This window comes from Cryptomeria japonica, chromosome 7, assembly GCF_030272615.1.
Source record: "Cryptomeria japonica chromosome 7, Sugi_1.0, whole genome shotgun sequence".
NCBI lineage: Eukaryota > Viridiplantae > Streptophyta > Pinopsida > Cupressales > Cupressaceae > Cryptomeria > Cryptomeria japonica.
The window spans coordinates 823510550-823654728 of NC_081411.1; the positions used below are offsets into that span (position 1 = coordinate 823510550).

The following is a 144179-nucleotide window of genomic DNA, read 5'->3' on the forward strand; positions in this document are numbered from 1 at the left end:
GTTTTATATTTTATTTTGTGATTTTTTTTGTTTATTGGGGAGCCTTACACCAGTTATTGCAAATGTAGGTACCAAAAGTGGATGGGGAAAATACATGATAAGGTGAAAGGAAGTTTGGGAGAAAGTGCAGTTTATAGCCTTAAAAAGATGATATTTGTTTTACATTGTATCATATTACATACCAATAGTTGTGCACATGTAAATGTAAATTCAATGTATTTTGACTTTTAAGCCACTTGTTTTGAGTGGTAATTGTAAATATAATTTTTTTTAATAAATGAAAAAGTTACCTATTTTGTGCATCTTGTCTTGTATGAGAATAATAAATGTAAAGTAGTGGTTTATTTTTTTCCATTTTTTTGGTGAACTACACATTATGTAGTGAACTTGTATTGGTGTACAAGATAATATTTATTAGTTTATTTAAAATTATGTAATGACTGAAACATTTATTTATTTATTTATTTTTTGGGGTTATCCACTACTGGTACTCTTCCCCTATATATCTTAAACTTAAAAAATATTTAAACTAACTTTAAAATCCTAGTTATTTTTTATTTATACAATCTCTAAAACAAATCAATGCAAAATGTGAATAGGTGCCACATAGTGGTGAGTAATTGCTTTTATAGTATTATAATAAAAACATTTGATGTAATTCTTAATTATTATAATTTTGAAATATTGATATTTTAAAATTATATTATTTTAATTTTATTTTTTATAATATTAACTATAACATCCACTTAATAAATAATATTAATAATTATAATCTAATATAAACATTAGAGTGAAAATGTACCTTTTTTTAAGAATATAATTCTAATTTAATTATAAAATATATATAACTAGCATACCTATATTTTTAGAAATCTAAGTAAAGTATGCTGAGAGATATCAAGATTCAAAATATGGAATATTTATATGTTCAATGATAAAGTATGAAGTGCAATTAAATTCAATGATCGATGATGTTTTTAATTTAATTTTAGTTAAATTTGAATTAATGATAATTAAAATGAGATAAAGGCAATATCATACTTTTCAGAGGTATAATAACAACATTTGTTAAATATTATGCAAATTAAAAATTTGGAATCATTTATCAAAATGATATTTAAAAAATAAAATAAAATTTCACTTGACTAATTATTTGCAGAGTAGTAATAATTGTTAACAATATCTACAATATATTAAAATATTGAATTTAGTCATAGATACAATGTGTAAATAGGTTTTCAGAATTTGTGTCAAGTTTTACTTTGTTAACCATTTATGCACTGGTAATATCTCTTCATTTTCAATATCATGAAAAAGAGCCCGAACTTTGATTGTTATGTTGGACTTCACAACATATAATGTAGGTATCCCATAGTGAGCATGTAACAACCTAAATGATAGCATGACTTGATGCACTATGGATCTGATTGAATAGTTAAACTTAAAAGTAGCAAGCAACCATTCTTCAAATGGTCCTGTGTGGAAACTAATTCATGACTATCCCTTAAGAAATCTCATGAACTTCATACTGAGTTATTCAGATAGGTTGTGTTTCTTGACTATCACCATTGGCCTAATAGTGACCTTCCATATACATCTAGCAAGGTAAAGGTCTTGAAGCTCATGGTATTGAGAAATTGACCAGTCACATAAATTTATAATTTCGATTTATAGATTATATTTTTTTACATCTAAGTTCATTTTCACCTTGTAACCATATAGGAAGTTAAAGTATAAAGCATAATTATCGATTTTTTTTTAAAATTATTCTTTGGTCCACTTTTGTCAGTTCTATTGATCATTTTTTCTCTTAACCAGTAGCAGACACTTAATTCCTCTATACAAAGGATGGTATTGAGTGGAAGATGTTAGTGGTACTTTTTCAACCAATTGGATGCCCATGCACATACATTACATGACATTTTGCTCACCTACAAGGAAATTATTTTTAGCTTTTAAATAAATATTGAATAGTACAAGATAAATATTTTAAACTTAAAGGCGATATATGTTAAGGTGAGGCAATTAGGTAAATCTATAGAAATTTTTTTCATTTGAAGTAAATGTATGTTGTTAAATAAGAAATAAAGTAGAGCAACATATATCTAGCATTTCTCTTATCATAATATAAAAAAATGATGCAAGGTTACATGATGTATATTTAGAAAATGCTACATATTTTGATTTTTTTTTCATTTGAAGTAAATGTATGTAGTTATATAGTAAATAGAATAGAACAATATATATGTAGCATAACTAAAAAAATGATACTTTATATTAAATTATTATTAAGATATTAACTAAATTGTATATATTAATCAATATCAAATTATTATTGAGATATTACTATACTTTTGTATTTTTATATTTCTATTTAACTCTCCAGCATTAAAAAAAATCTATTAAGACTAATTATTGTTATATCATTATATATTTATATTGCTATATTACTCATAGTGAGAATATGTAAATAGTTTTATAAAAAATACAAATGAAGAAGCGATACAAGGATGTTAGCAATTATTATCATGGTTGAAATCACACATTTATTAATGATAATTTATTTCATATTATTTGAAGAAAGATATATTACATCAATTATCTTCTAATATTTTAATCTATTTTCTTCGGTCTTTCACTTTGCAAGTTGTCTACCTTTTTTATTTTTTCATAACGATCAAATTAGAATATTGACATTATTTTGAGACTTTCCAAAGACTTTACATGAGACATTGTCATGAATGTTAATCCTGTTCTTTCTCGTGGTCCTCTATCAATTGTGACTTTTGATAGAGTCAACCCTTGAGATTTATTATTGTTAATGCCCATGCCAATCTTAATGGTAATTGAAGTGTTCTGCCCTTTTGTATTGTTGTTATTGAAACTGTATTTGGATGATGATTATCAAATGATATTTTTGAATAATGGTCAAATTCAACCATTACCTATGTTGTTGGTTTAAGTGGAGAACTTCCTGGTTTATTGTTAATTTTTTGAATATATCCTAGAGCTCCATTTGCAAGTCCTGCTTGTATCCAAAGATCTTTAATGTATACACAACAAATGAATTCAATTGGAAAACAAAGAGATAATCTTAATACACAATTGAAGATTGGAATACATTGATAAGATAATGAGAAATGATATATGAAGAAAGTATAAATGATAAAGCAATGTTAGAATATGTGAATTGTTGTGTACCTTCAAAGTTACACACTAACATTGTCCTTTCCTTTCCTCGACTTCCTCAAAATCCATAATGACTTTTTATTCTTTTGTAATTGAAGGTAAATAAATAAACTTTGTCGCTTTAAATAAAGTATAAACAAAATGTTTTAAATATAGAATGAATTTATCTATTTGAATGCATGGAGATGTCTTTTTATAATTGACAATTATGCATTACATATTGGATATCTAACTTGTTACAATACTACACATGCAATTTATTTTAATATAAATAATTTAATTTATTTTAATTTAAGTTACTTAATTTAATTTAGATTATTTTAATTTAATTTAAGTTATTTAATTTAATTTTGATTATTTTAATAATTTTAAATTATTTAATTTAATTTAGTATATATTTCACTAATTTCTATTTATATATATATAGAGTAATATAATGAAAATTTTAAATATTTAATTTGAGAACTCTTATTATAACTGGTTGACTGGATTAAGGTTGTTTAAAATATTTTTATTACAATACTACACATGCAATTTATTTTAATATAAGTTATTTAATTTAGTTTTAATTAAATTCATGCATTAATAACTAGATATAGTCAAATAAAATTAAATATTTAACTGATTCTAACTTGTTAAAATACTAAATATGCAATTTATTTTAATTTAACTTATTTAATTTATTTTTATTTAAGTTATTTAATTTAATTTAGATTAATTTAATTTAATTTAATTTTAATTATTTTAAATTGTTTAATTTAATTTATTATTTTATTTTATTTACAATAATTTGAAATAAAATCTAATATATATTTTTATTGATTTCTATTTATACTTTATAATATTTTTTTTATATTAATGATAGAGGGAACAGTAATAGAAAGACAGAGGCTAGGCCTCACCAAAAAACAACAGTCACCACCAAGGGCCTGCCCCAAGTTCAGTTACATGAGGAAGAACATAAAGATAAAATTTAAACAGTATCGAAGAGTTATCAAAATGAAAGTCTAGCAGAGAAATTTAAAGAAAAGCACTAGCTGAGAATGTTGTCATAAGTCACAACCCAAGCGGTCCATTCCTGGGGTCCCTCCATCCAAGCAATTCTCTTATGGTTCTGGATCTGGCTCAGCATCTCCACCTACTCATAGGAAGGCTGCCTGTTCTCCCTGATCTCGTTGTTCAGCATCCTAACAACTTCTTCAAAAGAGGAGAGGTCATCAAAACTGCGCCTCGAGTCAAAACCATACTTAAGCTCGTAGATGAACATGGTAGTGTGTCCTTCCCTCAGGAATCTCATGAGCTTGTTCCTTTCCACGTTCAGCATGAATGAGACTTGCGTGGCAATATTATAAAAGGTGAGTCTTCGAAAAGACTCAGTAAGGGCCCTGGACTGGCCACAAAATCTGTCAGCATTTCTAATTTTCCAAATGAACTATAGGATATATGCAGATAAAATAAACCAGAATAGATTTGCATCTTTTTTCAGCCCATGAATATAACCATAAATAATTTCCATGATATTAACCAGGTGGGGGAAAGAAAACCCAAACATCAGCCATACTTCCCTAGCAATAAAGCACTCAAGGAGGATATGCCTGCCAGTCTTAGGCACCTTACATATGGAGCAAATAGCATGCAAGTCATAGTTCCCCCTTATAGGAAGCCTGTTAAGAGTAAGCAACCACTTAAAGCATTTGACTTTGGGTTCAATAGTGCTTTTCCACAACAAATTCTTCTGCCACTGCATAACAGAGAGGTTAGCTTACCAGAGATTGTTCACATGAGTAATAATAGAAGTATCAAAAATCAGGAGAGAGTAAATATTTAATTTGAAAACTCTAATTATAACTGGTTGACTGGATTAAAAATATTTAAATTATTTTTATTTTTTAATTTAATTTATTATTTTATTTTTATTATCACTATTAAATATTAAACTAATTCTAACTTGTTACAATACTACATGTGCAATTGATTTTAATGTAGATAATTTAAAGTTATTTAAATTATTTTTATTTAAGTAATAGTAAAACTAATTGTAATTATGACAAGTGATGATGGTGCCAATTTTAATCATAGTGGTTTTTAATAGTGCACATCTATCAATTGATCATGTGAGTATTAATACGCTTCTCATTGATATTCTAAAATTATATTATTCTAATTTTATTTTTATAATATTAACTATAACTTCCACTTTTAAAAAATAAATTAATAATTATAACATAATATAAACATTATAGTGAAAATGTATCTTTTTTTAAGAATATAATCCTAATTTAATAATAATAATAATAATAATAATAATAACAATAATAATAATAATAATTACCACATAGTGGCCAGTACTTGCCTTGTTAATTTGTAGTTGAAATAGTAATTTATTAATTTTAATTAATATATTGTTTAATTTAATTTAATTCATTTTATATTATTTATCTTTCTTGTTAATTTGTAGTTGAAATAGTAATTTATTAATTGTAACTAATATATTGTTTAATTTAATTTATTTTGTTTTATATTATTTACCTTTCTACAACTGTGTTGTCTTAAATGTCTAATTATAAAATATTTTGTGAATAACACATTAATAACCATATTTTAATTATGGTATGTGAAGGTTTTGCTGATCAAGAAAATATTTAATTACATCTTAGCCGCATTAACTCTAATCATAATATTAACCATAACCTTAATACTAATTAAACCCTAACTCTATAATTCCATTTTAAATCTTAGGAACACCAACTCCAATCCTAATTGAACCCTATTATTAACTCTAACCCTAATATTTTTAATTAAACATTTTTAATTATTATAATAAAAAAACAAGATCATTAATTTACGATAAAAACAATATAATATAGTATATCATAAAAGATAATATAATTGGCATGGTTTGTCTGCTCGGAAGGTGACATTGACAAATTCATGGAGAGTGTGAAGGGAAATGACGAAAGACTATCCAGACAATTTGTGATTTCTTGGGAAGACAGAAGGGTGACCATGGGGGGGATCTCTTTCGAAATCAATGAAGAGGTTATAGCTCAGGCCACGGGTCTTTCTATGGAGGGCAGGAAATGGAAAAAACAGAGCCGTATTGCGGATTCTACTAGCCTTAACCAGTTTTTCCGCCAGGGCAAAAACCCTGTCAAGAGGGCGAGAGGCTTCAACAGGGAGGAGCTCCCTCACCTGTGGGACGAGGTCTGCTATATCGTGATGAAGTATTTTACGCTGGAGGGAAGGTATGGCATTTTCTACTACTACCATCTCCCTTTCCTAAACCACTTGAGGAATAAAGACCTCATTTCCATTCCATTCTTTTTACTGCATTTTATGGACGCTAATGTTAAAGACATAGCTGAAGGTAAGAAAAAGGGAAAGATTTTCCCATCCTACATCAGGGCCTTATTCTCTGCTTGTATAACTTTCACCTCACCCTTTGCCCGCCCTATTCCATCTCTATCCAGAACGTCAGCTCTTCGACCCACCCTCCTGCCATTAATGACTCTAGCCCTCCTCGGCTCCCAGAAATTGGCTCCTCCAGCAAGAAAACCAAGAATCACTCCCCAGAGGAGGTCAGAACCCCTAAGAGAGTCAAAATCCAAGAGATTGACTATGATATGGAAATTACTGAAGAAGCCAATACCCCCCGTCGTTCTAGTGGACTGGCCTCTAAACCCTCGGATAAATCCCTGAGAGACCCCTCCTCCTCGCATGACACCGACAATTCCATTCCGACTGATAAAATGCCCCTGGCCCAGCATAATCGACCCCTCATTCTATGAGCTCCACTCGAATTTTGGAAAGCCCCATATCCTCCAAGAGTCCGAAGCCATCCAATTTCCCCTCCCCGACCTTCAAGATGGAAAAAATGATGGTCGTAGAGGAGGCCAACAACATGAAGGAGGAGGAGGAAACCAACCTGGCGAAGCTAGAGAAAAAGATGGAGTCCCTCTCTGACAATGTGTAGGTGATCACTAGCAGATTGGAGGCGAAAAAGTCCAAGATGCACGATGTTTCCAAGTTTGCTCTGAATGTTATGCGATGCTCGACTACTACTCTGTGCCTCATGTAGGAAAGCACGACCATAGGGAAAGGCAAGGAGGACGAGGACTACAAAGCCTTGTTCAAATTCCTCACTAAGGAATGGGCTAGAAAGCTGCCCCTTAAGAAGAGCCATGGGAAAAAAAAAAAAATTTCTGCATGTGGAGGATTTCTAGTTTTTTGACTATATCTAGTAGCCGCTAGGCGGATAAGGCTAGTTTATGCTTTTGTTTATACTTCCCTGTTTATCGCCCTACGTGGCAAATGACTAAAACTCTGATTAGTATTACCTTATCACCGATAAACTCTCGTAGTATGGTTTTTATTTTTGATAGAGGTAAAAGGCTGCTACTATGCTGATTATATGCAGATAATGGTTCTGCCACTGTCCTTCTAATTGTTCTTATGGGTCAGCCCCCTCATTTTTGGTTGCTTTTAATATCAAAAACAATTTTCTATTGTAATAATTAAAATTGCATTGTTATTAATATACTATTTTATATTATTATTAAATTATTATTAGTATATTATCATTTTTATATTATCATTTTTATATTATTAAATTATAGTTAGTATATTGTTACTTTAATTTGTATTATTATATTATTATGAAAATATAAATATTAAAGTTTTTTTTTTCTTCATAATTTTCTCTTAAATATACATGTTGAAGATAAATTAAAAATTATGTCAAAATATATTATAGTGTAAAAATTTAATGTTATTTATAATGTCAAATATAAATTAAAAATAAGACCTTTTAATGAATAATAATAATAATAGCAATATAGTTGCCACTAAATCCATTTATTTTGGATTCCTAAAAATCCGCTCTATAACAACTAAATTGTATTTAGCCAATAAGTGTACAGAAAAATAATTTTCGTAATTTATGCAAGTAGTAGTAGTAGTACTACTACTAATAATTAAATTAATTTTAAACATAATTATTAATTATTAGTTTAAAACCGTATATATATTTTTAGCTCTGTCATTTTAGACTATATATTATTTTAATTATATTTAAGTTATATTAATTATAATTGATCTATCTATTAATAATTATAAGATTATAATATGAACAACAAAGTAAAAATAGGTATTTTTAAATGATTAAATAAAAAATATTCAAATTTATGATTAAATATAAAATTATATTATGTATATTAAAATGATTAAAAAAGAAATTTTTTGATTCTCAAAAAATATTAATAAAAAATAGAATAATTTTATTAAAAATCTATAAAATTATAATTATAAAATTATTAAAATTAATTTTTTAATAGAAATATTTGTTGTGTAATAAATAATTTAATTATTTATTCAAATTTTGATTTTATTTAATTTAAATAATGTTAATCAAATGACAAATAGACATTAATTTTCTAAATATAAAGAAATTAAAAAAGCCTATTAAATTTATTATTCTTATAAGACCAAATTTTTTTCATTCAAATAAATTAAGTAGACTTAAGTACTAATAATTTTAGCACCTTAAAGTTGAGGCCATATTGCAATAGAGTTTCGGCACATTTCTCTCTATTCAAATCAAAATCAAAGATTGCTTTTTAAAGAAGCAGCAGCCGGAAGTCGTCTTCAGCTGAAAAAGCTTAGCTGAAAAACCTTAAAAAACGTTACAAATATAATTTTTCCACGCGGCCAATTTTCATTGGCTGCAACGACGTGGTTGCATCCAAAGCTGCGATCGGCCCTGTTATTTTTTCGCAGTGAGGGAATTCGAAAAACACAAACCCTTAGGTGCACATTGCTCTGATGTTTTTATTTTCTTTTATTTTTTTTCTCAATCAGAGGCGGAGAATAGCATGGAGTTGAGAATTTGTTCAGTCATCCGAATGCTGTGGATTGGCCTTGTATTTGCACAGTCCCTGCAAGGCTTTGCAGCTGCTAAAGGTATGGTTCAAATCATTCATTTTAAATTTTGACCAAGTTTTAAAAATAATGTTGTGCGTCTCAAGTTCCAAATTCGTCAATGTTTTAATGGCCAGTGTCTGTGTATAACGCGATCCGGACTGCATTGCCCGCAGCTTTTGGCTTTTCAGTGTGAATTTTCAAAATGTATATACACCTTTGACAAATAATTTGTTGCAGGGATGCTCAGATAATTATGTTTTATAATTTTTGATTGAATGGTCTGTATTATAAATTTGAATTTTCTCCAGTTTTATGAAGTTTTGAAAAGTAATTGTTGTTGGGCTTTTCAGATTATTATTTTTTTAATTATGATTGTATGTTCTGCGTTGTAAATTTGAATTTAGTCCAGCTTTATGAAGCTTTGAAAATTGATGCGTGCAGGGCTTTTTCAGATGATTTTTCTCTCTCTTTTAATTACCAGTACCGTTATTATCATTTTTGAATATTATGCACATGACAAGTCCCAGGGTGAATAGAAACCCAGTGCCACCCGTTATTTAATATGAGCAGGGAGGTGAATACCACTGGGCACATCACCTTATAATTTGGACTGTATTCGGTGTTTCCTCTATTTTCCCCACAATCTTTTACGAGTTGTACTGACGAGGTTTGAATCTGTGTTGCCACAGCATTCGAGGTCCAAATCTTTATAAATTAATCCTTTTTTACATACAAGGCAAAAAACAATATTTTCCAGTTTGATATTTTTTTCTAACTGTAAAGCATGTTCGCTTTTAGGTTTTCATTGCCAGGGTAAACTATTACCTACGCAATTTTTATGATGGAATTTGGACATATAGATTTCTGGATTTGGACTCTGTTTATTTTTAGATCCATTGCATAATGCTTTACAGGGCGATTACTTTGCTATGTCGAGAACAATCATGCTGAGGACAATTACTTGCTCTTTTGATATTAGATTCTCGTCAATGAGTCTCTGTGCCACTAGTTTATACTATGTGTGAGGCGACAAGATTTATAGTAATGATTGTACCAACACATCATAGAATAGAATAACACAGTGCTCTCATTCCTTTGTATGCTTAGATGTTGTGTATTTGGCGTTGTAAGCTCAAAGGTTGTTGCTTATACAATCTTCTCAGGTACCAATGCATTGCATCTCTGTGTGCATCCAACAAACTATCAGTTTGAGCTCAGCTGAAACTCATCTTTGTGCACTTTATTTACTCGTGTATATATGCACATAGGTGACCTTAAATTCTTGATTCATTTCTTTACACATTTGTGCCCTCGCCAAACAAGTTGTAAATAAAACCCAAATAAAATAAAAACGAGCTGCACCATACTCATGATATTCAGCTTTCATGACGGTTTGGTACCTTGCAGAGCTTTGACATCTTTGCACTTGAATCTTGGTGCTGTGCACCATCAAACAAACATCTTTGCCTTCTACAGATATATGGTATAGCAAAATATGTGAGTAGTGACTTGCTTGTGCACTTTACTGTACATGGACCCGTTCTCCAAAGATAATTGTGGCCTTCCTTGAGAAATCTGCCCGCGACCATGCACCAGGCATGGAAATTCCATGCTCCAGATCTGCAAAGTAACCAAAATTTTACTTGTATGCATATGTTTTCTTTGATTTCTTCTCTCCTTTCACTCAATAGAGAGAGATTTTTATGAATAAAGCTAAAAATTGGAAGTGCCAATAAGATGCATCTCATCATTATGTGGGAAATAGATCACCTCATTGATAACACAGAGCAACTGCAACTTTTCAGATCTATGACAAAACGATGATATTTGTTGTTTTTGGATGGAACATATACAACAAATATGAGCAAAGCAAAGCCCAATAAATCTGACAACAAAACTGTGCAGTGACAAACACCTTTATCCAACAAGTGCTTAATGCTGCAGAGAAAAACAAATCAAAGGATTGACATCTGCAGTGACTTCCAGTAGATTTGAAAAAAATTAAAAATCATCAAAACTGCATATCTAGCAAAAATTAAAATTACCATTATACCCAACAGATCTTCCTATAGCGTAGATCTTACCACAAAAAAGTGCACCAAAACACAAAAATGTGGGAATATTTCTTAGGTCCATTTTAACAACAACATTTACAAACACATAATATCCTCAAATCTGCAAATAAAACTGTTATACCCTGAAAAATCCTTCAGTACAGAACTTTGATTAGGTCCTAACAATGGAACCAAATATAACTGACCTTTTTCCTTCTCCCTTGCACTATGACCCTACTGGTCAAGCATTTAAAAATTGAGCACAGGCCTGCCAAAGGTAATAACCACAAAGGGCAATCTCATTCGAGGTGCATACAGATTTAGAATCCAATATTCTTTCTGCCGTGGAATTTAACCTTCCAGATTTGGACATACACCAAACATACAAAGAGAACAGTTGGATGCAACAAAAGCTGAACATTAACACATGGATGCACAAACATTGAAGCTTCTCATTAATATCACAATGAGCAAGTTACAAACAATGGTCTCCAAAATGGCAAGGAGGCAGCTGAAACCCTCTCTTCTTGCTTCTCACACAAAACTATGGATTTATTTCTCAGCTTCCAATTTCCCTCTCAAATCCTCTCTCTACTTCTGCAAAACCTTATTCTACAAATGAATAGGAGGTATGCTTATAACTATACAAGTTCCCCTGTTTCACAATAATAATCTAATTACTCTCCACATCTCTCAAAATTTAGGATTTCAATTAATTACATAATTATCAATTCCTAATGAGTTTCTTTTGGTGCCGGCACAATCACTACCTTCTATCTTGTGAGCAACATATGAAGATGTGAGTAGGTTTTGTTCCACTAAAGCGTAAGAGATCTGTACACATAGAGCATTACTACCTTCTACCTCAAGGTACTTAAGTGTAGACCATCAATTGGGATTCGCAGTTTGGACACAAAAGTTTTAGAGATGGAGAGAGAAATCCTTCTATATTTTGAAGTAAGCTTTTGTGGGACCAAAAGCTCTCCAATAAGGGGGTGTGATCTGTATTGATTTTACGAGACTGCTGGTTTTGAAAATGAAACAATCACCTGCTAAAAAGAGGTAGTTCCATCCCAACAGAAAATTAAGAGAATTTGAAATGAAAAGATCACCTTGTCTCTTATGCAAGAAAGCTTTCTACACACATTTGGACTCTTCCAACACTCTATAAGAAGACACTGATAGTCCAAAATGATGGGGATGGGGAGAAATGAGGGGTTTTACCTCGAGGAAATAGAAGAACAGGCTGAATTATTGAAATACTCTTGATAGAGTTTGTACTTACATCTGTACTTGTCTATTTGAGCAATACACTCGGTAGAAGAGCAATTACCACTACCAAACTAGATTTTTTTTCCTTTACTGGGTTTTCCCAGGATAAATACAGTAATACTTGTGTTTGTAACTTTGTATTGCAATTTCTCATTTCAGCACACCATTTCTTTGTGTAACAGCTCTTTAATTTTTCCATGTTCCACTGATTTGGGAATCCAGGTAGCACAGTAGCTTTAAGTTTGATTTCATAGTTTATATGTGATGACCTTAGGGTTCTTACAATTTCTAAATCGTTGGGCTAGGGTTAGGGTTCTCACAATAACTCAGATATGAATCATAACAGTAAATTCCGGTGAACTAACAGTGTGCAGAATGAGATTTAAACACTAAATCACACTCAATCACAGAAGCAATAAACAGCAGTAATTCTGATTGTAAATTTCTGGTATAAAATTTAGGTTTAAATATCCATAGTGACTTCCCAGCAGAGAAAATACAATTAAAACAATCCAATTCACATTGTGCTGAGGTAGTTACAAATAAAGACCTCAAAATAGCGCTGCAATAACAGTCCTGTTCTGAAAGACCCATCAATGGCTACCCGGGCAGCACAAGGTGGCGTCATAGGGTCTGTTAATGGCTTTATACTCCTGGAATGGTGGTCAAACTCTCCCACACTCAGCGCTAGACTCTCCAACAGCATACTTGAAAGTTGCAACAATGACCATCTTTGAAGGCTGAGTGACTGTGTGTTCCAGATCTCCTTATGAAAGGGGAAGATGCCACCTCTTTACCCCACTAACACCAACAAACCTTGGTGAATATCCTTCCAAACCCTAGGTGCAGCTCAACAAGGGGATCCACACTATTCCAAACTCTCCCATGTTCTGATTATAATCTGTCCAAAGGCAGTTTTTGTGTTTGGATTGTGCTAAGGTAGTGTAAGTTATGGGATGGTTGCAAACTGCTAAATCCAGCAGTTGAGGCCTAATCAACAATTGTTGGTCCTTCAAATAGTGCTTCTGCAGTCATGGAAGTTGCATTGATTTATATAAGGTCCTGCTTGTCCGCTTTCATAATAGTTGAATACTGCCTTTGAAAGAGAGTATAAACAGTGAGGGAAGGAGTGTTGCTTTCTGTAAGGTCCTCCTTGTCTAATTGCATAGTAATTGAACATTACATTTGAAAATAAAGTGCAATTATTACATTCTTATGAAGCTATCCTTGATATGAATTTCTACTCTTATCTTATTCTGCAAATGATCGTATTTGTAGTTTAGTTTCAGTAGATAACATGGAAAAGATGTCAGTAGCTTTTCATGTCTATTTGTTTGTTATTTATCCTTTTGAGTAAAATATTTTTAATACATAGTAGACATTAGTCTCCTTATATTAATACAAAGATAGGATTCTCTTTCATAATTTTTGATTGTTAACAGCGTAATAGCTATTTAAGGTGATAAAATGGAAGAGAAAATGAGTTTCTTCAAGGTAGTTCAGTATCAAACCTTATCTAAGATTCATCTAAAAGATGTTTGGGTGATTTTAAACCACTCAATTGTCTACATTTTGTCCTCTTACAGGAATTTATGTTTTGTTCTTGTAACGAAATCAGACAGTAGCCTTCTTGCTAACATTTTTCTTTTCACAGAGTCATATTTACAAGCTGGTGATACTTATGTTTCGAAGGGGGAGTACACGTTAGCCATCAAACAATATACTTTGTATATTGGTAAGTTCCTTTCCTTTTTAGATATTTTAGTTTTCATATTCATTCAATATTTAACTTGAAAAAATAAGCTTGCAATGCTAGGAAAGCCATCAAGTGGAATTTTTTTCCCAATAAAAATGTAACTAATACCATATAACATTATAATGTTTCAATTTATTTGTGTACATGTTGATTAATAGTATTTCAAAGAATAATGCTATACACTGGCTTGTAATGATTAACATCACATGAATTTGCTATTGATGTTTATGGTTGAAAATTTAGTGTTGCTGACTGGGTACATTTTTTTTGATCAGTAAAGAGGGGGTTGAGGGCCCTCTCCGTTTTAATATATAAGAATAAACAGAAAAGTTCAAACCCTTTGCATGGGTGCAATGGCTGGTTCCCCCAAAAAAACTATTATTTTCTTTTTTGTTATATCAAGTTTTCAATGGAATCTCCAAAGCTAACCCTTTTTGGCATGAGAATGAAGCATCATCTTGCTTCCAAGATTTGTCTCTTGTGTGCTGTTGCTCTGCATGGGATGGTGGGTGAATTGTGATTCAGGCAATGTTTATCAACACTAGTCTATTTATCTGTAATGGCAAGGGCAGGTTACAGCGTTCTTGGTTTCCACATTGGGCTTCAATGGCAGTGGAGTCAATCAGCATTTAGGTTTTTATTAGATTTTACTTTTTAGTGTAAGTTATCAAAATGGAAAATATATATAAATTGTAATATTTGAACTTTTAATCATTATTTTTTTCCTAATTTTATTATTCCAGGAATTTTTTCTCAATTTTTTCTATGCCAAACAGGAACACGAACCTTGTGACATAGGTTGTTAACACCTAACATGCTCATGTCTTACAAAAGCTTTAGAGTTTTAGAGGTTGCATCTTGTTTGTCTTTAGAAACTGTAAGCCAAATATGCTTATATATGATAGATGTCCCAAAATATAGAGAATATGTAGGCCAGATTATGCTATTTTATATTTACAACAATGTTAATGGAGTTGTAAAGGGCCTTGTTAATTGAATGTCTTCTTTCTGCAGAATTATATCCTGCTAATGTTATTGGCTACTCTAAACGAGCTGCTGCAAACATTCAGCGTCGACACCATTCTGAGGCATTTGAGGATCTAAGTAAAGCTCTTGAACTTGATCCAAAGTTTACACAAGCGTATTTACATCGTGCTTCTCTTTTACGACAACTTTGCAGGTATTTTTTAAAACTTGCTAGTATCACCCTTCTGACAATGTGTTTTGTCTTAAATTTGCTTTGTTGTGAGGTGTTGATGTGTTTTTATGTACCTCAAACATATAATAAAATACCAAGGTATTCTATCCTCTCTTGAACAAAGAAACCTCATATGCTATACAACGTGATCGAATGAGATGACTCCAAGGTTTACAATGCGAACTATGTGACTTAAATGCTGTGGATAGACTCTGTGATATGATGTGATTTGCTGGAATCACAAAGGGAGTTTTACTTGAACTTGTTGGAACATGGGATCTCAAATTTACTTTAAAAAAGGGCAAAAGGATAAAGGGTTGAGAAAGACTACACTACTCCTAAGAATGTAGGAAATGACTATTGATTAGTTGCAACCAAACCAAGCTTTGCTTCGCTATGCTGGAACAACTACACAAAAAAGGTGCAATCTCCAAAGGATAAACGAATAATTTTCATATCACCCATGCACACCAACATAATGAACATCGAGCATACAATGATTGAAATTAAGCTTTTAATCAAGTTCACTTTGACCACACACTGCAATTTGCAATCAACAAACTCCAAGTGGTATGAACATAGGCTTCACCATTTATCAACAACAAGATCTTCCATCCATTTAATCAACATTAAAACAAATGAGAGTAGAGAACATGCAAAATGTTGAATCAACACATGAAATTCACCACATCTTCAATGAAAATAATATGTTTCTTGCAACAAAGTCTTGGCAACAATCTCTTTTTCTCTTACTTTACTCTAGCTACTTGCTATCTAATGTCTATTCATTCACTATTAACCTTAACAAATGAGGAGAGCAAGCCTTTGTAGACTTTCCTTTACAAATGAATGGCCAGGATCAAATCCAAATCGATGGCCAAGATTATAAGATAAAAATCTAGTTAGGGTTAGTTACAACTAACATTGCAATACATTTAATACTTGACCAATGATTTGATTACGTTTTAGGACACATGTTCTTCTTTGAATGCTGATCAATGAGTGATGAGGTTAGGTACATCGAATGTTGTGCCTACACATGTTGTAGTTATCCTCCTCATTGGATGGGTAAAGCACATTGAATTTGGAGGCTTTGACTTGGAATGATCTGATTGGGTTGGTGATGACTAAGCGCTACCTCAGCTACTTGCTCCTCTTGTAGATCATCACAAAGTGGTGTGATTGAGCAATTCTCCTTGATTATTTCTCTTTTCATCTTCTTGTTTGGGAATTCTTTTCTTTGTGTGGCATTTCACCTTGATCCCTGCATTGATGTAGGGGTTGTGACGTTTATGCTTGATGTGCTTGACCTTCTCCTTGCATTGGTGATTAATCTTCCTTGCCGAAGTGTTCCTTCATCTTCTCTCATGTGATGAAGTCTTCCTTCCATGATTTTGATGTAGACTCCAAGACATCTATGCTGGATCCTCCCTTTGTTCATGATGTGTTTGGATCATGGTAGCATTAATCTGGAAAAAATCGCGACTTATAGCGATTAATCGGTGATCGTTTGCAGTGCTGACGTTTTCCCCATAAAATCGTGGAAAAATTGGTCAACAATTTTCTACGATTTTTTGGGTGTTTAATTGCAATTTAATCGCGCAATTTAATGTGAAAAATCGACATCTGCGAAAACCCTAAAATGTGCCAAAACCTGGAAAAAAAACGTCGCAAAATTGTTGCAAGGGTTAAAATGCATTCCGGCAGCAAAGAGCAGACCAATGAGCGGTGCGAAGAAAATCGTAAGTCAGGCCTGTAAATTAATCATGGCAGGCAGGTCCAAGCATTTGGCGATAAATTTTTAATGAAAGTTCACAATTCTAATGTTCACCGAAAATTATTGAATTTTTTTCCGAATGTAATAATTCTAGGTGAAAGCATTTTTCTGAATGTATTGGTTTTTTATTTTTCTAAATCACATGGACCCACCATCAATGACCATTCCACTCCCATATTGAGGCCGATCCCAGCCATTTGTTCGATAATAATATCTTAATAATTTATTTTATTATAATTATTTAATAATAAAGAAATTTTTAGTATACAGTTTATTTTTTAATATAGATGATTTAGAATCATAATTTTTAAATTGTAATATATTTTTAACATATATTACTGATTGTAATTTATATGATTTATTTTATCATAATTATTTAATAATTAAAAAAAAATAATACCGTTAATATTTTTAATATTGATTATTTAAAATCATTAATTATTATATTGTACTTTATGTAACATGTTTTAAAACATATTACTGATTGTAATATATATATTACAATATAAAATAAATTTGCAATAAATATTAAACAAGTTACAGTAATTTACCTTAAAAGTTAAAATATTAAATCCGTAATTTAATGTTGCAATTGCTGTTATCATTGGCTTAATTAATTGTGTGGGATCTGTTTCTTGTATTGAACCTTCATAATCTGAAGATACATATCTGCCGTATTTTAATATTGGTTAATATTGTGAATTTGTCCAAGGCTCTTAATCACCGATATTATTGTGGTGAAGATTTCAATATTAATATTTGATGTGTAACTATAATACTGACCACGATGTGCACATATTGGCAAATAAATAATCTGTGGCAGCTTCAATAAATATGTGGTCAACTATTTTTGTAGCGGATTAATATTTCCTGGAAGCACAGATTTTTGTGGGATTTTGCATTTGCGGGAAGTGCCGTGGGCTTAATTGCTGAAGTGCCTTACAACGCTGAAGCATAGATTTGTCCTCGAGATTCTGGTTGAAAGCATAGTTTCGTATTGGAATTACAAGACTGGAAATTCTGAATGCGTGGGAGTCTGGTCCTGGATTGTAATGTAAAGGTCAGATCTTTCATTGAACTCTGGTTGTCAGATCTTTCACGAATTACATTCCAGATGTCAACATTTTCATGTCCAATAGTTGACCTGTGAGCTGAATGGAATATTCTGAAACATTAGATTCGTTTCTGCTTTCTGCTACCTGTTAAATGAATGCTATTGGTGACTGGTGATTAATTCTGAGATTTCAATTAGGAGCTGATTGCTGCTCTATCTGAATAGTTTGGTAATTTCAACATTATAATTTCTCCTATTCTGATAATACTGGTGAAATCTGTTTACTCTCTTTGTTGTGCTTGAGTGGGTATATTACACAAACATCTGAAGCAAAAAATCTTTGTAATCATTGAATGAGTTATTTGAATGAAATACTCTATTCTAGCTGGTTTATATGAGCAATCCATATTAATGTGTATTGTGGATACTTTAGATTTAGTCATTTTGGTTGAGACTCGTCACAATATTTTAAATCTAAATGTTTTTAAATAAGTATTTAGCGAAGGGTTGTTATAGTGGTATCAAAGATATGATCTTGTCATCTTGTAGGGTAACTCAGGTTATAAATGTGCTCAAGTGAAGAGAGATTAGATATCAAAGAAGGGAACAAAAGAAAGTATAGGCACCTAAAGCGAGAAGAAGATATGGTAGGAAGAAGAGAGAAGCACAAATTAATAATTGAAGAAGAAAATAATTTTTCTAGGAGAACATGATTAGATTGCACCAAAGTTAGGATGGATTGACAGATCTAATGGTGCAGATGCTGCATGGTAATAGATGAAGAACAATTGTTTGAAAACTCTCCTGCAGACGGAGTTGACCAAGTTTTTGAAGAATACTATGGTAAATTTAAAGCCTTAAAGAATACAGTATGTTTTGTTAACTACCTAGACATCATTGATAGGAGAACTTCCAAGACAACCCTAGATGGCAAGAAAAGCAATGGAAAGATAATGCTGCAGCAAAACATAGGTAAGTTGAATTCTTCTACCTTTGATGGCGGCAACAAAATTTCTGCTAGGGCTTGGTTGCAGAAATTGCAAACTTATTTTACCCTCAATCCTATGGAGGATGAGGATGCCATTCAATTTTCTACATCGCATTTAGAAAGTGTCACTTATGAGTGGTGGCGCCATGGTTTGGTCACACAAGAACATAGCCTTGTGAAAACATTTGATAATTTCAGTTAAAGGATCTTGGCCCACTTTGAGCGAAAGGATGAGGATGAGTACTTGAGAGAACTTGGTTGTATTAAATAGCAACACTTTGTGAAATCTTATGTTGCTGAATTTTAGTGAGTCGTCGTAATAGTTCTTGACATTTTTGATGAAAGGATCACTTTTCTCTTTGTTAAAGGTTTGGTTAAACTCCTCAAAGGTATTGCTAAGGCTTTTACACACATTTCTCTGCTAGAAGCAATGAAAATAGCTATAGTCTTTAACACTTGAGCAATCTGTGCTTATGGGTATTTTTTTTATTTCAATATAAGGCATCAACTTTTGTGTAGCATAAAGGAAATTTTTAGAATAGGGGATCTTACTTATGTAGAAGATCACGCCTCCACCACCTATAGCCAAGAGGAGAAATGATTACAACAAAAATGAATTCAAAAGGAAGAAGCTATGCATTCCTTCCAAGTGGCCACAAGAACCAAGTCAAATGTGCCTACCAAGTCCATTATATAGAAGTAATATTTGATGATGATTCAGACAGAGAAGATTTTGAGGCCACAATTAGCCATAGAGGAACATGCTCTTGAAAACGTGGAGGATGAAAGCCTAGACAATGTATGCTTGTAGCTCTTTCATGAGTGTCTAGATATTGTTAATTTTAGCACTTTCAGATTAACTAAGACTCAGAAAATCAGAATTTACTTACTAATTAGATTCATTTAGATTTAGAGATTTATAGTTTCAGATTTAACACAGCAAGGAAAATAAAGAAATAGAGACAAGACACAATTACCCTGGGAAAACCTCCTAGTAGGAAAAACCCAGCCAGAAAAGATCCTCAGATCTGATTATGGATTATAGTTATGCAAACAATACAACACTTATCTCATGTGCTTTTGTAGGTTCAGATTTTGCTGTCACTGCAGGTATGGTAGATCACGGTGGCTGCCTTCAACATTTACTTGATGGATGCTGAGGTTGTCTTAACCTAAATTGCAGACCTTTAAGAAGTTCACTGATTCCTTGTGATGGATTTCACACCTTCTTCTAATGGCAGAAGTATGTTGCTGTTGCTGTCATGATTTCGCACCTTCTTCTATGTATGTTGCTGTAGCTATCATGTATTTCGCACCACCTTCACTATGCAGATTGCTTTAAGTGCAGATCTCTTATGACTTCTTGGAGTTCGCTTTAGGCATATAGGTTTCGCATGAAGAAGCAGATCAGATTAATTGATTTTCAAATGAATCTTGATCTCTTATTTATATGGAGCGAACTCCTCAACTAGGTCGGCCTTTTAAATAATTAAACTTTTAATTATTTCCTTTATCTGCCTTGTTAATAGGGTTGGCCCTATTGGATAGTGCACTGAGTGTTTGTTTGTTATAGCGTGGGGGATAGGGCCACGTTAGGGGGAAGAGGGGCCAGGCGGATTCCAATGTTGCCTAAGGCAATTTGAATCCGCCCTTTCCCTAATTAATATCAACAGATATTGCCCATTCATGGTTCAAGGAGTGTTGTATGAACAATGGATAACAAGGCTCATTGATAGTGGGGCCATCCATAATTTCATTGATGCAAGTTTAATGCAAGAGAGATTTGAAAGTTGAAGATTTTAAAGGATTCAATGTCATTGTTGTTGATGCATTCGTAATTGCATACACCAAAATAATCCAACAACTCAACATAGCCATGGAAGTGATAAAATAATTATGTAACATTTCTATAATGGTCATTCAGTCAATTAGTTTAGGATTTTTCCCTTTTCGTGTTTAGTTTCTTTTTAGAATGTTTCTTTTAGGTCTTTCGTTTTTGTTTTAGAAACTTTGCTTGTAATTGCTCATTTAAGGAGCTTTTGTCTCCTTTGTTAATACAACAATGAATGATCATTTCATTTCTTTTAGGTCTTTTGTTTCCGTTTAAGAAACTTTGCTTGCAATTGCTTATTTAAGGAGACTTTGTCTCCTTTGTTAATACAACATTGAATTATCATTTCATAGTATTAGAGCTTAGGCTCTTTTTTGGCGAATTTTTTAGTAAAAAAATTCATGGGTTTTTTGATTTTTTTTTCACAAAAAATCATGGAAGGATTTTGTTTGATTTTTTCCACAAAAATCAAGGAGTTTTTATTTCTATTTACTAGTGATGGATGCAAGTAAAGTTTTTGAATAGACTAGGGGGTTTTGTACGATTTTCTCCTAAAAATTTTTGGATGAGTTTTTGATTTTTCTCCACAAAAAATCATGGAGGGTTTTGCATTATTTTCTATTAAAAAATTGTGGTTTCTCTATTTGTATTTTGCATGATTTTTTCACACAAAAGTCATGGGTTCTTTCTCTTTTGGAGGGTTTTTTTATTTTTTCCACAAAAAATATGAAGGGTGTTGTTATTTTTTGGGTTTTGTGATTTTTTTCCAAAAGCAATCATGATGGGTTTTTTGCGTAAGTTTTGAGAAGCGGATTTCGGTGTCTCTGGGTAAAGGGAGGGATGCCTTTGTTACCCAACATCAGTTTGGAAGGATTGTGGAAAAAGGATTATGGTAAAGTTGGTCATATCCAAAAGTTTTGTAGAACCAAGGAAGGTCTTAGCAGTAGGCTCATATTGCAGAGCGTTCTGAGGAGAAGGGGGCAGCCTTCTATGCATTCGTGGCCAAATGACCTGCAGATTATGTCAAGTTTTTTGTAGGGTAGTTAGTAGAATGACCATTAAGGGAGGGTATTAAAATAATTATGTAATGTTTCTATAATGGTCATTCAATTTGTTAGTTTAGGATCTTTTCCTTTTCATGTTTAGTTTCTTTTTAGAATGTTTCTTTTAGGTCTTTCGTTTTCGTTTTAGAAATTGCTTATTTAAGGAGCCTTCGTCTCCTTTGTTAATACAACATCAAGTTATCATTACAGGAAGATCATAAGGTATGTGAAGATTTCTATGTCGTGGAATTAGGAGAGATGTGCATGGTTTTGGGTGTATAATGGTTGCACTCTCTTGGCAAGTTTTCATAGAACTATTAGGCCATGGAGTTCAAGTTTAAATTTGAAGGGAAATATATGGTGCTTAAGAAATTTTTAGTGAAGCATCACAAGTGGTAACAACTAAAAGGATTAAGAAGAAATTCTGAAAGGGACAAGTTGCTTGGGTAGCAAGTTGTTTGATCATGCCTACAAGTTGCTTGGGCAGCAAATTGTTTGATCATGCCTACCAATTTGTTCATGGGTAAGCATTGATCTTATTATGTTGATATTCAAGATATTTTGAATAAGCATTGTATGTTATATAGTGGTTTGCCTTAGGGACTACCACTTGACAGAGGATTCCAACATATTATAGAGCTAGAGCCAGGCTCTAAGTTTGTCATGACAACTCCTTACTGCCACCCAAGAATGTACTAAGAAGAGATAGAAAAATCCATCAAAGAAATCTTGGAGATGGGTCACAATAAGCCTAGTTCCAGTCCATTTGCCTTATCAGTGGTTTTTGTGAAGAAAAAGGATGGCACCATGCACACGTGTATTGATTATAGAGTTTTGAACAAGAGCTCCTGTTAGGTGCTAAAACAACATATCCAAAATCAGAGAGTTTTTCTTAACTTCAAGAGCAGGGGTTTGTTATCAGGGAGGTAAAGATGGGCTCATCTACAAATTTAGGAAGGTTTAAGGCTAACTATGAGAGTGGATAAACTTGCTATTTGGGATCAACTCAAACCCAGGAGTGTATTCCTATAGGTCACTAAAATAGTTTTAACATATTGGGTAAGGAATGACTGATCAATGTACTACATAGCAACTATGCCCACTTGTGCTCTTAACCCCTAAAATTTGTCACTAGGTTAAGGCAACACTAGTTGCAAAAGACCTATTATAGCTGATAAGATAGCTTGCACAATGTATCTCTGGACAATAACAGTGTTGTAACCCTTTGAGATTTATTCATTTATAATTTTGTAAATATCAGCAAAGTACAGACATGCTATTAATGATTCTCAGAAAGTTTTAACAGTTTGGTTTGCTTTAAAATTTATCCCTGGTTTATATCACTGAACCACAGACAACATTTATCAATCCTATTCCACATCCTACAGTTATTAAAAATGATTTTGTTGATTTTAAATTTGTTGGGAGGTCAAAGTTTAAGATTAGTGTGTTATTGGGTCACAGAGTTACATTCTGTTGAATTTTATACTTTCAGATTAATGGAAGACTGAGAAATCAGAATTTAACTATTAAATTAGATTGTTTGCAGTTAGAATTAATGATTTTCAGACTTAGGAACAAACATAGAAGATAAGCAAAATGAAACAAGACACCATTACCCTGGGAAAACCTCCTAGGAGGAAAAACCCAGCCAGAAAGTATCCTCAGATCTGATTATGGATTATATTCAATATTCTGATTACAATACTTATCTCTTAGGTAGCTTGATGAAAACACCTAGGGTAAACAGCACTTCTTTGTTTGCATCATTTGGATGGAATTCGCCTTCAAGGTGCAGATGTATTTTCACAGAATTAACTTGCAGCAGATAGATGAATTCGCCTACTTCTCCAATCAGATTTCGCACTAGATTACAGAGCTAATGCGCTTGAGGGTTGAATGAATGAAAATTGTTTTGATGCTTGCCAAAAGTACTTTACTTATATGATGCTTGACCTTTATTAAGTCGGCTTGGTTTAATTTAAACTTGGTGCCATTTTATGTTTTATTTCATCTAATGTGTGGCGTGTTCTTTTATAGGGTCGGTCCTATTTGAAGGGAACACACAATCTTTTAAGTGTGGCGTGAGAAAGGGCCCAGCCCTAAAGCGGATTCCAATGTTGCCATTGGCAATTGGAATCCGCCTCCCTAGATATAAACAACACATTCAACCATTAAAACTGGTAAACAAGAAATTACAGCAGAGACATAACATACACCAACCACCTCTATTTAAAAATCCTTAATAATAGTTTGCATTGTATAATAACAGTTGCATTAGCATATATGATGGAAGAGACTTCATGGGAAAGAAGGCCTGTCACACTTGTCTACCCAGAAAATTTCTTAAAATATGTACAACCGACTGAGGAGACATGTGAATACATATATCTACTACAATAATTGCCTCACTATAAGTTCTAGCATGCTATGCCCTAGTAGTGAATGAATTAACACAGTTAAATTCAGAGAACAATATGCACTTTGGTTATTTGAAAACCTAAACTAACCAACATTTACACACAAGAAAACTTGTAAATATATAGATCTCCAGCCTTGGAAACTAGGATGAATAGAAGAAATGTGGTGGAAGAGTGTTGGAAGGGTCACTTAGACCATCATCGTTGCTGTCATTAATGTCTGCACTCACATTGTCTTTGTCAAGATTCATGGGGCAGTTCAAATGGGTTGAAAAACTTAATCATTTTGATCTCTATCACTTTGTGCAATGATTGCAGAGGTGTTTGAGTGTGCAGAGCTGAAAGGGTTTGTAAAATCTGCCGCAAATCGCTTAGAATAGGATACAAATGCATTAGGCTTCAAAACCCTAGTGGCCAAATTCAACATAGGCATGTTGTATTACACTTTTTCTTGCTTCTTTTCTTCAAATCTACACCACCAACACAAAATCTTCATCATGGTGGTTGATCTAATCAAGTCGGGTAGTTGTAGAGGTCGCCACTGCATTAATGTCTAATTTAAGCCATTATTATCATTATTGATTGAGAACAGCGTGAAAATCCAATCCTTGTCACTTAGGCAACTTGCATTAATGTTATCATGTTTGTTGAGGTGTTTATTTTTACTTGATTTGTGTAGGGCCCAATAATAGCGGTTTGACTGATCGTGGGTAGGTGTAGGGCAAAAGCAACTATCAAATGGAATCTTAATTGCTTACTGGCTTTCTCCATCCAAAACTGCTTTGAAATTGCACCAAACCAAATGGAAAGCTCTTTGGGCGGTGAAATGATGTCCTTGTCAATTGTTAGTACGTTTTTTGGTGTACGCGGGACTTTTTCGACAACCATGTGACCTTTTCCAACCATTCTAGTGAGTTGATGGGAACATGGTGAAACACTAGTGGGAGTTTTGAGTTGTTGGGATTCAGGGAAAACTCATACCTTATGCCTTTGGCTGGGGTGTTAGGAGTTGAAGGTGGAGGTGAACTCATATTGTAGAGGTCTATGGAATGGGGGAAGTCTACAAGAGCAATCTTGAAAGGAAGTCCAAATTTTCAGAATGTTAGGGATCGAGGTTTAGTAGTACCCTGTGAACGGTACCAAGTGAAGCGAAAAGGCATAAATTTGACTTTGAAAGGAAAAGCAAAGAGATAAATGGGGTTTCAAGGAAGGTATCGAAGGGATACATGAGAGAAGGGAAGTTTGTAAAAGGGAAGTTTGTAACCTTGACTTTGACAAATACTTAATGTAAATAAGCCGGTTACCAAGACTTAGGGAGGAAACAAATAAGGTAGCTTGGTTAGCGATGGTTTGGCTCCTTGGTTTGAAACACATGCAAATTTCGGATCAAAGACTAGAATGATATGGCAAATATGGAAGGGGTACTTTGGGAAGGGGAAACCCGACAACCCAACGAAAAATGGACTTAGGCATTTTATTGGAAATGATCAGGGATAAGGGATGCAATGAGTGATATTGGTGGAGGAAGTTTGATACCTAGGGATGAAAATTTTCTAAGACATAAATGTGGGGATGCCAAGGAATGGGTGAAAGGTATAAACCAAAGGAAAACTTGGAAATTGACAAACTCGACAAAACACAAAAAACACTTTGAAAACACACATTACTTAGAAATTTCATAGATTTAAGTGGATTTTTAGCTTCAAAAGCACATATAGGGTTTTGTGCTTAGTCAAAACATAGAAACGAAGGCCCATACAAACACTTCTTAGATTGATTATAGATAGGGATAGAGGGAACCAAAGTGAACAAACTAAGAGGGATTCAATGGAATTTTTAGACACTAAAAGATCGAGTCTCAATAGGACCACTAAAAATAGGTATCCCATTCCTAGGATTTATGAACTAATTGATGAATGATATGGTGTTGTGTATTTTTTGAAGATTGATCTAATATTAGGCTATCATTAGATCAGTGCAAAGGATGAGAATGTGCTTAAAACAACATTCAGGTGTCACTTTGGGCATTTTGAATTCTTAGTCGCATCTTTCGAGTTAACAAATGCACCAACTACTTTCTAGTCATGTGTAAACCATGTTCTTAGCAATCGATTAAGAAAATTTGTGTTTGCTTTTTTTGATGACATTTTGATTTACAAGACTTGGGAAGATCATTTGAAGTATCTAAATATTTTAATAATGAACCCTCTTTGTAGAAGAATCAAATTGTGAGTTTGGTGTGACATACATCTTATACTTGGGCCATGTTATTAGCATTCAAGGTGCTCAAGTGGATCAATATAAGATCCAAACCATCTTGGATTGTCCTTTTCCTACTGCATTGACATACTTGAGGGGATTTTGTGGCCTTTGCAACTATTATAAAAGATTTGCAAAGGGAATTTCAAAACTAGCAACCCCCTTAACTTATATTATAAAGAAAGGAACTTTTGCATGGATAGAAACAACCCAAGAAGCTTTTGAAAAACTTAAGGAGGTAATGAATTTATGCCCCATTCTTGCTATCCTAGATTTCTCACAACTATTTGTTGTAGAATGTGATGCTTTAGGGAAGGGAATTGGATCTGGCTATCATGCATGCCTTGGTCAAGTTACAACAATATTTGGTATGTGTAAGATCTGTGATAAAGACATCATAATAGCTTGATGTTCTTTCTTGGCCAACATGACTTGAATGATAGGCAACAAAAATGCGTAAGCTAGCTCTAAGATTATGATTTGACAGAGAGTACATGAGATGAAATAAAAATGTAGTTGTTGGTGCTTTTTCTAGAAGGCCTACTGTATTTTCTACTTCTGCTATTTCTGTCAATTGGAAGGCCACTATTATGGTAGATTATGTTAGAAATGCATTTGCTACTGATCTCCATGATGGGAATGTGAGTGTTGACAGATTTGTAGTGTTAGATGGTCTCATTCTTCATAAAAAATAGAATTTTTGTAGTTCTTGAATTCAAATAAAGAGAATTTAAGAGCTTTTCATGATGCACCACTAGTAGTTCACATAGGATTTTGCAAACCCTACAGACAAATTAGGGAAAGTTTCTCATGAAAGTGCCTTAAGAAGTATGTCTTCAAACAAATCAAAGAATGCCTAAACTATCAACAAAAAAAAGCAAAACATGTTTTTCTAGCATCTTTTCAACCATTTACTATCCCAAATTAGATGTGGGAAAGTATATCTGTGGATTTCATCATAGGCCTTCCCAAGGTATAGGGGAAAGATTGCATTAGTGTTGTTATGGATAGGTTAAGTAAGTATACACACTTCTTTGTCATTCCTTGAGAAATCAAAGCACAATAGGTGGTAGATTTATTTTTGAGAGAAGTGTTTAGGCTACATGGGTTGTTTAAAAACGTTGTTTGTGATAGAGATAGTAGATTGCTTAGGCGTTTTTGGAAAAAAAAGTTATTCAATTTGGTTTGGACAAAATTCACCCCCAATACAAGCTATCATCCACAAACGTATATAGTGGATAAATAGGTTGAAGGCTACTTTAGGAACTATATTTTAGATCAGCAATAAGCTTGGGTTAAGTGGTTGCATTTGGAAAAAAACTGCTATAACACAACCCACCATATATCCATTTCTACCTATCTATTCATGGCATTATATGGTTATGATGCATAAATTTTTTGTTTATTTATCGCTCACAGATGGTAGAGTGCTAGCAACTAGTGACTTGGTGAAGCATAGCCATGGTACATTGAAATCACTCACAAATCACTTCTAGCAAGCTTAAAACTAACATTAATTATATGTAGATTAGAATTTTATAAAGATGTCATTTGAAGTTGGAGATTCTATTGGCTTTATAGGATCTCGAGGAGAGTTGGTGAAATTGGATGAGTTGGAATTACTAGAAAATAGCAAGATTTTATGTATTTAATTTGTGTTACCTTAAGAGGCCCCCTTGACAACATATCACATTGTTAGTGGATTTGCCACCCATAGATGATGAGGGAAAATTTATATTGAAACTTGATAATGAAGGAAAACTCATATTGGTACTTATGCTATAATTGATACTTGGGTGAAGGGGTTGAGGAGTATAATCATTGAAGAGTATATTTTTTGTTTATATGAACATTTTGAATCTACGTTAGGGAGACTTTTTAGTTATGAATCTTTTTCATTCTTTCTTGAATTGATATTAAGTTTCTGGGTTCACTTTTGTTGTGACGTATTCACACATCGCCCCATTATAAATGGGGACCCCTACTTTTTGCTTTCTGGGGTTTTTTTTTCTAGGTTTTTTAGGGTTTTGTTTGTTAACCTTTGCATTTTGAGTGTCGCCAGGGGGATCACTAGGATGGCAGAGGGGGATCACTAGGATGGCAGGCTCTGCTTGAGCCAGGGTGAGTCCATAGGGCCCTAGAATTAAGGCTTCTTTGAGAGTCTTCCTTAGGGCCTGGTTTTGCTCTTGTTGCTAATTGTGTCTTGCTTGGTGAGTGAGTATCATCCTTGAAGGTTTGAGTTAGGTCAAATTGGTGACTGATGAAGTCTGGAATGTCATCCTGATCTTCAAAGACCCTAAAATATGGCTGTCTGGAATGTCTTCCTGATCTTGAAATTTGTCTAAGTCTGGAAAACTGAAGAATCCTCCAAAAACTAGATTTTGCATTATAACTCCTGGAGGTCCGAAACCACTCTCAAACATCCTGATAGTATATATGGAATATAACTTATACTTAAATGTTATATTCCATACATGAATCCTGACGGAGAGACCAAAATGTCAAATTTCGCTCCTGACCCTTCCAAAGGGTCCAAGGCGAATTTCACGCCTGACCCTTCCAAAGGGTCCAAAGTGAATTTCGCTCCTGATCCTTCCAAAGGGTCTAGAGCGAAATTCTCCATAAGACATTCTAGTTTGACCCAAACTTAGAACTAACTCATTCCCAGGCATTATTGAGGGCAAACCACTTGTTTGGATGAAGAAATGTGAGAAATGAAATCAAGATTTGAGCCTAAATGTGAATTTCGCTCCTGACCCTTCCAAGGGGTCCAGAGCGAAATTCTCCCTAGACACCCTTTTTCTCCTTGTTTGCATTGGAAACCTTGATTCCTTGGGAATGGTAAGGGCAAATTGACATATTCTTGCCTTAGGAAGTGATTTGAGATGTTTGACATATTCTTGCCTTAGGGTCCAGAGCGAAAATCCTCATAACCCTCATTTCCTTCCTAATTTTGGCTAAGTGTTGGTCTCTAAGGCATGTATGGAAGTGTTTGACATGTTTTTTGCCTAAGGGAATGACTAGAGGTGGAGGAATTTTGGCCTAAAAATTGAATTTCGCTCCTGACCCTTCCAAAGGGTCCAGAGCAAAATTCTTGAAAACACTCATTTTCCCCTTACACAAGATCAGGACCTTGGTGGAGATGCAAGAAGAATGGTCTATGTTTGCCTCACAAAGAGGATTGGAGTTGGAAGAATCAAGAATCAAGCTCAAAACATGATTTTCGCTCCTGACCCTTCCAAAGGGTCCAGAGCGAAATTCTTTATTAACCTCATTTGCTTCCATGCTTGGGCTTCAAACCTTGTTCCTTAGGTGAAGAGTGATGGATTTTTGCCTTGCAATCAAGATTGGGATTGAAAAGATGAGTGATCAAGCCTAAACCAAGATTTTCGCTCCTGACCTTCCAAAGGGTCCAGAGCGAAAATCTACCTAGCCCTCATTTTCTTCCTTGATTGATCAAATTTTAATATCCAAGGCATGTTGAAAGGAAGAATGGACATGTTTTTGCCTTTGGGAATGTTTGAAAGTGATGAAAGGTGGAGATTTTGTCCTAGAAATGGAAATTCGCTCCTGACCCTTCCAAAGGGTCCAGGGCGAAATTTCACTAGAACCACCTTTTTTCTCAATCTTATGCCAAGCCTAGTGCAGACCAAGGTGAATTGTGATGAGAGAAGTCCTTAGGAATGACTTCAAGTTGCTAGTGATCCATGAATTTAAGGGAATTGAGCAAAACCAAGATTTTCGCTCGTAACCCTTCCAAAGGGTCCAGAGCAAAAATTCTACAATCACCTACTTTCCTTGCAAGATAAGTCAAACTTTGGGTTTTTATAGCTTGGGTGAGTGTGAAGAAATGTTTTCTTGCCTATTGGACTTGATTGAGGTTGAAAGGATGGAGGAATAAGCTCAAAACAAGATTTTCGCTCTTGACCCTTCCAAAGGGTCTAGAGTGAAAAACCCTAAAACCATCTTTTTCTCCAAAATTTGTGTGAAGTCAGGCCTAGGCCTAGGTGAGAAAAGCTCTTGGGATTGCCTTGGAAAGACTTTTGATCACCAAAAATGCAAATTTTGAGCTTAAACATGAAATTCGCTCCTGACCTTTCCAAAGGGTCCAGAGCGAAATTCTGGATAGGTCCTGTCCCTGGCTAGGTTTTTGAGCGAATTTTCCTTTTCAAGGCTTTTGAGGATTAAGTAGATGTTGCCAAGTTGAGAAATGGATTCAAATGAAGGAGTCGAGAGGAAACAAAGTGAAAAGAATGGAGCTAGGTAGGAGAAGACAAGCAAAATATGAATTTCCCTCTTGACCCTTCCGAAGGGTCCAGAGCGAAATTCTTCAAACTACCTATTTCCTCCTTGTGTCAAGTCAAGACTTTGAGTCCTAAGGCGTGGTTGAGGTTGAAATGATGTTACTTTGCCCTGCAAGATGAATTGAAGTGAAGGAGATGAGGAATTGAGACCTAAAACTTGAATTTTCGCTCCTGACCCTTCCAAAGGGTCTAGAGCGAAATTCCCAAAATCACCTAGTTTGCCCATGATGAAGGTCAAGGTATGAATTCCTAAGCCTTGGTGGAGAGAAGGCTAGCATGTGCTTGTCTTGGGAGGTATTTTGGAGTGGAGAATGATGAAATTTGAGCTTAGTCAAGAATTTCGCTCTTGACCCTTGCAGAGGGTCTAGGGTGAGATCCTTTGAAACTCCTATTTTTCACCTTGTTTGAGCTAGGCAAAGGGGCTAGTTGTGAGATTATGATGAAATGAGGTCTAAATTGGCCAGGAATGCAAATTTCGCTCCGGACCCTTCCAAAGGGTCCAGGGCGAAATTCTTATAGGGCCTGTCCCTGGGAAGGATTTTGAGCGAACTTTATTTTGAAGTCTCCTTGTTGATGATTTAAGGTGGAAAATGCTTTGTTGAAATGAACATGTCATATGTACTTAGTCACCTTTTGGTTTATTTTGCAGATGGAGAAAACCAGGCCAAGGCAAGGACGACCTCTTCTAGTCCAACATCATCAAGGATGACCAATTCCAGTCCATCATCGTCAAGGATGTTCCACAGGCAAAAGGGAAGACTCAAGGTGTTCAAGGAATTGCCAGCTACCTCCAGAGCCTTCACTTCGCCACACTAAGGAACCACAAGATGACAATGTAAGGCGTTGCCAACATTTCAAGGACGGGCACACCATCCATCCATCACGTCAAAGACAGAGGAGAATCAAATAAGGTCAGTGCAAGGGTCTGTTGAAGAAGCAAATAGTTTCAGAAGAGTTAATTAAAGTTAGCTTCTCAGCTTCATCAAATTGAACATCAACCAAGTTACAAGTGTCAGACAATATGGCATCCCAATTATCATTCCTCCAGTTGGATTGGTCCACCTTAGCGTGTCCAGATTCAATGTACCTGACTTATCGGGAACGACACAAACTTCAAGGCACCTACCCCTACTTCCTATTGGTCCTCACCCTTGGAGTGTAATTTTCTAATTGGCTAAGGAAGTTTGTTGTAACAAACCCTAATTAGGGTTTCTATCTTGTAATCCTAGCCATTGATTCTAAGTAAATCAGAGCCGTCTGTTTGTAATGGGTTCTCTATATAAGCCATGGCTCCTCATTTGTAAAGGTTAATAGTTAGCTAATAGTTAATAGTTGGTTAATAGAGAATAGATAGCAGTGAATAATCAAAGAGTAGGAAATAGTTAGAGTAGAATAGAAAGAGAAGGCAAAGATTGTTGCCAAGATGTTGTTGTAAAAGACTTGTAAACTTCATTGAAGAAATGGTGAATTCTATGGGTTGATTCAACAATTTGCATGGTTTGTATACATCTAAATTTGATTTCATGTTATTAGATGAGTGGAAGAAATGTGTATGATTGATGGTGAAATATGTATATCCATACTACTAGCAGTTTGTTGATTGCAGACTTGCTTTGTGTAGTCAACTGGAATCATTCAGCTTAAGCTTAACTTCAATTGTCGCTTCTTCATCGATATGCATCAGCTTGATGGTGTCCATGCTTGCAGCGGTGATCTGAATATCATAAAGCTTTCCTCAGAAGATCGCACTAACCTTTTGGAGATGGTCCTGGGATGTCAAAGCAAGACTTAGTTAGAATTTCATCAAAGGTCATTCGTTGTTCTTACATTCTTAGTATTAGAAATAAATCCCGTTTCAACCCTTCTCCTTTTTCCTTTTTTTTCAAAATCTAGGACCAGTAAAATCTCACGTTCTAGCAATATCCAAAGCAAATCAGACGTTCAGGCAGTCAAACGTAAGTCCCCTTGTGATTCTAGCAAAATCACATCATACCACGAGAAGCTTCTCCACACGTAGAGAACCTACATACAAGAACCTTGGAGTTGCCTCGATTGATCCTTCGGCGAAATCTTCAGCAGCCGGGAAACTTTGTTCAAGAGAGGATAAGGTACCTTTAGGTATTTTATTTTGTGTTCGCATGTGCATAAAAAACACATCAACAACTTCTCATACTCTGTTATTGTTATTGGAAAATTTGTGATTGCCATATTAGATTTAGCACTTTGTGACATGTGTTGGTAGTGGTTACAACCATAGTTCCTAAATGGTTAACTTTACCTATTTTCCTTTGATTACATTAAAATATCATGATAATTATATGTCAAGAATCATAGGATCAGATTCTCCAATTTAACTATTTCAGTAAGATATGATATGGCATTGAAATTAAAATTGCAACAAACTTTATGCACAAACTCACTGCATGGCTGTGCTTCATATTTGTATGTTAGTATTAGATATATGATTTGAAGTTTTTAAGAAGCCAAATCTATGATCTATCATATTGAGGGAACACTGATTTATTATGATATATTTACTGTCCTTTCCATTCCCTCAATTAACCATATCTAACAGTGATTTTTGTGACAGTTTTGCCTTTTCTTTCTAACTTACTAATTGTTTTTTTGTTATTGACTATCACATAACATTACTTATATGTATTTTTATTGTTTTTCTATGATTATATCTACAGAAAAATTTGTGCTGATATTCAAAATTTTAGAAGTATGTCAAATTTGATGATCTTTTATGTTTAATGTAATTGTTATGCACTAAAGTTTGACTTATTTGAAGGAGACCGAATGCTTAAAATATTTCTTTGCAGATTTGAGGAGTCAGAAAGGGACTACAGAAAATTTTTGGAGTTAAAACCAGGAAATTCAGCTGCAGAAAAGGAATTGTCCCAGCTGATACAGACTAAAAATGCATTTGATAAGGCTTTGAGTCTTTTTGACTCAGGTGATTTTTCAAAAGCATTGGAGTATATAGACAAAGTTGTTCTTGTATTCTCATCAGAATGTTCTAAGGTGATTAAAACAATCTATTTTATATATTCTCATTTCTTGCCATGCAAATTTTTGATTTGATTGATGGAAACTTCCATTAGTTTTTCTTTTTTCTAAGTTCTGTATATAAAGCAGAGACAGTGCAATAGCCTAATATGGACTTGATTCAGGCAAAGCTGCTAAAATCAAGACTTCTATTAGGAGTAAAAGACTATTCAGGTGCCATTGCCGAATCTGGTTTTATACTGAAAGCTAATGAAAATGATCTGGAGGCATTGCTACTGCGTGGAAAGGCCTATTACTACCTTGCAGATCATGATGTTGCTATGAGGTTTGTTTGTCTTTCTTGTTTATTAAATTGCACTCTGTGAGGTTCTTTAACTTTAAGTCTCTCCAGCTTGAGTATAGATAGACATGAGTTCCTGTAAGGTTTTGTTTTTAAAATTGTGTTATAGATTTATAAATAGATGTGAGGCATCATAGATTCATAACCAAACACAAAGGATTGTACAAGGGAGTTTTCATTCTATATTCTGATATGGTAACACTGTTTTCATTATAGACTACATTCAATATGCCAAAATGATGCAGAAGGATTTCTGGCTACTTTTCCTTGAACGGCTTTGTGAGGATATACCATACAGTACAACATCTCTGATGTGAAACATTTTACAAATTTACTGTCAACATATTAACCAATTCATAAGCAACATAATTCATTGATTCTCAAGATTACCAAAATGGCTCTTTTGCTTTTAAAACCCTGATAAATTCTCCTCATCTGAACCTGATGGCAATACACTTGTTCTTGTTTCAAATAAGGACAAGACATAACTAACTAGGCAACAGTTTTTTGACCCATTGATAGAAAGCACTTTGCCCAAGCATGAATGCTGCTGACAAAGGATGGTTTTGCATTTTCTTAGAATGCTTATAGGAAGAATCACCTGTGGGATGGAAGTCTTTCTTTTATTCAGCATAGCTAGAACAGAGCTGTTCACAACAATACTCAGCACAGTGCTTTTCAGGATTAATTGGGCTTATATTTCTGATATCCATTGATGTAGCTATCCTTTCTTGCCTACTCAAATGACTTCTGCAGCTTTATTGGAACTTAACATTGTTATCAAGTTCATTGAGCATATTTAATAGCATGTGCAAACTGTCTTGTGAAAGTCTAATGCTTAATGAAAACAGTGCACTTATCAGCATTGAATGCCACATACTATTTAGGCTGCTTCATATGTGGCTTCATTTGTAGAAAAATATGCTCATAGGAGCCTCTTTGGCATATGGCCCATACGTCATCATGAAGAAGGTTGGACATACTGCTTTTCAGTTGAATTTTGTAGCTTATTTTGGTCCACATCCCTAGTATTCAATGCTGAACTATTGCACATTACTTTTCACCTTTCTTGGACACATCAAATAGTGTAGAAGAATTCCATTTAGCAGAGATCAATCCTAATTTCAGCACTCCAGAAGAAATGGATCAAGCAATTGACAATGGATTCGAACATACTAGGCTAAAAGAGATACCGTTTTATCAGATTGCCAAAGCAATTATAAGAGCATCATGGTCCATGCACCATCATAAAGAAGGTTGGACATAGTGCTTTTCAGTTGAATTGTCTAGCTTATCTTGGTCCACATCCCTAGTCTTCAATGATGAACTATTGCACATTACTTACCACCTTTGTTGGACACATTAGATGCTGCAGAAAAATCCCAATTAGCATAGATCATTCCCTAAGTTGCTGCTGGTCCCCGTTCGAGCTTGGGTTCGGGTTCGAGATCCTGGTTCGCGGGTTCGGCAATTTTTTTTTTGGGGTTTTGGGTTCGTTAGTACAAAAACATATAAAAATAAAAAATATATACATATATGCAGCGGTAGTTAAGTTCAAAATACACCACTATGCTAATAGTCAAATAACATAGCAAAATACACCATCATATATTAAAGTTCTAGTTCAAATAACATAGCAAAACAGTAAACACACCACCATATTAATGTTTAAGTTCAAAAATAATAATGTCAAGCTACAACAATCAGCCATTACTGATCAAATATCATATGGATCATCAAAAATATCATCACCATCCTCCATACGCTGTGGTAGATTAGAAGAACCACAAACAGTCCCAATGGGAGTGGCATTGGAACTGGCACTGGCAGTAGCATTGGCAAAATGAAGTTGCTTTTACCTTTTTAGTGTTTTAAGTCATCAAATTAGGGTTGGGGGATCGACTATGCCTTTATGGCGTTAAAAATGATTTAAAAAAGTCAATTTTTTTTTTTACTTTTGCGTCAAATTCTTCCCAAGTTCTGAAAAAGTGGCCAAAATTCTGTCCGGGTTCTTCTGGGTTTGGCAGGGAAGAATCCACAGGGCATATGCAGGACCCTGGCCGAACCCAGGAAGAACCGGCCCACGACCAAGACCCGGGGTGAACCGGCCCGGGACCTGGGGGGTCCAGGCAGGGAACCCAGTAACTTAGATCATTCCTAATTGTGACACTCCAGCGGAAGTAGATCAAGCAATTGACACTAGAGTTGAACTTGACAAAATGAGATACCTCTTTATCAGATTGTCAAAGAAAATTGGATACCTTCTTAAGTATTGTTATTGATAGAAGTTCAAGTTGCATAGCCAAGCAAAGTGGTGCTTTTGATTGACTTGTGTTGCAATGGTGCTACTTTGTGTCATGTGCTGTATTTGTTAGGACTTAGGAGTAAGGTACCATCTACCTTGTAAATCCTATATTGTATTGCATGGTTCCAACATCCTTGGATAGTGTCCCTAGGCACTAAAGGTGTATTGGAAAAATATTTGTAATTATTCTCACCTTTGTTTGTAATACATTCATAAGGGGTGATGGTTTCCACTAGTAGTGGTAAAGGTGACTTATGGACATGAATATTTAATATTGCTTTTCCCACATGTGGATGCCTAGAATGGGATGGTTAATGACAAGTGAAGTTGACGAATGAGTGACTGTTGGGCTTCTCCAAATGGACGCTTGGAAAGAGGCAATAGGTGTCTCTTGGTATACTGTCACTTATTGCATTAAATGCAATGTTTATCTTCCAAGTTTGGGTGCCCAAGTTGGAGGGCAAGTATTGGAGCTGAACTGGTGTCCTTTCGCATTCCGAGGAGGCAATCCAAGGGTTGGGGATGTTTGGAATGAAGGGATCTCTTTGGATATCTTTTTTGGTGCTTTAGAGTTCTTGGCATGTCTATATAAACAACTCCTTAGATTTTAAGAGGAATAGTTGAATGTAGATTTACTCTACAAGAACAAGGACAGGTTGAGGCAGAAAGAGATTGTTCATAGGTACATAGAGTATGCCATATTGGAGACAAAGAGGAGAATGGAAGTGAGTGCATTGTAATCTCATTTATTTGAAGATAATACATACTTGACCTCTCTTCTTGGTGGTTTTTTTCCTGCAAGGGTTTCTTCACGTAAATCCATTGTTATGTGATGCTCTTATGTTGCTGATTTGTGCCTCTTTGCTGCTATCTTATGATGATGTTATGCATTATTTATTGCCGTTGTAAGTTCACATAAGGTAGTATTGTTAAGCATGATATGTTGACTGATTTTTTTAGTGTCATAAAGAAGATGGATCTAATGATGTAATTCTATATTAAGGTCATGTTGATGTGTTTTTTACGCACATGCGAACACAGAATAAAATACCTAAAGGTACCTTATCCTCTCTTGAATAAAAGCCTCTGAATGCTGAAGATATCGCGAAAAGGATCAATCAGGGTGACTTCAAAGTTCTTCGCTGTAGGATCTCTACGTGTGGATAAGCTCTCTGTGGTATGATGTGATTTGCTGGAATCACAAGGGGACTTACACTTGACGACTTAAACGTCTGATTTGCTTTGAATATTGCTGGAACACAGGATTTTGCTGCCTTAGATTTGAAAAAAAAAGGAAAAAAGACGAGGGCGAGGAAAGGATCTAATTCTAACACTAAGAATGTAAGAGCAATGAATGATCTTTGATGAAATTCTAACTAAGTCTTGTTTTGACATCCCAGGACCATCTCCACAAGGTTAGTGCGATCTTCGAAGGAAAGCTTTATGATGTTCAAATCATCACTGCAGGCATAGACACCATCAGGCTGATGCATATCAATGAAGAAGCGATAATTGAAGTTAAGCTTAAGCTGAATGATTCCAGTTGACTACACAAGGCAAGTCTGCAATCAACAAAGTGCTAGTAGTATGGATATACGAATTTCACCATCAATCAAGCACATTTCTTCCACTCATCTAATAACACGAAATCAAATATGAGAAGTATAAAGACCATGCAAATTGTCGAATGGACCCATAAATTTCACCATTTCTTCAATGAAGTTTTACAAGTCCTTCACAACAACACCTTGGCAACAATCTTTGCCTTCTCTCTCTACTCTACTCTAATTGCTATTCTATCAACTGACTAATTCACTATTCTAACTATTCACTCCCTACCTTCTAACTCCTTTCTAACTGCTTTTTTATATATCCTTTACAAATGAAGAGCCGGGACTTATATAGTGCCCATAATACAATTCGATGGCTCAGATCAATTTGAGATCAATGGCCAAGATTCAACAATGAAAACCCTAATTAGGGTTTGTTACAACTACTACATAACATTTAATGCTTGACCAATGATAAAATTATATCTTTAGGACACATGTCTTCTCTGGAAAATTCGACCAATAGATAGTTGGGATAGGTACATCGAAGTTTGTGCCACCTTCCATGAGTTAGGTACATTGAATCTGGACATGCTGAGGTGGACCAATCCAATTGGAGAAGTGATGATTGGGATAACTTGGTAGATATTCAACTTGATGTTGTTGAGAAGCTAGCTTTAATTAACTCTTCTGAAACTATCTGCTTCTTCAACGAACCCTTGCTCTAACTCCTTTTGTCTTTGATGTGCAGGATGATTGATGTACCTCGCGTTGGAATGCTGGATTGGAGAAGTCGCCCTTGATGACGTTAGTCCAAAGAAGGCCGTCTTTGTCGATGCTTGACTGGAGGAGCTCGCCCTTATCCTTGCTTGATCTTCTTTGATGATACGGAGCTAGAGGAGATCATCTTTGTCCTGGACCGGATCTTCTTTGATGAGAACCTGCCGACCTGTAGATGCTCCTGTCCTTGGAGTCGCCATCTTGATACCTACACAACATTTCACAATTAATAATATATCTTGAAGTGTAGAAATTAAACTTAAAAGGAAGATTTAAGATTTTAATTAGGAAACTTCATGATAAATCCTAATTAACCATGCAATACTTAGACTTTTCTAAAAAAAGTGTAAAAAAAAATTCAAACCTTAAACAAGGGTGTTAAGATGATTTCGCCATACCTCCTCTTGAGTATTAAACTCTAAGAAATGATGTAAAAATAGATGAATTTTGCTAGGCAAAGTGTAGATCAAAGCTCTCCCTTGGATAAAATGCGCCTCCTTTAGCTTGGAAAAGAACTCCACCTTCCACTAGCTTCTTCAAAATCTGGAAATTCGCCTTCAAATGTCTTCAAAAAATCTGGAAATTATCCTCCAAACTAGCAAGAAATACGCCTCTCCAATAGCCTTCAAAATGAATTTTACCCTCCTTAGTCTCCACACTTAGTAGAAATTCGCTCCACTCCAGCTAGATTTCGCACCTTCAATTAGCTCTCCAAATTCGATCTTGAAGCAATGATTGAATGATTTGAATTGTGAAAAAACACTTCCAATATATAGAGCGCTCACCCCTTTGCTCCCTCTAGGCCGACTTGGCAAAAAAGAGGTTAAAAATAAATAAATTTCCAAAAAAGGGGGGCCGACTTGGCAAAATAAGACCTTAAGCGCTCCATATTTAATTTTGATTTAATAAAAAATTAATTTTAAATGCCTCCAAGATAGAAGTTCGATTTTTAAGGCTTAAAATTAATTTATTAAATGCCAAAATGTCTTTATTTAATGCCAATTTAATTTTAATTTTTTCAAATGCCCAAAGTTAGCAAATTTTGGTGAATTTCAAGGAATGTCAACGTTCAATTAATGCAAAAAATGAAGGATATTACCAATTTCGCCCTGGACCCTTGGTGAAGGCCAGGAGCGATTTTTCAATCTAGACCTTGCATATCTCCTTTTTTTTTTTCGTCCAAAACTTCATCAAGACATTCCAACTAGACCCTCTCACTGACTTGCAAACTTAGCTTTATCAAATTTTGGAGAAAAGGTGTGATTTTGAGGTTTTTTCGCCCTGGACCCTCAGCAAGGGTCAAGAGTGATTTTTTTTGTTTTGTGACCAAAATCATCAACTTTCAAAGGTGAAATAATATTCATCATGCTTTAGGGGGTCTCTTCGCCTTATCTTATTCTTGCCTTAGCACAATTTTGAGGAAAAGTTGTAGTTTTTGCAAAAATCGCTCTGGGCCTTCAGTGAAGGTCAGGAGCACTTTTACAAATTTAAGCTATTTTCTCTCACCTTTCCCTTTGAAATCACCCTGATAAGGAAGAACTTTCCTTTTTCATGCTATGAATAAATCTTTAAGCCCAACAAGTGATAAAATAATGTGTCTTTCAAGAAAATTGCCCTAGACCTTCAGTGAGGGTCAGGAGTGCCTTTTTTGCTTCTTGGTATGTTTCCTTATTCTTTAGACTCCCAATCGCTTCTAAGGTATAAAACATGATCTTTAAACGAGTTTGGGGGCTTCATCATGCTCATTCCACTGCTCATCTTGCCTTTAATACCTCATCTCGATCACAACAATGCTAAAAATGACCACCATGGAGAATTTCGCCTTGGACCCTCAGAGAGGGTCAGGAGCGATTTTTCAATTTCAACTTTCAAGCTTATCTACCTCTTGTTGGCCCTCCAAATTTTCTTCAATGGTTAAAACATACCTCTATGCATCCATTCCAACCATAAAAATTGCTTTGACTTTGCAGGAAAAATGTACTTTTGAGAATTTCGCTCTGGACCTTCAGAGAGGGTCAAGAGCGATTTTCTCTTTGTTGCCCAAAATTCACCATTTTTCAAACTTTCAAATTTTCAAATGCATCCAGTAACGTCCAATCTTCTCTCCGGGAAACCCTACACACAACGAGTTAGCCAAAATTAGCGAGAAATAAACTTGAACAACATTTTCGCCCTGGACCTTCAGCAAGGGTCAGGAGCGAAATTTACAATCTAGGCTAAATTGCTCAATCTTTTAGTTTCAAACCACTTCACAGGGCAAGGTAAGATCATTTTCAAAGCCAGGAACAAGATTTCAAGCTCAAACAAGGTGGCAAATGAAGTTTATGATGATTTTCGCTCTGGACCCTCAGAGAGGGTCAGGAGTGAAATTCCTAATCTTGGCCAAAATTCATCATTTTCTTCAAGGTGTTCAATCAATTCCAAAGTCCAAACAAAATGCTTTGCAAATCAAAATTTGGTCGAATAAGGCCAGGAATGAGTCCTAGGTTGATTTTCGCCTTGGACCCTCTGGAAGGGTCAAGGGCGAGATTTGCTTTGGACCTCCTGAGAGGGTCAGGAGTGAATTCCGACTTTTTGGAACTCTCCGACAGGATAATTTTATGGAATATAACATTTAAGTATAAGAAAGAAGAAAGATATCAGGATGTTTGAGAGTGGTTTCAGACCTCCAGGAGTTATATTGCAAAATCTAGTTTTTGGAGGTTTTTCAGTTTCCAGACTCAGTCAAATTTCAGGATTAGGACACTCCAGACTTAGCCAAATTTCAGGATCAGGACTTTCAGACTTCATCACTTATCAACTTGACCTCACTTAAGCAGAACCTGCTATCCAGGTGATCCCCTTGGCGACACTCAAAATGCAAAGGCTAACGGACAAAACCCTAAAAGACCTAGAAAACAAGCCCTAAAAAGCAAAAAAGCAGGGGTCCCCATTTGCAATGGGGCGATGTGTGAAATGGTCACAACAGGTCACTTAATTTAATTTCAGATTTGCATATAGGCTTCAGATTTAAACTGGACAAACTTATCTTTACCAAGTGGTTTAGGCATTATGTCAACAGTTTGTGCTGTGTAGGACAAGTAATAAAGATGTCTTTATTATCAACTGATAGATATAATGGTGATGAACTTCAATACGCTTAGTTTTGGTATAATAGACTGGGTTCTTCACCATCTTGAGAACACTCTGGTTGTTGCAGAAAAGTGAGGTTGGTGTTGTTAGTTCAAGTTGAAGATCAATTAATATCCTTTATAATTGCATAGTCTCATAAGCTGTACTGATGGTTGCCTTGTATTATACTTTAGTAAAAGATAAGGGAAGTGTACAGTGTAGCTTGCTCTGTCAGGAAATTACTACTGAACCAGGAGTGAACACATAATCTGCTGTAGATTTCCTTATATCAACTGACACAGCCCGACTGAAATCTTTATGTACTATATTCTGTTATCATGATGTCAACAGATCTCTCATATAGAATAACTGTTCATACTTATGTTTCTTTTGCACGGTTGACTACTGGTGGAATTCTGTTGATCCAACAAAAATAATTATGGTAACAGTTATGCATTACCTTCTTATCAGGTAGGGAAGAGTATATATATGCATGGTTTTGTTTAAAGCTTTTATTTCAAAATTTCAGAATATTTTGCAACATAACAGTTAAACTGGTCTTGTGATAGCAGGTGTATGCAGTTTTGATGTCATCATCCTCTTCCAGTCATTGGATTGTTTTGTTCATGTCTGATTGCTTTGACAAGTTTCTTATTTTTGTTCTTTCAGGCACTATCAAAAGGGCTTGCGTTTAGATCCTGAGCATAGTGAACTCAAGAAAGAGTACTTTAAGCTTAAGAATCTTTTGAAGAAGACTAAGAGTGTGAGTGACAACCCATCTCTTGTAATTATTTTTCTTTTTTTGGATGGCAAATCACCCAAAAGGTTAAGCTATCTTTCTTGGGCTCTGTTGAAATTTGAGACTTTTTAACCTTCTGATGCAGGCTGAGGAGAACCTGGAAAAAGGGAAACTGCGAATGGCAGCTGAAGGTTTCAAAGCAGGTCTTCAAGTGGATCCTAGTCACACAGCACATAATGTGAATCTGTATTTGGGTTTGTGCAAGGTTTTAGTCAAGCTTGGGAGAGGCAAAGATGCCTTGGAGAGTTGTACGGAAGCTTTGAAAATTGAAGAAGAGCTCATTGAGGCTTTAGTTCAGGTTTGTCTGTTCTATAAAAATATTTATCTCTCATCTACAGAGAACAGAAGATTTTGACCCCCAAAACTCATTAACTTAATGGTTTCCAATAAAAAGCAATGCTTCAATTTCCAATCAATGCTACTGCTTCCCACAAAATCATTGTCAATCTTGGTCTTATGATCTGCATAGTCACTTTCACACCCTCAAACGCGTTTCTGTTTACCTTAGAGGCTTGGTGAGTATATGTCAACCCTTAATTTTACAAACACAGTAGCTTGACGTTTGTGTGTGAAGTCTGCATCCAAAATTTTGAATCAGCCTTTTTAGTTGTGAAAAATAACATGGTGATGCATTCCTATGAATCAATGCAGAAAATTCTGGAAGATTGCTTTCAGGGGACAAGGTGGTTCTGGATTAAACTTATATCTACAATTAATAAAAATAAAGATGCTACATATGTCATAAGTACTAGAGGTACACATCCCTAGGGAAGGGAACACCCTCCCCACTCACCCTCTGGAAAGTATGCATTGGGATCGGGTACACTAAACTATTATTCACACAGCATTCGATATCTTTTTCATTGGAGATTATTGATGATCATTTTCTTTTCTCTTTCCTTTATAGGTCATCTCATAGGGTTTTAACTCCAGTGCATTACACCCAGTTTCTGAGTGCTTAGGATATTACCCTTGTCTGGTTTCTCCACTTTCCTATGCCAGTAATCGAGTCAAAATGCTTGATGTATGCTTACGTAACACCTTTTTCAACTCTTCTATCATCCTGCACAGAGTAATTTAAAATCCAGCTGGAATTTCCCAGATTTATGTAGTAGTCTAGAGAGAAGGATATATTACATTTTTCTTTTTCCGCTTGAGGATTGTCAATCAAGAATCCACTCCCCTTTCCTTTTTTGCTATCTTCTTCATTTCTTATCTAAATTTGTTGTTTGGAAGCTAGTCTCTCTAGTTCCCCAAAACTTTCTTTGTCTATGCATCCACTTCTTATGCTCACCTTCCTCTAATCATTTACTTTCCAGAATCTGCCTAGCTATGTCTTTCTAGGGAAAATAAATGTGAAAATGAGACCATTTTAGGAAATAAGAAATCTTGCATCCCTCACCTTTTCACCATTCTTTAAATTTTTGGTCACATATGTAACCTAACTTCTTGCAAATAACAAGGTTGAGAACTCAGGATCTGTCAAAGGATAATAATCTCAGTCAAAATGTGAAGGGTCTCAGTCATGAACACTTCCCTTTCCTGCATGTAGAACTGCTCAAGTTAACTGCTTCTTATTTGCATCAAATTAGCTAATTTGGTTTCACGATAAACAAGAAAAGTTTATGTTGCACTTGAGAAAAAATTTTGCATTCTCAATTCTTAGTTAGGGGAGCAGTTATTCACTTTTTCTTTTATCAGCACTATTTTGCAGATTTGTGTAATCTATTTTCTGAATCCAACTTTGAGTCAGTTTATTCTGGCCTCCAATTCTGTATAATTGCTAAAATTTGTTCCTTGGTCAAACCATTATGCCAACATTTCTTTTCCTTTCATTTCCTATGGTTCATCTCTCACGGGCCACAGCTTTTCCTGGATTACTTTTAATTATTTAATGCTCTAACAAAATTTGGTTTCTGAAGGAGGATTTGAAACATTGGTTGTCATATTCATAGCCATGGAGTATTATTTAAGCATAATTAAATGGGATTTTTTAATCAAAGAATTGTTTGTACTTTGCTTTGTTGACTGTTCTGATAGTTACCATCATTTGTTGTGATTAATGACATTCTGATTAATATTGTTGCAGAGAGGTGAAGCCAAGCTTCTAATTGAAGACTGGGAGGGAGCTGTCAATGACATAAAAAGCGCACTTCAAAAATCTCCCCAGGTCAGCATCTAATATAAGAAATTTCGTACCTGTTCTTGGGGTTTCAGTAGAAGTAGGCTGTGAATTCTCTACTCGGAAGGTCGCATTTTGTGATTTAAGAATTTTTTATAGTTTCTCTTTATCAAGTTCTTTACACAGTTTGGAGAATATCCGTTCTCCATTATATGGGGGAAACAATGTGTATGAAGATGTTTTAGTATTTTATTTCCTTTGTTAATGAGCCCCAAGTAATGGTAACCGTAAAACTGTTAAAGGAACCTGTTAGCTGCACAACTACTTGGCATATGAGACCTCTGGTGGGAACAAGGGAACTTTATAATATATATAATATCAAGTCAAGTTTCATGATCCACTTTTGATGAGTAATGTTTCACAAGAACTGAGATCCACTTAGCACTCATTGCATGTAGGTGATGCTTGAAGGTTTGAAGCACCATAACTTTGTGGGAGTTTACCTGCAATTTTACTAACTGGGCTTAACCATTGTGTTCCCCCCACATTCAGATTCTCTTAGCTTGCTACCCAATTTCAGAAACCTTCAAGTCATTGTCCCTTTTGAACCATTGATTCTAGAGCTCCTATTCATTACAGCAGGCATTAAATTTGACCAAGTTTGGAAGTAAACCAAGCCTTGCCGATCCTCCTTATGAATTCTTAAGAGCGTTAGCTTTGAGATGAGAACTCTGTTTTGGGGGACCTAAGCTAGGAGATCAATCTTGTTGAGGGTTATAGGGGTTTGCAATTAGTAGAATAGCGTTCTTTGGTGAACAAATGTTTGCATCTGTTCTCTAATTTTCCTATAATATTCTTGTTTATCCTGAATTATCTCAAACATTCTCTCAGGGAAAACCACATTTGAGCTGTGGAATCCTTATTTGACAAAGGGGTATTAAAGCCGAGATCTGACGTTAGGAATCTCCATTAAAATTTGCCGCACAGTTAGCTTTTGAGCATATTTCATTGTTTCAAGCATGCAGGGTAAAAGGAGTCGGAAAGGAATCAAGAGTGCAGTTAACGTTCTAACAGATTTTCAAAATGCAAAGAAAAAGGCATTAGTAATCATAGAGTTGAAGGCGAATTCAGTCAAAGATTGGCAATTCTTAAAGGACTTTGATATAAGGATATCAAAGAAGATATATTAATGGTAATTCTTGCAAAATCTGTAAGGTTGAAGCAGACATATATCTAAGAACCAGAGTTAGGAAGCTGGAATTTAGAATTCAATAATGAGAAAAGTTTCTTGTAAGAATGGATAAGTTCCCAATGTGTCAAAATCAGGTTATTTAAATTTAAGATCTATACCTTGAATTTTTCGAAATGTTGGGTTCAATTGATTGTATGATGATGCCTTTCAGAGAAACTTTTTAATGATCAAGTTCTTGAAAGAAAATTTTCTACACATAAAATTCTTTTCTCAGGGTTTCCTAACTTCGGAAGATAAAAGAAAGTTGTGACAAGGATATGCGAGCTTTTGTTTAAGAGTTTATGAATGCTCAATTTATGAAAAAAATTAGCAGAAATGCTTTTATGGAATTTTAGTAGATCGGAGAATTGCACAACAAGAGTGCATTAATGTCTCTTCTCTAAATTTTCTGAATGAATAGAATATCAGGAGATAGTAGAACTCTAAGACACAAGTGGAAAATCAGGGTACAAGAAATTGGATATTTGTGGCAGCTTGCAACCAGCAAACTCAGCCAATCAATGTTGAAACTTGAGAAACAAGAGGCTACATCACTCATGAATCCATACCTTAAAACCCTTTTTTATGGTTCTGATCATTGATGGACTACTCGCCGAAAACTCGGCGAGTAGTGAGTTTTTCTTCAAGGCGAGTTTTTAGGACTTTTACTCATAAGAAAAACTCGCTGAGTTCGTGGGAAAAAATCGTTGAGTTTTTGGCGAGTTTTTCACAAAAACTTGGCAGTTTCTATAAAAAACTCGGCTGCATTAAAAAAAGAGGCCCAAACATGTCAAATATATATTTTTTTCAAGTCAGTCTCATTCTCTTCATCAGAATATATACATGAAATATAACATTTAATTCTTATACTTTAAGTTATATTTCATGTATATATTGGAAGGATGTTTGAGAATGGTTTTAGATCTCTAGGAGTTATAATGCAAATTCTAGGTTTCAGAAGATTTTTTAAATTTTCAGACAGTCAAATTTCAGTAATCAGTATGCTCCTATCAACATTCTCTTGCTCTCGATCTGACTCACTTTATCTGCCCCAAATTTTAGACCTATCTATCTCCCTATCACTCTTCCTCTACCCCCCTCTCTTTCTCACCCCTAGACCCCCGCGAGGGGTGCTACTCTCAACCTAATTTTATTTTGCAGATGCTTGGTGGCAAAGTTGGGGTTGAAATACCCCAAATCTCAAAGAATTTGCCCTCAGAATCTTATGTTAACCTTGTAGTTCATCCAGTTGTGAGCGCAATTGGAGCTTGTTTGAGACCATTCACATGCAGAAGAGGAGCAAGTTAGCTCGAAAATGCCTCAATAACCTTGTCTTTGTGCAATATAATCTTTGGTTGTGCATAAGGAAGGTAGATGAAGCACTAATTGGTCCAATTGATTTGGATGATATAGATCCTTATAGTGATTGGACATCGCTGGAGCAACCTCCATTGTTTACAAAGGATGACATCAATGATTTGGAGAGGCAAGCTATGGAGGAGGAGGGGGGTGGATTTGGTTTCACACTAGATGACATTGAGGAGGATGAGGAGTCATTGCAGTGCTAGGTGCAACTAGAGGCAGAGCTACATCTAGGATGGAGGATGAGCCACAACCTGAGCTAGTCATATCGAGCGAGGAGGCACAATCACGCCCACAACAGACTTCTAGGACTAGACCCTCTAGTTCTACCTTCCCCCTAGTTTTTACTAGATTTGGGAAGAGGAAGATGTAATTGTATTGATTTATTTACTTTTTAGTTTGTTGTGACGTTTTCACACATCGCCCCATTGCAAATGGGGACCCATGTTTTTTGCTTTTTAGGGTTTGTTTTCTAGGTCTTTTAGGGTTTTGTTAGTTAGCCTTTGCATTTTGAGTGCTGTCGGGGAGATCAATAGGATAGCAGGTCCTGAAATTTGGCCAAGTCTGAAGGTCCTGATCCTGAAAATTTGGCTAAGTCTGGAATGTCCTGAAAATTTGGCTAAGTCTGGAATGTCCTGATCCTGAAATTTGACTAAGTCTGGAAACTGAAAAACCTCCAAAAACTAGATTTTGCAATATAACTCCTGGAGGTCTGAAACTACTCTCAAACATCCTGAAAGTATATATGGAATATAACTTATAGAAGGAAATGTCAAAAGAAGAAAGATAGAAGGAAATGTCACTTATACTTAAATGTTATATTCCATAAAAGTTATCCTGATAGAGAGTTCAGAAAGTCAAATTTCGCTCCTGTCCTTCACTGAGGATCCAGAGCGAATTTCGCTCCTGTCCCTCTCCAAGGGTCCAAGGCGAATCGCTCATGTCCCTCACCAAGGGTCCAGACCGAAAAAGCTTAGTGGAGTCATTCCTGACCTTGTTTGGACAAATTGAGACATCAAAGGCATGATGGAGGACAAAATGAACGTGATAGAGCATCCAGACTTGATTAAGGACGATGAAATGATGAAGTTTTTGCCTAGAAGGTCAAATTCGCTCCTGTCCCTCACTGAAGGACCAGAGCGATTTTCTTTATATGCACAATTTTAGACCTTGTTTGGACATTAACTTTTATTCATAGCATGAAGCAGGATGATATCTTCCCTAGCAAAGACATTTCATGGTGAAAAGTGAAGCATTTGGGCTTGGAGGACAAAAATCGCTCCTGTCCCTCACTGAAGGACCGGAGCTTGAAATCCAAAATTGCCTTGTCCTTGAAAGATTTGAACGATTTCGCGAATTGAGAAGATCAAAGGAGATGCATTTTATCAGTTGAATATAACTTGAAAGCGCAATCATGAGGAAAATTGACCCTAGAAGCAAAATCGCTCCTGTCCCTCACCAAGGGACCAGGGCGAAATTCAGTGTTGCTCCCGTCCCTCTCCCAGGGACCAGAGCGAAATTCCTCATAGGGCAAAATTTGAGTGAAGATTGAGCAAGTTTCGAGTTTGAAGCAACAAAGGAGGGTGTAATGAACTCATTGAAGACAAATTGAAGATTACAAGATACCAAAGTGAGGCCCAAATTGGCCTAAGCGCTCCTGTCCCTCTCCCAGGGACCAGAGCGATTTTTTGCCTTAGGTCAATTTCTTGCCAAGTTAGAACGAAGTCCAGGCTAAGGATGAAGGGAAGGGGACACAATGAATCCATTGAAGATAAATTTTGAAGTTAACAAAGTGTGATGGAGCCTATAAGTACAAATTCGCTCCTGTCCCTCAGCCAGGGACCAGGGCGATATGATGGTTATGTTGCCTTTCCTCTAAGTTTTAACCTCTCCAAGTCAAGGTGAAAGGTGGCAAGGACGTTTTGAAGCGTCTCAATGAAGAACGAAGTATCAAAAGTCGCCAATATTGAAAGAATTACACCAAATGTCCCAGTTCGCTCCTGTCCCTCAGTCAGGGACTAGAGTGAAAGTGTTCAAATAAGGCCAAATTTGGGTTGCTATTCACATTTTGAATGTTTGAAAGGGAGTAAAGGACATCGTTTTGCACTTTGAAGACAATTACAAGTTAAGATGATGGAAAATTTTCATTATATACCCAAGTTCGCTCCTGTCCCTCAGTCAGGGACCAGAGCGAAATTTTCATGAAGGCCTAAATTTTGAAGGTTTATCAAAGTATCAAGTGTCCAAGGGGGATCAAGAGACTTCATTTTACACGATGAAAGCAATGGCAAGTTGATGAAAGCAAGCATGAGCCCAGGACATTGAAGTTCGCTCTTGTCCCTCAGTCAGGGGCCAGGGCGATATTTACTATATTTGCTAATTCATTCAAAATTCACGCCAAGTCAAGGTTGTACAAGGTTGCACAGGGTCTAAAGCGTTTTAAGAAGATGGTATGCAAAGGTTTCAAACGTCAAAGGGTCATTAATTGAGCCAAGGAACCTATATCGCTCCTGTCCTTGAGCCAAGGACCAGGGCGATTTGCACAAGATCATTTATTTTCCTTCAAAATCAAGACAAGGCAAGGATACACAAGATCAAGGACATCATTTAGGAAGCAATGAACAAAGAACAAAGGTTGAAAGATAGCAAATTTTGGCTAGAACTTCAGGATCGCTCCTGTCCCTCTCCAAGGGACCAGGGCGATAATCTATTTAAACATCAAAATGCCTTGTAGATGCCAAGTGAAGTAAAAGTGGAATGAAGAAACAATGTTATTACTTGCCATATAGTGAAGATTGGAGATCGAACAAGCAAGATCAAGGAGAAAACACCAAGATCGCTCCTGTCCCTCTCCAAGGGACCAGGGCGATATCACCTCAAGAGGCACTCATTCGCACAAGCAAGTCAATCAAGCTCGAATTTCCCAACGAAAATGCCAATTTCAACGTAAGGATGAAGATTTTGAACGTCAAAAGCACGAGATTCCAGGCTAAAATGGTAGATCGCTCCTGTCCCTCAGTTAGGGACCAGGGCGATGAGGTTTGTACTTTTCCACTTCTCCAATTTTTTGGCGCTAACGCAATTTTTTTTTGAATTTATTTTAAATGCTAAAATCGACAAATTCAAAAAATTCAATTAATTAGCATTTAAAAATTGCGCTTGGACATTAATTAATTGATTTTTTGCCTTTTAAAATCGAGTTTATTAATTTAAAAAACAAAGGCATTTAATTAATTGATTATTAATTTAATTAAAATCAAATGGAGCGCTTGGTATTTATTTGTTTATTTTACAAAAGTCGGCCTTTTATTTTATTTAAAATTTGCTTTTAAATTACCAAGTCGGCCTAGAGGTAAATGAGAGGGTGAGCGCCTATAAAAGAGGGGTGAGTTATTTCATTTTCAAATCATCATTCAAACTTCCTTTGCATGCGATTTGGAGAAGACAAGGAGGAAGTGCGAATTTCATTAAGGAAAGGTGCGAAATTTCCATTCAAGGGGAGTGCGAACTTGGTTTGAAGTGGAGCGAATTTGCCATCAAGACGTTGAAGACCCCCCCAAAGGTGGTGAAATTGACAAGGAAGGCGTTCGCTAGAGGAGGATCACATTGAAAGCTTCAAATTTCGATTTTGCCTAGGCGAATTTCCTTATTTTGCATCTTTTTAGAGTTAGTTCTCAAGTGAGGTATGGCAATGTGATCCCTTGTTTTGATTTTGAGTTTTGATCGTCATTGCTCCAAATTTTGAATTTTGAAATTTTCAATTTCAGTAGCTCAATCGTTTTTAGGAAATGATAACTCAAAGACTTATCATGAGGTTTCCTAAAATTAATCTTTAATCTGATCTATGTTATGCATTGCAATATCTATTACTAATTTTGAAATGTTGTGTAGGTACCAAGATGGCGACTCTCAAGGAAAATCAAGCCAGATCAAGGATGGTCTCCTCAAGGACGATCAAGCAAGGACAAGGGCGGCCTCTTCCAATCCAGCATTCCAAGGCGAGGTACATCATCATCCTGCAAATCAAGGACACAAGAAGTTAGAACAAGGGTTCGTTGAGGAAGCAAATAGTTCCAGATGAATTAATTAAAGCTAGCTTCTCAACAACATTAAGTTGAATATCTACCAAATTACAAGTGTCAGACAAGGTGGCATCCCAGTCATCGCTCATCCAGTCAGTGTGGTCCACCTCAGCATTTCCAGATTCAATGTACCTAACTCATGGAAGGTGGCACAAACTCCGATGTACCTACCCCGGCTATCCATTGATCGATTTTTCCAGAGAGGACATGTGTCCAAGCAATGCAATTTTATCATTGGTTGAGCATTAAATGTTATGTAATGGTTGTAACAAACCCTAATTAGGGTTTTCATTGTAAAGTCTTGGCCATTGATCTCGAATGGATCTAAGCCATCGAATTGTATTGAGGGCACTATATAAGCCTTGGCATTTCATTTTGTAAAGGCTAATTAGAGAGGGTTAGAGTTAGTTAGTGAATAGAGAGTAGTTAGAAGGTGATTAGAATAGTAATTAGAGTAGAGTAGAGAGAGAAGGCAAAGATTGTTGCCAAGAGGTTGTTGTAAAAGACTTGTAACTTCTTTGAAGAAATGGTGAAATTTATGGGTCGATTCGACAATTTGCATGGTCTTTATACTTCTCGTATTTGATTTCATGTTATTAGATGAGTGGAAGAAATGTGCTTGATTGATGGTGGAATTCGTACATCCATACTACTAGCAGTTTGTTGATTGCAGACTTGCCTTGCGTAGTCAACTGGAATCATTCAGCTTAAGCCTAACTTCAATTGTCGCTTCTTCATTGATATGCATCAACCTGATGGTGTCTATGCCTGTAGTGATGATTTGAACATCATAAAGCTTCCCTTCGAAGATCGCACTAGCCTTGTGGAGATGGTCTTGCGATGTCAAAACAAGACCTAGTTAGAGTTTCATCAAAGATCAATCATTGCTCCTACATTCTTAGTATTAGGATTAGATCCTCTCTTCGCCCTCATCCTTTTTCTATTTTTTCAAATCTAAGCTAGTGAAAATCCTGTGTTCCAGCAATATTCAAAGCAGATCGGAAGTTCAATCATTAAATGTAAGTCCCCTTGTGATTCCAGCAAATCACATCATACCACTGGAGCTTATCCACACGTAGAGACCCTACTAAAAAGAACATTGGAGTCATCCTAACTGATCCTTCTTGCGATATCTTCAACAGTTAGCGACTTTATTCAAGAGAGGATAAGATGCCCCCGCTGCCAACACCAAATCACAACCTTCAAACCCACACGGAACTCCATGGCATGCATCAATTTTCTACTTTTTAAAGACGTCTAATTTTCTACTTTTTTAGGTTATAACTTTCACTTTTTACAAGGCGGAATTGAAAAAAAAATTAAATTTGCATTGTTTTTTGACTTTATGGGCCGCCCAGCTGCCTGGGTTCGACTAGGTTCGACCCCAGGTTTGATTGGGTTCGACCAGGGTCAAACCCACTCTAGGTTTTTCGAACCCTGGTCGAACCCGGGTCGAACCGGACCCATACCACGGACCCAGTTGAACCCGGACCCGTACCAGGGGGGCCCAGAGGCGAACCCGGTAACCTAGCTTCCAACCATCAACATTCCTCATGAGGATGCGATTTTGTACCCACTTTGCATTTAAATATATCTAAACTCAGCTTGTTTATTTTGTGTTCTCATTTATTGACTCATGGGATGCATCTTCTCATTGAATTTTGCAAAAAAATGCATTTCTAATTAAATTTAGGCAATTTTTTAAGTTCCCGAGTTTTTTGCCGAGTTTTTCTCGAGTATTGGCCGAGTTTTTCCCAAGTTTTTTTTTTCCGGGCTTGGCGAGTTTTTGGTTTTGGCGAGTAGTTCAACTATGGTTATAATAATAGTACTCATTCGACCCCACTTTATAATATCTATGCTGCATATCATGTCATGTCTGAAGGAGAATACATCAGGCGATAGTTCACATTATCACTGAGTAACTGCAAGTTGTTTTTCCAAAACGAGCAACTTGGATAGAAACTTGTGACTCTGCAGGGATCACTATAAATTGCTGTTTTTTTTGATTTTGTGTTCTTTTTTGCTGGGATTCAATGCAGGATGACTGTAAATTGACATGGAATGACCGTAATGTGGAAAAAACACACAAATTCAGGTGCCTAAGTTTTTGAATTTATTATTTTGCCAAGTTCTGAAATTTAAGTATTTTTGAAGTTACTGAGTTTTGCCAGGCAAACATGAGTTTGCAAACTATGCATCAGGCTAATTAGTTCAAAAGAGTGATAAGAAGTTAAAGGATTGATTAAATTATTTTACACCTCAAACATCTCCAGAAGAGGATTAAATCCTTTCAACTATTTTAACCTTTGGAAGATAGAAAAGACATCTCCAAGATGCTATGCAACAGGCTGCTGCTAAAAGGTAAGTTTTAGTTTCCAATTCATTGCAACACATCAACAACATGAGGCTCCATATTGACTCTTAAAGCTAGCTGTGAGGTTGGTATGGAGGTCTGTTCACAAGGAAAATAAGTCACAACGATGCTGAATAAGCCTCAGAGAGTCCAATAAAAATTTATCTGATTTACTATTTTTCTCTTTGGTTGTCTATACATTGTGTACAATGCTCTAGTCGCTAATCTGTTCTAGTATGCTTATGTATTTAGTGTCAGGTGTTTTATTTACTTATGTATTTACTTTCTTTGGTTCTATGTATTTGTTTGCTCCTATGTTACCTCGAGTTTCTGGGACGGGGGGACACGGAAATAGGTTTTCGGGACGTTTTTTTTCCTGGAGCAGGGGACGGCTATATATATATATATATGGAAATCTGAAATTTTAAATATATTCATGAATTATATATCTATATAACATTGTAACATCGTAAATGGGCTGCCATCTGGTGGGGCCCGAGCAATAAACCGACGATCTCGGGCTAAGTTTGGGGCTAAGTTTGTGTAGACAAGTCATTCCCGAACGCAAATACTAGGGGAGAATGGTAAGGCATATGCTAGGCACCGAGGCATTCACTAGCTGGTAGTGTCCTTTGGGTTGGATCGACATCTATGATTTGCCTGGATCGGTAGAAAAAAATGTGATTGGTTGCTTCCCTTCAAGATAGAATCGCTTCACTGAGTTCACTTGGCTAAATCTAATCATAATGGAATCGCTTTAGATATCCGTATTTAGGTTTACTGTTTTAATATTAAAAATAGATTTTATAAAAAAATCTTTTTTTTTTATCCCTCCTACCGCCGGAAATGGCCGTTCGTCCTCGGGACAATTGGGGGACGGCTTGGCCATCCCCAGCCATTCGGGGGACTATCAACAGTCTCCGACTACATAGTTGACCGTTCCACGTTTCCGATACCATTTCTGAAAATCAATGGTCTCCGACTACATAGTTGAACATTCCACGTTTCCGATACCATTTCTGAAAATCAACGGTCTCCGACTACATAGTCGACCGTTCCACATTTCCGATACCATTTCTGAAAATCTTTCTTGATCGGGGACAACTTGGAAATGTTTCTGGCCATCCCCTTGTAACCGAGACGTGCGCCTTTAGGGTGGAAACACGTTTCCGGGTAACATTGGTTTGCTCATGGTTCTGGGTTAACCCCAATTTTTGTACTCTAGGTCTTCTTTCTTGCTCTCTATCCCACAATGTCATGTCTTCTTTTTTTGGATTAAAATAAATCAATAATATTATTTAAGTTGGATCCAATAATACCTTATTTAAGAGCATTAAATATTAAAATAATTTTTTTTTAAATAAGAGAGTTGAGGTTGGACCACGCTACATGAATGGGTTGGTGGAGTTGGTTGTTCCACCTTCAATCAATGATCTCCCAAATAGGGGTAAATCTATTTGTATCCTCCTTGTGACAATTTTGGATGGCCTCTTTGGTCCTATCCATGACCTCATAAATATATCCCATTGAATTTTTCTCCCCATCCACAAAGTGTAGAATCCTCACTAGTGGCTCCATTATCTACAAAGTACAAACTACTAGCAAATTTGAGTAATAACTTACAATGAAACTGAATACATTTGAAGTTAAAAAGATTAAGGATTCAATTTGAAATTTAAATTAAGTTTGAAGTTACCTCGACAATAACTAAAGCTCTATTCATGAAAACATCATCAAAAACTATTTTTATGGCCCTTTCTCCATTAGCCTTCTTTGAATAAGTTGAGTCTAGCCATGCTTGAATAAAATAGAAATACTTTGCAATTTTACAAATTTAGTTGGAAACCTTGTAGCACTCAATTGCACTAGCTCGTCACCCTTGGTGTGAACTCTCATCAAGGTAAAAACCCACAAGATTATAAATATATATTTTTATATCTCTTGTGCCTTCTGCAGGTCTCACCTAATCGATTTTGCCTATGTTCTCTGAAAAATGTCAAGGCAATGAGCTGCACAAGGGGGTCCAAAAAAGTGTTGGATGTGTCTCTTCAAGCAATCTTCCAATCACCACATATGATGTAGCATTGTCAGTAACAACTTGGACAACATTTTGTATGCCCATCTCTAAAACAACCTCCTCCAACATCAAGCTCACATTTTTTCATTCTTTATTTTGTTGGAGGCACTTATTGACTTCAAAATAATTAATTCACCCTTTCAAGCCACTGAAAAATTGAGGTGGAGTTTCTTCCATTTTTCCACCCATCTGAAAGAACTATGCATCCAAAATTTTGCCATTGCTTCTTTTGATATTCCTCAATTTGTTGTACATTTCCAATAGCATCTTGAAGCAACTTGCCACTTAAATCTCATGGAGAGGCAGCGTTGTTCCCTTTCCCTGCAATTCTCAATGTTGTCATTGAACACTAACAATATGGATGCCTTGCCATGTTAAAGGAAGTTTTGTAATACCAAAAGTTTGCACATACATTATCTGCGTCTTTGTGCACCTCTTTGTTCTATCTTGTAACTTGCAATGAAGGTTGTGCTCTTGGTACATTTCAAGGCACAAATAAACCTTGCAATTGATCTCTACTAAATTCAGCTAGATTAGGAGGATGGGCAATGTATATGTGGACCGCAACTAGAGCCCACATTGCCTCGCATATCTACATTAGATTCTACTGGAAAATTAGGAGCAATGGCTTCTTGTATGTCTGCTTGTACCTTGGCTCTCTCCAATTTCTCTTCTTGTATGGCTGCAAGAAGGGCCAACATCTCTTGTTTCACCCTCTTTTGAGGCTGCTTCAAATGGCTTGGCATTGCGATTACAAATGCTTGCAAGAGGGTATTTGAGGCGATTATGCTGTATTTCTAAGTGGGATCACGACTTCCAAGGGGTCTCTTTCCAATGGGATGACTTCCACTTGGTGAGTCAAAACTAGATGTAGCCAAATGCCATTGTGATTTTTAATTTTAACTTACAATATTGATTAAAAAATATAGTAATGAAGTCTTTGTAATTAAGAACTGATTGTTTGTTCATTAAACTGAATTGGTCTTTCTATAGCTTCATTATAATGAAGTCTTGCCTATAATGGGACATCTTTACCAATAATTTGCAGCACTTTGAACTTGTTAATTTTATTCTCTTATCCTTTCTAATTAGAGACTTTTAAGTTTTTAACATGTTTGCAACTTGCAGGATATGAATATCAGGGAAGCATTACAGAGAGCTGAGCGCTCTTTGAAGCTGAGCAAGCGGAAAGATTGGTACAAGATTCTTGGTGTTTCAAACACTGCATCCATTGCAGAAATCAAGCGAGCATATAAAAAGCTAGCATTACAGTGGCATCCTGACAAGAATGTTGACAATAGGGAGGAAGCAGAAATGAAATTCAGAGAAATTGCAGAAGCATATGAGGTGAGGAGTATGGGATATTACGTTTAAACGTTTGCTGTGTTTTTTAGCATAGATAGACTTTCTTCCATTTTCAAAGGCGTGTGGATGTTAAATATCAAGTATTCATACAGCTCAACAAGTAGGCCTTTTTAGCTTTCTTTTAAGCTACACATATTTGTAGATATTTCCCAAAGCATTAACACATGTCCGTGCAGGGATAGAATATATATATGACATTAGCAGAAAATATCTTTTGGGGAAAAATTCGTCAAACCAAAACTATCAAATTTAAAAAAAGTAAGATTTAAATGGAAAAATTCAGGTTTCAGAAAATATAAAAAAAATGTAGAAAAAGGGAGAAAAAATTCTATTTAGTGAAATTTAAAGACATTTAATAGCATAGAGATATAGAGAGCAAATAAAATTTGAGAGTTTACCCATCAATTGTGAAATATAGGATTTTGTCATATATTATCATATTGCTGATTACATTGCATGGTAGAATACATACTTCATAGTGCATAAACAATATTTAGATGCCAAGAGTTTTCAAAATTTCAATTACAATCTACTTTGTACAAAGTCAACTTACAAACTAAGTACAAAGGTCCAAAAAATTAGATGTAGTCAATGACACTTGTTGCTACGAAAAGAGCTACACTAGAGGATTGTAGGTTTTGATGATGATGCTCTTGCATGAGAGCTTATCCTACATTGTTCAATTCAATCACTATCACAGTTGCACTCCTTAAGGAGAGCATAATCATCATTGTTAAGGACATTATCATTTGCAATTCACTCAGAAGCTAGATTAATTTTGTCTAGTTCAATTGGCTGGTCATCATTAATGGTACCTAATTTTGTTCATATAAACTTTAGTCTTGGCAATCGAAATTGAAAAAAAATAATGAATGATTGTAAGTATTTCAGAACTCTAACCTTAAGCTTTCTTGGAATGTGTGGTAGAGGTTGTGTACAACAAACATGAGATTATTCATCCATTTTTGTGTTAGATGGTTGCATTTCTTGGAATGCATGTTCTAAAAAACACTCCAATAAGTGTGCTTGCAAGATAATAAATCGTATGTCTGGTATAAAATATGCCTTGCCATCGATCAAAGATTTTTGTCTTCTTGGTAAAAAATATCTCACTAATGCGTTGAAAAACACTTATTATCTTTAGATGATTCTTAACATTTTTAATGTACATGTAGAGAGATTGTCCAAATTATTTTTGTCTCTATCTGGTTTGAAGGTCTACCTTCTTTGCATGACAACCATACTCGACAAAAAAACTCCTTACCTACTTGTACATTGGAAACTTTACTGTAGTTCCTTGCAACTTTTTTGGGGTAGGTTTCATTTTCTCCATGCACATGAATAGGTTCCATGTGACCTCAACTCCATCATCTTTGAATGAGGGGCTATGGAACAATGTTGGATTTAGATGGTATCCAGTAGCATGGAGAGCGGACTGCATTTGTTGATTCTATCACCCATTGATTATGTCCCACAATGGCATGTACTTGTCCCTTTTACTTTCCATACTACCCCTCATCACCTCCTTGGCTCTATTTGTGGCCTCATAGAAATAGCCCATGGGAGATTTCTCTCCTTCGACTAACCTCAAATTATTTTTTGAGGCTATAAAAATTGATAACTTGTTCAGCTGCATTTAAAAAAATTATGCAATACCACTTTTTTTCCATCCATTTGATTTGTGAAATTAGAACCAATTCACTAATTTGAAACAATCATTCACTTAAAATTCATTTTTTGCCAGCAAAGAGTCAACAATGCACGAAAGTTTGTAGCAAATCTTGTCACCTTTGGTTGAACTAACTACTTGCCCTTTGTTAAGGAGTGCATCATACACAACACCCATGTGTGATCATAGACGAACATAGAAATTGTGTGAGTCTTTTGCAATACTTCTTTAACCCATTCAAGTTTTGTAATATCCTTTAGGTTTAAATTAAGGCAATGTGCTACACATGGGTTAAAAGGTATAGAGGGATACTTATCCATCACAAGTCTCTGAATAACAACACAGAATACACATTGTGATAAATTGAACCATATTTGGTGGCCCTACATCGATGATCACCTTGCCAAGTAACTCTAATGCAGTTGCAGATTTGATCCTAATTGATGCATCCACAAATTTGAAAAATTTCATGCCAATATCACAAGAGACCAATTGATGAGAGTTCAATTAGTTCTATCTGCCCATCCATCCGACATTATAGTGCATTGTATCTTTATTGACTCTAATCAATTTTCATTAACGTTCTTAAAATCTTGCACTATTTCATTGATCATACCAATTTCTAATGTCTCATAAGAAGAGGCTTTGAACATAGTATCTACAATTGCAATAACATCCATTATACCTTGCTAGTATTGAGACTTGGGAACATGGAAATGTAGGCTAAAGTAGATCCAAAAATTCACAATTGCCTTCTTCGTTTGTTCATGGATGTTCTTCATCTATCTTGTACTGTCCAAAGTGGCTTGTGATAGTGCGAGATGCAAATAAAGAATTAATGTTTCCACCCCTTGTGTTTGGGCCACATGATGTAGAAGTAGGTGTTGACCCATACTCGTTTAAAGACTCTTGTGCATTAGCTGCCTCATCCAAATCATTGCCCTTAGCATCTATAGAATTAGAAGTCGCTTCTGTCCTAGTTAATATCTTTTTTGTCTTACTATTAAAGCATGCTTGAAAAGCATGTTTTGCTTGATTTGTGATATATCTATAGGGCACTTTGGGCAAGAAGTGGTGTCATGTCTTGGCTCCTTCACCAAATACCATTGGAAGCAATACATCCCTCAATTGACATTATCCAAACAAAAATTACATTTGACTTTGCTCGTACCCAAGACTGATGTGCAATATGCACATGCAAACTCTCTTTGACACAACACTATGACCAAATATGCAGAAACATCTGTATTCAATCTTCATGTTCAAGTTAACTAAGGAACAATTTGTTTACCAGCTTTTGAAAGTGTGTCGTGAATGTATGAAGTTGTAAGGAAATTGTCTTTTCTTATTTAACCAATTTTATTTCTTTTGTCATTTCTAAAATATACAACTTTTAATGGTCATATACCTCACTATTGCAAACAGGAATGCAATTATTATTGAAGTATACGAAGTACACTAAATGTAACAGTTGTAAATAGTATTATGCCAATAGCCAAGATTGAAGATGTTTTGTTGTACAGGGATTCCAAAAAAAATGAAGTATCTGTTGTATTACTTTCAAATTATTCAAAGCCTGACTAGCCTTGAAAATGCTACAAACATTTTTCTTGCATCGAAATGAAACTAATTTGAAATCACAAAGAACAAAAAACATTTAAATAGAAAGATGTCAATCATAAATTGATTTATAACAGGCAAAGAATCAGAGATAATTGCAAACCATCACAGGGTACAGCAAGGCAATGAAAAAAACGTTATTTAAAGTGGTTATGAGAAATGAGAAAAACAGAAAACAATTTCATAATTTTTATGAACAATGAGTATCACATTTTTTTTGTTTCCAGTACCCAGCTTGTAAAAGTAGTAAATGCAATCATTTTACATTTTATAATCATAAACATCATGTTTAGTATTGTTGCATTTACTATATTTTTTGGAGTTTCACAAATTTGCTTCCAACAATGATTGTAATCACATTGATGTCCTTTATGTTAGATCTCCACATTCAATATTTTGGATTAGTGTGAACTGAACACTTTGAAGAGTTTGACTTTAGAATCTTTAATGTCAAAATATACTTTTGTGTTGTAGCTCTCTAATATAACTTATTTTTGACAAGAATAGAATTGACACTGAAGAGTTTGCCATGGGACTTATTGTAAGGTGAACATTAAGCTTGGTAGACATGGGACCTAGAGTGTGCATAATGTCATAAATTTTTTGGAAATAGATGGTTGATAGTGTAAGTTAGCTAGACAAGACAAAAAGGTGTATCAATGTGTGTAAGTAATGCAAAGTCAAGGTATTGGACTAATAAATTTTACATGCATCATTTATAAGTCATTAAGGGTGTGCTTATAACTCCTTTTTATAAACAACAAAGTGCCAAATATCTTATTTTGTCCTTAAGTCATAAAACTGTGAAAATGACATATGCTATGAAGGTTTGTGTGGTTTTAAAGGCCTTAATTTGGGCATGATTGCCCCTAGATCTCCACGAGGGAAGGACCCAAATGGAACTCAAGGTGCTCGGGGTGGACCTTGGGTGAGCCTAGGTAGACCCAAGGGTCACCCAAAAGAAAAAACAAAAATAATATTTAAATTTTTTTTTATAAACAATAAAGTGTCAAATATCTAATTTCGCCCTTAAGTATTAAGATTATGAAAATAGCATGCACCATGAAGGTTTGTGTGGTTTCAAAGACTTTAATTTGGGTTTTGTTTGCTCTCAAATCTCCACAAGGATCATTGCCCCAATGCCCCATGAGGGGTGTTACTTCTCGACCTTGTTGGAGGCGTTGCCCCTAGATCACTATGTGAGGTGCTACCTCTCAATCCTATTGGGGTCACTAGTTGCCATCCTCAAATCTAGGGCCGTGGTTCCTCCATCCTTAAGACCCCTTGGCACATTCCCTTAACTCTTCTTCTTGAGAATTCATTGAATAAGCTTATTTTACCCAAAGTTTAACATTTCTACAAGTTGTGAATACTTCTTCTCTTAAGAAGAATTGGAGTATATACTCCTTTATCCACTTAGTTAATTTCAGCCAATTGAGTGCAAAAGAAGTTGAGGATTTGGTTTTTGTGTATTCTGCATGTCTTATCACATAAGGAATTCAATTACAATGAGGGGGGTGACAAGGAATTGGGATTGAACTTTGGAGTGTGTTAAATGTTATTGTTGCACATGCCACTGAAATCTCTTTAGATGAGGCAGTTTCTACATATGACATGGCTAGTGGAAGTGACATTGTAACTTGTGATTCAAATGAAATTGTAATTTTGATTGTGTATTGACATTTCACAAATTGCTGAGAGCCCTACTGGCATAGCTGAACCTCGAATCCATACCTATACCATGACCAACAACTTAGGTGTGCATAAGGAATCACCAAGTTTTTTAGCAGTATCAAACAGTTAACAGCATGAATTTTCCCCAGTCCATGATATAGTTCAAACAGATTATAAAATCAAATTTATAGTTTTCATAAAAAATGATTATAAAATGTAACAGTTTCAAACATTTGCAGTTAACACCATTACACAGTTATACTAACCATGTAGAGAAACAATGGTCGCAATCCAAGTAAGAGAAATGAAAGCTATTGTTGTCGGCACCGATATATATCCAAACCTGTGTCGTGGCACCAAAAACACCTTTGAAATTCAAAAATAACAATGCAAAGCCATTTTGACAAATAATAATAGGTATTGGAAACATTAATCCCCGAAGAATGGCGTTTAAAACACATTTAGCTGGAGAAAAACAGGTCAACAAATTTTGATGCTGATTTTCTGTAAAAAATGTGATTTTGCATGTCAAAATAAGCAAGAGTGGCAATTCATGATTTTCCCGATTAGTTGTGTTTTTTGGCAATTTATGTTTCTTTCTTGTTAGATGGTAAAATTAAATTATATTACTATGAATAATTACAAAGTTTGTGAATTTGCATGTTTAAAAGAGTAGCTTCATAAGTTAATAATATAGCAGCAAAAAATTGTTCTGAGGAATAAATTGGCTAACCAAACTTTTGTTCAAAAAATCGTGATTTAATTGCAAAAAAATGGGGTATGGTCTTTTGCGAAGAAAATTGTGATATAAAGATATAGTTTATGCTCAAAACTTGGCTAGCTTGCCATGGTCAAATATGTCAATAAACAGGTCAAACTTGTGATTCAAATGAGTTTATTGTGCTTTTTTTAATTTTCAAGTAAAAAAATGCTCTTCGATTAAGTGTGTCTCTTTAGACTAATTCTCATGCTAAATCCTCGTTAAGGTTGTGGAGGGCACTGTCGGCATCCTCTGGGTTTTAAGTGCTTTTTCCGGAGGCCACTGTCGGCATCCTCTCACAAGGGAACTGTCTTGGCTCTCACTCTTCAAGTCCTTGCCCCATCCACCTCCAGCCTTCAGGACAATCAGAATCTCTGCCCGTCTTGGACTCCTCGTTAATTAGTGGAGGCCATTGTCGGCATCCTCAGGGTTTTTGGTATTTTCTCTTGAGGGCACTGTCGGCATCCTCTCACGAGATCAGCCCTGGCACCCTCATTGCTTGAGGGCACTGTCAGCATCCTCAACCCTTTTACAGCTTATGGGCACCTGAGGGCACTGTTGGCATCCTCGCTGAGGATTATCTCCTGTCAGGGCTTCCTCGATCGATGGGTATTTCATGGCTCCCATTCGCTTCAGGCATGGGTATTTATATGTACACATCTTCCCATTTATAATATTAGGGCAAAGAAGTAGGAATTTGCTAGCGGGGTGTATTTCGAAATTCGGGCTTTAATGGTGAAAGGTAGGGTGAAGAAAAGCTGCTGGAGCGTACTTTATTATTTCTAGAAAAATGGGAAGCATGGGCGTACTTTATTATTTCTATAAAAATGGGAAGCATGGGCTTATCTCCGGGTTCAGAAAACATGGGAAGCATGGGAAGCAAGCGTGGGGTGGCAATTAGTTCATAATTCGCAAGCAAGGGGTATATGATTGTAATTGATCCGGAACTACGTACCTGGGGGTAGTTCCATCTCTCCATCTCGAGGTTACCAGGATAAATACCGGGAAATGGGGTGCAGTCGGGGTTTAATGACTAATTTTGCCAATCTACGACCATTTCCTTGTCAAGTCATAGGGGTGTTTAGGCCCTTTTAAAAGGTGTGACGTACTATTTTCCACAGCCGTTGCCTTACGCCGCTCAGTGTTGACATTGTCTCAGTATTGCAGCTGCATGACTGGATCGCGTACAAGTATAGCCATTTCATTCCTGAGAAAGCGACTCACTCAGGACCACCATGACTTGCTAGAAAACTTGACCTTGCCTTGAGCCATACAAGCATGGACCACTGCAGGTAGCCCATGGCTGGATGGCACAAGCTGGTCCTTGCCTTCGAACCTGAGAGAAGAGAAGAAGAGAAGAGAAGAGAAGAGAGGCGACGAGTCAATTCTAGTCAAGCCATAGCAGGCAGCTAGGCCTTGTAAAGCTGCGATGTACTGGGAGCCACCGGAGCATGCCTTGATCCATGCCTGAAGCGAACGGGAGCCATGAAATACCCATCGATCGAGGAAGCCCTGATAGGAGATAATCCTCAGCGAGGATGCCAACAGTGCCCTCAGGTGCCCATAAGTTGTAAAAGGGTTGAGGATGCTGACAGTGCCCTCAAGCAATGAGGGTTCCAGGGCTGATCTCGTGAGGATGCCGATAGTGCCCTCAAGAGAAAATACCAAAAACCCTGAGGATGCCGACAGTGGCCTCCACTGATTAACGAGGAGTCCAAGACGGGCAGAGATTCTGACTGTCCTGAAGACTGGAGGTGGATGGGGCAAGGACTTGAAGAGTGAGAGCCAAGACAGTTCCCTCGTGAGAGGATGCCGACAGTGGCCTCCGGGAAAAGCACTTAAAACCCAGAGGATGCCGACAGTGCCCTCCACAACCTTAACAAGGATTTAGCCTGAGAGTTAGTCTAAAGAGTCACACTTTATCGAAGGGCATTTTTTAACCCTAAACCCTAAACCCTAAAAATTTGGTAAAAAGTCGTGCAGGCTGAGTCAAATTTAAAACTTGCAATTTTTACAGTAAAAAAATCACCATGGCCCCATTTGTGATTAATTGCAATTTACCACAACTTTTGGAGCAAAAATCTTTTGGAAAAGAAAATCAACAAACCAAAAGATTAAGATATTCTCAAAAAATTGGGAATTTAATTGGAAAAATATCGGTTTTTTAAAAAAACATATAGAAGTTGCAAAAAAGAATAAGTAAAACTTGCCATTTGTTCAATTTCAAGGTATTTTAATTCATAGAGATATGGAGAGCAAATAAAAATGAGAGTTTTAACTTATGAATTGTGGAATATATATATATATATTTTTATTTATGCTCATATCATTGCATTATGCATACTGCAGAATGCATAAATGATAACCAGAAAGTAATAATTTACAATTTTTCAATTTCTGGGCATTCCTACATTTTGCTTATCTTTCCCAAACTTTATGCAATGGCCCTTTCGCACTTTTCTCTTCTTTTCCTTTGTGCAGCCTTTTATGATGTTTATCATTACATGTATTTTTGCTATTCTAATAACTTAATATAGATTTTTCAAATAGGAGCGTCAATTTTATAAACATTTTGACACAAGAAATAAATTAAGTCATAAAAGTTGCCCTAGTTATAGTAGGAAACCAATTATTGTACTAAAAAACAAATTCAAGAAAATTTATTGCAAACAATGAATTAGCTAAAAACCAGCTGACATGCTTTTCTGCTATATTAGATAAAGAGGTGTATTATAATAAATTACTATTCCATAAAATTTTCCATTCTAAAATTTGTAGAAATTTGAGGTGCCCACATTACCTCCATTATGTTTCTGCAAATTTTTGAACGAAGGGAACATTGGAGAAGAGCACATTTACTTGTATTTGACAAAAACTCTGTAAACCTGATGATTTCAGAAGCAGAATTTTGCTTTCAGATTTGCAAAATTGGGCTCTACCTCTATATATTATTTGTTTGTTCTCCTTCTTATTTTGATTTGGGAGTATTCTTTTAAAAATCTGTTTATTTGGATCAAATAAATAATACCCCTTCAGGCATATTACTTATGGTGACTGAAATTGATGGAAGTATAGAAAATTCCCAACAAGAGCAGCAATGGAGGTCATTGAGGTCGTGAAAAATTAGCAACTGTGTGAAGTTGTAAACAAATGCGAAAATTGCTTGAAAAAGACCTTTTTTCTGATGAAAAATGGGTTGACCAATTGAATGGCATGTTTAATTGGTCAAAATTCGGCAAAACTGGTAAAACTCACACTTGAGCTGATTAAATTACATTTTTCTCTTTATTTTTTTGGGAAAAAATCGCTTTAAATTGCAATTTTTAGGGTAAAAATCACCAAGAATGGTGGTTTGTGGCTAATTTTTTTCCCACAATTTTTGCTTCTCTTATTGGAAATAAAAAGCCAAAATAAATTCATCTGAAAAGCCTTGCAGTCATTATTGATTCTATTTTGATATAATAAAAAAATAGTCTGATTTCTGGAAACATTGCATATTAGAATTTGCTAAACATGAAGCATCATGGGAACTAACAACGTCTTTTCTACTATTAGTCTTCAAAAAATTCTTGACAGGACCAATAAAATATGACCTGTCTTTGCAGTGAACTTTGAATCCTGGAAGATGATTTTGGCTCGTTTTTCTGCAAACCATATTCAAAATCTGGCTAGGATCCAGGGAGTCAACTGTCATATTGTCCAGTGATACATCACATAGAGCATTTCATCCATCACTTCATGAAAAATGGACTGAACTAGGCTTTACAGAAATTAGTGACCAGGGCCACATGTGTACCAGGACTAGGGACATGAAAACTGATACTTTATGCTTCACTCTGATCTCAGTCTTTTCTCCACATAGATGTTACTTTTTCTGACTTCCAGAACTAAAGATTCTGGGTAATCCTTCACATTGAGTGCAAAAAAATGCTTTCATGTACATAGGACACATGGGGAACTTGGTAAGAAGATTGTCTGCAAATATTTGGGTCGTTTGGTTATTGAAATGCTTCTAGACATCCTATAGCTAAATACTTATGTATTCTGAGATTTTGATAATTAAATGCCATACAAATATGTTGACAAAACATCCTTTAACAGAACAAATATCTATGCTGAGATTCAATAATTAAATGCCGTTGAAAAATGTTTTATGGTCCAAAGGGGGAAAATGACGCACAAGGTGATTAGTATGAGTGAATACTAGCAAACACAGCATTACTTGTAGCAGATGCTAAATAAATAATAATACAAATGCTCGGCCTTTATATTTGCTATAAATTCTGCATCCTGGAAACCTATCAAGAAATTGAGAAATAATAGTTTTATTGGATTTTATATTCTGTGTTTTTTACTTTTAGCCTCTGTTGGAGTTTTGCTGAAAATTCAATTATGACAGTTCAGTCTTTTTATATGCTAGAAGGCGTGAGATTCAACTCCGTACTCTATGAGAAGTTCAAGTTCTTGCATTCATTGTTATACTTATATCCTTATCTTTCTTCCAAGACAGTTTTTTGTACTATGTGCCCTCAATTAATGAAAGTGGTTCCCATGTGACAATGAGAATGACCTGGACCTTAATCTTCTAATTTAGGTGCTTGGAGATGATGAGAAACGAATGAAGTTTGATAGAGGTGAAGATATTGAAGAACCTAGTATGGGTGCTGGTGGCTTCAACCCTTTTGGTGGCGGTGGGCAACAGTTCACGTTTCACTTTGAAGGTGGTTTCCCTGGTGGCTTTGGATTTCAATGAGAATTCCAAGAGAGATTTCTCAGAGAGTCATATTTGCTTAATATTCATTTCATCAGTTATACACAAGTTTGATGCACTGACAAAGGTAGGTATAGGGGACCAATGTATTCTTTCCCCTGAGGTGTACATGTGATTGAGAATTGTAGCCGGCTTCAAAGCATGTGAATTAAAGCAAGAGGTGTTGCATTCATTAATTTCCACCAGTGCTGATTAAAGGTTTTCCAACCTTGGAATCATTCTTTGCATTTTTGACTCAATAATGCAAGGATTAAGATCACATAGAAATTGGAATCCTTAGGAAATTTTCCTTTTCGAGAATGGTAAGTTAATTCATTGTCTTATTCAATCATTTCCCATGGATAACCAGTGAGGAATCTGTCAATTGAAGACATGCAGCACAATAGATGTAGTATCTTTCTATGTTCAATGGATTTCTTACAAGTAGTAAATTTAAGTATCCCTCTTGGTACTGTTGATCAGACATTCAATGTTTTCTTCTTAGGATGCTTCAAGTTTACTCTAATGTCTTAAATAATCCAGTTTTTGAATTCTCTAGTGTTGTTTGGTTGAGAAAATACAAATTATTTATCACGTGTAATATGTACTGTTAGGCTGCAGGAACTTGAGGTAAAGTTCATTTTAATTTCATACGTATGGATTGCTCCCTATATATATATTAAAGCCTGTATCAAGCTTGGAAGCCCTTTTTTTTTCGGAATTAAACCTCTTAAACGTAGAATGCAGTCCTCAAAGGGCAAGTGACCCATGCGTACGAGAAACATAAATACACCTTCTGATATGCGACACTATAACATACTTATAGGCAATTTTGAAAATAAGTAAATCTAATAAATGAACACAGGCAAAATGCCTGTCTGTTGTGAAAGGAATATGACAACCAAAGTTGAAGAGGAAATCCTGCCATTGAAGGCAGAATAATATCACGGTGGTCATCACACCACCATAAGTTACAATAAATCAAGCGGCATGCTAGGAATAGATTTTTCTGCCCATGTAACAAGGGTGCTTTGGAATCAGGTTAAGAACAATAAGGTTTTTGCTAGACTCAAATTTCCCAGAATACACGTGGCTGTGGGCTGTCTTTATTCTGGCTCCAAAAAAGATGAATCTGTCGGACTAACAAGACGTGTTATGCATTTTCCGTCGTTAGTCGCGCTTTGGAGCCAGAATAGACGCTTCGGTGCTCTGTGATTAATTTTAAATATTTCAACCTAAAGCCCAGAGGGAGCAGTTGAAAAACCGACCGTGCCAGAGATATCTTCTTGGGTTCTGTCCATGTCTTCGGGATTTGAATTCTATCCAATATATTTGAATTACTTATGTTTTCTAAGAAGATTGGAAAAACAAATTCCCGTGGAAGTACTAGCAATGACGCCAAATGCTAACGAGATTGTTGAAACTGGAAAGGAGTTAGAGCCATAACAATGCTGAAAAATAGATGAGGAAGTACACGAAAAAGAAATTTCTGAGAATGCATGCAAGATGATTTAAGCTAAAAGGTTCTTCCAGAATATAATTGTGGGGTATGTCATGGTGTAGAATCGTAATGGATAGACTTGCTCATAATCATACGATAATATCGAACTGAGCTGGTTACTAGAGCGTTTGATGTCAAAACTAAAACTTCGAAGTAACAGTTCTCTTTATTGATGAAGTTGAAATTAGTATTTGATTCTTCTCATGGGATAAATCCTCTTGCCGATATGAAAAAATAAATCTATACCAGTATTAATGATATTCATTAAAAAAAACTATATTCAAAGAGCTGCTTTGCAGAAGCACATCGATAAACTAGCGTCGAATTGTGCCTTCTCCATTTAAGATGCGTTTCCCAAGCTTTCCAGATGTTTTTGGTCACAAAGGCCGTACAATTTTTATAAGGGCAGGGTAATGAGGCAGATTGTGATATAATAAACGATGCTATACCTCTTTTTTTCCCCAATTATTCGAGGATGTAAGTGCTCTTAATCTTAATTGTCTAACAGGTTCTAAGCACCCATTTTGTGTGGATAAACCTTCAATTATATAACACATGCAAATATTAATAAACACCTAACATAAATTCGACGTTCATTTACCATTTTATATATGTAAGAAGGCATAAGGTAGCTACACCTATGAAATTACTAAAAAAGAGAAAAAAAAGTGCCACCCTTTAAGCAGGGGTGTCAAATGCCAACTACTTTAGTGCCAACTACTTTATTCAACTATATTTTGCAGTAAAGTAGTTGTAAATGATCTTGATGTTAGAATTCACCGAAACATTGGTTGTATGCAATTTAGTTATATTCTCCATTTTTGGAAGATCTTAGAGACATCAGATGTATGTATTTAACAGAAGAAGCCCTCTTTCTTTAAACTTTTATCCACTTTAAATGTGTTTCTGTGTTTTGCAGAAAATTTCATGTGGACATGTTTCTAATGTCTTTGGAAACATCACTTGCAAAACATTACAGGGCAGCAGATGGATCTACTAATAGATTTCTCAAGGAGATGATCACACTGCCCCATTAGAAGATCTAGAGGCAAGATGTAAGAGGAGGATTGGAAATGAATATGAAAATGTGTCTCAGATAGGCAAACTGACATCGTATACCACGTGTATCTCAACAAGGAGTCTAGAATCTCATGCTTGTGGGCAAGATAAAGTTCCAAATGTAAGAGGACTTACATTTGTTAATGCCAATCAATATAAGAGGATGTTACAGAGGAGGCAAGCCAAAATATTCAAGAGGTTAAGGTGGCTAGTGCACACTGAGTTTATCACTATCTTACCAAGGATAGTAAACTTAACCAAGCAGCAATTATTCATTAGGTACAACAAGAGCAAGTGGATCATGAAAATCAGGCTGAAAGAGCATGCCAACAAGATCAACTCAAGTGCATTGATGGAACAAAGCAACAAAAGGAAAAAATTGGAGAGGAGATGGAGGATGACAACAAAATGGACCAATACAGCTCTAATTCAACGCCTCTAACTCGAAGGTCTAGAAGTGTTGGAACAACTAAAGTATAACAAATGGCAAGATGTCATGGACACTAATCATAAAATAATTCAAGAAAGGACGCTAATCATAAAATAACTCGAGAAAACAAGTTTCTTAAAGAGGAAATCATCAAACTGCAAGCCAATTTGAAAACAGGGCAACAAGAAATCATGTCTATGAAGGAGAAACTAAAATTGATTAAAAATGGAAATTTTCCTACAACGCCGGAGGAAAGAGACACTTCACATCTACAAGAGCTCAAACCAGCAATAGTAAATCATAGAGATAAAAGAAGCTAAACTAAAGGAGCAACTAGAAGAGGCAAAATCGTGGGCACAAGGAATGAAGGGGTCAACAAAGAGTCAAAAGGAAATCACAGGGAAGCAAATTAGAGTTCAAATAGGGGAGGAAAGACAACGAAAGGATAGGGCAGCGAATATAATAATAAAAGGTTTGAAGGATTACAGAGAAGGTGATCATACCGATAGGTTACAATTAGAAGAGAGAAGTAAGGAATGGGAAAAAGTAGTAGCAAGAAGTGCAGGTAATGAAGCATAGATGTATAGAGGGAAAGCCCAATTCAACAACAAAACAATACATAGTAAATAGGAAGGCGGAGCCCCTCGGGCACACCTCTCAATGGTAAGGTAGAATTGTAGAGGTTACCCTTGGAGGAGAGGGCCCGATTTAGGACCCATAGCGGAGGGGATGGACGTGATTGTCCTCCTTGAAACATATGAGCATGAAGGATGTAAGGTTTCACATTTTGAGGGATATATGAAGATATCAGGATGTAACAATCTTAGTAAGAGAATCTTGGGAAAGAGTTATACATGTGGAAAAGAAAGACCCAAATAAGCAGTACATCTGAAAAAAAGTATAGGTTAAGAAGCTCACAATCTATCTTGCAGCATGCTACTTTGCTCCTCACGATTCAAAATTCTATAAGAAGAGGAAATTAGACAAACATGACCCTTTTGTAGCCTTGAAAAATGATATATCAACATACAAACACAAAGGTGAAATCATCTTAATTGGAGAATTTAATGTTAGAACAACCAATAACCAGTCTCTTTGCCTTAATAATGAGGAGGGAATAGGGGACAATCCTTTATGATTAGAGGAAGAAGGGAGCCAAAAATGAGAAAGAGTGTCTCAAGATGAAAAGGGAGCTATCACGTACTATGGGGCAAAATTGCTAGGAGCGTGCTACTTATATGATCTGATTATATGCAATGGCCTAAAGGCTTGGCCGAGCTCAGGGAACATTACGTGGCACACCTGCAATGGTCAAATTGTGGTGGATTATGTTATAAGCTCAAAGAAACTTGTGACAAGTGTAATAGATATGGATGTGAAAGACTGCCATAGAAATGAAATGAAATCACAACCCAATATATGTAAAGATTAGCATACAAAAAGACAATAAACATCGAAAGAAGATACAACAAATAGAAAAGAATGAGGTCACTCAAAGGACAATCCTCCTGACACATGAGAAAAATAAATCTTTCAAAAAATGCTCAAAACACAGCTGCATGTTGCAGGAGCCAATGGGTTGGTCAATCCAAACAAGGAAATGATAGACAATGTCAGGGTGGCCTCTATAATCCTTAGGGCTCTCAACTCATGCAACAGGTCTAGACCTAAAAGGAACAAGAAGAATAGCTACCTTGCAAACCCTTGGTATGATGAAGACTATAAGGCAACAAATAAAATGACTAAGATATGTGGTAATAACAAGGAATATACAAAACTAGTAAAAATGTTTAAATAAGATTACATGCAAACAAGAAGAAAAGAGTTGATTACGCTTGGGAGACACAACCCAAGAGGCTTTTGGAAAGAGTTGCAGAAAAGAGAGACAGTCAAAGAAAATAATATCATAGATCTTCAATGGCTAGAGTATGCAAAGCAACTATATGAGAGAGATCAAGACAAAGATACCCCTCTGATAATCAGTTCAAGAACTTAAATCTTCTCTTCAGACAACATTAAAGAAGGAATTAGAAAGCTTGTAGTGGTTAAAGCTCGAGACATTGATGGCATACAAGCATAACACTTAAGATGGGGATTGGAAATCCTCACGCTTCACATCACAAGAATATTCAATGGAGTCATCCAAAATGGGTGTCTAATAAATTGGACAACTAGTGTTGTAATCCCATTGCTCAAAAGTGGTGACATCAATAATCTCTCAAATCACCGCACTATAATGATCAATCCTTTTTTTGGTATACTTTTTGGGAGCATTATAGAAAGATAAATCAGTATTTGGGCTAAAAAGGAGGGAAAGAAAGCAAAAGGGCAAGCAGGCTTTAGGCCAAAGCACTCTACCATTGAGCATTGCATTACACTCAAGGCATTTGATTGAGAAGGTATGGGACAAACTAGGAGGGGAAGTCTTTTGCTGCTTTGTTGATTTCAAAAATGCTTTTAACACGGTGCCCAGGAGCAAATTATGGAGTAGAATGGAAGAGTTAGAAATTCAAGAACAATATAGAGTTGCAATTCATAGATTGTATGACCAAGTCTAGGCCAATAAATGAACCAAATAGAGATTATCAAAATGTTTCAGAAGCAACATTGGGGTCAAACAAGAATGCCCATTATCTCCTACTCTATTTGGGATATACATTGACAAGCTAGAGGAATGGATAAACAAGTTTGGTGGAGGGGGAGTTCATTTGATCAATTATGTAATAAAGTTGCTTTTATATGCTGATGATCTTATTTTAATGGCAAAAACATCACAAGATTTGAAAGAACACTTGAAGCCTCTAGAACATTTTTGCCATGAGGTGGGGATGCAGGTGAACACTAGTAAAACCAAGTTCATGATCTTTTACCTTGAAGAGAAAGAAGGTCCATAGCGAATTTGTATTTGAGGGCAACCTCTTACAAATGGTCAATGAATATAAGTACCTTGGCCTGGACTTCCACAATAAACTCAACTGGGAAACATGTAGAGCAAAAAGGATCCAAGGGGGATGGAAAGCCTTATACTCACTCCGAAATAGATGTAGAAGAGATGAACTATGGGATTGGAAGGCTACGAAAACTCTTTTAGGGCTTCTTGTTGTTCGAGTGGTACTATACGGATGCGAGGTATGGGGCAAAAACACTTCAACAAGGAAATGGCGACAAATAGAGAGATTACAAAAACATTTAATTACAACTAGCCTCAAGATTAAATCATCTATTCCATATGAGATTGTCCTCGCGGAAGCAGGGGCTTTTCCTTTTGAGGCATCAACTATTTTCCGGTTGCTAAGGTATTTAAGAAGGTTAGAAAACATGGAGATACATCGCTAGCCAAAAATGTCAACGAGAGAGAAACTAGACAGAAGGAAGAACAAATGGATGAAACGAATCATTAAATGGATGAATAAGTGGGACATTAACATAAAAGATTGCCCAAATAACAATGGAGAAATAAAAAAATACATGCAAGAAAAAATAAAAGAAATTATGTGGGCAAGTTAAATAGGGAGGAAAAAGGAATACTATATCAAGTATTTCAATCCTACACATGACCATACACAAAAGAACTACATAAGAATGAACATAAAATGGAAAGCAAAAAAGTTAATTGCTTAGATAAAGACCAACTCACATCAACTTAGATGTGAAATAGGAAGATGGATGATACCTAAAGAGGAATGAGAAGATATAAGATGTAGATATTGCACACAAGGAGTGGTGGAGACAAGATGACATTAAATCATGGAGTGTCCAACCTACAATGATGTTCAAACTAACTATATTGAGACACTAAGGTAAACACATTGAGTAACCTATTTGATGAAGAAAAGATAACGAGAGTTGCATATTTCCTAATCAAGATACATAGTAGAAGATCCAAGATGTAGAAGGCAAAAGAGGTTTAGTAGTCACAATATTTTTTGGTTGGGCTTTGTTTGGGCCTTACATGCTTCTTTTGCTAGCTATCTGTGGGTCCCATAGGTTGTTTGGCCTCATGGAGGTTATTAAAAACATTCATTCATTCATTCAAAGGAAGTCATTTATCTTGAGGGAGTTGCTGAACTATATGAGCTTAGAATGTTCTTTCTCCTGAAGGCTTGTCAACTCCTAAAAAGTGACTTTTTTGATAGGAGTCACAAGTGGAGCCCCCAACATTGTATCTGGAGAACCAATAGGTGATGAAGTGACCTACTTTGGGCTGGCTGAAGAAACTCAGTGGGGGGAGGGGTGAGTGTTTTTTCTCCTTGAGTCTGGGTGCGTGATTTGGCTTCTTATGAGTCTCCAAAGGAATAATGTAGTGTTGGAGCTCAACCCCAATCTACCAAGTGGGAGTACTATGTGGAGCTTGGTTTACTTTTTTATGAGCTTTAGCTTTTAGGCATTGACTAGTAACATGATTTGTAGACAAAACAATCCTGCACTTGAAGGCAACTCTTTCATAGTCAACAAGCTACCTCCAACATCTCTTTCCGACTTTCAGAGAGATCTTAAAAGGAAGACCTTTACAAAGGTCCATTTCCACATGTAAATGAGTACAAGTGGAGCTCTTGAAGGCAACTCTTTCATAGTCAATAGATTGCCTCCAACATCTATTTCCGACTTTCAAAGCGATCTTAGAAGGAAGATCTTTAGAAAGGTCCATTTTCACACATAAACGAGCACATGTGGAGCTTTTGTAGTTGATAACATAAACAAGCATAGGTGGAATTTTTTTAATTGATAGTTTCCTTTGAGGCAAAATAATACATTCTCAGCTTGTTTCCAATTGCTTGGAGACCTTCTAATTCCCATAATTACAAGGGGAGGCAAGGTAGACAAACCTAGAGGTATGTGGATGCAAAAGTCTCCGACGAGGATCAAAAGATGGAAACAAAGGTTTCATGTATAGGAAGTCTTCTTGAAAAGCCCAAGGCACATTTTTTAGCACCTTGTTTTTGTCTTTGATGGAATCAAACTCAAGAATAAAGGAATTCCTTGCACATGACCTCTTCCTCCATACCCTCTTTCCAAACTGTAGAGATCCAATTATATAAGTTGCAAAGCTTTGGTCAAGTTTTCACAAATCTACAAATGAGAGCATGGCTTTGTAGAAATTCCTCGCTAACATGGATATAGCCACTGATACAAATGCCTAAGACATGGTTCGATGGGTAAAGAACCAAGGGGATGTGCACTAGGCCGTTCACTATGGAAAATTATGGGGAGGATACTTAGAAGTTTAATCCGCACATAGGGCAGAGAGCTTGTGCCCTTGCAGTCTTTCCCTTCGCCCCACTATGCAACTAGAAGAAACATGAAATTATGAAATAGGGTTTGGAGTGTGTGTAGGAGTCATTTTTGGACCAGAGATATCGCCTTATTAAAGTAAAATAGATAAAAATTATTCATATATAAATTAATATTTTATAATTAATATATTATATTTTTATTAATATATTAATAAATTATAATTAGTATAATATATTATTATTTTAACATCTTTTAAATTCCAAAATTGATGGCTCTCCCGTCTCCCTCCAACGACTTTCTCGCCTCCCTATTTTTGAACGCCCTTGGTTTTGCTGCGGATGTCTGGGGCTCTGCTTCCCCCCCCCCCCTTCCTGGCGCGGGGTCCTTGGCTCCTATGATCCATGCTTCTGTTATTTGGCTAGCGACCCCTTTGGTGGTTGTTGATGTGCTTGGTGCTGCATCCACCCCCCGGTTCCCCGACTTTGGATCCTGTTGTTGTTGGCTCTCCGGCTTCTGGGGAAATGACCCCGCTGAAGCTACTGGTCCTTTGCCCAAACCTGTTGGTAAGTGTAGCTATACTCGTGTGGCCAAATCTTTCACCCAACCCTCTAAGGGGATCTGTCCTCTCCCTTGTGCGAAATCCTCCCCTATGGTGGTTTGCGGACATGATGTTGTGGATAACATTGGGTTTTACCAGCGTTGTACTTTGTTGTGTAGATTCTCTAGGCTCTAGCCTTCCCTACCAGACCTTCAGTGCTGGGTAAGTGACTCCTAGCGGCCGTTGGTTGCTCTCAATATCGAGCTTTTTCCCTGTGCTAAAGGATTTTTTGTTGCTTCCTTCGCTTCTTCCGCTGATAGGGATTTGATTTTGAGCAAGCTCTGGGTTTGGGGAGTGCACTCCCTCTCCATCAAGCCTTGGACAACCTCTTTCAACCCTCTCACTGAACCACTTAATGTGCATCTAGTTTGGGTTTGACTCATCAATCTCCCTCTTCATTTCTGGGAGCACTCTTGCTATGAGGCGATCAGTAACTCTATTGGCCGTTTCCTGAAGGTTGATGATGCTACGTCCTCAATGGAACACACTACCTTTGCTCACATTCTTGTTGATATCGACATCTCTTCTGCTCTCCCGGGTGGTGTGGTTCTTATGGTAGGGGATAGGCCTTGCTCACAACTCCTAGATTTTGAAGGCCTCCCCTTTTACTGCAGAAGAATGCAACCAAATTTACCAAAGGGGTTTCTACCTGGTGGAAGAATGCTATTGTTGACCACTTAACAGTACATGCTATAGATTCTGCGTCTATTGGCTCCTCCCATTGGGATGATGCCCTGCCCCCCACGACTCCTGTTGCTCCTACTGATGTTTTTGTGGCCTCGTCTTCGGAGGCCCCCACTTATGCTTCTCCTGTCCTGCAACCCCTCCATGCTGCTGGATCTACTCCTGGCACTGCTATTCTGTCACAACCTGCTGCTAGATCTACTCCTGCTACTGCTGTTCTATCACAACCTATTGCTGTTGATGTTCTGCAGCCCCCGACGGCCCTCTTCCAGCTTTCTGATGTCTCCAGTGTTGTTGACCCTGCGGGGGCCCTTCTGACGGATCTTAGCATTGTCTGGTCTATGGTTGCTCGTAGGTGCAAGGGGAAATCTTCTTCCCCGCCCCATACCCCCCCTCGTGGGGGTTTGGGTGGCTCGTCCCCCCCTTGAGTGGGGTTTGTTCCATGGTTGGTTAGGTTCCTGTGTTTGTTCCTTTTCGCCTTTGGGTTGTGGTTCTCTTCCAACATCATCTCTCTTGATGTTGCTTTTTGTTAAGGGTCAACACCCTAGTTAACGTTGCTTTTTTAATCAAAAACATATTTTAAATAATTATATTTTTATATATCTCTACAAATAAACTAGCATATATATCTTATAAATAATCTATATAAAAAATGTTGATAGGTATTTTTAAAAAATTATATATATTTCATTTTAATATTATTTTTTAATTTGTTATTTCTCATTTAATATTTGTTATTTTTATTTAATATATATTTTTTCTTAATTTATTTATATAATTATTATTATTAAAGAAAAACAATTTTTTTTTTTTAAAGAATGCAAAGGAGGCATTTAAAGTTAATAATAATAATATAAGTATAATAATAACTAGCATACCTATATTTTTATTTTTTCAAATGTAAAAATACACCAAGATATATCAAATTTGAAAGTATATAATATTCATAAGTAATAATAAAGATTTTTATTGTAATGAATTTGAAGCAATTTTTTTAACAATCAAAATAAGATAATATCTTAATCTAAGAATATAGACATGTCGTTTGTCAAACAATATACACATAATCAAATTTGAAAACCATTCTTTTCATCTCTTTATGCCATTTGAATTTTTTACAGCCCCAAAATTTGATGAAGAATTTTGCCATTAGAGTTTAATTTTGGGGAAAACAAAGCTGGTAATGGGCTTTTGAATTGTTAACTAGACAAAATCTTCTAAGGTTCTTTTGCCTCAACTTGAGTGTTACTATTGATAGTTTTAACCATCCAAATAAATTTATTTATGCGGTCTTACAACATTTACTAAACTTTAATTTAGGGATAAACAAGCATAAACGTAAAGAAATTGTGCCTTGAAGAAAAATAAAAATCACTCGGAGAATTAGCTTGTCTAACTTAGATTAGACAATCATTGCAATTGCATTATCACTGAGGAGATAAAACTATAATGTAAGGGAAAAAAACACAACTTTCCAACCACTATAAGTGCATAGATGACAACCCATTGTGGCTAGAAGAAGATGAATAACAAAAAAAAATCATAGTATTCAATTTTCTAAGATTTGCTTCATAACATAGTTGATGAATTTCTTCAGATTGCTAACGCCTTCTTCTTCCACTGGTCAAAATCTTCTAGATCAGGAATAGATGATATTGTAATAGAATTTTGCCTATTGCATCTTTCATAGTATTTCTATTTAAAATAAAAATAACTATTTATATTACATAAATAGTTAGATAACATTATAAATCTATACACATTTAGATTACAACATGAAAGTTAATTTGTACAAATAGCCACCCTATCATATATTTAGAGATAGATGTTATTCAACAAATTTTTAAATTTTCTCATTTTTTGAAACAATTAGATTCTTTTGAAGTAAAATTTCACTGTATTATCTATTGCTAATAATGCTTATCATTGAACATATAAATTTACAAACAAATGAAACAAACAATGTTAATCATCTATAATACATTTATTTTCATGATATGAGAGTTGCCCAACAACAAGGTGTTATAGGAAGGCCGGTTCAACAAAACACATTAACTTGCATAGTTTTAACAAGCAATAGAACCATTTGTATACTTGCTAACACTATAGACAAGAATCCATTTGCAAAATCAACATGACAGTGCCATGCAATTAGAAAACAAGTTTTCCTTCATCCAATTAAAGACTTTCTAGGACAAATCAACAATTATGATAATAGTTATAAAATTATGAGCTAGAAAATCCACCTTGGAAAAAAAGTATTTTGTAAAGGTCATCACAAATGTACCAATACGAGATACATTCCTAATAAAAATAAATATATTAGTAGTCTTATAACATTTTTGTGGATTGCAATCTTATAATTTATGAAGAAGTTGAGAAAATACAACTTCTGAGATCCCAAGAGCATCTGCAAGCAAAATACCTGTCACAAGAGAAGATTGGAGATAAAACACAAAAAAGACTCTGAAGAAAAAGATTATCATTCAGAGAGGGAATGAAAAAGAAAATTACAATACAATCCTTATGACAGGAGAATAGAAACCTTAAAGATGTACAACCCTAAAGAAACCTTAAATGGATAAAGAGTATTTAATAATTAAATACCTACAATTTTATTAAATGCCTAAGTTTAGCTTAAGCATAGAGTATAATAGACTAATAATTAAACAAATAATTATTAGCTAATACAAGATAATTCTAACAATTTACAATCTTTTTCTTAATAGATTAAAGCCCAACCAAAATGTATTCTAACTTGTTAATATGGTAGAGGACTAACCAATATCATCTTGTGTATTTCTACAATTTGCTCAGGGTTAATTTTTTTTGTATATGCTTTGAAATCTTGTTCACTTCCTCTACTAAACCAATATATTATGTCAGATAAAAGGGCAATTAAAACAAAAAATTTACACTTTGAAATAACATAAGGTTGAGATACAGTAGAATGTTCTGTTGCCTAAATCCATTTCATTGGTTTTGGTTGGCCAGTTGTGTAACAAAAATAATGTAAATGTGCTTCATTGTGTACAACCGTATATAATTTATATGCATGGTTTTCAAGGAGTTTTTACAATGGATTTATGTTATGAGTATATGATCAATACAACTCTAGGCAAATATGGATTGTTGATATATATATTTGGTGTCATGGTAGGGCTTTTCAATTTTTGTTCATTGTCAATATATTATGTTAAAATTTTTCTTTAGGCTTTGTTAATATTTAAAATTGTAGGATGAACACATCTGTTGACTTGAAGTGATAGAGTTCTTGGGTGGAAGTGCTCCTTGAAGCTTTAACAAGATACTATTATTGTTCGCAAATTTTTTTTGATGGTGATGGATCCCATGAAGGAGAAGCTGGTTCAAACATGATTAGAATGTTTGGAAATTATTTAAAATGTACATTAACACGGGGAATGGATTTCATTGGTGAGTTAGTCTTATTTACGAGAATAAGGAGAAATAAAAGCATCTATATAATTTTTAACCTTTTTAGATAGAACAAAAATCATTCCAATCCAAAAACAAACATTTCATTTGATATTTTTAAAGGTAAAGATTTTATTTGTGAAATTCAATGTGAACCCTTATATTTCCTTAATAAGTCCTGTCAATCGACATCATGACAAAAAATTTCCTTTTCTGATATTTATAAATATGGAAAGATAATTTTGATATAATAGTAATTTATTTTAAATAGCTAAATTATAGAAACATTATGAAATTGAGAATTGGATGTAAAAACAACAAATAGATATTTAAAATTTTATTACTATAAATATATAAAAGATAATTTTCTCATAATCTTAATTTATTTTAAATAATTAAGACTAGCATACCTATATTTAAAAAAATCTAAGTAAAGATACACCCAGAGATATCAAATTATGAAAATACTTAATATTCATAAATAATAATAAAGAGTTTGTTAGTAATGAGATTGAAGTGAATTGCTTGAATAGATTGTTTAGAGTATTTCTTATATGGATGTTTGTCTCCACTTCACTATTTAAAAAAAAACTAAAGAAGAAATTTTATTAATTTAATAATTTGCAATTAGAAACATTTCCCAGTTGATGGGGGTTGGTGTAATAGCAATGGAGGATGGATAATGATGTTGTACCCTTGGGAGGGGTTGATGTTGTTTCAAGAGTGTAGTGGTTGCATGACAATGGGTGGATTAGTCTTAATGGTCTCTTCTTAAATTGTGGGAAAGGATAATAGTTGATTATATGACAAGAACTTGGTAGAAATTAATAGAACTCAATGCACAAAAAGGTAAACAAGTTGCTAACGATGTGATATGTTTCATTATTCACTGCAATTCCATATAGGGTTTGCATTGTATGGTAAGTAGTATATACAAAGAAGCTAGCAAGATAGAATGAAGTCATCAATTGATGTATTGGTTTCCATACTTGTTTTAAGATATGGTGTATAAGCTGCCACCAAATAGGTGCCATGAAGATGTAATTGAGTTGTAGTTTGGATCTAGCTTATTGACGATTCCTATCTATATTTGGTGGTATAGGAGTGTCACAACTTATGTTATACTAACCACATAAGAAAAAAAAATGATAACACACGAGTAATTGTGATTAAATGACACTTGCTGGTTGGGGCATGTTAGGTCAAACTAGCATTTTGGTTTTTCCTTTGATCCGATCAACCCCAACTTTTTGAAAAAAAATGCATAGTTTTATAGAGTTTCCTAACTGAGGACCAAGGGCCTAAGTTTGGGGAGCACAAATACATATAGTACTTGAAAATTTAGTTATAAAAATACGTATAGTAAATAAATATAAGAATCTTAGAATTACACATGAAAATTTATAAAAATGGCATACTAAGTAAACTACTAAATAATAAAGTCATAAGTACATTGCAATGGTTGCATTAAACATTTGAATCTTGAAGTGAACATTTACTTTTCCTTTATATGTATATGTATGTATGCATGTATGTTTTTTTTGAAAAATAACACATGCAATCTCTCTCTTTTTAAAAAATATTTCCTATTTTATATTAAAATTAAAAGGTAATAATTTTAAAAATAAAAATCAAAGAAATCAAAGCAAAAATGCGAAATAACAAACACCTCGCTCATAAACATCAAATTCCTGCGACATCCCAAGGCAGGACATGTGTCTCTCGCAGGCACACGAACACACAAATCAAGGCGCTGAAGGATTACTATTTTCCTATTTCTCATCCTTGCATTGCCTCAGGAGTAAACCTGATTCTGGTAGGACAAAGTAAATGTTCATCTGCAAAAAATGCCGTCTTCTATGATATATCTATAGACCACATCCTGAGTATCAGGCATACCACCCACAGTGGGATTTTACAAATGGAAGGTGGATTGATATGTGTTACAATCTACAATAGGATAACCTCTCTTTACAAAAGGCCGAATTACAATTTTTCAAATCATAAGGGAGCGCTCACTACACAACAATCTGAGAATAACGAATGGCAACAAGTCAAATCCAGGAAAACAAAGAGATTGGAAAGACGAACTCTTTGATCATATGAAATTCCCAGAAGGAATATCCTAACAACTTCGAATCGAAGGGGCGCTAAGAATTTCCCTAATCTTCAGAAGGGATATAAGACAAAATTCGAAAGTCATTATAAATTCCAAGCTCTCAGGCAGACCCAACCGTGGAGGAAGGTCGATTGCCAGCATGACAACTATAGGAAGGGAAACCCTACTTGGATTAAGACCAATGCACTTCAGAAGGGTAAGGGGCCATTCAACCCTCGATCCAGTTTTAAGCAGCCCCAAGGAGTGATGGACATGTTGAATAGAGGAGACTATACGAATTTTGTAGTGGATCAAAAGGAACCCACAAAAAGATGGAATCAATGTAAAAAGTATGGTTTATTTGTCAAATGGAGTGGGTGTGTCCAAGGGGTTGAGCTTAGTTGGTTAAAGCATTGAGTTCTCAATGTGGAGACCCAAGTTCAACTCCCATGAGGGACACCTTTGTGTAGAATTCTAAGTTGTGACTCTTGGTCTTCCATTGGTTGTTTAAAGTGGATTTCTAAGTTGTGACCCTTGGTCTTCCAATTGTTGTTTCTAGTTTGGTGCTCGAAAGAAGCTAGTATTTGTAATAAGTTTGCTCGAAAGGAGCTGGTATTTGTAATAAGTTTGTAATGTGGATGCTCGAATGAGCAAAAATGAACTTTGTGATTCTATGATACTTAATACAAAAAAAATGGAGTGGGCGAGGAAGATCAACATCTCAAATTGTGGATTGGTGGAATTCAACATTCCCCAATTACGTAAGTATCTCTATCCTCCCCAATAATTTTCTGTTCCTAATCTATAGTAGCGTAGATTTGAAGGATGAACTGTTAAAGGGTAGTCCAATCTTTTACAAAGGTTACAATTTCCTCTTTCTAGATTGGGAGAAAAACTTTAAACCAGCCAAATATAAATTTAAACATTCACCAACATGGGTTCGTATCCCGTATGTGCTGGTTGAAGTGCTACAGTTCGAAACCCTAGAGGCAACATGGAACTTCTTTGGATCCTTCGTAGGAGTAGAGGAAAACTTCTTAGACTCTACAGAGGTTAAAATTATGGTCAATCTTAGCAGATGTGCGAATTATTTAGAACCCCTAGAACTCATCACAGAACAAGAAGCCTATTTTTTTAGGGCTGAGTTCTACGAAGGGCCCATTGTAGGTAATATCATTACCAAAGCAATCGGTAAGGAAATGATAAGGCAAAACTGTCCTTCTCTTAACCTCCCTTAGATAGGTAATATTAGCATCACCTTTAATCAGGAGCAGGTAGGCTTTTTCGTTGATAATCACACTATTGTAGCTATTGAGGGTAGAGATAAGCCTCTCCCTCCTGTGGAAAGAGCTCCATCAGATCATTTTGAAGGGGATATCAGAAGCCCGAGGAAGAATATTGAAGCTAGTTCCCATCATCAACTCACATGGTTGATGAGGTGATGAACCTCCAGATAGAAGAAGTGCAAGATGGTAAGGAGGAAGGAGAAATCAAGGATTTTGAAGAAACTGAGATTGCAATAGAATTGGAGGTAACCTACAATCTATTGGGATTTAACAACACCTTGGAGGAAGCCACAAACTTGGAAGAGGAGGATAATGCAGAATTGGTGGCGGAGAAACAAAGATTGATTAAGGAACTTCTGGAGATGGATGCACAGGTGTTGAGATTGGTGACTCAAGAGGGCTCTCCAATTCTTATGGATGACATCCAACTAAGGCAGAGATTAGGACTAGATCAAAATTGTCCGAATAAAGAAACCTCAGATTGTGGGAACACTAGCAAGAGGAGAGGTAGGAAATCCCTAAATGAGCTTAGGGGGATTGCTGGGGATGCTGAAGGCCAGACTAAAATTACAAATTTACTACAAGATGGGAAGGGGAAGTGCCTTCCCAAGGAGAAATGAAACTCATTTTATGGAATGTTAGGGGCCTGAATGCCCCTTACAAACAATGCCTCCTCAAGCGCTATCTTTCAACTTTTGGATAAAAAATCATTATGACTCAAGAAACTAAGCTTAGATCAGAAGACTAGAATCAATTTTGCAGGGAGTTGGGTATTTGGAAAACAACCTTTACTAATGTAGAAGGAGTTGTGGGAGGCCTCTCTATCATATGGGATCCTAGAAAGGTAATATTTGAAGATATAATCAAGAAACCCAATTGGCAGGGTGGTATGGTCAGAAGCCTTTCAAATCAGCTAATTTTTTTTCTCATCAATATTTATGGTCCCATCAACACTCTAGGAAAAAGGGAAGTTTGGGCAGAGATTGAATCCTTTATGGCACTAAATTCTGAGGAATTCTACATTCTAGGAGGAGACTTTAATGTAATTCTGGAGTTAGCAGAAAAAGAGGGAGGTGTACAAGTAGAATCCATAGCCCAAAAGGATTTTAAGAGCTGGGTTCGCAACAACAATCTGTTGGACATCCGATTGGACAATGGGAAGTATACTTGGAGTAATAAGAGAACATGGAACAATTACATCACAAAAAAACTAGACAGATTTTTCTTTAGAGGGGATCTGGCCAAATTTAGTAATTCACGGAGCTCAGCTATTTTGACTCACTTTGGTTCATATCATTTCCCAATCTCTCTGAATATAGCAGAGGATAAGAAACCTAGAAAATGCCCCTCTAAATTTGAAAATATGTGGTTTCAAGACAAAAATTTCCTTAATCTAGTTGATATTTGGTAGAAGGAAATTTAGGTTTCTGGCTCAAGAATGTACTGCTTTATCACTAAGTTAAAATATGTCGAGAATAAAATTCTACAATAGAACAAAGATCAGTTTAAAAACATTTTCTTAGAAAAAGGGAGCATTGAAGCAGAGATTGCTGATCTGAATGAAAGTATTATCAAAGAAGGTATGAATTATGAAAAGTATATCCAAGAAAAGAAACTTCTCCAAAAGTATGAGGACATTCTTACAAAGGAAGAGATATTTTGGAAACAAAAATCAAGGGAGAATTGGCTCAGTAATAGCAACAACAACACTAAGTTCTTCCACAATAGCACAAATTAGAGGAGAATCCTAAATAGAATTCTGAAGATAGGGAATGATAGGGGCATCCATATAGATAATGCTACAGAGATTGGACAAGAAATAAAGTCCTCCTTTAGGAATATATTGAACAATTGGGATGGTTTGGAAATCCATTCTCAATAGAACCCACTTTCCAACCTACCTAAGCTAATTACAGAAAAGGACAACAAGATGTTGACTAGAAAATTCTCATTAGATGAAATTCACCAAGATGTAAAACAACTTCATCCTGATAAGGCACTAGGGCTAGATGGATTCCCAACTAGTTTTTTTGCAAATTTGTTGGCCTATCTTAGGCATTGAATTGTGGGAGGCAATAGAAAGCATGAGAAATTCAGGTAGAATTCTCAGAGAAATTAACAACACTTTTATAACTTATTCCAAAAAAAGAAACACCAGAGGAGGTAGATGACTTTAGACCAATCTCGTTATGTAACACAATCTATAAGGTGCTATCTAAAGCTCTGGCCAACAGGATTAAGAAAATTCCACCCTCCATCATTTCTAAAAAACAAACAGGCTTGTGCCTGGTCGATCCATTCTAGATGGAGTCATTATTGCACAAGAACTAATTTATTTGGTGCAAAAGAACTCAGAGCCTAGTATGTTGATTAAACTAGATATAAAGAAAGCATATGATAAGGTGGATTGGCGGTTTATGTGCAAATGCTTGGAAGGGTTTGGTTTTGCTAAACAATTCATCAATTTAATCTTTAACTGTGTCTCTAGCCCTAAGTTCTCAATTCTAATTAATGGCTCCCTTGAAGGGTTCTTTGAAAGCTCCAGGGGCCTTGGACAAGGGGACCCTCTATCCCCCTTCCTATTCATTATCATGGCAGAAGCCCTAGGTAGGGCAATAAAAAAATATCATCTTACGGGCAACATTAAAGGTATCAAAGTCATAGATGGAGTCACTAACATCACTCATCAGGAATTTGCTGATGACACAATGCTCTTCGGAGCAGGATCCAAAGCAGAAGACCGAGCTTTTAAATCTATTCTTGACCACTCTGCTTAGGCCTCTAGGAAGGTAGTCAATGCAAACAAATCATAAATCTACTTCTTAAACACTAATATCAGGGAGAAGGCATCTGTTTGTCAGATACTAGGTTTTAATAGGAGACACTTCCCTTGTAAATATCTAGGTTTACCCCTATATAAAGGAATTAGGTCAAGTAAACTTTGGGACTTAATGGTGACAAAACTTGACAATAGAATAGATTCCTGGAAAGGGAAATGACTCTCCAATGCTGGTAGGGCCACAATGCTAAAATCGGTGTTGTTAGTTGTTCCCACTTACCAGATGTCTTGTGTTCTTTTATCCCAGGGAGCTAAAGATAAGATGAATAAATATATGGGAACCTTTTATTCGCAAGGGCCCTCAATAGAAAATAAATTGCCTTTGATTAAATGGAGCAATATATGCAGGCCTAGAGAATCAGGAGGTATTGGTCTCAAAAATCTAAACTGGCAGAGTAAGGCTTTGGGGGCTAAAATAGTTGGCATATGTACAAATTTCTAGATAGGAAATGGGTGAAAATTATGTGTAAGAAATATTTGATTGGATCAGATCCTAGCAATATCTTTAGAAACCCTAACCCCCCCAAAGGCTCCAGGATCTAGAATTTCATCTTAGAAAATAGGCATCTGATCATAGATAAGTTAACATGGGACATGTTGGTAGTGAGCTAGTGTCCCTCGTGAGGATTCACGACATGGTTCAACAACCTCATGTGGATTCTATAAGTCTAGTGGTTGTATCAGGCATTGACAGGTCGATCTTTTGGTGCAACGACAACCCTAGCTTGTAACAAGTGGTATCAGAGCTTTGTCACAGGTTCAAATCACACAGGCCAGACACTGGGAGGGGGATTGTTGGTAGTGAGCCAATGTCCCTTGTGAGGATTCACAACATGGTTTAACAACCTCCTGTGGATTCTATAAGTCTAGTGGTTGTATCGGGCATTGATAGGTCGATCTTTTGGTGCAACGACAACTCTAGCTTGCAACATGCACAACTGAACTCCTTTGAATAACATCTCATCCTGAATGAAGTAATCCAACCACTTGCTTCTATCTACCATAACCGGTTCTCTACATGCTTTCCAAGGTTCTACAAAATCTGGGTCACCATCATACAAAGTCTTCAACTCCTCAAATCCTAATATTGTCACTCTCATCTGTGTCAGTAAATTCCGTCTCCTACTCAATGCATCAACAACTTTGTTAGGTTTTCCACTTCTATGCTTCAACACAAAGGTGTAACTCTACAAGAACTCTACCCGTCTCATATGTCTCTGATTCAACTTACTTTGAATGTTAAAATACTACAAAGCTTGATGATTTGTATACAACTTGAATTCCTTCCGATCTCCCCTCATGGTCTCAGTCATAGGGTTACAAACTGAACTGAAATTTATGATGAACTTCCGGTAGAAACTAGCCAATCCATGAAATGATCTTACCTCTCCAATTCTTTCCGATGTAGGCCACTCAACGATTGCCTTTACTTTCTCAAGGTCCATCTGTTGGCCATTTGGAGGAATTGATTATGTGTTGCATTGATGTCAACACTAGCTGTTTTGGATGCTTTACCGACACCCTTTTGGTCCCGGTAGGTTGTGGTTTCTGGTTGGTTTGGATCTGACATGATCTGGTATGCTCCAATATGTTTGAGTTATGGAATTGGCTTATTCAAGCTACTGAGGTTCATGTTCAGTCAGTTGGTTTTGGTCTGGTGATTGGATTCTATCCTGCTTGCTAGAAAGCTTGGTTTGTGGTTCCGGCGAGCGTTTCACCGTCAGAGCTTTGATGAAGATCTTTGATGATATGCATAAGTGGCGTTGGTGCGTCTTCTGGTATGGATCCAGGATGCCGATAGTGATCATGTTCGAGACTTGTTTGATGGTGATCATTGCTTTAGCGTGTGTGGACCTATATTGGGTCCTGATGTATCTAGGTTATGGACCAACTTAATGTAACGTGTGGATTGGACCTCTCGATGTGTTTTCAGGATGTCTTATGGGTTGGATATTATATTTTTGGTCTTAGGCCGACATGTTTTGTAATTATGTAATTGGTTTAATGTCTGGTGGTTGACTTGATTGTTTATGGTCGAGGGTTTGTATATATATGATGTAAAATCTCACTGTAGATCATATCATGGAATAGGAAAGGGATATGGATATGTAATGTGCGAATAATGTAATTTAATTTAGGTAGAGGATTTGGTTGGTCATTGGAGATCTAGTTGGGTTTATGTAATAGGATTTAGTTCTTTGGTATTGAGCTTAACAGAAACTGTACATAGGCATAGGAGATGCTATCTTTTGCACTTCATTCATTCTTCTGGATTGTAGTCTAGATTTCTATGTAGTCAGTGAGACTCCTTTTGTGATGAGCAGTGCGCTCTAGGCTGTTGGCCTTCCTGCAAGTGCAGGCCCCTCAATTGTAACTCACATACTTACTGCAAAAGTGTTATTTGACTATGGGTAGGCTTCCCACCGTGGTTTTTCCCTTTACCAGGTTTTCCACGTATGAATTTTGGTGTCATGTGGATGGTATTTACTCTCTGATTATTGTTTATGCTTAATTGGTTTATCTTCTATTCCAGTATTTGGTTTATGCATTCCGGTATTGATCTTTTGGGTCCCAGTGTTAAAGTTTTAAATTGCATAAGGTTCCATTAATCTGTGACAACTGTTAATGCATGACAGCTTCGGTAAGATAAATGCTTGAATGAGAGATAAATGAAGTCCCTCATTCAAACATTTATCATATCGATTATTCAATTGATAAACATTCCCTTTATATCAATCATAGTATCCAAATCTTATAATCTATTCATATTCACCAATTGACAAATCAAGTTAATTCTTGCAAATAAGACTTAACGATTATCGGTTAAACTATCGTTTAGATTAGTCTATGTTCACACTGATTATATCGGATGTTAAGGATACACCGCTTGGCATACACCGATTATATCGAGTGTAAAAGATAATGCCAACATTACCATGCGCCACCGATAATTATATCGGGTGTTAATATAAACCATGCTCCACCAAAAATTATATCGGGTGCTAAGATAACTATACACCACCGATAATTATCGGGTGTCTTAATATATGCACCAGTTGGTATGTAATATGCCTTGCATTATTATCGTGAGGGGGCATGATCAAGTGATGTCTTGATCGGCCATGTCCAAAAGACATGGCCGGTCAAGGCATTGCTTGACCGTACCCAACCCACTACATATACTAAATGAAATGTGTGAGAAAGGACATTGAAATTAATAAATGCTCCTCCTCTCCTGCAACATAAAAGAAGACAATCAGATTTATACAACAATTCAGTGATAGATAATACATAGAACAAGATAAATTTTAATTTTGATCCATAAATTTAACATGATCCACCCCCCCTCTTTGCTATCTTTCGGTTATTTAAATTGTCTAAAACCATCTTCAAACCATCCTCAGATATCACAAATCCCAAATAGACTAACTCATCCTTCATGAAAGTACACTTCTTGATATTTATCAACAACTTTTCTTCTCTCAACCTCTGCAAAACTTGTCTCAAATGCAACAAATGTTCCTCTTTTGTCTTACTGAAAAATCAGAATGTCATCCAAATATACAATAACAAACTTACCCAAGAATTTCTTCTATACCTCATTCATCAACCTCATGAAAGTACACAGTGCATTAGTTAACCCAAAAGGAATCATCAACCATTTATACAGTCCTTCATTTGTCTTGAATGCTATCTTCCACTCATCTCCTTCTCTGATCCCGATCTGATGACATCCAGTATTCAAATATATCTTTGTAAAGTATTTGGATCCACCCAAACAGTCCATTATGTCATCCATCCTAGGCAAAGGAAACCGATATTTCACTATTTTCTTGTTTATTGTTCTGGAATCAATACACATTCTCCACTCTCCATTCTTCTTAGGTGCTAATAGTGCTAGTACTACACAAGGGCTCAGACTCTCCCTGATCAAATCTTTCTTCAACAACTCCTGCATTTCTCTATTTAGTTCTTCATTCTCTGCCAGTGTCATCTGGTGTGCAACTTTGTTAGGCAAATTAGCTTTGGGAACTAAGTCCATGCAATGACTGATACTCCTTACAGGTGGCAATCCATCGGGTACATTATTTGAAATGATGTCTTCATATTCTGTCAGCAAATCTTTTATCTCTCCTAGTTGTTCCTCTTCATGCTCCGGATTCTCAGTCTTCTTAGGAGATAAGGCAAAACACACATTCTCATGTCTCAATCCGTCCAAGAATTTCCTTCCATCTACCAAACAAATTCTAGCATTCATATAGACTTCATTCTTCAAAGGTTCCTCCAAGGGCAACAAGGTTTGCTTCATCCCATTGGCCACAATAGTGTATGTATTCTTCCTCCCATCATGTACTACCTGTCTATCAAACTGCCAAGGTATACCCAATAAAAGATGACAAATATCCATAGGCATAATATCACACAAGACTTCATCATGATAATTTCCAATTTTCAATTTCACCAAATATTGCTCGCTTACTAACAACTTATGTTCATCCTGAATCCATGCTATCTGATAAGGTTTAGGGTGTTTCAATCTCTCCAAATTCAACTTATTAATCATCTCATCTGAAACAAGATTATCTGAACTATCACTATCAATAATAACTTTACAACACTTATCGGATACCTTACATTTGGTCTTGAACAAATTCTTCCTCTACAAGGGCTCTTCATCTCTCCCGATATGACACAAAGCTCTCCTCATCATCAACAGTTCTCCATCTTTCGGTTTATTGTCTGATCCGGTGGGGTTTTCTTCTACCACTGCTACTCTTCCAGTATTCTCCGTCTTCTTACACTCAAAAACACGATTTCCTTCTCCTCCACACTTAAAGCAAGTTCCTCTAAATGTTCTCTTGTTTGGTCTTGCAAAATTCTCATTCCGGTAGCCATCCAGTTCTCTGCTCCGGTAGAATTTTCTATCATCTTTCTGGTAATAATTACCTTCTTTGTTCACTTCCTTGTCCTTGTTCTAATCTGTACAAGTTCCTCTACCTCTGGTATATCCTCTTCCTCCTTGAAATCTTCCTCCAGTAAACCTTCCACCTCTGCCTCTTTACTACTACTCATGTCTTTTGTTTAGCTTCTCTTCTGCCTTTAGGGCATATTAGTAAGTCTCTTCAACACTCTCTAATTTTATCAAACTAAGTTCATCTTGTATAGACACGCTCAATCCATTCAAAAATATTGCAACTTGTTCAAATTCATCATCAACATGTCCGGATTTGATATTCAACTTGTAAAATGCTTCGGCGTATTTTTCGCATGTATAAATTCATCTAATGTAAAGTAAACTAGGAATAATAGGGAAATCGCGAATCCCTATCCTAATTAGAATTCAAACAAACATACAATGAAATAACACAGAAGCAATAAACAAGAATATAATTAAAATAAATCAATCCCCCTATTCCAAGACCGGGTATAGCTTCCATTGCTTTTCTCCTCTTTGTGGTATGGTGGCTCTTAGATATCGCACTGACAACTTGCAATTGACACAAAGATTCAAAGTTTGTGATCGTTGAAAATGGAGATTGAATGCTCAATTTATAGATTATTGGAGAGGATTGATTGAAAGGTGGAACAAATTGATTAAGAGGTGGAACTCAGGTGAGTTCACATGCTGATTGATAGTTGAACTGCTGATTTGGAGGTGAAACAAAATAGATTGAATAGATTAATTGAGTCAAATGATTGAGAAAAAACTGATTGAGGGATGAAAAAGGGTGATTGGAGGAAATAAAGAGGAGGAGATAGTTAACTAATTGAGAACTTTATTTAGAAAAAGCTAACTAAAAGATAGAAATAGGAATTGAAAAGATAATTGAATTAATTAATTAATCTAGCATGTGCTTGAACTTTGACTTAGATTTTCAATTTAATTTTTGCATTAATTGAATTTATTTTAAATTCAATTTAGTATTTGAATATATTTAGAACTTGACTTTGAAATTCAATTTGATTTTTGAAATCATGCACATTTATTTGAAATTAGAAGAAATTAGAAGAAATATTAAATTAAAGGAATTAATTAAAATTAGAAGAATATGAAATTAAATGAAATTAGCATCTGGGGATTTGGAATTGGAAATTGAAGAATTAATTAGCTAATTAAATAATATAAAGAAACTATTTAATTATTTAGAAATTGAATTTAATTAAATAATAAAGATTATTTTAATTAAAGGAATTAAATCGTAATTAATTAAATAATAAATATAGAAGATGACTAAATGATTATTGATTGGATATAGAAATTGAGAATGAATTTATTTAAATAACAAAGATTATTTAAATTGGGGAATTAATCAGAATTAATTAAATAATACATATTTAATTAATATTAGAAAAATGGTTAAAATGATTAAATGATGACAAAATTGGAAATGAATTAATTAGTAAGATTATGAGGAAATATGAATTAGAAGAATAAGATTAATTAACTCAATTAAATAATTAAAGAATTATTTAATCAATTAGAGGAATAATTAGTACATGATCAATGAGACATTTTTAGATGTCTACATTTGCCCCTCTTTGAGACAATGTCGAAACGATGTTGTTTGAAAGAAAACGAAAAAAAATGTGCCCCAGTATGCCTTGGTACCACTGTATAGTGTAAATATGCCCCCTCGGAAAAAGGTGGTTGAAAAATTCAGAAATTGAGACCATATTTTCGATATCAGTATAATAAGCAATCGTGTGAAGTTTTGTGCATTTTCAAAATCGTTTGAGTAGCTTACAAGTTGTTTGAAGTTGGCGGGGACCACGGGCGTGAGTGTGGAAAAAACCCTAATTTTGAGCTATAAATAGAGATTTTAGCTTTTCATTTGCTCATTTGCATTGTAGTGAGTTCTTGGAAACCCTTGCGAGTTTTTTTCTTTCCTATGAGTATTTGATCATCTTACAAGTTGTTTGAAGTTGGCGGGGACCACGGGCGTCGGTGTGGGAAAAAACCCTAATTTTGAGCTATAAATAGAGATTTTAGCTTTTCATTTGCTCATTTGCATTGTAGTGAGTTCTTGGAAACCCTTGCGAGTTTTTTTCTTTCCTGTGAGTATTTGATCATCATGGCTAGCTATAGGGCACGTGTGCACTTGTCTGACCAAGTACATTCTTATCAGAGACCTCCGGGTACTGGCGGCATGGTATTTTTCTAAATTTTTTCCTGATTTTTTTGCCTGTTTTTTCAAATTTTTTTAGAGAGGTTTAATTTTATCTTCAAGAATATGCCTGTCGGTTTTAACGCATTAGTGCTAAGTGTTACACAAACGCTATAAATGTACCGCAAAAGCTTAAGTGTCACACATTAGCTGTAAATGCTACACATTCATTGCAATTGTTACGCATATGCATTAATTGTATCACAATGGTGTTAAATGTCACACATAAGTGTTTAACTTTACACATTCTTTGTTAATTGAATTTTTTGTCATGCGCTTGATAATTTTTTGTAATCTCATTATCTGATATCTGACATTTTTAATATTTTCTCTATGCAGGAGAATATTGGAGTGTATACTGCCGACAGAGTGGACCCAATGGACTTGATCTTCGAGTTGATTTACTTGATGAGGAGATTGCACATATTTGACATCTAGGTTTATATCATGTTTTACATTTGCCAGAGGTTACGGCCAACAGGGCCTTGATTACAACGTTTGTAGAGTGGTGGCATTCCGAGACATGTTCCTTCCATCTTCCCATTGGTAAGGTATCCATTACCTTAGAGGATGTTTGGCGTATACTGCATATTCCCATTCATGGTGTGAGAGTTATATATGATCATGACGATGGTGTCGCTGGACTGTGTGCCCTTTTTAAGTGGGAGGAGAAGGATTTACAGATCAATGGTCATTATGATATCCCTTGGGCTCGATTGGACTATGATGATCTTACTATAGTATTGTGCAGTATCGTAGGTGGCTTGTTGATTTCTGACAGACGTGGTCATGGATTTCCAATTGGATGGGGCAGAGTGCTCCATGATATGATTGTTCATCGTCGAGTATATGCTTGGGGGTCCTTGTCTTTTAGCCGTGGTTTATTATCAGATGCACGACATTGTATACCTGGGATACCGATCTATCAGTTGTGGTGTGACATTGCTCCAGACCTGGGCGTGGGAGTACATTTCTATCTCGAGACCAGTTATTCATGTTGCTTGCAGCCTGATGAGCCCTATGCATACAGATACACACCTGGTATTAGACACAGGGGTTCGGGTAACACCTTGTATTGGCGACATCAACTTGATATCTTGCAACATTTCATTTGGAGACCATATTTAGATTGCCCTGGTTGGGCAGACGATGCACAACACTTTCCTTTCTACAGACATCAGAGATATCTTATTGGGAGGACCGTTGAGACTCAGAGGATTATTGAGATGTCTCTTCCAGGACGGGTACTCAGATAATTTGGAGAGATACAGGTGACACCTGTTGTTACAACGTAATTTGCTCATGTTTCTCGTGAGGTTTCTGATTGGGGTGTATGCATACAACCACATGTGGCAGCTGCCGAGTTTGATGCTCTTTAGGCATTACCGTGGGGTTGCAGTGCACTGTGCAGGTGCAGTAGATCCAGGGACTACTCTTGAGTATGATGCATGGTGGGCCAGACATAGACCTATTCCACTGACTAATCTGACTGTTCTGATCACAACACAATAGATACAACATCCTAGATAGCGATTGAGGATCGACATGGGGGAGAGGAGGGGAGATGACAGGGGAGAGGAGGGGAGATGACATGGGAGAGGAGGAAGGAGGAGGATAGGATGGTGGAGGAGATGAGGGAGGAGAGGAGGACGTAGACATTGGTGGAGACACCGAGTCTATGAGCAGCAAAGATGACAATTATTCTTCAGAGTCATCGAGCAGTGAGGACGAAGATGATGATGATATGCTAGAGCTAGAGGACGTGCCTGCTGCAAAGGGGGGAGGAGGATAGGGTGGTGATGGGGATGATGATGATCCACAAATTTGTAGAGCGTGGATCCAAAGTCTAGAGGAGGAGGCTGCTAGACTTAGGCAATGATGAAATATTGAGCAGGAGGCATTCCATAGAGACTATGATGCACTAGAGACCGAGAGAGATCGTCTCCAGAGGGAGAGAGATGAGGCAGTTAGATGGTCACAGATGATTTAGGGTGCCTATGATCAACATTTTTCTCCAGGTACTGATGCACGCAAACAGTCTGACAAAATCTATTACGCTACACATGAGGCTTTTTATTATCGACAACTCTACTATGACACTATACCTGAGGGACATAGAGCTCCTAGCTTTAGTGAGGTTAGAGGTCATTCTGGTTCCAATAGAACTTCTACATAGAGGACCAGCAGTGGTGGTGTTATGGGTCCACCTCGACATCCTGGGGCAGGATCCACCTATTGATAGAGGCAGTGTTGGTTGAGACATTTAGATCATGTTATTTGAGCCTTCAAGCTTATTTATGATTATTGTATTCGGAGACATTACCATTTTTGAGTTATATATATATGATATGCAGTTTTTTGGTGGCGATCTATTATGCCTTGTTTTCCATGTATGTTGCATGATGATATGAGTTATGCAATGCAAGCCTATATGATTTATGAATAATGTTATGATTAATGAATGGTTTCTACATGATTTCTATATGATTTATGATTAGTGTTATGATTGCAATGGTTATTAAATGCAATTTAAAACTATATGGATGTAACTTAAAACTATATGGATGGATATTTAACTATATGGATGCAACTTTTGTTTTTGTATGATAATGCCACAATATTCTTTTGACTCAGATGTATCTTGAAGAAATGTTAGTAAGATGAAAGAAAGAAGAGATTGATGAAAGAATAACGTTATAAAAGAAAATGATTTAGACAGAAGGTGAGAAATCAACAAACTATCAATAAACAAGTGAGATGAGAATGAGAATGAATGATTCATGAACATGTGTCATTATTTATTATGCAATATATATTCATCACTAAGCCTTATTATTAAACAATGAAGCATAGCACATCAGGGTATAAGGAACCAAGATGTAAATATATCTCATTGAAGAAACAAACATGTAGCAGACAAGGAGTGAACCCCTCCATTCTGGGAAATACACTAGGTGTCGAGGTATGTGTGGCATTCACTAGCTGAATGCTCCTATCACAGACACCCACTATAGAAATTTCCCTAGAACTTCATCGGTTCACACCACAAACAACAAACAAAGAAAAAGATAATGCCCATCATGGATCCTCTAGTCACTTGTGGACATCCTTGAGTAGCATAGGAACATGATCTGTCGCCAAATGATAAAAGATAAAGACTGACCCAGACAAAATTCAGCAGCTATACTGACCTTGTGCCTTCATTATCAATTGCTTGATGTGATGGTTGATAATGTCTGATCTCAAAAAGTTGTAGACCCCATTTAAGACTGACTTGTCTGATTTCGAGTGTATCCTTTTCTGTTTAAGACAAGATAATGATCACTTGATATGGATATGATATGATTGATAAGACAATTTGATCAGTTGATTGCAGATGTTTGACTGGATAGTCGTATCCTTTGTTAACTTCGTGCGAAGTGTTTGCTGGATAACTGCTAGGGTATTTGTTTCTTGCGAGACATTTTATTGCAAGTTTTTTTTGATTGATTGATTTTTGTTTGTTTTTGGATTTTATGGATCGATATTTGAATGTTTTTGGTTGATTTTTTTAGGACTCACTAGTACATTCGGGTCAAAATTTTGACGACAAATCGTCGGAATTCCGACACAATTTCATCGCACTATTGACAAAAAAAGCTATCGAAAACTTTGTGTTGGAAGTTCTGACTATCCTTGTGGTCATCGCAATTCCGACATCACCTCCAACCTTTCCGACGACCGCCATGGATGCTCATACCCCGAAAGAATACCGTTGCGATCTCGGCCTATCGTCGAAATTCTGACTCCAAAGGATAAAATTCCAATAAAACCCTAGAAATGTGCCCATGCTAGAGAAGCAATTTGTGCGAATGAACCCTAGAAATGTGCCCATGCTAGAGAAGCAAGAATTCCAATAAAACCTAAGGCAATGCTAGTAAGGGGTCAAAATTAAAGAATTAGGGTACAAAAAACAAAATTTGGCTAAGTCAAGATGTTGCTCAAGGATGACCTAAATCATGGAGTGTAAATCAATCATGAAACATGAGAATGGATAGGTCTTGACCCAAGCAACGTAAGTCCCCCTTGTGATTCCAGTAGATATCACATCACAATCATTGAGTCTATCTGCAATATAAAGTCAAGACCTGACTATTGGAATCTTGGAGTCATCCCATTTGATCACGTAGTTTAGCACTTGGGAGGATTTTGTTCAAGAGAGGATAAAATATAGTATTTTATTTTGTGTTGCATAGTGCATAGAAAACACATCAATAGAAACCATTGAAAGGTTTGGTTAAAGCCTTCGAATCACAATCTCTACGAGAAGCTATCAAGAGTGCCCAGAATTTGGAAACTTTAGTATCCAAGAACATAATTCATAAGGCACCACTTTTAGAGCAACCAAAGAAGCCTATCAATGTAATATTTTATTTACCTTGGATATGTTTTATCCTAAGTGTGATATTCCACTATTAAAAAGCTTAATTAGGTAATATTTTTACTTAGGTAGAATAAGATAATGAGTTGCACATTCTCCTTCTTTGATTGAGATTCTACTTTTTCCTTGTCACAAATTTGGAAACTTGGATAAGCAATTTATTTTTTTGGTTTTCTACCTCTTCATGATCCTCATGGATTTGGAATCTTGGAAGCTATATATTGTAGGTTTTTCCTCGATTAACATATCAAATGAAACTATTGTGAGCTTTCATATCTTAACATACCAAGGGCTTAAGTTTGGGGATGACAGGGGGATGACGAAGGGGGTGGGGTGGGATGCAAATATATATACAACTTAAAAAATTAATTATAAAAGGATGTGTATAGAATAAGTATAACAACTGTAAATAAAAATTTGCCGCACTATGTAAATTTTATAATAAACATTAAAAATATGTCAATGATTGCATTGAAATTTGAACATTAACAATGGTGGTAGAGTTTTGGAACTTTGGGAACAAACTAAGAATAAGTATAAGAATTGCAGATGAAACTTTGGCATACTAAATGTTTAAACTAGTCAACATAAAAAAAATGGAAACGATTGCAATAACAATAAGAATGGTGGGTAGAGGTTTGGGGTCAATGGGTAGTGCCCCTTGTGGGGGGTTTGGGGCAGAGCCCCCATCAAGGTTAGGGGGCATTGCCAAACCTTTAATACATATGACATTTTCACAATAATTTCACCATTTTTGTTTAGAATTGGAGTTTCTAATTGGGGGCCATGGGAGACTCATAGGCATCCTCAAGATGGTCAAGAGACTCCTTGGAGTCCCTAGGACGTCCCTAAGTGGTGCAGCAAGGGGATGTTTCCCCTAAGTATTGCATCCTGAAAAAATAGGGATTTTGGAGGGGGGGAAGGGGTCCCCATGTTTCAATGGTTTCAAAAGATTCTAAGTTTTTTTTTTTATCTTGTCATAACAAAATATACTCCTCTTGCATCCTTGGATGATTTGAAAATTGAAAATAATTTGACAAGAAAAAACTAACTTCTAAAGTTTAGACTTAGTTTTCTTCTTTTATCCAAGTCACTACAACATTTCAATGATCAAAGTAACTTTTTTTTGGTGGTTTTGAAGCATCCAAAAGGCTTGAGAAATTCAATATTATCTTTCATTCCACCAAAATTGGAGATCAAGAAGCATGCTCACAAACAAGGATTTGTTTGTAACTTAAGGCAATCAACTAGTTTTTGGGGCATTTTCAGGTCTAAAGAACCTACCATTGTGTCAAAAAGGCCCACAAGACCCCATTTTCATCTAAAAATTGTCTCTTTTGGTCGTAGAAGCATTTAAGGAAAAAAAAATCACACAACCAATGATATGCCTATACCATACATATTTGAGTTAAAATAAAAAAAATAAATTGATAAGGTTTGGAGACCATTGAACAATTTGGGAGATTGCTAATACATACACTCAATTTAGAAAGTCTCAATTTGATGTACTTAATCTTCGAGAGGCCTATACAAAAGCATTTTGTAATTGCAAACTAAGATAAATTTCCATTTTTGGCAGTTTCCATCATGGATTATGGTATTAAATTCTGACATTCTATTGTCAAGATAAATTCAGAGAACCATTTGTACTCAAAACAAGGGATAGTGAAAAATTACATTATGTAGGATCTCATACCCTATCTCATTGAATTCATTCCTACACCAAGTGACTATGAACAAAAGCATAGGTATTTAACAACAATGACATGGTCCATGGACTAGTGATCCCTCCTCTTGATACTCCATCTACAAATGAGAACATCTCTTATACATGTTGCTACTTCATAATTAAAAGTTGCTTCTTCTAGAACTTTCCATGATTCTTTGCAATAGGATTATATGTCTTCTAGATTCACCCCACTAGGACACATTCCTATCAAGCATCTTTACTTTTTTGAAAAGTAGACCACATTTCAGATCTAGATGACACCATAATGACTTTGATTTCCTCTTGCAAGATATTCCTCCATCATGTATTGCTTCATCGAAGTTCAAATTTTCTTCTTCAAGGGCTCTCAATGATTCTCTATATAGGATTCTTCATGTCTATGAGATCCACTTCATTGGGAGGCCTACTTAAACATTTCACATCTGTTTGTGGACTCTCACCTTTCAAATATTGATGAAACAATTGAGAATGTTTGTCTTCTCATTGATGACAATGCCCATCGAGTTACATCGTCTCCCATTGTAAATTCACTTGTTCTATCCCCACCATATCATGCAACATGACACATTCTATTTTACATTAATTAAGGTCTCACACTTCAATGATTGTAGTCCCTGAATCTTCTATGGAACAATCACAGCTTAACATCAACATCAAGACACATGAGTCGCTTCAAAAACCATACATCTGAATTCCTTTCTACATTCCACTTGAATGGGAATTCAACAATTTGATAACTCAAGATTTCCATATTGTGAAAGGAAGGTGCATCATTTGTTGCAAATGAACCTACTACAACATTCACCATTCAACATTTTGCATTGCTTTTCTCTCTTCTTTGTGGAGGCACCAACTTTAGGGGATGGGGTGGGTCTATATTATCCTTCACATATGTCACTTGGGATGGAGTTTTGTCCTATGGATTTTCTAGTCTCTACTTCGAGAGGGTACACTCTCTTTATAATTTGGGGTTATTTCATATTTTACATGGATACCTAACCTTGTGACCCATTTCTTCTTACCTCAATTGCACTTAAGGGGGTGTGCCAATGTACCATTTTATTCACCAAGTGGATATGTTTTATCGTAAGTATGATATTGCATTTGTTTGTTTAGTTTACTTAAGTAATTTCTTTTAACTTTAGATAATGACTTGCACATTCTCCTTCTTTCATAGGATTATGTTTTTTTCCTTATCCTCAAAAAATTGGAAACTTGGATAAACAATTCCTTGTCTTTTGGTTTTCTATCTCATCCTCATCTTCATCCTCATGGATTAAAAATATTGGATATCGAGTGAAGATATTGTGACTTTTTCATTTTCTCTCTTATGAAATCAACCATGTTATGCTATTTTGATTTTATTATCATTTATATTTAACAATTTTAAAAATGTTATCACTTACATTAATTTCTAGGTTAATATTTATTTTGTAGATTCTAATAGAATTGAATACCATACCCAAACAGTATCTAGTATGAACTAGTTAGTTACAGGCAAGGTTCCAAGCGTACTTGGTAACACAATTTTTGAGCTTGTGTTTGTTTATAATTTAACGATTGATGCATCTAGCTTTGCTACGCATCTACTTTGAATACAATGAGAGGGTGATTTTGTTCCTAACAATTTCCAATTCTCTTTCCAAAAGGATGAAAAAGAAGAGAAAGGAACTAATTAATGTTGGGATAGAATTTAGAAGACCTATGTTTTGTGTCTGAAAGCTACTAGCCTAGGGAGCATGGAAACAATCTGAAGTCATGGGAGAGAGTTTCAGTTCTATCTCCATAAATTATGTCCAGTACTTTTGTATTGAATTTTTAAATCCTTCTAAGTTTAAATGTTCACAAGGAAACTCTAAAATTTTAATAAAATACATAAATGAAAACCAATTTTGTTTTCATCGGAATACTTTTGAAAATCACATCACCTTAGTAATTGAACTGTAACAATAAGATTGCATACAAAGTGCAGGTTTGCTATGAAACATGTTAAAAGGGTTAAACTGTTTCAATTAATACAAACACTGGAACTATTAAACAACAATAGCTTGTTGGTAATCAAGATTTTGGACTATACCCACATTTTACACCTTTTCATACAGTTACAAAGAACATGGAAAACATGTACGTGGAACTACAGATTCCAACATATGTAAAAATACAACAATCTAAATAAGAGTGGGAAGCATGTGGAGAATGGTTAAGACATGCATAAATAAAAGGAAAACAAAAATCTCTCAATGTGTATCACAAACAAATCAAGGAAAAAAGCTTTTAGGCAGGGGACCGATATGATCATAAAAATTTCAAAACTTCCAAAGTATAGAACATTTGAGATTTTACAGAGAATGCACTAATTCAGCTTTATTCATGATGAGGCATATTCACAACTTTTGTAGTTGCACCATGGTGTTGTTCGTGTTGGCTCTGTTGGACCCTGCAATTAAGATTCAATATACATACATTATTCAATAAGATTAGCTGTGCAACATAATGAAATATTGAAAAGTGTGTTATCTCATTGAGCTTCGCTTTGTTTCGAGAATAGTTTAATATTCTCTACTTAACAGGGCCAACCACGTCAAGGTGGAGGCTCATTTGGCCCCTCCCCCCCCTAACATCACTCTAAATTCCCCGTTAACATCTAACATTCATTCATTCTTTCATCCATTATTAAAATATAACATTCATTCATTATCACATAACGTTCATTAACACATAAAATTCATTAAATTTCATTAACACACAACATTCATCAATAATCATCAACACTTATCATTCATGAACATTCATTAGCACATAATTACATTCATTAACACATAAAAATAAGTCATTATCAAATAAGGTAGATTACAATCATTTTTTTTTTTTTTGAAGCTATGTAAAGTCTAAGTGGAGCATCATCTTCTTCATCATTTCCCCCATCTTCGGATGTTCTGCCCTCTTCTCGTGCTCTTGATGTATGCCTAGTCCTATACAAAGGACGAGGATGCTGAACCAAAGAGGGGTCCTCTGCAATAACAAAGAATTGGGTTAAATTCAAAACATTTTTTTATTATTGTTACAAGTATTTCATTAATTTAAAGAACACAACCGTTACACTCTTTACCTGATGGGGCCACATCATCTTCCACATCATTTTGTCTAGCCTCAACCTCGACATGTTGAACACCCTCTAGATCCTCTGGAGTTGAAATATGAAATGTTACATTAATAAATACACCAATTGCAATTAAATTTGTTTAAAGGAATAACGGTGGTCCTCTTTACCTGATTGGGGAACATCACGTTCCTGATGTTATCTACCCGGATCATGCTCCACTTGGTCACCACCGACTACATGCTCTAAAATATTAACAATAAAGGTTACATTAATTACTACACTAATTTTCAATTTAAGATGTTTAATTGTATTAATAATTACATAAAAAAAATTGAATAGCAAATGAATACCTCCACTACTAGGATGCACATCCGGACCTTCATGTATAGGTTCCGTTCCATGATTATCATGCTACATTCCAATGTCACGCACAGTGTTATCATTGCTTGCTTATTTAAAAAAAATATAGTCACTTTATGTTGAAACTTAATATCAAATAGATTATTGGTTAAGTATTCAATTTGAAATAATTTTCATTTAGCTTATTTACCATTGTGATAGATGCATCAGAATCTCGTGTTTTCCCACTCAATTCTCATAGCCGTTCAGCCACGACTATATAGCCTTGCTGGTAGCCAATTCTCTTGTCATCTTCTGTGGGCACTCTGTTGAATTCAGAGCCCTGCATTTTTGCTTAGTATTGTGAATTTTGCTTGTATTGTTTGATAAAAAAAAATTGTTTACAATTTATAAATATTTTGATGTGATACTTAATTTTCTGATTCTTACAATTTGTGCGGCAAGTTTCATATATCCACCAGAGCTAAGTTTGTGTTGCCCATGCTTTTCTTGTCTTGCCTTGGTTGCCTTTGATGTGTCACTCAATCTATGAAAAGTTTGAAATATGTTAGATTATATAAATATAATGAATAATTAGTACATATTCACATTCTTAATAGTATCACATACCTTCTTCTGGCGTCTGGTGGTGTATTTCCTTTTTTCCTTTCAATTCTCTCCTTTGTATCCAAAATTAGGTCCTTCCACTCCCTCTCTGGAATCATGGGGGGACGCTCATACTTTATGTTCTTCTCTAAATGTGTCCTGTATTGGTCCCTCACATACTTTAGATATGTGCCAGCTTTTTCCAGGAGCTTAGTTTTGTCGAGTGTGTCATTTCCAAACAACCCTACCATACGGTTTGTGAGTTCATCTTTTAACTTTTTTTCTTGGTCATTCCACCTTTAAAGCAAAAACAAACCTGTTAGATTTAGAAAGAAACTGAAGCTACCTTTGATATAGTTCAAGAAATGGATAAAAGGAAAACTATTCTAGCAATGATATGAAATCAAAATAGTGGATAAGGGTTAGTTCACGTATGATGTTCCACCTTTTACGTACGGTGGGCCCAAATATCTGCAATGTAATGTCATTAAGATTTTTATAAAAAATATCATTTCCTGCAAAAAAAACATGGGATCATTAGTCCAAAATGAGTGATCGGTAAGTAAATTACAATTAGACTATGTATAATAATAATTTTAAAGTACCCGGAACCTTCTGTATCTTCAAGGGAATCAACTCTTCATCGCTCACCACCAATGTGGCCTGCAATGTTCCCATACTAGCAATACGGGAAGATCCAGGAAATGATGGTATGTTATCACCAGTAGTCGCCTCTGGTGCATCCTCATGTGCATCTCCTGCCACAGTAAATGAATCCACTATGAAATGCCTCCAAGAAAGAACACTTCAAGGGTAATAAACACATAACGAAAGAGAGAGAAAAAGAGGGATCTACCACTAGTGGGCGGGTCAACACGAGCCGGTGCAACAGACGATGTCTGCATGCTACGTGTTGCCGACATTGTAGTCGGCAATACAGTTGGGGTCGACCTCGGACCCATGTTAGCACCTGAAGAGTAATACATTAAATATATAAAACATTAAAAAGGCAAGTTCACAAGTCCAAAGGAGTGGTTTTAATATATAGAACATGGTCATCACCTGAACTGCTGACAATACCCTGATCATCGCCACCAGGATGATGAGGCCTTATAAATTTCTGTAAAAACAACACATACATATTTTAGTTAATGACATAAAAGAGAAAAAAATATAAACCATTATTGAACTTTTGTTATGATTAAAGCTTTCATTACTGCTTACTTGCAAGTTTTCCACTGTTCGCAACAATAGTTGCACCCTCTCTGTTATCTCATCAGTCTGAGGGCTTATGGTTGCCAAATCAACAATCTCTTGGCTAATTTTTCTAATATTCGTTTGTACCTGTAGCTAGGAAATTGAAAATCATCAAAGCAAATCAAAATACTAATCTAGCTCAATCACAAAAGCAAATTGCAATGATCAATCCTAAACACACTCAATAAAGACATGAAAATGAAACATTCAAGATTAAAGACTATGCAAACCAAATGTAGATCTAAATGCTTCCTTCATGCGGCTCCATTGTCCTTCTTTCTTCTCCAAATAGCCTTTGTTTGTGGATCTCACCTTCAAGTGCACACACATGAGATGAAAGCAAGTAGACAAGATATTGGCGCAAGAATACTCGAAGTGTGATTGATTTGACAAAGTGATTAGAAATTCGATAACCTGATTATTCGATTGAGATTGAAGAAATTCATCCAATTTATAGATAAATTGGAGAAATGATAAAATTAGCATGATAATGATTCGAATGGAAATTCAAATCAAGAATAGCAAAATTATGACATGTGTATGACAAATTGCTATGCAAGGATTTATGACAATTTATGAAAATTTATGACAAAATGCTATGCAAGGATTGATTGATTGTCAATTATGACAAATTATGACAAATTTCTATGTCATTCCCATGAAGTTAGGAGAAAAATAGGAGAGAAATGAAATTAGGAATTTAGAAAATTAGAAAATTAGAAAAAAGAGGAAATTAGGAATTAGTGAATTAATTAATAATTTTTCATTTATTAATCAATTCACATAAAGAGGAAATTTTAGAAAAGGAGGAAATTAGGAATTAAGTGAATTAATTAACAATTTTTCATTCATCAATTAATTCACATAAAGAGAGGGAATTGATTAGCCAATTAAATAAATATTTAATTGTGACAAGAAGACTTAGGATAAATAAATAATTTATTTAACCTAGAGGGAGAAAAGGCAAACAGGGTTAAATGATTAAATCACGAAAGCCTAGAAGATAAATTAGCAATGCAAGGATGACAATTAGGTCTTGATGAAAGATAATTGACTCGATCATGATTCGGATTAACAAAGGACCAATGTGATAAATGATTTGATTGATAAATGCACCAATTGACGAGGAACAATGACTAATTGATCCAAATTGACATAATTGAGACAAACAACGATCGATGACAAATCGATCGCAAAATGACAAGACTGACAAGAGGACAAGAATCGATGACAAAATAGATTGCAAGATGACAAGATTGAAAATGACAACGGTCAATGACAAATTGATCGCAAAATGACAAGATCGAACATAACAACAATCGATGACAAATCGATCGCCAGATGATAAGATTGATAAGAGGACAAAACCCTAATTAGGATTGACGATGTCCAAAATGATGACAAATGAGCACGCACATTGATGTGATAGGATAAAATCGATCAAAATCATGACTAGATAGTGTTGTCGACAAGACCAAATTTGAGAGCGAGATGAATGAAGAATGCAGAAGAAAGACTCGATGCTCGCAAATGATAAAAACCAAGTGTGTGACATAGGAGAAATATTAATGCGACACAAAAACTTGAAATGAGGCAATGCACAAATGTTAAAGTATGATCCCGCAAGCGTTGACCATTTTTAGGTGTCTACATTTTGCCCCTCTTTGAGACAATGCGATTCTGAGCGTTGTTTCAAAGAACAATAATGAAAATGCCCTAGATACTGACAATGACATATGCATGCCCCCTCGAGGAATTGGCCGGAAACATGCAGAAAAGAGGGCAATTGATCGATAAGAATGATAGAAAATGATAGGATCAAACAGACTGACAATCGGAGATCGAATGCATGAAGGACAAGCAATTGAAGATGCAAAAGACCATGACTAACATGAGATGGAGAGAGTGCACGTCCATCTATGCACTGACAAAGATCTATAAATGAGGCAAAGAGAGTGAAATTTGCTCATTTGCACTAGCCCAAGAAGAGGATTTTGTTGCTCTGGAAAAGGACACTTGCAGAGAGATGGCGAATATTCCCATGGCAGATCACCTTGGAGAATGTGTATGCATGTACAGACGACCGGACGATGCAGGAGCAATGGTATGTATCTCAAAAACCCATGTTTTCAATTTTATGAATTTGACTTGCTTGCGGGACATTACGGGGCCCATAGGGGATGCAGAAAGGGACTCCTGCGCTTGTGTAGGGCGAATCCTGCACTTGTATAGGGTCTTCTATGCTTGTGTAGGGAGACACAGGCGCAGGTTACATGACACAGGCGCAGGACTCATCACATAGGCGCAATTGTGCAGTGTAAACCCTAATTTTGGTCAAAACAACATGCAAATGATCCGAAAAGGGGGGATAAGGGTAGGATAGGTCATAATAGCTTAGAAACACCCTGATTTGTGGATGAAAATGAGGAAATGCAACACGTAGGAGCAAACCCTAAAACTAACAAAATATGCCCCAATTGTGATGCAGAGTTGACAGTATCCATTGATCACACGAGAGACCCGACCAGACTGCTTCATGCTACGACATAGACTCAGAAGCATGGACAGAGATACATGAGCAATACTTGGGATAGGAGGGACATCATCCTTGAGACATGGTAGGGATGAGGAGGATAGAGGGAACACCCAGTGACAGAGGCACGTGCTCCTTATGACAGATAGTGGACATTATGTAGTGTGATATTATATAGTCAGCCTGCGGGCCATACTTAGGACAAACAATCCAATTTTTGTACTCCGATATTATGTGGATATATGATATGATATGCCTCAATATGATGGGATGCAATGTGTTATGACATATGTGATTTTCCATGTATGAATGACTTATGCACTGTTGATGTATTATTGTGGAACATGTATGGATAAATTTTTGATGTGTTTTTGATGCATTGATAATATGAACTGGATAAAATGCTTGATGTGATGTTTGATGTAATGCAAATGTACTAACCAAATGGATCCCGGATGCAGCATATGTTTTTGGGGAAATCGGAGCACGAGATTGAATTGACTATCCGAACTGACGGAAGAAATGTTAGTAAGAAGAAATGAAACAGAGGACAGTTAGAGACGAAGAAAAACTTGCTTTCACTAATGCGCTTTGTAGGTGAGAACCTTTATTTTAATGTAGCAAAATGGATGCGTAGCATCATGGCATGGAAGGCCAGAGCTGAAATGCAACCGTTTTTGCAAAAGATAGACACATCACAGACAATCAGCAATCACAAAAAAAAGGAAAAGGACCATGAACCATCCCGGTCACTCTAAATCACTCAGTGACATCATCGAGCAACATAGGAACATGACCAAAGCCAAAGATAAATCAGTAAAAAGATAAGATGCACAAATTCCAACAAATCAAACAAACATCTTGATCTTCATTGTCAAAATTTGAAAGTGCTGATAGGACGATCATGCTATCTGGTTTTAGGGAATGCGGTACCCCATATAAGACAGGACACAGTCTGGTTTTGAGTATACCACACCCTGTATAAGACCCATGATAGTAGAGACAAGGACAAATGATTTGGAGGTTGATTGATATGACAATTTTGATCAGTTTGAATGGCTGGTTTGATGGAAAAGTTCATTTGTTTAAGTGTGATTTTATTAAAGCACAGTGTTGGATTGAGAGTCGTTGGAGGGATGCTCAGGGATCTGTCTTATGCACAAAAGGGATATTTATTATTTGTTTGTTTTTCTTTTCAAGTTTTTATAATTTTTTTATGTTCATTTTTTCAGGACTTTATTTGACTTTTTAGGGATTTTTTCAGGACATTATTTGATTTTTATGAATTATTTCAAGACGTTTTTCAATTTTTAAGAGATTTTTTCAAGACATTATTTGATTTTTAGGGATTATTTCAAGACATGTTTCAATTTTTAAGAGATTTTTTTAAGGACATTTTTCAATTTTTTTGAATTATTTCAGGACATTTTTCAATTTTTATGATTTTTTATGATTTTTGCCCCTAGTGTCTAGCAAGGAAAGGAATATGACAGGTGAATAAATAGGCTTGCTGAAATGATGGTGGATACCGGGAAGACAAAGGCCTTTGATTATGGAGACAATGTGGATGCAATTTTCAAGGGCTATTGCGTGATGGGACAAGAGACTAGATATGGCAATGTAAAGCAGTGACATGGCATGAGGGACATGTCAAGAGGTTTTTGAAACCATGTTTAAATTTTGCGTCCTTATGTCAGATCAAGATCAAAGAATGAAAAAGAGTGTATGGATAGTGATAAGATATGGATAGGATAAGCAAGACCAAGAATGGATAAGGGACATGGAATGAAGGTCGGGATAGGATAAGGGATAGTGGCAGAAAGTTGCAATAAGACAGGGAATATGGATGAAAAGTTATAACAAGCAAATGGATAAATGATCAAAAGCTATGATAGACTGAAAGCTGCAAACAAGATGCATGATGCTCATGAAGATCGTCAACCTTGTCAAGATCAAAGATGGAAAGGGAAAATGAACATGAGGGATGATAGGACAAGGAAGGGTAATAGGACATGAAGGAGTATGACATGGTATGATAGGAAAAGGAAGGGCAATAGGATATGAAGGAGTATGACATGGGTTCGATAGGATAATGGAACAATGAAGGACAAAAGGATATGATAGGATAAAACCTGCCCCCAAGTGTGGTGTGCAAGAAGTTCATAAATTACGCATGACGCCTGTTTGCCAGGTTTTCATCACGGTACTTGCCCAAGGCGCCTGTTTGCCAGGTTTTCACCAGTGGACGAATTATTTTTTGCTTTACTTTTTTAATTTTTTTTTGTCTTTTTTTTTTTTGACTTTTTCAATAGAAGATGGACACATGACAGGGGATGGAAGAAGGACTCAAGCGTCTTTTTTGTTTGGATAGTAGCCTTGAAAAAAAATGGACCATGGCCTTTAAAAGTATGCTCAAAGACGTTGGTAGGATAAGGACATGGAAAATAAGATGAAACTAAGGCAAGGATTTATGCAAAGGATGGGATCAAAGGGATCGAAGGATGGAAAATATGCATTGGATAATGGATAGGATATTGGAAGAATTGGGCTTCACTGGATGGAAATGAAGGCAAGATCAACATTGGCACACACCTTGAGGGGTGATGGACTGATGGAGGAAGAGTGGGTTTTGGATATGAAGATTTTGTTGAAGGAATAGCTAGGGATTTGCGGACATAAGGGCCCAAAATAGATGAAGAAGGTGATGGAGGGACAAATTTGAGAGGTTTGGATGGAGGAATAGCAAATTTGGATGCCAAGTTGGATGTTTCTTTAGGCTTTTGTGCTTCAAGGAGCCGCTTAGGGATCCACATGGTTTTTGATTTTTCATACTTTTGTGGTTCCTTGGAGTGCATTGCTTGCACAAGGGATTTAGGAACCCATATAGATTTTGACTTTTCTTTATTTTGCTCAGTGGGCCTTTGTGGCCTTTTGGATATATTTTTTTCTTTATAGATCATATTGTTATTTGTTTTGACATGTCGATTATATTGGACATGTTGATCCTTGAATATATGTGGATTTCTAGACTTATGACTTTTATACTTGGCATCCAAATTGCTTGGAGGGGGAAAGGAATGCATGGATGGATATGAATGAAATGGAGTTCTTTTGGATGGATGAAATTTACTCAAGGATGTGTGCCTTTTCTGACCTTGCATAGAGGACGAAGGGATATAAGGACCTAAGATGGATGGAAAGTATGATGGGGAAGGGATATGTTTGGATTTTGATGGAGGGATACCAACATCTTGAGAGTGAGTTGTGTAGACATGACCCTTAAGATCTTCTTTGATATGGAGGGGTTCTTTCTCATGAAGGTCTACTCCTTTGCCTTTATGAATATCTTGACTTGTAGGATACTCTTTTCTTTGGGAAGAAGACGCGAGTCCATTATGAAGTGGATATGATATGAGAGAAATAATGAGATCTTGAAGTGGATCGGATTTCACCAAAGTGGAAGAACCCATTGTGCATGTCGAGGGTTCATGAACATCTTGCACTGACACATTAGAATCATGAGAGGGACTAGGATTGTGTAGTGGAGATGGTTCAATGACAGGCTCTTCAAGAGATGGAATGGGAGAAATAATGGGATCATCAAAAGAAATGCGATCTTGGAGTGTATATAGAGCATTAAGACAAGGAGATGGAGGAACAAGTCGATCTTGTGGAGGATTTAAAGGAATAATTTGATCTTGACAAGGAGGAAGATCATTGGAATCCTCTTCAAAGGTGCTTTGCTCTTGACTTTCAATGGGATCATCAGAAAGGATGGAAGGGATATCTTGATCTTTCTTAGAAAGTGGAATGTCAATGGGATTTGAAAGGACATTATGTTCTTGGAATGGAAGGGGATCATTTGGGATTGGATGGACTAGGATATCTTGATCTTGCCCGGGGAATGGAGTGTCAATAGGACTTTGGATAGGATGGACAAGAATAGGGGAATCATCATGAGTGTCTGGGAACATGGGGTCCTGGTCAACAATTGGATGGGATGATAAGGTTTCAGGATCTTGATCTTGATCTGTTTCAAGACACGTTTCTTCATGCTCTAAATTATCCTCTTGACATGGAGTTGGACTTTGGATATGCATGGAGGATTCTGACAAGGAATCAATTCTTTGGCACGAAGGAAATGCACTTTGAACATTTGTGATGGATTCTAGCAAGGAATCAATGCTTGAACATGAGGAAGAGGGACTTTGAATGGGGTCTTCTAAAACAAGTAATGGCAATAAAGTGCATGGTGGCATTGGGTCTTGTATTTCTGAAACATGACAGGGATGTGCATCATGAACTAGATTATCGTGGCAATCAATTATGGAAAGCCCTTGGATAATTTCATCCTTGGGTGTATTGTTTGATGAGGACAATATGGAAGGTTCTTGTGAAACTTCTAAAGGTGTAGGGATAGATGCCACTAGAGAGTCAATTTGCTTGCGAGGGGATGAGGCATTGCTAGACATAAGTGTATTATCTTGATCTTCCTCAAAGAACTCACTTGGTAATTTCCTTAAGAGCATTGCAATAAAGCCACCTTTCTTTTGAGGTTTTGACATGGTTGTATTTGGAATTTGAACTTGTTTGGCAAGGAGTTGGTTCTGATCTAATGTCATGTTTTGATATTGGACTTGGTTCAATTGTTCTGACATGTTTAAAACTTGGCTTGGTGTGTGTTGCAACCTTTGTTTTTGAATGTTTGGTTGTGGTTGTTGACATTGATATGTTGATTGAACTTGTTGATATTCCATCATTGGTTGAACTATTTATTGACATTGTATAGTTGGTTGGACATATTGTTGAAATTGGACCATTGGTTGTGTTGGTTGTATATGTTGGACCATTGGTTGTGATGGTTGAAAATCTGATTGATAGTAAACACCTTCTTGTTCTTATTGTGAAGGCACATAATGTTGTTGTCTCTTTTCTTGAAATTGTTTCATCATCTCTATTTGGGAGAGGAGAGCTGGTATGTTTGATCATTCAAGAAGAGATCTTACATCAATTGGCTCAATCTTTGGATTTCGACCTGGAAATTTTTGAAACATTTTGGAAATTTGTGATCTATTCTTCTCAATGTTTTTCACTCTTTGTTCCAATATCTCCTCTTCTTGAGCTAGTTTCTCCTCTAGTTTTTGTATTTGGAGACTTGTTTCATCATAAAAAGTTTGATCAATATTGCCTTGTTGTTGGGTTGGATATAATTGTGATTGCCTTGGATTAAAATTTGATTGCATTGTCGGTTGATATGTCAAACTTTGTTGCATCATTGGTGCTTGGAACCTTGTTTCAATAGACATGTCACTATGCAATGCAATATTTTTTTTGGAATTTTTCAAGGATGATGTATGATATGCAACTAAATGCAAACTAAATAGATGAAAATGCAATCTATGGCAAGAATGCAATCTATGTTTTTGTTGTTTTTCAAGATTTTGACAAAATTTTTGGAATGCAAATCTAAGAAGAGACCCTTAGGGAATTGAAATGATTTCTAGACCTCAAAGGACAAAAGGACAAAATGACAATGTCTCCCCTATATGCTTGGATACTAAGCTAGGTTTGACCAAATGATATTGATGACAAAAAGAGAAAAGGTTTGATAAGGTCTAGACCTCCTAACAATGACTTAGGGTTTATCAAAGATTTGGATTACTCAGTATGACAAAACCTAGCTTTGACACTATATGCAAAGGGACAATTACTATGCAAGTGATCCTAATATGATATGATAATGACTTAAGCTTAATGAAGAGACCTAGGGTATGCAAATGCAAATGTATGACAATGGTATTACTCTAATGCAAGAGGACACATGAAAAATGGATGACCCTTATTGATATGCAAAGGAGTATGACCTAGGTGAAACCTAATCTTGGTACTTGACAATGAACTTTCAAAATGCAAACCTAGGATGAACCTAAATCTAAGTGACATGAATGTTGAGACAAGATTTTGAAAAATGTTTGACAACCATGTTTGAAGATGTTTGGAACTTTGTTGAATGAAATACTCTTGGTTTTAACTTTGTTTTGAATCAATTTATCTTGTTTTTGAAATGAGATGCAATTCAACTTTTGACAAGTAAATAAGACAAGATATTTTAACATAGACTCAAGAAAATCATGCTCATTCACACATTTCTTATGGTAGGCAAGGACATTAGGTACTTGAGAGGTAGACTTGTTATGGGATTCAAGGAGAATACATAGATGCTTGACCCCACGGGCTCCCCTCCATGACACTCACTTCTCAGGGAAGCCAAGCATCAGTCCCCATGGAAATCTTCCCATGGCGAACTTAGTATGTCTTCCAAGTATCCAAACTTGTCCTTCTCAAGCAACTAGAAGGATTTTTGGCCTCTAAATACAAGGTGTTTAGTAAGGATTTTTGTTAAGCGTTACTCCTTGGTGTCATGCAAGCGTGATTGAGACATTAAGCCCACCAAGATACCAAACAAATGTAGTCGTGCAAGCACAATTTAGACCATGAGGTCCTACTTAGATGTTGATATGAGAAAGAGTTCAAGGGTCATCACTTCCCAAGTAACTGCAATTCCCACGTAACCCTTCCTTCAAAGCTTTCGCCCATCAGGTATTTGTTTATAGTGAGTTAGAATGCCAAGGTATTCTAGCCGTACTCACTTTGGGTCGTTCCCTTCTCACGATTATCACTTGCTTGCAAAAGCAAATGGTCGGGAAGGCAGGCCCTCTAAAGGTGACACACAATCAAAAACATGAGCATGGTATTGAAGATCTGGATTTCTGATCACCCTAAGAAGGATGAGAGCATACTCTCCTACTCCAATGTCATACTCAACAATCAAAGCAAACATACATTCATTCCATCCTATTTAGAAATCACTAGGTGCCTAATATATTAATTGCAAACACAAAGTTTAGTTGTATATACAAGGCAACCTGCAAAACCCAAGTCAGAAGTTTGATATGTTTAGTCTTTGACTATCGAACCTGCACAAAAATGTGTTAGTAGTTTCATTTGTTGTCTTTGTCATGCATATGCCAAGGTGCTGCATAGAGAATCAGTACCAAAAAAACCAAAAAACAGAAATAGAATGCAAAACTAAACAATTTTCAAGTAAAAACACTACTTTTTTTACCTCTGTTTCTGGACTTTACACAGGCGTAGAATGCATGACATAGGTGCAGAATGCTTGACATAGGCGCAGAATGTCCTTGACATAGGCGCAGAATGTCTGACACAGGCGCAGAATGCTTGACATAGGCGCAAAAGTTCCCAGAAAACACTGCACTACTCTATTTCTTGGGTTTTTGACCTGCAAATCATCTCAAAAGCACTCAAAAGCATGGTTAGGGGGTTTGTTCATGTCAGGTTCACCAATTAATGTAGCTAGGAAATCAAAAATCATCAAATCAAATCAAAATACTAATCTAGCTCAATCACAAAAGCAAATTGCAATGATGAATCCTAAACACACTCAATAAAGACATGAAAATGAAACATTCAAGATTAAAGACTATGCAAACCAAATGTAGATCTAAATGCTTCCTTCATGTGGCTCCATTGTCCTTCTTTCTTCTCCAAATAGCCTTTGTTTGTGGATCTCACCTTCAAGTGCACACACATGAGAAGAAAGCAAGTAGACAAGATATTGGCGCAAGAGTACTCGAAGTGTGATTGATTTGACAAAGTGATTAGAAATTCGATAACCTGATTATTCGATTGAGATTGAAGAAATTCATCCAATTTATAGAAAATTGGAGAAATGATAAAATTAGCATGATAATGATTCAAATGGAAATTCAAATCAAGAATAGCAAAATTATGACATGTGTATGACAAATTGCTATGCAAGGATTTATGACAATTTATGACAATTTATGACAAATTGCTATGCAAGGATTGATTGATTGTCAATTATGACAAATTATGACAAATTTCTATGTCATTCCCATGAAGTTAGGAGAAAAATAGGAGAGAAATGAAATTAGGAATTTAGAAAATTAGAAAATTAGAAAAAAGAGGAAATTAGGAATTAGTGAATTAATTAATAATTTTTCATTTATTAATCAATTCACATAAAGAGGAAATTTTAGAAAAGGAGGAAATTAGGAATTAAGTGAATTAATTAACAATTTTTCATTCATCAATTAATTCACATAAAGAGAGGGAATTAATTAGCCAATTAAATAAATATTTAATTGTGACAAGAAGACTTAGGATAAATAAATAATTTATTTAACCTAGAGGGAGAAAAGGCAAACAGGGTTAAATGATTAAATCACGAAAGCCTAGAAGATAAATTAGCAATGCAAGCATGACAATTAGGTCTTGATGAAAGATAATTGACTTGATCATGATTCGGATTAACAAAGGACCAATGTGATAAATGATTTGATTGATAAATGCGCCAATTGATGAGGAACAATGACTAATTGACATAATTGAGACAAACAATCACAAAATGACAAGATTGACAAGAGGACAAGAATCGATGACAAAATAGATTGCAAGACGACAAGATTGAAAATGACAATGGTCAATGACAAATTGATCGCAAAATGATAAGATCAAACATAACAACGATCGATGACAAATTGATCGCCAGATGATAAGATTGATAAGAGGACAAAACCCTAATTAGGATTGATGATGTCCAAAATGATGACAAATGAGCACGCACATTGATGTGATAGGATAAAATCGATCAAAATCATGACTAGATAGTATTGTCGACAAGACCAAATTTGAGAGCAAGACAAATGAAGAATGCAGAAGAAAGACTCGATGCTCACAAATGATAAAAACCAAGTGCGTGACATAGGAGAAATGTTAATGCGATGCAAAAACCTGAAATGAGGCAATGCACAAATGTTAAAGTATGATCCCGCAAGCGTTGACCATTTTTAGGTGTCTACAGTACCAATTGTATAGGGTTTGCGCTAAGTGCGATGTCATCAGCGCATAACACTGTCGAGTGCCCCGCATCCCTATGGGGGTGCTGAGGTACTGCAGGTTCCTTTCCCTTATCCCGAACATCTGTCTGTGACAATAATATAATTAACACTATCAAAATTACTTCAAAACACTCAAGAAAAGATCACAATGTAACAATTTGCTTCTATCTAATTTGTACAATTACAATGAGGTTTACTTGCTCCATAGAAGTGTCAAGACCTACACCCCTATCTGTGCTATGTGGTGGATCCATGTGGCCCTGTGACAAAGAAAAAATATAAAAACGTTAGCGAAATAAAACCAATAGACTTAGCAAAAAAACTTAATAATACAATGGTTTATTGGATTCATTAATTGGAAGTTGGCTTAAATGGTATATATAGTACGTACCACCCCCATGATAGTAACTTTGTTTGTATCTATACAATTCAAATTGTAATCGATTAGCAGCTCTTCCCCTGCACTTATTGATTTTATTGCACATACAAACACACAATTTCCCTCACATGCCTCAAATATGCAATTGGGTTGCTTATTAGTTGACCCAGGTCGTGTACTATTTATAAAACCTGCAATATTCCCTGTTGCTTTTGGCCTTCCATCAATGTATACAACCACTCGTTTACTTTGATCATTATCTTTTTGTTGTATATAATTGGCTGATAGTGCATACCTACACATACTTTTTTTATATCAAACAATCTGCATCCAATTATTATAATTGTAACAAGGTCCAACAAACTCCATCAATTCAGCAACTTTGTTGTAACAGACCTTTATGTTGTCCATGGAAAATAGGCCCAATCCATGTAACGATGAAGGTGCTATGCGATATATCCTCTCATTAACACAAAAATCAGTGTTTATTGGAGGAAGTTCCTTGGGTACACATTGTTTCAATATATGTTTGCACCTCAAGGGCACCTCAATGTCACCTTTGGTCTCATCATCATAAGAACATGACCCCCCTTGAGCAAAAAAAAATTCCATGCGTTTATTGAATTTTCTTCTAATCTTTTGACCTCTAGTTGATCTTGATCTACTACATGTCTCACTTTCCTCTTCTATTCTTGGATTTCCCTCACTCGAGGAAGACACATCTGACAAATACCTATTTGGTGATACCTGTGCACCATCAAATGAGAGAGTTAGTTGGTAATGAGAGAGATATTTTGCAAATGAGGGTAATATTGATGAAGAAGTCGACCATAAAGTTGATGTTGAGATTAAAATTTGAGTAAGTCCAACTGGGGCCTCAAGTGTTGATAACTGTATTAGATTTGTTGCTAATGTTGAGGTTTGAAAAACTAAGGAAGTTTGTTTTTCTTGTAATTTTTTTAAAATATATTATTTCTATAAGGTGTATTGACTTATACCTTTCGATCCATGAGACTGTGCAGGATCCTCGTCAAAGGGGTTCAGGTTCCTGCACCAACAATTGAGCATCATAAGCATTACATTTGTAATTTGATAAACAATAAATACTGCAGTATCATAAGCATCATAAGCATCACATATGTATCATCATATATGTAATTGATCATCATAAGAATCACATATGTATCATCATAAACATGTAATCCATCACATACGTATCATAAATCACCATCCATCACATAGCTAATAAGTAGTCCATATTCCATAAATAAACACAAAGTTCAAAAAATGTCACATGTATCATCATAAGCATGTAATCCATCACATATGTATTTTAAATCACCATCTATCACATAGCTAGAGGTGCATCATGAATTAATTAAGTAATGGCATTAGAATTCAAAACATATGAATTATTTATGTAACCATATAAGTCAAATCAATTTCTATCAAGATATCAATATTAAATAGATAATATAATAATCACATCTCATACATTTCATTCATGTCATTGATCTTCTTCTTCATCCAACTCATCATCATGACCATCATGATCATGATCATGGTCATCATCGTCATTGTCATCACCATCACCATCACCATCACCATCACCATCACCATCACCATCACCATCACCATCACCATCACCATCATCATCAGCAGCAACATCATCATCATCATCAGCTTCTTCTTTGTGTACATTTCCGTCAGGAACATCATCGACTAACTGTCGATTGTGATCATCATCTATATCATCTTCTACTTCTTCGGTATCTTCTTCTTCCATCACATTATACATTATTGGCCTTCCTCTTGGATCATGTCTAACAACAAATGACCAACCCGGTTTATGTGGAACCTCCGAGTAAAATACCTACTCACATTGACTTGGAAGAACATAGGGCTCATCCCCAACTCGTTCAAATGACCTTGTATAAACCATTGTAAATCCATTATCATGTTCGATAATAGTTCTATCAGGATCATTTTTATTCAGTCATAGCTTATACCATTTGACAATGAACATAACTAATTTGAAGGAGTTAAAGTCACACTCAAGTATATCATTCAAAATGCCATAGTATCGATTTTGAGACTCTTGAGGATGTATGTTGTTTCTAGATGAAATATTGGTCACCTCAAAGACTGCAGTTATCCCAGAATCACAAGTTTTCTTTGTGTCATCCAACTGTTTGATGCGAAATTTATGACCATTGGAGCACATAGCCTTGTGATGTTTGACCTGCAATATGTCTAACATATTAAAATTATTGCATCACGAGTTGATAAACATACGGGTGATTAATAAAATTATATGTACCTGTTGATCTCTTAAACCATATGCTAAATCAATTTCCCTTTGTGTAACATTGGAATCTCCATTACGATGAGCTTCTTTAACCAATGAAGTGACACCATCCCATGTTAATGTGCGACCAGGATGTTGACATCGTTCAATCCACACCGTCATCCAATCAAGATTGTTTGCAATATACAAATGTAGCACGTCCCACTCCTGACCAACTGTACAAATAATTAATAGACCACTTACAACTGATTTATTTAGAAGATGAAGAATTAATTTACTACAATAACATCTTATAATTACCTCTCACTTTCTTCAATCTACCTTTCCCCATCAAGTGCTCCCCTTCGAATTTATTAATGGGGTTGGGATCCCAAATGCGATCTACGTGGATTTTTGCTGCAAACTTAGGAAGATATTCAGTAATGTACACCATAGTTTGGTATACCATATATCCCTCCACCATAGAACCCTCATGACGTGCTCTTTGTCGAATGAAAGACTTCAAAAATTTCAAGTGCCTCTCAACCATCCATGTAGTACCCCTACCCTAATCAATCTCTAATCTTGGTTTAATCTTGGTTAGTGTATCTTAATATAATGTTATAGTCAGATGCTTGATTTAACGCATAGCTATTGATGTGATTTTCACACTAGTTGTATGCAAGATGTTAGTGTACCTAGTTTGTGGTATTAATATCGGGCTAACATTTTCATTAAATTTTATATATGTATGCATGTATGACTCTTGGTTGCAGGAGATTTTAGGTACAATGCCGCATGAGTGCGAGGTTTGTCTTCACCTGGATGTGCAGGTTTGAGTGTACCTCTTTAATCCTTAGAGTTGGATTAGGTGGTCGTAAGACCCTAGTTGACCTTCGTCGTGCTCAAGTGAGCATCGTCAGTCGTCGTCGGTTCCCTTTGTGTTTGGGTTTGCGAGTCGTCTGTTTGGTTGACCTTCTCAGTTTGCATGCTTGGTGTGCATGGTTAAATTGATTAATTAGTCCTTAGTAATTATTTTGATTAAATATGTATTTGTGCATTAGAGATAAATGGACTAAAGTAATCGGATATGTCGTTATGCGATTTTCGTGATTTTGGATTACTCGTTTTAAATTGGGAGTAAGTTCGATTAAATGTCTGATTTTGAATATTAAATGTGTAGACACCCAAAAATGGTCAACGCTTGCGAGGTCATACTTTAACATTTGCGCATTGCCTCATTTTAGGTTTTTGCGTCGCATTAACATTTCTCCTATGTCACGCACTTGGTCTTTATCATTTGCGAACATCGAGTCATTCTTCTACATTATTCAATCATCTCGTCCTCAAATTTGGTCTTCTCGACAACATTATCCAGTCATGATTTTGATCAATTTTATCCTGTCGCATCAATGTGCGTATTCATTTGTCATCATTTTGGACATCGTCAATCCTAATTAGGGTTTTGTCCTCCTGTCAATCTTATCAATCTTATCATCAATCTCATCATTTTGGACATCGTCAATCCTAATTAGGGTTTTGTCCTCTTATCGATCCTGTCAATCTTACGATCAATTTGTCATCGATCGTTGTCCTCTTATCAATCTTGTCGATTTATCATCAATCCTTCAATCTTGTCGTTTTACGATCAATTTGTCATTGATCGTGGTCATGTCTAATCTTGTCATCTTGCAATCTATTTTGTCAATTTTGACATTTTGCAATCAATTTTGCTATCGATCATTGTCTGTCTCAATTATGTCAAGTTGGATCAATTTGTCATTGTTCCTTGTCAATTGGCGCATCTATCAATCAAATCATTCTGTTGCATTGGTCCTTTATCAATTCAAAATCATGACATTAATTATCTCTAATCAAGACCTAATTGTCATCTTCGCATTTCTAATTCGTCTTCTAGGGTTTTATGATTTGGTCATTTAACCTAATTTGCCATTTCTTCCTCTAGGATTACTAAATTATTTATTAATCCTAAGTCTTCTTATTACAATTAAATCTTTATTTAATTGGCTAATTATTCCTCTTTGTGAATTGATTAATAAATGAAAAATTATTAATTAATTCACTAATTTTCCTAAATCCTATTTTTCATCAATTTCTAATTCCAATTTCCTAATTGGTCATCAATTTCAATTTCCTAATTTTCAAATTTCTAATTCTTTTTCCCTCCTATTTCATCTCCTAATTCTATGGGAGTGGCATTTCAATTTGTCATGAAATTGTCATAATTGATTAATCAATCAATTTTGACATGAAATGTGTCATAATCAATCAATCAAAATTGTGCATGGAAAGTGCATAATTTGCATAATTTGTCATAATTAACATATTGATTTGCAATTTCCATTTGAATTGCATCATGCCAATCTTGTCACTTCTCCAATTTCTCTATAAATTGGATAATTTTTCTTCAATCAACCCCTTCAATTACTTCTTGAAATCCGAATTGCTGTCAAACTATCAAATTTTAGTTCTAGTACTCTTGAGCTTTTTGCTTTCAATTGTGAGAGCACTTGTAGGTGAGATCCACAAAACTATTGAAGAGGAAAGAACAACAATGGAGCCGCATGGAAGGAGTATTCAATCTTGAATCTGGTTTGCATAATGTTTTCTTTTGAATGCTTCATTTTCATACCTCTATTGAATGTGCTTTAGAATTAGGTTCATTGCAATGAGTATTTCTTTGATTGAGCTATCATGTCTAATGTTTTGATTGATCTACTTATTTTGATGAATCCTAATTTCTACGCTACATTAAATGGTGAACCCGACGTGAATACTAACCTTCTAACCATCTTATTGTGTTTTGGAGTGCTTCTAAGCTGATTTGCAGGTCAAAACTCAAAAACAGGGCCGTGCAGTGCATTCTGGACACATCCTACGCCTGTGTAAAGCATCTTGCGCCTATGTTGAAGAGTCTTGTGCCTGTGTCAAGACATTCTGCGCTTGTGTTTTACAACCTGCGCTTGTGTCCTATCTTCTGCGCCTGTGTAAAGTCCAGATCAGAGGGTAAAAAAATGCAGTTTCTTTGAAATTTTTGATGTTTTTGCATTCTGTTTTCTGTGTTTTGGATTTTGGTACTGATTATTTGTGCAGGATCTTGGCTTACGCATGACAAAGACTAAAAATCAAATTACTAACGTGTGTTATGCAGATTCGATGGTCAAAGACTACAAATCAAACTTCTGACATGTGTTTTGTAGGTTGCCTTGGAGAAACAACCAAATTGTGTGTTTGAGTTTTCTAATTAGGCACTTAGTGATTTTTTTAAATAGGTTGGAAATGAACCCTTGTTTGCTTTGTTTTTTAAGTATGACATTGGAGTAGGAGAGTATGCTCTCATCCTTCATAGGGTGATCAGAAATCCAAATCTTCGATACCATGCTTGTCTTGTTGATTGTTTGTCTCCATTAGAGGGCCTGCCTTCCTGACCACTTTGCTTTAGCAAGCGAGTGATAATCGTGAGAAGGGAACGACCCAAAGTGAGTACGGCTAGAATTCCTGGGCATTCTAACTCACTATAAACAAATACCTGATGAGCGAAAGCTTTGAAGGAAGTGTTACGTGGGAATTGTAGTTACTTGGGAAGTGATGCCCCTTGAAACTCTTTCTCATATCAACATCTAAGTAGGGCCTCTTGGTCTAAATCGCGCTTGCGTGACTACATTTGTTGGTATCTTGATGAGCTTAATGTCTCAATCATGCTTGCATGACATCAAGGAGTAATGCTTAACAGAAATCCTTACTACATACCTTGTTATTAGAGGCCAAAAACCCTTCTAGTTGCTTGAGAAGGACAAATTCGGATACTTGGAAGAGATACTAAGTTCGCCATGGGGAGATTTCCATGGGGACTGATGCTTGGCTGCCCTGAGAAGTGAGTGCCGTGGAGGGGAGCCCGTGGGGTCATGCATCTATGTATTCTCCTTGAATCCCATAATGAGTCTACCTCTCAAGTACCTAATGTCTTTGCCTACCCTAGGGAATGTGGAAATGAGCATGATTGTCTTGAGTCTAAGTTATAACATCTTGTATTCTTTGATTGTCAAAAGTTGAATACCATTTCAAGAACAAGCATATTGATATAACATAAGATCAAACACCAAAGACATTCATCCAACAAACATTCAACAAGATTCAAAGATCATACTTCAAGCATGGTTGTCCAACATTGGTCAAAAACTTGTCTCAACTCTTATGTCACTTACATTTAGGCTCATCCTAGGTTGCATTTTTCAAAGTCATTATCAAGTATCAAGGTTAGGAGTCACCTAAGTCATACTTCTTTTGCATATCAATAAAAGTCATCCATTTGCATATGTCCTCTTGCATAAGAGTAATATCATTTCATAATTACATCGTAGGTTTCATCTTAGGTTGACATTGTCATACATTTGCATTTGCATATCCCAAGTCTCTTCATTAAACCTAAGTCATTATCATATCATATTAAGATCATATACATATTAATTATCCCTTCGCATATAGTCTCAAAACCTAGGTCTTGTCATACTTAAGCAATCCAAATCTTTGATAAACCCCAAGTCATTGTTAAGAAGTCTAGACCTCATCAAGTCTTTTGTCCTTTTTGTCATCAATATCATTTCGTCAAACCTAGCTTAGTATCCAAGCATATAGGTGAGACATTGTCAATTTGTCCTTTTGTCACTTGGTCCTTTTGTCCTTTGAGGTCTAGGTATCATTTCAATTTCCTAAGGGTCTCTTTTAGATTTGCATTCAAAAGTTTGTCAAAATCTTCAAAAACAACCAAAAACATAGATTGCATTTTCATATATTTAGTTTGCATTTAGTTGCATATCATATATTACCCTTGAAAAATTCCAAAAATATTGCATTTGCATAAGTGACATGCCAGTTGAGACAAGATCAAGATCTAAGAAGATGAGTGAACCAATGTATCAATCCATGGATAACATAGCAAATTCGCAGTTTCAAACTAGTCAAACAATGCAAGTTGAAGGTTCATCAAACACCTCTCTACCACCATATGGAATGGTTCAACTTGGACCACCACCATTATATGAACCAGTATTTGTACCCATGAAACCAGGACATGGGAGTGTTCCACCAACTCCAAGAGGAAGTGCACCTTTTAATTGGGATCAATCAAATTTGCAACATGACATTCGAACGCAAACACTATATGAAGATCAAACTCTTTCACAAGGATTCGGTTCAGACCAAGGTATTCAACAAGAAACGAATCCAAATGTCCAACCAGATTCTTCATCTGATTCTGATGCCTCTGATGAGGTTGACATGTTCCTTCAAGATCCAAAGGTAATAAAAAGGATGGATAGATTCCTGAGCAAAGTTTTTAAAACGTATCCTCAAAAGTATCTTCACATGATGAGTGATATGGTTCCCTTAAATGAACCAATTAATGTGCAAACACAACAAGGCAGTGAGCCGTTAAGTTTCTCTTCGCATCTCAATGAAGAAAATGTGCAACAAGAGCTTCAATCTACATTGATGAGTAAACGTACTTCAAAGGCATTGTCAGTGACTATTCCTCAAAAGTCATTGTTTGAGATGATAAATAATCCATTATTCAATACAACGCCTGCAATACAAGATCAAATGAAGACTATGCAAATATCGACAGCAGTTCCTCAACAAGAAGTGGTTCCTCATATGCATAAAATTGGATCAACATCCAAGATACAAGAAAGTTTCACAACTGGAATGCCTAATGTCAATAATGTCCAAAGCACTTCCATGATGCAACAAAGTTCTTATGTATCTTTGTCAAACACTATTGCGACAAATCCTTCGATAATGGCTACACAAAGAGCTATGGATAGTGGTGTGCACCATCAGCAATTGTTGCAACAATTGAGTAATACGCAGAAGGTACGATCGAATGTGCAAACAAATGAAGTGCAACAACAACAATGTCGCATTCGACAAGAAATTGCAGCGCCTTCGGCATCATTACAAGTTAACACAAACTTGCAACAATCACAAGCGATTGGACAAACAACACAGCAAGTTAATGTAAGTGCTATACCCCATCCTAAGAAGAAGCAACGAAAATCATCTAAACAAGATTTTTTACAAATGATTGGATATACACCGCGACAACAATTGGCACAAAGTCAACAAATTCCAACTCATCAACACCAACAATATGTGCCGCAATATGTGCCAAGACAAACAAGTTATCCTACTTCACAACCGCAAGTGGTGCCTATGCAATATCAACAGCCTACTCAATTGCAATATCAACCTGGGCTCCAAGAAGCACAACAACAAAGTCAATATCAAGGCATAGCACAACCGCAACAACAAGAAAAGTACCAAGAACTTTATATGCAAGAGACGCCAAAAATGGCCATGGCGGAGTATCAACAGCCAATCGGAAATACGATATATCAACAAAGAATACCAACTGGGATTAATGATGAACTTCTACAATCTGATACAATTGCGCAACAACTTGAGATGTTGCGACGAAAAATTGATGCATTAGAAGCTAAAGGAACAAAGAAGTTGTATACAGATCAAGATTTATGTCCTAATCCCTTTGACAAGAGTGTATACATGCCTCCATTCCCCAAGCATTTTGAGGCACCCCACTTTGAGAAATATAGAGGGAATGGCAATCCAAGAGATCATATTCGAGCATTTTACGTAGCATGCACAGAAGTAAGCTATGAGGAGACATATTTAATGCGATTATTTGCACGAAGTCTTGCTGGACAAGCTATGGATTGGTATTCACATTTGCCAGGAAATATAAAGACTTGGTCAGAACTGGCACAAAAGTTTATATCTCATTTCGCGTTCAATATCGATAGCGATGTGACTATGTCGGATTTATGCAATACCAAACAAAAGCAAGGTGAACCATTAGTGACCTTTTTGCAACGATGGCGAAGTTTGTATAGTCGTTCTTCTCTCGATATACCTGAAGAACAGCAAGTGAATCTGTTTATCCAAAATCTAGTCCCAGAAATGATGTATGAGCTAAAATTGAAAAGTCCTAGTACTATAGAAAAACTCATTAAGAAAGGAATGAATATTGAAGCAGCTCTTGTAGCTAAAGGAATTATCAAGCTCAATAAGGACAATGACAACACAAATTATTCAGGGGATAGAAACAGATTTTGGTATAAGAACAAGAACGTCACTAATGATGGTGTTGTTGATGCGAGAGTGGTAAATGCAAATCAACCCCCATTCACAATCAAGAAGTTGAGTATTCCTAATATGTCGACTATGGAACAAAATCAAGTACCTAGGAACAATGTTACTCAACAGTTGCAGCATACACAACAGTCACAATATCAACAACATGCTCAACAGTCGCAATATCAACAACGCGCTCAACAGCCGCAATATCAACCGCATGCTCAACAGCTACAATATCAACAACATGCTCAACAACAGTATGCTCAACAATGCAATCAACAACAAGGCCAACAACAAAATCAACAACGCAAACCCTTCCGATCGTGGGATGGGCCTCCTCGACAGTTTACACCATTGGGAGAGCCTATCGAATCAGTCATGAAGCAATTAATACAAGCGAAGTTTATCAAACTACCAGATATTAAGGCAGAACCAGCGGAAAAACCGCATTGGTGGAATGATAATGCGTACTGTGAATATCATCGGTCTAAAGGACATAAAACCGCTTCATGTTTTCAATTAAAACATATGATTCAAGATTTATTGGAACAAGGAGTAATTGAGATAGATCCAACCCATCCGACCTCTAATACTGATCATACTATTTTCAAAACTCCTTTGCTTGATCATGACAAGGGTAAAGCGTCTTCTTCCAATTCTGCTCAAACGGCTAATTATGCAAATATCAGTTATCACAATGTCATTAATTGTTTTCATGCGTCAAATGAGTATGTGTCTACCTTGAGAATAAAAGGACAAGATCCTTCTTGTGCAGTCACCACTCGTCGATCCAAAATAGTCGTAAAAGGAGCCCTTGCAGCTCCTCCCAAACCAGTGCCTGCGAGTCAGTATAATCTTTTGGATCATCTAGGAAAAACAACTGCACAAATATCCATCCTAGAGTTGTTGAAAATGTCTCCCATGCACCGTGCAGTCCTAGATAAAGCCTTGACTGAGTCCACTGTCCCAACAGATATTGATGTTGACCAATTTCAAGCGCGGATTGGACATTTAGCCGTTTCCCGAAGTGTTGCATTTTTCGATAGTGACATCTCACCTGACAAGCTTCCCCATAATGACCCTTTGCACCTAGAAGTCTTTGTCCACAATTGCAAAATCCGACGAGTCTTGATAGATGGCGGAGCGGGTCTTAATATCTGCACCTTAAGAGTGGTCATTGGCCTCGGATATTCAGAAAATGACATTGATGCTTCCAAAAGGATAACAATAAAAGCCTATGATGATGCTGAGCGCCCATCCAAAGGGATAATTGTATTGCCCATCAGAGTTGGTCCAGTGACGGAAAATACTTTCCTACAAGTCCTAGACCTTGACCTCCCTTATAATATGATCCTTGGCCGTCCGTGGATTCATGCCATGAAAGCAGTTCCGTCCACTTATCATCAATGTCTGAAATACCCTTACAACGGAACTGAGATAACCATTCCAGGAGATCCTAATCCGTTCCAGTTTTGTGCTACCCTAAGGGATACTCCTCAGCGGCAAGTACCAGTCAATACAGAAGCCAAACTAGACAGTTATGTGGATCCCAATGCATTGTTGGATGCTGTTAAAGGAAAACTGAAGATACAAGACCAAGGGTGTGGAGAATATTCAATGGACCAAACATTCCTCATTGGGAATTTGCCGATGTCTCCAAAGTCATATGGAAAACCGCATTTATTGCAAAAGGAACCCAAGGTCGTTATTCAATATCAGCCTCCCACTACATTTGCAAGATGGGGAGAACTTGACAAAGAAACTATAGATGATGACGCCATAGATTGGCTCTATAAGGATCCAACTGAAACTCCACCTGTCAAGTTGCCAGTGGAATTATATGGCAAAGGATTTACTATGCTGCAGAAGAAAGGATATGATGGCTGCAGTGGCTTAGGCTTGAAAAACAATGGAAGGATAGAACCCATCATACCTGAGAGGCGACCCCCGACTTTAGGGTTAGGTTTTGTACCATTACGAATTGGATCCACATCTACCAAAAGGTCCACGTGTCGAAAAGGGCATGATTCTGATGATGAAATAACACCTGAGGTTACCCAACCAGAGACTGATTCTAATGACTGGGAGTGGAGTTCCTTTTCTTCCAGCTCCTATGCCCTTGACAATATCTTCATTGACCCTGATAACTTGCCTATGGAGGATAAACATGAAATAACTCCTCTTCCTAAAACCTGTCCTCATGCTTGGATCGAGTCATTTTGGGATCCCAGCTCCAAATCCGACACAAGCAGTTCGGATAGTGACACCACGGACATTCACATTTTTACCATATCAGCCCATTCTATCCTTACAATCGATGATGACATGCCCCTCATATATCCCCAACTTATCCAATATGACCAACAAGAACCGCTCACGTTGGACTGTTTTCAGAATGACGAAGCAATTGCAGAGTTCCTGGGACTACGGGAAGGTATACCACAAGGCGACCATAAGGCAGGCTTTGCTATTGACCTGGATTCAACGACATATTTTGGGGAATCAACTCCTTCTTCCAGTCATGAAAAAGAAAAAGAAAAAGTAAAAGAAAAAAATCAAAAGAATAGATCTTTGAGTGAAAACCGTAAGGCGCTCTCTGATCGTACAAAAGTAAAAATAAAAGACGTACCTGCGGGTGAAAACCTTTCTGAGGCACCCAAAGGTGGAAGAGTGGACGTACCCCTATCAACTCAGGACAAATCCACATTGTTGGTAGAGATGACCGAGGAAATCAATTTGGGTACACCTGATAACCCTAAGGTCATTCACTTCGCTGCCTCCTTGTCAAAACAAGAGAAGATTGATTTCATTAATTTCTTTCTGGAGAAGAAGATCAGCTTTGCGTGGTCTTATGCAGATATGCCTGGCCTCGATCCAGAGTTAGTCCTTCATCATTTGCCACTGAAACCAGGTGCTAAACCTGTAAAACAAAAACTTAGAAAAATGCATCCTCAAGTGGCTCTTTTAGTCAAAGTGGAATTGAAAAAATTGCTAGATGTGGGCTTCATTAGACCTATTGATTACGCAGACTGGATTTCAAATCTAGTACCAGTTAGCAAAGTAACTGGGGGCATCCACATCTGCACAGATTTTAGGGACCTGAATAAAGCATGCCCTAAAGATGATTTTCCATTGCCAAACATAGACATCATAGTGGACATGACGGCTGGATATGAGATGCTTTCACTAATGGATGGTTTCTCCGGCTACAATCAAATCCGTATTGCACCTGAAGATCAGCATAAGACTGCATTCACCTATGCTTGGGGCACCTATTGTTGGAACGTGATGCCCTTCGGTCTGAAAAATGCCGATGCAACATATCAAAGAGCAATGACGACAATCTTTCATGATTTTATGCATACTTTGATGGAGGATTATGTGGATGACTTGTTGTGCAAATCTGTCACCAGAGATAGTCATCTAGCCATCTTGGGCCCAATCTTTGACAGAATGGAGACCTACAAACTCAGGCTTAATCCAAAAAAGTGTGTCTTTGGTGTTACAGCTGGAAAGTTGCTCGGATACATTGTTTCTCATCGAGGCATTGAGGTCGATCCTGCCAAAGTTAAAGCAATCATGGATATGCCTCCACCTTCCAACCTCCGGCAATTAAGAAGTCTGCAAGGAAAGCTCCAGTCAATTCGTCGCTTCATAGCTCAGTTGGCTGACAAATGTCATCCATTTCAACATCTATTGCACAAAGGTGTCACTTTTAAATGGACTGAGCAATGCCAATCAGCCTTTCAAGCTCTTAAAGACTATTTGTTGTCACCGCCTATCCTAATGCCTCCTATCGAAGGCAAGCCATTCTTATTGTACATCTCTGCAACTGAAACAGCATTAGGAGTTCTTTTGGCTCAACAAGATGAGAATGGCAAAGAAAGAGCTATTTACTATATCAGCCGGACACTGGTAGGCTATGAGCTAAATTATTCAACTATTGAAAGGGCATGCTTAGCAGTGGTATTTGCAACACAGAAGCTCCGACATTATATGCTAAGCCATCAAACATTGCTGATTGCCAAAATTGATCCTTTAAAATATTTGCTCAGTCGAGTAGCTTTAACAGGTCGCCTAGCAAAGTGGGTAATGATCCTCAGCGAATTTGATATTGTTTATACAGAGCGAAAGGCGATAAAGGACAAGTCATAGCAGATCAACTAGCAGATGCTCCTATTTTAGACGATCATCCCATGTTGACTGATTTCCCAGATGAATCAGTCTTTGCTCTCACACCGTCCAATGAATGGAAGTTATACTTTGATGGGTCCCACACCAAGTTCGGATCCGGCGCATGCATTTTGTTTGTCACTCCTCAAGGTGATGCTATTCCAAAGTCATACAGAATAACTTTCCAATGTACCAACAACATTGCAGAATATGAAGCATTGGTCACAGGACTTCGAGTGGCAGTACACTGGAACATCAAGCATTTGCAAGTCTATGGAGATTCTCAATTAGTCATCCGACAAGTCAATGATGACTACGAGACAAAGGATGAAAAGCTTATTCCTTATAAGCACATGGTAGACTTCTTCAAGACCAAATTCACAGCTATCCATTTCAGTCAAGTGCCAAGAATACAAAATAAGTCGGCAGATGCGATGGCTACAATTGCTTCTATGATAAATATGCCGCAGAATATGGACAAGTGTGAATTCCTGGTCGAACAATTGCTAGTCCCCTCTTTTGACATTCCGACTGCTGAGGTGATGTGCATTCTTGTTGGTCCCAATTCCCCTTGGTACAATGATATATATCAGTATTTGAAATCCCAGACTTTACCACCTAACCTTTCCGCTAACCAACGCCGAGCCTTTATTCGACAAACATCCAAATATGTCATCATCGCCGACACCCTTTACCGCCGTTCTTTTGACCATACCCTCCTCAGGTGTTTGGATTCTGACGAAGCACAAACGGCTTTACACGAGGTTCACGATGGTATATGTGGGGGCCATTTCAATGGTCTTAGCCTAGCCAAAAAGTTGATTCGTGTTGGGTATTACTGGCCCACTTTGGAAAAAGATGTTCATGAATTTGTTAAAAAGTGCTACAAGTGCCAGATTCATGGAGATTATATTCATGCACCCGCTCAAGAGCTTCATTCTGTCATATCTCCATGGCCCTTTTCTCAGTGGGGTTTGGATCTTATCGGCAAGATTCAGCCAACATCTGTAAATGGACACAAGTTCATTATTACAGCTACAGAATATTTTACAAAATGGATTGAAGCCATTCCCATGACCTATATCACTAGTGTCCAAATTTCAAAATTCTTGCTAAATTATATCATATGCAGATATGGGGTTCCCCTTGCCATAGTCACAGATAATGGTCGACCCTTCAAGAATAAAGATGTTAAAGAGCTTTGTGAAAAATTTCATATTCAACACCGTTTTTCTACCCCATACTATCCACAGGGTAACGGTCAAGCTGAAGCATCAAATAAAACCATTATCAAGATCCTGAAGAAAGTTGTCAATGACGCTGGCCGAGATTGGCACGTACAGTTAAATCCAGCACTGTGGGCCTATCGCACTTCTATCCGCACAGCTACTGGCGCAACACCTTATTCCTTGGTGTATGGTGCGGAAGCCATCTTACCTTTGGAAGTCGAGATTCCATCCTTGAGAGTTTCCTTGCAACACCTGATTGATGATGAGACACACAGAGTCTCTCGGCTGCATCAGCTTGAGATGTTAGATGAAAAACGTCAGACAGCTCTGACACATTTGCAAGCATACCAAAACCGTCTCCGTCGCTCTTATAATAAGAAGGTCAAAGGGCGACACTTCGAAGTGGGAGACCTGGTTTTAAAGGCAAATCCCAAGAATGCACAGTCTACTGACGTCATCAAGGGCAAGTTTGAACCCAATTGGGTTGGGCCTTTCATAGTAACTGCAGCCTATGGCTTGGGGGCATACCAGCTTGCGACTCCCGAAGGTGAACCTTTGTCTGATCCTATCAATAGCATGCATCTTCGCAAGTACTGGGCATAGTTTTTTGTCAGATATTTCTTCAAATATGATCCTGAAAAAAAAATACAAAAAAAAAATGAAAAAGCAAAAAATACAAAAAAAATGAAAAAGCAAAAAATACAAAAAAAAATGAAAAAGCAAAAAATACAAAAAAAATGAAAAAAGCAAAAAAGCAAAAAAATAAACGATTCGCCCTCTAGTGAAAACCTGGCAAACAGGCGCTTTGGGCAAGTACCATGGTGAAAACCTGGCAATCAGGCGCCATGAGTAATGAGATTATTGCTCCGTCATCTATCATGACTCCTCGCCATACTTTCTCTCGGCCAGTTATTATGCTTATCGTTCACTCAACCCAATGTTTTATTCCAAGCCTGTTATTGGTCAACATCACTGTCTTGCTTATTCCAGTGTCTTGTACATATGTTTTGGTCCTGGTTTATGTGTTTTTCGAGTGCGCATTGGGTGCTTTTCCCTCGTCATGATCAATCACTAGAGCAAAAAAAATCAAATAATGTCCTGAAAAAAATTCAAAAAAAATCAAATAATGTCCTGAAATAATCCAAAAAAAATCAAATAATGTCCTGAAATAATCCAAAAAAAATCAAATAATGTCTTGAAAAAAATTAAAAAAAAATCAAATAATGTCCTGAAATAATCCATAAAAAAAAAAATCAAATAATGTCCTGAAAAAATCCATAAAAATCAAATAAAATCCTGAAAAAAGAATGAACACAAAAAAATTGTAAACCTCCAAAAACCAAAACACGCATTTTGCAATAAAGTATTCCCTTTATGCATCGACAGATCACTGAGCATTCCTCCAACGACTCGCAATCAAACATCGTGCTTTAATGAAATCATGCTTTAACCAGATGAACTTTTTCAACTCAAACCAAACATTCAAATTGATCAAAATTGTCTTATCAATTGAATATCACCATCAATATCACTTGTCCTTGTCATCATTATCATGGGTCTTATACAGGGTGTGGTATACTCGAAACCAGACTGTGTCCTATCTTAGACGGGGTACCGCATTTCTTGAAACTAGACAGCATGATCGTCCTATCAGCACGTTCAACTTTTGACAATGAAGATCAAGATGTTTGTTTGATTTGCTTGAATTTGTGAGTCTTATCTTTTTATTGATTTATCTTTGGCTTCGATCATGTTCCTATGTTGCTCGATGATGTCACTAAGTGATTTAGAGTGACCGGGATGGTTCATGATCCTTTTCTTTTTTGATTATGATTGTCATTTGTCTATGCTGTGTCTGTTTTTTGCAAAAAGGGTTGCATTTTAGCTCTGGCCTTCAATGCCATGATGCTACGCATCCATTTTGCTAAATAAAAATAAAGGTTCTCACCTACAAAGTGCATTACTGAAAGCAAATTTTCATCATCTCTAACTGTCTTCTATCTCATTTCTTCTTACTAACATTTCTTCCGTCCGGTCGGATAGTCAGTTCGGTCTAGTGCTCTGATATCCACGCACATATGCTGCATCCTGCATCCATTTGGTTAGTACATTTGCATTCCATCACATATTACATCAAGCATTTTATCCATTTCATTTCATAAATGCATCAAAAATACATAAAAATGCATCCATACATGTTCATAAACCAGTGCATAAGTCATCCATACATGCAAAAAAACCATAAGTCATAACATATTGCATCCATCATATCGATGCATATCATATCACATATCATAATAATGTCGGAGTACAAAATCGGATTGTCTGTCCTAAGTATGGCCCGCAGGCTGACTACATAATGTCAAACTACATAATGTCCACTGTCTGTCATATGGAGCACGTGCCTCTGTCACTAGGTGCTCCCTCTGTCCTCCTCATCCCTGCCATGTCTCACAGATGATGTACCTGGTCCTGGTCCTGGCTGCGGTGGTCTCATCGGTCCACTCCCTCCTATGCTGCTCAATGACCTCCGAGAGCGTGACCTACTCTCTGTCCTCGATCGTGCCCGATATGAAGGTGCTCTCCACTCCGGTGGAACTGCACCCTCATATAGTGTCCTCCAGTACAGTCTCTCCTCGCCGGTCTCTACCAGCATCTGTGCCATCTCCCGTGCACTGGCATCCCTGATCGACCCAATGAACTCAGTGACTCTCTGTCCCTCTCGCTGTGCCTGAACTATGGCTGTATCCCGAGCCTCTGTGAGTCTGACTATCTCCGCTCTGAACTGCTCATGCTGTCTCTCCAATGTTGCAATATAATCCTGCTGGCTCGCTATGGTAGCCTGGTACATGTCTATCTCCTCTGTCCTAGCTATCTCTGGCTCTATGGGAATATCCTGCAAAGTCTCCTGATCCGCTGTGTCTGGCTCCTCATCATCCTCCCCACCATCATCTCCCTCATCCTCCCCATCACCTCCATCAGCTCTGTCCTCCTCTCCATCACCCTCATCCTCATCAGCCTCGTCATCCTCCTCGTCCTCATCATCTCCCTCCTCTCCTGTGAGTGGGAAGTCCTCCTGTCTCCTCGGTACTGGAATATCCGGATCGGTCAAAGGCACTGGCCGTTGCTGTGCGAACCATGTCTCATACTCCTCTGTAGTCCCAGCATCTACCACATCTGACATCCAATCCCACTGTCTCTGCTGTAACTGTGCAAAGTCGGCATATGCTATATGTGGCTGAATCATACTACCCCACTGACTCGTCTCTCGGTGAGATTGGGCAAAGCATGCAGTCCTCCAAGGAACATCCTGTGTCTCTCCAAACTGTCGTCTGACCCTCTCTGGCAGGTATAACTCAATCACTCTCTGACGGTTTACTGGTCGCCCAATCAAGTACCTCTCCTGTCTGCAGTATGGTAACTCATCATGATCATCTGACCATCCGGGGCAATCTCGATATGGCCTCCATATGAACTCTCTAAGTCTGTCTAGCTCATGTCGCCAGTATAATATGTATCCAAAAGGACCCTGTCTCAGTGCTCCACCATAGCTGTACACATATGGTTGGTGTGGTACAACTTGTCTATCTGTAATCGGCCGACATATGGCAATATGCTCAAATGCCCATACCTGAAGCAATGTCACTCCACAACTCAGCGTCTGCACTCCCTGATATGCTATTTGATGCAGCTGGAAATATAACATAGCAAGTACACATGGTCCCCATGCATACACTGTCCCCTCTGTCACCATCTGCTCTAATACTCTTCCCCAACCAATAGGGAATCCATGTCCTCGTCTGTCACTTGCCAGAAGACATGCTATCACCACTGCTATCACCACACATCGCTGCTCATACTCGGCTGCCATAGTCTCCCACCGAATCTCCCTCTCGACAATGTCTAGATCCTCTGCGTCACACTCAAACAGTCTGCATAACGCGTCTCTCCCTGTCACTGGGTCGTACTCTATCATCTCCCCATGTATAGGAATGCGGAGGATGCGCCATACATCCTCTAGAGTCACTGTCGGCTCGCCAGTCGCCAAATGGAATGAGGAAGTCTCCGAATGCCATCGCTCTGCCAATGCGGTAAGCAATCCTGTGTTTGCCCTAATTTCGGGCATATATGTGATGTAATACAATCCCAGTCCAGCTAATGTGTCTCTCTCTGTGCTCCTGAGTCTATGTCATAGCATGAAACAGTCCGGTCGATTCTCCCGTGCGATCAATGGATATTGTCGACTCTGTATCACAATCGGGGCATCATTTTGTCAGTTTTCGGGTTTGTTCCTACGGGTTGCATTTCCTCATTTTCATGTCCAAATTGGGGTGTTTTTCATCTACATTGGCCTATCCTACCCATTCCCCCCCTTGTCAGGTCATTTGCATGCCATTTCCAATCCAAAGTGAGTCATTTTTCAACTCTTGCGCTTGTGTAAGATAAATTGCGCTTGTGTCAGGTGAATTGCGCTTGTGTCTTCCTACACAAGCGCAGAACATCATACACAAGCGCAGGTTTAGATGACACAAGCGCAGATGTCCATTTTGGTGTCCCCTGTGGGTCCCGCAATGTCCCGTAAGCCATCAAAATTCATGAAATCAAACACATGGGTTTTCGCGATACATACCGCTGCTCCTGCGTCCTCCGATCGTCTGAATGTGTGTACACGTTCTCCAAGGTGACCCGCCATTGGAATGTTCACCATCTATCTGCAAGTGTTCTTGTCCAGAGCAACAAATCCTCCTCTTTAGCTAGTGCAAATGAGTCATTTTCACCCTCTTGGTCCCATTTATAGCTCTTTGTCATTGCATAGATGGACGTGCGTCCTCTCCATCTTATGTTGGTCGCGGTCTTGTGCACATTAAATTGATTGTCTGTCATGCATCCGATCTCTGATTGTCGGTCCATTCGATCCTGTCATTTTTATCGATCAATTGGCCTCTTTTCTGCATGTTTCCGGCCAATTCCTTGAGGGGGCATGCATATGTCATTGTTATTATCTGGGGCATTTTCATTATTGTTCTTTGAAACAACGCTCAGAATCGCATTGTCTCAAAGAGGGGCAAAATGTAGACACCCAAAAATGGTCAACGCTTGCGAGGTCATACTTTAACATTTGCGCATTGCCTCATTTTAGGTTTTTGCGTCGCATTAACATTTCTCCTATGTCACGCACTTGGTCTTTATCATTTGCGAACATCGAGTCATTCTTCTACATTATTCAATCATCTCGTCCTCAAATTTGGTCTTCTCGACAACATTATCCAGTCATGATTTTGATCAATTTTATCCTGTCGCATCAATGTGCGTATTCATTTGTCATCATTTTGGACATCGTCAATCCTAATTAGGGTTTTGTCCTCCTGTCAATCTTATCAATCTTATCATCAATCTCATCATTTTGGACATCGTCAATCCTAATTAGGGTTTTGTCCTCTTATCGATCCTGTCAATCTTACGATCAATTTGTCATCGATCGTTGTCCTCTTATCAATCTTGTCGATTTATCATCAATCCTTCAATCTTGTCGTTTTACGATCAATTTGTCATTGATCGTGGTCATGTCTAATCTTGTCATCTTGCAATCTATTTTGTCAATTTTGACATTTTGCAATCAATTTTGCTATCGATCATTGTCTGTCTCAATTATGTCAAGTTGGATCAATTTGTCATTGTTCCTTGTCAATTGGCGCATCTATCAATCAAATCATTCTGTTGCATTGGTCCTTTATCAATTCAAAATCATGACATTAATTATCTCTAATCAAGACCTAATTGTCATCTTCGCATTTCTAATTCGTCTTCTAGGGTTTTATGATTTGGTCATTTAACCTAATTTGCCATTTCTTCCTCTAGGATTACTAAATTATTTATTAATCCTAAGTCTTCTTATTACAATTAAATCTTTATTTAATTGGCTAATTATTCCTCTTTGTGAATTGATTAATAAATGAAAAATTATTAATTAATTCACTAATTTTCCTAAATCCTATTTTTCATCAATTTCTAATTCCAATTTCCTAATTGGTCATCAATTTCAATTTCCTAATTTTCAAATTTCTAATTCTTTTTCCCTCCTATTTCATCTCCTAATTCTATGGGAGTGGCATTTCAATTTGTCATGAAATTGTCATAATTGATTAATCAATCAATTTTGACATGAAATGTGTCATAATCAATCAATCAAAATTGTGCATGGAAAGTGCATAATTTGCATAATTTGTCATAATTAACATATTGATTTGCAATTTCCATTTGAATTGCATCATGCCAATCTTGTCACTTCTCCAATTTCTCTATAAATTGGATAATTTTTCTTCAATCAACCCCTTCAATTACTTCTTGAAATCCGAATTGCTGTCAAACTATCAAATTTTAGTTCTAGTACTCTTGAGCTTTTTGCTTTCAATTGTGAGAGCACTTGTAGGTGAGATCCACAAAACTATTGAAGAGGAAAGAACAACAATGGAGCCGCATGGAAGGAGTATTCAATCTTGAATCTGGTTTGCATAATGTTTTCTTTTGAATGCTTCATTTTCATACCTCTATTGAATGTGCTTTAGAATTAGGTTCATTGCAATGAGTATTTCTTTGATTGAGCTATCATGTCTAATGTTTTGATTGATCTACTTATTTTGATGAATCCTAATTTCTACGCTACAAAATGCATTTCGTATATGCTGTTGAAAAGAAAGTTTTGTATTTTATTGCAATAGATTGATTGTATTCTGTTGGCTTTTGAAATTAGAAAGATTAAATTTCAGTTGAATGAGAAAATCGATTTTGAATTGAAAAGCAAGTCAATTTGTTGTGATAGTTAGAAAGGATTAAATTTGGAGAATTATTTTTAAATAAAAATTTTAATTCCAAAAATGGAATTTTTTGGTCAACTCTTCCATATAACCCAAAATTTGGGGAAATTTTGGAGGAGGGACATTTTTGGGAGAATTTTGGTTGGAAAATAATTTTGGATAAAATTGGGGGTTTTGGGGAGGAAGAAAGTTATGCTGGATCTGACAGGTGGGCTCTCCCTCAGCTATTCTAGGATTGCGTATGAAGGTAGGGTTTACCCAAATTGTTCTTCCTTGTTGTTATGAAAATGGTTGCTTGTTGCCAAAATCCAATCTTTGATTGCTTTTAGTTTTAAATTGGATTTGTGGGTTTAAATCCATGCTTTAGTTGTGTTCTTCAAGAAGATTTTATGGCTGTATCATTGTGTTAATATGATCCTCTTTGCCATGCCTGGTTTTGTTAATAAAAATCAATAGATTTAATGGAGGTGTGTTATTCCTCACAGCTGTTTGGGTGTTGAAACCCGTTGGTATTTGGGATGAATGTATATCATCAAAAACATGACACCAAACTCAGTTTGTTGAAACCAAAATTATAGTAAATCGAATTCATTATCAAGCTTTGTAGTGGGCGTTTGTTTTTAGATGTTCGAACTGTGTTTAAAAGGAAAATGAAAACATTTATTTTTTTTTCATACCGAACTATGCATTCGTTGTTTTTTTTTAAACGTTTTCGTTTGGGGTTCGGAGGGCGGGGAGCGGAGCTCCACCCGCTCCTCCTCCCCTCCCCCTCGCGTTTTCCTTTCTCTTGCTCGCTGCACACAGCGGCTGCGGCTCACGGCGGTGGCCGCAGGGCGCCGCGGCACCTGCGGGCACCACCGTGGCGCCGCTTGTGCGCTTACCCCGCCTGTGGCTAGGGTTTGGGCGCCCAGCCACTCCCGATGGGAGGTGGGTCCCGCCCTAGCACCTTTTAAAATGTTCTTTTTAAAATTAGTTTTTAAGATGTGTTTTTTTTATGTATTTTTTTTTAGTATTCAAAAAAAAAATGCATATAATAATTGTGAATATTATGTTAATGACTAAGTTTTATTTAGTTTCTTAATTAGGATTATGGTGGCATTAATCTTGATAAAAGTTGATTGGATATTGATTAATTTTATAATGGAATTTATAGGTGGATTAATTATTCAATCTCATTTCATGACTTATGCTTCCTTCCTGATTAAGTTCTTAAACTGCGAATTTTCGCAACTGAATATCATTGATTATATTCTGATTGATCTTGGATTAATATATTTATATGTTACCTTCTAGCTGATTAGGGAAGTTGGCTAATTGAGGTAGTATTGTTTAAAAACAAATAGAATATTATGCTATTGGAAAATCGTCGAAATACGATGTAATTACTAATTGATGATGTGAATTATTATCTTAGAACATATCATTTGAGTAATCGAGAAGTAAGTGAGATATTTTACCATTGATCGTAGAAATTGAAACGATGTGCTTTTGGAAATGATTAGCTTCATTAGATTCTCTTTTTATAATTATATTTCATGATCCGTATTATGCATCTGGGTTTGAAAAATATGAAACTGTAGAGGTTGGTTTCGAACCAGTATGTCAATGATGTTTTGATTGGAGATTAAATATCTTAATTAAATGATTAATGGTTGTCTGAGTTTTATGAATATGAATTTGGTTTAAAAACTCATTATGACTTTATATGTCTATTCGATGCTTTGAACCTTAGAGAGTTAGAAAACTGAGAACAACTCATTCCTAGATGAGGCAGATAACTGTAATCTGATTTAGATCATGTTGGAAACTTGATCGACGTTTAATGTTTAGATCAATTTGGAAAGATTGCATCTGTCGAATATTGTCTTTTCTGTTTATTGCCTTTGCGAGTTTAATTGCTGTATTCGCTTTTAATTATGAAATGGCAAGAGTGCTTTGTTTGATAGGACCCTGTCGTATGGAATGATTTGAGGTACCTGTTTCAGTCCTCGATTCCGAGTTGACTGTGGTTTTGTGGTAATGTCGTATTTGGTCATATCCTCTTTGTGTGAGTCGAATGATGATTTGTGGTTGACCGTTGTTGGTCAGGTCTCTAGTTAGAGTACCGTTAGTAAGTGTGCATCTGTGAGTCGTGTTTGACCTGATGGCTGTTTCTCCCTTTTTGAACTCCGTTCCTCTGACCATGTGTATTCCTTGGGTTTTGAGTTCGTTTGAGTATAGTCTAGTGTCGTATGGGTAAGTGGCTTTCGATTGGGGGACACGCCCAAAGTGGCTGCTGGGTAACCCGTCGAAAGTGAGTCTAATAAGTGATAACCTAACAGTAGATTAGAATGTAATTTCTAAGTAAGTTAAATGTGCCTCACACATGGGACGTGTGCTATCATAGATTCGACATGCTGTGAGAAGGCCTGATATGGCAAACCACCATCCTTGTCTTCACGAGAGGATGTGTGGGTCCACATGAGGCTTGGATGGGCCGGAAGCTCGGATTAGGTTGCCAGGGTGACCCAGTGTATGGGGCCAGGACCTATGAAGACTTGCCATGGTATCCATACCAGGTTGTGTGATGACACTTGTCCCTACGTTCGCTAGTGTGTTGTCATTTTGTCCTGTTTTGAGTACCTTTGTGGGTCATCCTTTGGTATCTGCCCTTGTGAGTATCGGTTTCCTGTTAGACCTTGGGTGGTGATGACTCAGTCTTGTGGATGCACTTCTGGACCTTTGTTTTAGCTTTGATTATGTTCAGCTGGATCCTATTCTTTTCAGGGATCGCGTATGTATTAATTGACCGATGCGGTCGTTTGTAAATTGTTTATATTTCGCCTTGATGGCCGGATTGTAATGGTGTAACCTCTTGTATTCTTAACTTTATTATTTATCAGAGGGGTCTTGCGGTTGAGCAGACCCAGAGATGTAGCCCTTTAAGGGTGAACTCCAAGATCATTATGGTGTTATGTGATGTATTCTCTTATGTTTCCTTTATTCAGCTTTATCATGTATGATTAGCTCATGTTAGAATGATTAAGTGGATAAATGGAATTAACTTTAAATGTTTATATGCAGTTCTTTCTTGAATGGCATGTTGATCGAATGCATAAGTGGTTTAGATGAGATTTATCGTAGATGTATGTATGTAATCGTCTTTTAAAATGCAATGAATTGGAATATGAAAGAATGTAACTAGAGTAATGGAATATATTCAGTTGTTGTTAAGGAAATTAAGTATGCTTGAAAAGATCTCATATGATTTTGATGAAATTCTAGTGTGTTAAGATTTTAGATGTATGGCTTGTAATTTTTAATGGAAAGCTTGAATGAAGATTATGAATAGATCTTAAATGATGAATCTTTGTTTGTGATTTATGTTTCCATCTTTTGAAAGAAATTATCCTGATTAAGAATTATCTCGTTATTAAGATAGTTAGCTTATTGGATTAATTGTGTGAGTTAAGTGAATTGTGAAATTTAAGTAATCTCTTTGGGAAACTCTTTAGGTGTTAGTTGATGTCTTCCGCTTTGTAATTTGAATCTTTGATATCTTGTTGTATCTTAATGTGGCGTAACTTTTAAAAAAATTTATTGCACTCTATTCTTGTGTTTTGGCTTAATCCCTTCGGGGTTTCCTGGCGGGGCATTACAATCCACATTGACCTAGTGTGTACAGGTCCACATAATTCGATCTCCTCAACTTGGTGTATGAGGTAGTGTTCTTGTGCATTGTAAAAAGTTGAAGGTAGACACTTTTGCATTTCACACATTAGATGAGGGATTTTTCTCTTCCAATATTTTATATCTTCCTTGTAGATTTCTTTAGATGACAACCACCTAAAAGAGATTGAAGGCACAAAAATATATAAACGAGACTCTACAAAATAATATACAATATATTGCATAACAAGTAAAACAAATGGCAAATATAATATCTATACAACAAATTGAACAAACATCACTACTTACCTCATGTATTTTCCAAGATCATATATGACTTGCTTGATACTATTGTCGAAGTGGTCTGGGAGAGATAGAGGTAGAACGTACTGCAACAATTATAAAATGATCTTTTCATTGTTTTCTAACATAATACAATGAAAAGTACATGCGCAATGTACAAATATATAGTAAATACACAAGAACACGAATTACCTTAATGAAGGTATGCCAATCATGCGTTTTCATCCCTGGCCCAAATTCACTCTTCTTTGAGATGAGATTGTTTATGTTCGCAGCAAATCCTGTGGGAAATCAAATTTTTCGTATGACTTCTTTTATAGAATTGCTTTGCTGCTCCATTAATAACCAAGGAAGGGCACTCATATTAATCTGATCTCCATTGCTATTTGATTGAATGACATTTTTCATTGCATGATTGGATTCCACAATGTCACTACAAATTTTGACAATTTTTTCTTTGTCACGCCTTCCATCCAATATTTTCCATAATGTCTCTGTTATATTCTTTCCAATATGCATTGTATCAAACAAATGCATAATTTGTAGCTGCTCGTAGTAAGGCAACCTACTGAATTGTCTGGGATAACTTTTTAGTCCCTTTGGAAGGTTGTCATCCATGCCTTGACGACCTTCAGTATCATCAATTACATCATCAGTAAACAAAACACGATAGAAAAATTCAAATTCCAAACATAAACCAGTAGATGGAATGACATTGCCTTGACGATTAATTATATTATATTCCAACTTCCATAAGTGAGGAGTCATTCTTCATGGCTTTGATGTAGTCTCTTCTTTCCCATTGAAAAGATGTTTTTTAGTATTCCGGTACTTATGATTTTTGTGAAGGAAGTACCTATACTCATCAAACACCTGCTTTCCT

General features: G+C 36.3%; 1 protein-coding gene across 2 annotated transcripts; it reads left to right on the plus strand.

The window, feature by feature from the left end:
* Window positions 1–8816: 8816 nt before the first annotated feature.
* LOC131038974 (dnaJ protein P58IPK homolog B) lies at window positions 8817–68510 on the plus strand. Of its 2 annotated transcripts, none has more exons than XM_059207830.1 (10): window positions 8817–9147; window positions 14089–14169; window positions 15205–15370; window positions 33890–34091; window positions 34241–34401; window positions 42832–42925; window positions 43047–43259; window positions 45051–45131; window positions 57317–57535; window positions 66882–66906. In XM_059207830.1, exons 1-10 carry the CDS (start codon window positions 9060–9062, stop codon window positions 66882–66884), a joined length of 1308 nt encoding a protein of 435 aa, XP_059063813.1. In that variant the 5' UTR covers window positions 8817–9059; the 3' UTR covers window positions 66885–66906. The 2 variants fall into 2 exon arrangements, with proteins under 2 accessions (XP_059063813.1, XP_057827586.2); XM_057971603.2 differs by lacking the exon at window positions 66882–66906 and adding an exon at window positions 67871–68510 and having other exon boundaries at window positions 8822–9147.
* The last annotated feature ends 75669 nt before the right edge of the window (window positions 68511–144179 follow it).

Coding starts and splice junctions, on each gene's coding strand:
- LOC131038974 (XM_057971603.2), top strand. CDS start 9,060: ATGGAGTTGAGAATTTGTTCAGTCATCCGAATGCTGTGGATTGGCCTT. Junction 42,926..43,046: donor TTTTGAAGAAGACTAAGAGT/GTGAGTGACAAC, acceptor CTTCTGATGCAG/GCTGAGGAGAACCTGGAAAA. Junction 57,536..67,870: donor AAATTGCAGAAGCATATGAG/GTGAGGAGTATG, acceptor CTTCTAATTTAG/GTGCTTGGAGATGATGAGAA.